General features: G+C 43.7%; 1 protein-coding gene across 1 annotated transcript; it reads left to right on the top strand.

Moving 5' to 3' along the window:
• Positions 1-34,889: 34,889 nt before the first annotated feature.
• Positions 34,890-140,250, top strand: LOC138657851 (uncharacterized). Its single transcript, XM_069745479.1, has 2 exons — positions 34,890-35,107; positions 137,490-140,250. Exon 2 carries the CDS (start codon positions 137,491-137,493, stop codon positions 138,391-138,393), a length of 903 nt encoding a protein of 300 aa, XP_069601580.1. The 5' UTR covers positions 34,890-35,107; position 137,490; the 3' UTR covers positions 138,394-140,250.
• Positions 140,251-144,179: the final 3,929 nt, after the last annotated feature.

Below are 144,179 nucleotides of genomic sequence, written 5' to 3'. Positions count from 1 at the left end.
GCATGGAAGACTCATCAGATGAGGGAGACCTTGATCAAATTTCTGTTGTGCAAGGTTGGGGGGAGAGTGCAGACGAAAGACGCATGATTCTCACCTCGCCACCACCAAGACAACAAGGACTTGGTCCTCCTGAATGCGCAAGACACATGAGTGCCTTTTTGCTGCACTACCTGCAACATGACCCTTGGATTGTCAGAATCCGAAGTAATGCCGACTACTGGGTTGCCACACTCTTAGATCCCCGGTACAAAAGCAAAGTTGGCAAAATAATTCCTGCCATAGAAAGGGATTCACGCATGCAGGAGTATCTGCAGAGACTGTTACAGAATCTAACATCTGCTTTTCCACAAAACGCCAGTGGTGCACGTAGTGAATCTCTGAGTTCTAACTTGCCAACTGTGGGACTATCGAACCGTAACAGTAATATCGTATCTGGTGGTAACAGCAATGTTTTTCAATCGTTTCAAGATTTTTTTAAACCATCCTTTGCAAAGCCACAGGAGACAAGAAGTCTGACACCCAGCCAACACCTAGAGAGGATGGTACAAGAGTATCTACAAGTTAACATCGATGCCATGACTGTGGAACTGGACCCTTGCTCATTTTGGGCTTCCAATCTTGAAAAATGGCCTGAGCTTGCCACTCACGCCTTGGAGATCTTGTCGTGCCCCGCAGCCAGCGTTCTCTCTGAACGTGTGTTCAGCGCTGCTGGTGGTGTGCTGACAAATAAGCGCACGCGGCTGTCCAGTGACAATGTAGACAAACTAATGTTCATCAAGATGAACAAATCCTGGATCTGCAATGACTTTTCTACCCCTGTGTCATCCTGGGGAGACTAAAAGCTTGATGATTTTTGAAAATCACCTCACCAACCGTTTTAAAAACTCTGGCGAAATTGATGCCACTTAAGTGGTGTCTGTAGCCGAATTTTTGGTAAAAATGGAGACTCTTATTTAGTCCCCTTGCTGAGTTTTACATGACATTGGCATCGTCAATTCCAGGTGGGTGGGGTCGTCTGCAGAGTTGTTTACTCATACTATGGCCTGGGATTCAGAGGTCTGCTCCAAAGCTTCAGTGTCTGCTAGTCAGCAGAGTAGCCCAGCCACCCACCGCCTGTTTACCTAAGTACTATTTTGTAACGGCATCTAGCCCAGGAAATCATTTTGGGCCTAGTAGAATTTAGTGCTACTCAGCAGCGTACTTCACCCTTGAAGCAAGCTACACCGCCTGCTGATCTAATTACTAATTTTTAACTGCATCTAGCCCAGGAAATTGTTTTGTACCTAATAGCATTTTGTGCTACTCAGCAGAGTACCCCACCCATGAAGCAACCAACACTGCCTGTTGATCTAATTACTAATTTTAACTGCATCTAGCCCAGGAAATCGTTTTGTACCCAATAGCATTTTGTGCTACTCAGCAGAGTAGCCGGTTTACCTAACTACTATTTTGTAACAGCATCTAGCCCAGGAAATCCTTTTGGGCCTAGTAGAATTTAGTGCTACTCAGCAGCGTACCCCACCCATGAAGCAAGCTACACCGCCTGTTTACCTAACTACTATTTTTTAACGGCATCTGGACCAGGAAATCCTTTTGGGCCTAGAAGCAATTGCTGCTACTCAGCAGAGTATCCTACCCATGAAGCAAGCTACACCGCCTTCTTTCTTTCTCAATCTAACCCCTCAGATCTGGGGTGTTTACTCTCCCTCCAGCTCTCTCCTTCTCACAGGTGGACTACCGCATGTTTTCACACTGTGGCGAATCTTTTGGGCCCAGGCATAAGAAGTCGTCGAGGTAATGGATATGTGCAGCCTGAAAAAATTCCATGACGACACATTCGAGGAAGCAACTAAATGCCTCAAATAGTGAGCAGGATATGGAGCACCCCATGGGCAAACAGCGATCTATGCAGTATGCTCCTTCACAGAAGCAGGACAATGGGAGGACACTATTTGGAGGCACAGGTAGTAACCGGAACGCCCCCTCAATGTCTGTTTTGGCCATTAGGGTGCCCCTGAAAAAACTTCTTGACCTGCCTGATTGCCTCATCAAAGGAGGTTCAGTACATAGTACTGTACTTGGTTCTGCGTCGATGTTGTCATTTACTGACCTGCCCCTTGGATATGACAAATGGTGGATTAGTCTGAATGTATTGGGTTCATTTTTTGGCACAACTCCCAACGGGGGTACCACTACGTCTTCTAAGGAAAGTGTTCTGAATGGACCCGCCGCCATTCTACCTAGAGATATTTTTTATTTTATTTTTTTAATGACGTCTGGGTGTTGGTAGGGTGATTTTAGATTTTTACTTCTGCCTTTCTTGATTTTAGAAGGGCATGACATGCCTATATCTGTGTCTCCTCCTCCTTTTACTCCTCCACCTCTTTTCTTTTCGCATGACTATATGTAGTTGTGACTTTTCCATGTGCTTGTTGTGTCTTCTGAGCAGTTTGTCAGCTTTTGGACACCTTTTAAGTTGTTTTCTATGTGTTTTCCATGTGTTTGTATGTGTTTGTGTTTGCCTGCCATTGGTTTCAATGGGGTTCGACGGTGTTCGTCCCTGTTCGACGAACTGAACCGAACCCGAACACTAGGGAGGTGGCTCAACAATAGTTAACACCCAACCTGTGATTGGTGATAATGTTACTAGAATATACCTTTAAGTAAGAAGTAAAAGGCTACAAAGGTTTCCCTACGAAAATTTTCCTTAGCTTATTTACAAGGCTTTGGCTAATATTTATTGTAGATAAAAATAAGTGATCAAGACTGATTCTTCTATGGACAAATAGGGCCTTAAGATGAACATTCCCATCTTGTCAGCGATCTCACCTACTGTGCATTCCAATACCTCTCGAGTCAGAAGACAATCCCCGAAATCTGGCAAAAGGAGAAACCTTTACAGGTTGACTTAGAAGCTGCCTAATTTTTGTTTTCTCCATTGATATACTTATTTAAGTCCTGTAGATGAGCCATAGATAATTGTCATGAGACAAACCCTTTACATTTTTATAAAGCTGAGGCATTGACAATGGCGAGTTTCAGCTTCTGCCTGGCAATAAGAATCCATGGGAATCTATGCTCTAAGTGTAGCATATTTAAGTGGAAATATCAGAGTATAAATTTGTAAGTATATAAGTGATGTTTATGTCGTACAAATCTTTTGTGACCAAAGGCTGAAATAACCAATGTGGCACAAGGTTTATACAAGTCGGAACCTCCTAAATGGTGCCTGGTGTGATGGTGACCCCTACACCCCTATATTTATGCTGCTGAATGAATTCATTGAAATGTATGACAACTTCAGACTTTCAGCAATCACTATTATACTACTGTATAATTAATTTATATCTGTTTATTAAATGTGATAAACCAGCAATCAACTTAATTAGTCTCAGATTAAATGATGAAATGATAAAAAAGCTAAAGATACTTCCCTTTTATCTCTCCATATTAATTTCTTTGTTAACTGCCCTAGCCTGCTCATTTATCAAATCAAGAGATATGTGGTTTGAAAAGAAATGGCTTCTCAAATGTTATATTTAGATTATATCATATTCATTTTCCATAATGTTACAACGTAAGGATAACTAGCTAAAAAAAAACAATAGCTACTTCAAACTAGAAGATAAATGAATGCGTCATTCTGCTGTTCCTTGGTCAAGAATAAAAAAATATGCATATAGGTACTAAATAAAAAATCTGATGTTGTAAAAGTGAACCTTATCCACGGGCAGCATATATCAGTCGTGACTGTATGATCTCAGCCAGATATCTTTGACCCTGAAATGCTGCGGTTTCCAAGAAAAATATACTTTAAAGGGACTCTGTCACCTGAATTTGGAGGCAATCTTGCCTTGCGCAGGCGTGTACTATGGAGGACAGAGAATGAACTTCAATCCAATATTGCAGCCAGCATGCAGCCAGCGGGTAAGGAAAGGGTGAATCAAAAACCCCCAAACCCCGCCTCCATGGCTGGATTGTTCCCTCCAAATTCAGGTGACAGTGTCACTTTAAATGATTCAACAGGGACTGAGGCACAGTAAAACCTGGTTGGACAAATAAGTCTGCGGTGACTTCTCCTTGGCCCCTGCCCTGGAGTGACAGGTCTCTCCCTATACACATATGCATGAGTGTCACCAAAAAAGTGCTCCAGCTCAAAAAACGTAAAACGTTGCGTGACATATAAGCGATCACCATGTAATCTAGACCTTATTCTAGAAGCGATAGCATTATGATGAACTAGTGTGATCATTGTAAAGTGAAAACCATCAACTTAATTTGTCTCATCCAAGTTAAAAATCTATTCGCAAGCGCTCTTTCCTTTATCTTTTCTTCTTCATTTCTTAACGACATCTCATTTATCAAATGGTTCCAAAATCAAGAAATAAAAAAAACTGAATTATTTCCCCATGCCGAAAGATATCCATGCTCAGACAGCACAAAAAGCGTAATTGTCATGTGATTTTAGGTTTCCATATGGGGTTCACTTCACATTTGTAGCGCAACGTCGTCCGTTATGTACATTGACATGTCCATAGACTTTTATAACCTGACACATGGAATATTTAGCCCATAAACTTTGAGAACCCCTAGCCCCTATAATGCTGAAATGTTTTTATTTTTAATGTTAGTCAGTAGCGGACTTTTATTATGTCCTTTACATATCCAGTAAAAAAAAAAATCACAAAAATACATTTAGGCCCCCTATAACACAAAACTTGAACACTGTTTCTAGCGCACTAACGTTTACTGATTGACCTGCACAGTAGCAGGAATTACTCCGCTGCCCACATACAAAACGATCCAGACTGAGCCACTGAGCGCCTGTAGTATATATATATATATAGGATAGACACATAAGGTCACTATTCAGGAGGGAATCAAAACACTCCGGGAGCCATAATATGTAGCAGGAGCTAGACCAAGGAACTTTTTTTCTAAATTATTCCATTTCCAAAAGTATCATGTTTTTCAATGGTATCACCTCTATATTAAATGAACTACACAGTGTAATATATAATTACAAAATATCCACCCCAAAAATGGAACAAAGAGCTTGATATATATGGGTTGATGCATAGAATAATGAATCATTACGCATTCATTAACATTTGGTCAGAGCCAAAACTGGAAGTGACTAAGGAACAGAACAAAAATGTAATATTCTGTATATATTTATAGTTTTCCAACTACGTTTTTGTATTAAAAATGGATGCAAAATACTGATGATGTTTCTACGACGTAGGTCAAGTTCATTATTTATATGATGATCATAAGAATAATCTGGATGTTGAGTTTATACATATCGGAATCAGTATGGAACTTCTTCCATGGACAGAAAAACAAACAATTTTTACTTTATAGCCGGAATGAGTTCCCGTTGTATTGCCTTGTTACAATATATAGCATATGGTTATAGGCTTGGAGTTTTATACATTATACATGAAGAAGAGTCTTCTGTGGGTGCAGAGATATTTTGTATTTTCCGTAGGTGATCTTGGATCCTCAATGGAAGTGGTGAGAACCACTTGCATAGTCATTTGTGTTTTGTTTGAATCATCAGCAAACAATATATTATATTCCACATGGATTAAGCTGTTTAGTAGTGATATGAAACACTAACATTGCATACTTAAGAAATGAAATTGTGTATTTTTGTTGTTTATCACTTACCTAGAACCTCCAGATTTTAAAAACCTGTATGTTTCCAACATAAACATAGACTCATGCTGCCTTAACCACAGGCAGGAAGAAACTCAAGGAGGCTGGTGTACTTACCTTGAAATTCCATATCATACTTGCATTGTACTTTGTAAAAGTTTTTCAGCCTACTATTAAAACAAGCATATTAGATGTCCACGTCTGGCTCTTCAAGGATCCCTAAAAAGCCAAGTGAAGGTTGGGCAATTGTCATCATGTACTGATGACCTTTAGGTAGGATTCAATGACTAAATATATTTACAAATGATACAAGTAACATAACTTTTTGTTTTAATGCTGGGGATGCACAATTTATTTTAGTTCAAGTGCTCCAAGGGGGCTGAAAAAAGCTTGTATTCCTTAAACTAGACCTGTCATCTCTCAGCTTTAGTAAATACTTGTCTACTATGTGAAATAACAATTCTAGTGAATATTTTCTTATTTTATATTTTACAACTGAGTGTTATCACCTCTTCTGTTGTGAAGTTGGGGAAAATAGGATATCAGGTCTTTTTGTGGTGTGCTTGACCCCCTATTGGATTTAATAGCAGGAGTTGGGTACTAGGCTGTATAGTGCACAGGGGAAGCTATACCATTGGTGCCACTGTTGCACAGGGCCACATTAGGTAACTGTACTCTCTCACCTTAAAAGGAGCTAACTACCATTTATTAAATTGCAGGTAAAAGCCTGAACCGCGGAATGTTATGGTTAACAAGTCTTTGCAAGTTATTAGAGACATGAGAGGTTGACATATGATGAGATACTATAGACCAGTGTTCCCCAAGTTCGGTCCTCAAGAGCCACCAACAGGTCATGTTTTCAGTATTTCCTTAGTATTGCACAGGTGATAATTGCATCACCTGGACAGGCAAGCATTCAATGACCTGTGGAATACTAAGGAAATCCTCAAAACATGACCTGTTGGTGGCTCTTGAGGACTGGAGTTGGGGAACACTGCTATAGACCAAGGGGCCCATATGTTGTCATGCACAGGGACCTCCAGCTTTCTGTGTCTCTTGCTGTACATCATGTGACAGTCTTCTCATACAAGCCTTATCTGTATACAAGTGTATTACTGAGCAACGTCGCGCCCACTAGATGGATTCTTCTGGGAGTACACATGTCGCATACTTGACCGACCGTCACTCCCGTGGCAGACAACACAGAATCCTTGCAGCGCACAGTGTGTGCACTGGGAGGAATGCACAAGTCACACACAGTTACTGCACACTTTTCATTTTAGAGCAGACAACCCCTTTAAGCAGCAATTCCCATCCTGAATGGCTGATGTGGGAGAGGATGTTCATCAGGATTTTGTACCTATTCTACCTCCTATATACACTCCTCAAAATTGAAATTGCAACACCAAGAAAGAGAAGTCATGGCATTATGAAAATTGCAGGGTCAATAAACATTTTAATCATATATACATGACGAAAAACTAAAGTTTTCATGTTAGGCTTTGAGTTCTTTAGTCTGCAATAGCTTGTGCAAGAAATATCCCATTGACCACAATATGGCCAAAGTCTCTTTGTAAAGGGTATTATAAATTGTACTGTAAATGTATCAATGCATTTACGTGTAAATCAAAAAAAGTAATTCAGGGCAAACAACAGAAATCTCTACAAAATAAACCTCATTTATCAGGCCCGAGTTTTCATAGGTCTATAAAGTCTAATATGTAATTTACAGATTAATGGTGAAAAGCAGAATTACAAAAACGGACTGCAAAAGTAACACAAAAGGATGTTAGTGGACAGTTTTTCACAAAGTAGTGCCAGCTTTCTTGTCACATTACATTTTCTAAATGGGGAACAGCATGTAAGTGCCAAGGTTTCTTGTCAAATAGTTCCTAAACACTAATTCTTGGACACAGGCAGCATGTTCAGACTATGCCAAGTCCTTGCCATATGCAGCAATCCTCCTGCGGCAGGTAAAAGGACATGGAGTAAGTTTTATTCCTCTTATTTATGTGATCATGTTAAAAATAATGGCAAAATGTTTCTCTGTACAGTGTCAGCCAATAGATCGAAAAAAAATCCAGTCTTTAGTGGTTGATACTAGGGTTGAGCTAAACGGGTCGGCCATATTAAGAAGTCGCCGACTTTTGGCAAAGTCGGGTTTCATGAAATCTGAGCCGACCCCTGTGTGGGGTCGGCCATGAGGTCAGCGATCTTCTGATCTGGAATCGGAATTCCGATACCGATTCCCGATATGTTTAAGATATCGGGAATCGGTATCGGAATTCATATTTAAGTGTAAAATAAAGAATAAAAATAAAAAAATATTGCTATACTCACCCTCGGACGCGCCCTGGTTCTCACCGGCAGCCTTCCTTCCTAAGAATGAGCACCTGAAGGGCCTTCGATGACGTCGCGGCTTGTGATTGGTCGCGTGAGCGGTCACATGGGCGGTCACGCGGCCAATCACAAGCCGCGACGTCATCTAAGGTCCTTCAGGTGCTAATTCTTAGGAAGGAAGCGTCCGAGGGTGCGTCTGAGGGTGAGTATATTCCTAATAGGTATATACTCCCCCTTGGACGCGCCCTGGTTCTAACCCGCAGCCTTCCTTCCTAAGAATCAGCGCCTGAAGGACCTTAGATGACGTTGCGGCTTGAGATTGGTCGCGTGACGCCCATGTGACCGCTCACGCGACCAATCACAAGCCGCGACGTCATCGAAGGTCCTTCAGGCGCTCATTCTTAGGAAGGAAGGCTGCCGGTAAGAACCAGGGCGCGTCCGAGGGTGAGTATAGCAATATTTTTTATTTTGATTCTTTATTTTACACTTAAATATGGATCCCAGGGCCTGAAGGAGAGTTTCCTCTCCTTCAGACCCTGGGAACCATTAGAAACCCAATGCACTGCATTGGGTTTCGTGTTTCGGCCGACCCCGACCCCGACTTTTCTATAGGATCGGCCGATTTCACTCGACCCGACTTTTGAAAAAGTCGGGTTTCATGAAATCCGACCCGATCCTATAAAAAGAAAAGTCGCTCAACCTTAGTTGATACCTTTTAATGACTAGCTGAAAAGATGGTAACAACTAGGCAGCTTTCGAGACTATTCAGAACTCTTCCTGGGTAGTCTCGGATTTTCAATATTACATAGTAAATCTGATTTGATGCAGCATTGATAGAGTTGAAAGGCTATCTACATAGACAGCATGAAAAGGATGCTTACAGTGGGGGAAATAAGTATTTGATCCGTTGCTGATTTTGTAAGTTTGCCCACGGACAAAGACATGAACAGTCTATGTTTTTAAGGGTAGGTTAATTTTAACATTTTGAGATGGAATATCAAAAATAAAATCCAGAAAATCACATTCTATAAATTATATAAATTTATTTGCATTTTGCAGTGAGAAATAAGTATTTGATCTCTTTGGCAAACAAGACTTAATACTTGTTGACAAAACCCTTGCAGTCAGACGCTTTTTCTAGTTGATGATGAGGTTTGCGCACATGTCAGGAGGAATTTTGGTCCACTCCTCTTTGCAGATCATCTCTAAGGGTATGTGCACACGTCAGGATTTCTTGCAGAAATTTTCCTGTCAAAAATCAGACATTTCTGCCAGAAATCCGCATGCGGTTTTTTTCGCATTTCTTCATGCGTTTTTGATGCGTTTTTGGTGCGTTTTTTCCCAAATGCATAGAATAACGGGAAAAACGCAGAAAATCCGCAAAATAAATGAACATGCTGCTTTTTTTACCGCGATGCGTTTTATTCATGGAAAAAATGCATCATGTGCACAAAACATGCAGAATGCATTCTAAATGATAGGATGCATAATGTATGCGTTTTTAATGAGTTTCTATAGCATTTTTACCGTGAAAAAAACGCGAAAAAAAACGCAAAAAAACCTGAACGTGTGCACAAGATTTTGAGGCTGTTGCTTGGCAACTTGGAGCTTCAACTCCTTCCATGGGCTTTCTATGGGATTAAGATTTGGAAACTTAATGCAAATAAATTTGTATAATTTAAACAATGTGATTTTCTGGATTTTTATTTTGATATTCTATCTCTCAATGGTAAAATTAACCTTCACTTAAAATTATAATGTCTTTGTCAGTGGGCAAACTTACAAAATCAGCAAGGGTTCAAATACTTATTTCACCCACTGTAAGGCCGGTTTCACACGTCAGTGGCTCCGGTACGTGAGGTGACAGTTTTCTCACGTACCGGAGACACTGACTCACGTAGACACATTGAAATCAATGTGTCTCTGCACATGTCAGTGTGTTTTCACGGACCGTGTGTCCGTGTGCAAAACACAGAGACATGTCAGTGTTCGTGGGAGGGCACGGATTACACGGACCCATTAAAGTCACTGGGTCCGTGTAAAACACGTACCGCACACGGACGCTGTCCGTGTGCAGTCCGTGTGCCGTGCAGGAGACAGCGCTACAGTAAGCGCTGTCCCCCCAGCGTGGTGCTGAAGCCGCCATTCCTATCTTCTCTCCAGCAGCGAACGCTGCTGGAGAGAAGATAAGAATGCCGGCTTCAGCACCAGATGCAGGGGACAGCGCTTATCTCTAGCGCTGTCTCCTGCACGCTCCGTGTGGTACCCAGTCGGCACACGGGCGCCACACGGATGGCCTACGTGAGCTCACGGACACACGAACACGGATAACTCCGGTACCGATTTTTCCGGTACCGGAATTATCTGGACGTGTGGGACAGGCCTAAAAGCTATTTCTTTAGACTAGGTGCCACTTTCCAAGGCCACTATCACAAATTGAGTATTTGGTCAGTTTTTTACCTCAGTATTTGTAAGTCAAAATCAGGAGTGGGTGATAAGTGGTGACTAGTGTTGAGCGATACCGTCCGATACTTGAAAGTATCGGTATCGGATAGTATCGGCCGATACCCAAAAAATATCGGATATCGCCGATATCCGATAGCAATACAAGTCAATGGGACATCAAGTATCGGAAGGTATTCTCATGGTTCCCAGGGTCTGAAGGAGAGGAAACTCTCCTTCAGGCCCTGGGATCCATAGGGATGTGTAAAATAAAGAATTAAAATAAAAAATATTGATATGCTCACCTCTCCGGCGGCCCCTGGACTTCACACTGCTAACCGGGAGGCTTCTTTGTTTAAAAAGCGCGCCTTTCGGACCTGTGAATGACGTCCCGGCTTCTGATTGGTCGCGTGCCGCCCATGTGACCGGCACGCGACCAATCAGAGGCCGCGACGTCATTCTCATTCACAAAACTGCTAATTCTAGGAATTGAGGACCTGCGAATGACGTCGCGGCCTCTGATTGGTCGCGTGCCGGTCACATGGGCGGCACGCGGCCAATCAGAAGCCGCGACGTCATTCTCATTCACAAAACTGCTAATTCTAGGAATTGAGGACCTGCGAATGACGTCGCGGCCTCTGATTGGTCGCGTGCCGGTCACATGGGCGGCACGCGACCAATCAGAAGCCGGGACGTCATTCACCGGTCCGAAAGGCGCGCTTTTTAAACAAAGAAGCCTCCCGGATAGCAGCGTGAAGTCCAGGGGCCGCCGGAGAGGTGAGCATATCAATATTTTTTATTTTAATTCTTTATTTTCCACATCCCTATTGATTCGATACCGATACCCGATATCACAAAAATATCGGATCTCGGTATCGGAATTCCGATACCGCAAATATCGGCCGATACCCGATACTTGCTGTATCGGAATGCTCAACACTAGTGGTGACATGTTTCTATTATACTTTTCCTCTGATTGTTCCACTCCTGGTTTTGGCTTAAGGCCCCGTCACACATAGCGAGATCGCTAGCGAGATCGCTGCTGAGTCACAAGTTTTGTGACGCAACAGCGATCTCAGTAGCGATCTCGCTATGTGTGACACGTACCAGCGATCAGGCCCCTGCTGTGAGATCGCTGGTCGTGTCGGAATGGCCTGGGCCATTTTTTGATCGTTGAGGTCCCGCTGACATCGCTGAATCGGCGTGTGTGAAGCCGATTCAGCGATGTCTTCGCTGGTAACCAGAGTAAACATCGGGTAACTAAGCGCAGGGCCGCGCTTAGTAACCCGATGTTTACCCTGGTTACCATCGTTAAAGTAAAAAAAAACAAACGCTACATACTTACCTACCGCTGTCTGTCCCCGGCGCTCTGCTTCTCTGGTCTGGCTGTGAGCGCCGGGCAGCCGGAAAGCAGAGCGGTGACGTCACCGCTCTGCTTTCCGGCCGCTCTGCTCACAGCCAGACCAGAGAAGCAGAGCGCCGAGGACAGACAGCGGTAGGTAAGTATGTAGCGTTTGTTTTTTTTTACTTTAACGATGGTAACCAGGGTAAACATCGGGTTACTAAGCGCGGCCCTGCGCTTAGTTACCCGATGTTTACCCTGGTTACCGGGGACCTCGGGATCGTTGGTCGCTGGAGAGCTGTTTGTGTGACAGCTCTCCAGCGATCAAACAGCGACGCTGCAGCGATCTGGATCGTTGTCGGTATCGCTGCAGCGTCGCTATGTGTGACGGGGCCTTTACACATACTGAGGAAAATAACTGACCAAATACTGAATGGGTGCACGTGGCCCTGATTCTTCCTCACTGATAGGGGTTTGAATGTAGAAATCAGCAAGGCAAGGGTACATGTTTTTGAGAAAGGCTCTTCTATATGGATAATTGCCTATGATATAGAATAAGGATGATTTGCGCATCGAAGAGGGGTTTTTGTGCAAGACATATGCCTCCTGCAACTTTTGATGTGAAGAGGTATAGTAGAAGTTCCTGCATGGTGGGCTAGGTTCACAGTAGCCTTTGGAGTCTTTTTTCTCTGCTCTGTTATAAGAAGGGATAAAACAAAAGTGATGCAAGAAACAGTGCTAACCCATGATGGCCACAAATGACAGAGCCTATTGACTGTAAAGGAACGTGAAGCATGAGATTTTTCCAGATAGGTGCCGTGATGTTGCTTATTCAACCTATGAAACCATAATGCTATAGAAGGGTTTTAATCATTGTATAAAGTACACCATGCTGTGCTTTTTTCACAAAAAAATGACAAAACCTGCAATGGAGCCACTTCACAAAAGCTCCAAAGCCAGTGTGAACCGAGCTATAGTAAGTTGTACTCTATACTAGTTGCATTGTAGGAACTTGCAGTGCATGATAGGACTGTGCTATTCTTCTTGTGTATCTGTTTTTTGTCAGTGATAAGTGGCACAATATCAATGTCTGTAGTGTGTTTAGAGCAGAGGCGTAGCTAGAGCTTTTGCCGCCCGGGGCTGATCCCGAGTTTGGCGCCCCCCCCATCCCCCCCCCCCAGCTCAATACACACAAAGGTTACCAATAATGGTTTTCCTGTTTTGTAGAACTTAAACTGGGCCTAATGGTGTCACCCCCACATGCCACACCTGTGACTTAATACCACCACACCATGACCAGGCCACATAGTGACCGAATAATACTACATACAAGGGACAAATACCACCGCACCATTTCCAGACCACATATTACCACCACATAGTGACTGAATACTACAATACTGATCAGTAATAAAAAAAAAACCACAATACTATCACCATAAGTGCCAGTATTCACAGGAGATCTGTACTTAGTATGCAGTGTCTGTGTAGAGGTAATACAGAGATCACTGGTGACATTATACACAGGACCTCTATATAGTATACAGTGTATAGTGTCAGTGTATAGGTAACACTGACTCACCAGTGACGTCTCTAGGTGAAGTCCTTCATCTTTCATCCAGCACAGACCGCCATCATTCCTTCCAGCCAGGACTCGTTTCTGCAGGAAATAACACAGTTATCTCGAGCTCCGCTTGCAGAACACATTACTTAATTTTTCACAACTTCTACATTACACCACATGAAGAAAAAAAGGTGATATAGTGTCACTCTGCACAGTAACAGGACCGCCCCCCCATTTAAAACAGTATACTCAAAAAATAAAATAAATACATCACCGCAGTAATAATATCCCTTAATTATCCCCTATGGTAATAATATTCCCCACCCTGGCCCCGTTTATCTCATTCCTGGCTCCAGCCATATGTTGTCGTATCCTGCCCTCATGAGTATCCATTCTACCCCATATGATCTCCCCATCCTGCCCCACCAGCCTCCATCGTATCCGTCCTGCCCCATGATCCAATCCTGCCCCGTGTCTCCAATCATGCCCCGTATCTACATTCTGCCCATGCCTCAAGTCCTGCCCCCAGTGTGTCCAGCATATTACCCCCATGTTGTCCAGCAATCTGCCCCAGTGTGTCCAGCATATTACCCCATGTTGTCCAGCAATCTGCCCCAGTGTGTCCAGCATATTACCCCCAGTGTGTCCAGCAATCTGCCCCAGTATGTCCAGCATATTACCCCCAGTGTGTCCAGCAATCTGCCCTCAGTGTGTCCAGCAATCTGCCCCAGTGTCCAGCAGTCTGCCCCAGTGTGTCCAGCATATTACCCCCAGTGTCCAGCATTGCCCCAGTGTGTCCAGTATATTACCCCCAGTGTGTCCAGCAATCTGCCCCAGTGTCCAGCATTGCCCCAGTGTGTCCAGAAGTCTGCCCCAGGGTCTCCAGCATTGCCTCAATGTGTCCAGAAATCTGCCCCAGGGTCTCCAGTATTGCCCCAGTGTGTCCAGCAATCTGCCCTAGGGTCTCCAGTATTGCCCCAGTGTGTCCAGCAATCTGCCCCATGGTCTCCTGTATTGCCCCAGTGTGTCCAGCATTCTGCCCCATGGTCTCCAGTATTGCCCCGGTGTGTCCAGCAATCTGCCCCATGGTCTCCAGTATTGCCCCAGTATGTCCAGAAATCTGCCCCAGGGTCTCCAGTATTGCCCCAGTGTGTCCAGCAATCTGCCCCAGGGTCTCCAGTATTGCCCCAGTGTGACCAGCAATCTGCCCCATAGTCTCCTGTATTGCCCCAGTGTGTCCAGCAATCTGCCCCAGGGTCTCCAGTATTGCCCCAGTGTGTCCAGCAATCTGCCCCATGGTCTCCAGTATTGCCCCAGTGTGTCCAGCAATCTGCCCCATGGTCTCCTGTATTGCCCCAGTGTGTCCAGCAATCTGCCCCATAGTCTCCTGTATTGCCCCAGTGTGTCCAGCAATCTGCCCCATGGTCTCCTGTATTGCCCCAGTGTGTCCAGCATTCTGCCCCATGGTCTCCAGTACTGCCCCAGTGTGTCCAGCAATCTGCCCCATGGTCTCCAGTATTGCCCCAGTGTGTCCAGCATTGCCCCAGCCCCAGACATAAAGAAAAAAAAAAAAAAGTAAAATCCTCACCTCTCCCGTTCCCAGCGCAGGTCCGGTGCAGTCAGCGTCTCTCCGGCTCTGCGACGCTCAGGACAGAGAGGCAGAGCGGCGCGCACAGTAGTGACGTCATCGCGCCCTCTGCTCTGAGACGTCGCAGAGTCAGAGGACGCTGCAGCTGCCGGCGCCGCAGGAACCAGGAGAGGTGAGTATAGAGCGGGGGGCGGGGGCGGGACCCGGGGGTGGGGGGAGCTGGCCCTGGTCGTGGCGGCGGACGGCGCCGCCCGAAGATTTAAAGGGGCGTCTTTTTTTTTTTATCTTCTCCTGCAGCGCCGGCCGCCCCCAGCATTGTGCCGCCCGGGGCGGACCGCCCCCCCCGCACCCCCCTTCCTACGCCACTGGTTTAGAGACAATTCTAATAATGGCTTTTGTCATCTAATTCCCTGCAGGCAGTGGGGTAAACTTGAAGTTCATGGACCCCAATGCAAAAGCTCCAACAGGGCCCCCAATGATTGCAAGACTTTAATAGCATAGACCTTTTCATACATGCCAAACATACTTTTTAGGCCCCTTAGCCTCCAAGGCCCGTTGCAATTGCAACTACTGCACCTATTGTATTTAAGCTCCTGCCTGCAGGTAATTATTACAGTGCTCCTGCTGGCAAAGAGAATGGCACAGCTAAAATTACACAGGAAAGTGAAACTTAGGGTACCGTCACACTAAGCGACGCTGCAGCGATACCGACAACGATGTCGATCGCTGCAGCGTCGCTGTTTGGTCGCTGGAGAGCTGTCACACAGACAGCTCTCCAGCGACCAACGATCCCGAAGTCCCCTGGTAACCAGGGTAAACATCGGGTTACTAAGCGCAGGGCCGCGCTTAGTAACCCGATATTTACCCTGGTTACCAGCGTTAACGTAAAAAAGCAAACACTACATACTTACCTTCCGCTGTCTGTCCTCCAACGCTCTGCTTTCCTCTGCACTGTCAGCGCCGGTCAGCCGGAAAGCAGAGCGGTGACGTCACCGGCCGCTGTGCTTTCCGGCTGGCCGGCGCTCACAGCCAGTGCAGGAGAAGCACAGCGCCAGTGGACAGACACGGAAGGTAAGTATGTAGTGTTTTTTTTTTTTTACGTTAACGCTGGTAACCAGGGTAAACATCGGGTTACTAAGCGCGGCCCTGCGCTTAGTAACCTGATGTTTACCCTGGTTACCAGTGAAGACAGCGCGGCCCTGCGCTTAGTAACCTGATGTTTACCCTGGTTACCAGTGAAGACATCGCTGGATCGGCGTCACACACGCCGATCCAGCGATGTCAGCGGGAAGTCCAGCGACGAAATAAAGTTCTGGACTTTCCTCAGCGACCAACGATCTCCCAGCAGGGGCCTGATCGTTGGTCGCTGTCACACATAACGATTTCCTTAACGATATCCTTGCTACGTCACAAAAAGCAATGATATCGTTAACGATATCGTTATGTGTGACGGTACCTTTACAGTGGCATGCAAAAGTATTCACACCCTTTGCTTTTTACCTGTTTTGTTACATTGCAACAATATTTTTGTACTCTGATTTGTATTTGTGTGTGATGTATCAGCACTAAATAGTTTAAGTTGGTAAAGCGAACTGAGAAAAATATAGGCATAAATTAAATTTATGGGATCAAATACCTAAAAATTGGCATGTGCATATGTATTCACCCTTTTTGCTATGAAACCCCTATACATTTCTAGTGCAGGCAATTAGCTTCATAAGTTACATACTTAGTGAAAGGAAGTTTACCTGTGTACAATCTCAGTGTCACATGGTCCGTCAGTATATACACACCTTTTCTGAAAGGCCACAGAGGCTGCAACACCATTAAGTAGGAGGCACCACTAGCCAAACACCACAATGAAGACCAAGGAGATCTTCTAACAAGTCAGGGACAAAGTTGTTAAGAAGTACAAGTCAGGGTAGGGTTCTAAAAAAAAAAGGAGGCTCTACAAAGTACTGACTTTAGGGGTATGAATACTGAAGTTTTCAGTTATTTTGTCCTATTTGTTGTTTGCTTCACAATAAATAGAAAACCAAATGTTCACAGTTGTATGCATGTTCTTTACATGAATTGATGAAAACCCTTAAATATCCGGTGAAATTCCAGGCTGTGAGGTAGCAAAACACAAAAAATGCCAAAGAGGGTGAATACTTTTGCAAGCCACTGTATTTAATTCTCTTTGTAATTACCTAATATCTTATTAACCAGCATTTACCCCTTAAGGTATTTTTGGTTTTGCATTTTCATTTTTTGCTCCCCTTCTTCCCAGAGCCATAACTTTTATTTTTTGGTCAAAATGGCCATGTGAAGGCTTTTTTTTTGCGGGAAACGTTGTACTTTTGAACGGCAACATTGGTTTTACCAAGTCTTGTATTCTAAAATGGGAAAAAAATACAAGTGCAGTGAAATTGCAAAAAAAGTGTGATCTCACAGTTGTTTTGGGGGTTTTTTTTTCACCATATTCACTGAATGCTAAAACTAACCTGCCATTATGATTCTCCAGATCATTACGAGTTCATAGGCACCAAACTTGTCTAGGTTCTTTTTCATTTAAGTGGTGAAAAAAATTCCAAAGTTTGTTAAAAAAAATTGTGCCATTTTCCGACAACCGTAGCATCTCCATTTTGTGATCTAGGATTGGGTGAGGACTTATTTTTTTGCGTGCCGAGCTGACGTTTTTAATGATACCATTTTGGTACAAATACGATCATTTGATCGCCTGTTATTGCATTTTAATGCAATGTTGCTGAGACCAAAAAGATGTAATTTTGGTGTTTTGAATTTTTTTATTGTTATGCCGTTTAGCAATCGGAGAGCTCTGGTTGTCATGCCAACACATTGGGGACCCGGGATCATGTGATGGGGGTCACCAATGGGCGGATATCCAGCAGTTTTGCCGGAAGCATGAGTTAAATGCCGCTGTGAGAGTTTGACAGCGGAATTTATTGGGTTAACAACAGCGGGTGGTCCATGATTCCACCCACGGTTGACTCGCTAACCCACACCCACAGCTGACATGCCAGGAAAAATGTGGGCTCACTGCCGGAGCCCACGTCAAAGGGAGGGAGTCCGACATTATCGTACATTTACACCTGAAATAAGAAGGGGTTAAATTCCAAACTGCAGGATACTTTAAACCCTACCCTTTGTTCTGCATTAAAATTACCTCAAAATAACAAGAAATTAAGTAAAATATCAGAAACACGCTCCTTTATAGACCAGTTCATTGTAAAGACTCATCATGTAAAATTATAACATTTTCCAAGTTAAATCAAATACCAAATAAGTTTACACTTTCTACATGGCAATAAGACATGACATAAATGTTTAACTCAAGAAGGCATTAACATACTTGAATCAACATTTGCTTGGTATCAAACACTGGTAGTGGATGACATAAGACCGCTGAGCCCAATAATGATTGGCTTGGCAGCAGCAGATTTGTATGAGCTATGATATCACCACTACTGTCAGATCAATGATGAAGAATGGAGGCAGCGCATGACTGATTTGTTGATTTTTTTATGTTACTTTAATGCACAAGGAAGTCACATTAGAGCCATAATTTGAAGTTCCTGGGCACCTGTGCAAAATCTTTAAAGGGGCTGTCCAAGTTTTTTTTCCTATTCTGTGTGTCTACCTAGGATGTAGAATGCTGACAGTTTGTAATATACAATACTCCCTGTCAGCATTTCTGCACTGTTGCCCAGATGCCACACTTGGGGATGTAACCAGCTCTCTCCTGATTCTGGAAGAGGTGGTCAAACCAAGTCTAGAGTTTTCCTGGCTGGAATAGACTAGACATAATGTCAAAACAGACACCACACCCTAAATCACTGCCAGACCCCCTCCCCCTTCCTCCTGCTTCAGCCTCCATGTGCCAGCACACAAAGTAAGCCAGCTGACTGGACTAAACAGAAAGCTGAAAACTCCTTCCTCCATTGTTCAATCTCAGCAAAGACCTCAGCAGGACCTTAGGGTCACATGACAGCCTCATGTGACTGGCAGAAATAAATAAATAAAGAAGCTACTGTAGAATGACAGGAAGGAAAAGGCTATCTTTCTATCTATCAATCAATCTATTTATCTATCATCTAAATAAATACACAAACAAATAAAAAATGTTGATTATAGAATTCTGTATATAAATGTCACGGTGGTATTGGGTAGACTAAAGCTGATTACCCGGGCCCCTGCGATATCCCTCAGACTAGGGAAAACCCTGTCTGTCCCTCTCCCAGAATTTACACTGATGGTGTGCTTGTCTGGGCCACCAGGCCTGACCCTGGCTCCTGTTTCAGCCCTATGCTGAAACCTCCACCCGCCACCCAGTGATAAGACCACACACCAACCTACACAGAAAGTACAGACAGGGAAAACTAAAAAACGCACCTCACCGCAGACACACAGGAAAACACTATAATGTGCACAGGGCAAAAATAAACACAAATATAGGAAGGAGAACTATGACAAAGGATAATACACCACCAGGTACAATACTTCAACTCCTAGACCACCACTCCAGACCGAGATCACCAGGCACAAGACACAAGTTATAATCGGTGACGCACAAAGTCCAGAATGACTATTTAAATGCCACGGGCGTGACCCAGCCTCCAACCAGATTACCAGCCAGATTAACCCTGGATAACCTGGATAAAATCTAGCCGGCACCACTGAGCGTATAGTGGACAAATGTGGAATTACCGCTGTCTGTCGGACGCCCTAGTGTGAACAGCGTCCGACATGACAGTACCCCGCCTTCTACGAGGGACCCCAGGGCCCTCACAACTTATAGGACCCGGCTTGTCCGGATGGCGGCGTTGAAACATACTGACCAGCCGGTCCACATGTATGTCCGAAGCTGGTACCCAAGACCTCTCCTCTGGCCCATAACCACGCCAGTGTACCAGGTACTGTAATGTGCGGTGCACAATACGAGAGTCAACCACCTTGGAGACTTCAAACTCCAAATTGCCATCCACCAAGACTGGAGGTGGCATCGGCGCCGCATCCACGGAACCCACCACCTTCTTTAACAGAGATCTGTGAAACACGTTGTGTATTTTATATACCGTAGGAAGTTCCAATCGGTAGGCTACCGGGTTAATGATGGCGGCGACCCTAAATGGACCAATAAACCTTGGACCCAATTTCAGGGATGGTACTTTGAGCTTTATGTTTTTTGTGGACAACCACACCCAATCCCCCACACTCAGGTCCAGACCTGGCACACGTCTACTGTCAGCCACTCGTTTGTACCTAGCACCCACGCTCAGCAAGCGCTGTTTCACTCTCCTCCAAACAGATGACAGTTGTGCTCCTAGCTGGTCCTCCTCAGGAACGCCAGCAGAGCCACCCTGACGCAGAGTACAAATTGAGGATAGTACCCGTAAACACAAAAGAACGGGGACTCCCCAGACAATTCCTGGCGGTGATTGTTAATGGCAAACTCAGCCAAAGGAAGGAACGTTGACCATTCCTCCTGGTTGTCAGAAACAAAGCAGCGTAAGTACTGCTCCAAATTCTGGTTCATACACTTGGTCTGACCATTTGACTGAGGATGAAACGCCGAAGAATGCGACAGCTTGATCCCCAGTCATGAGCAAAAGGCTTTCAAAAACTTCGCCACAAACTGAGTACCCCTATCAGACATTATGTCAGGCGGGACCCCGTGAAGTCTGACCACCTCCTGCACAAAAACCTGAGCCAGAGTCTTTGCGTTAGGTAATGAAGGCAAGGACATAAAGTGCGACATCTTTGAAAACCGATCAACAACCAAGATGACCATGTTCCCAGCAGAGGAAGGTAGGTCTGTAATAAAATCCATGGAGATCTCCGTCCATGGCCTACTGGGTACCCCTAGAGGATGTAATGAGCCAGCAGGATGGGAGCGAGGCGTCTTAGCCCTAGCACACGTGGTACATGCTGATACGCACAAGACCACGACCTGACGGATTTTGGGCCACCAAAACCGACGCGACACCAACTCCAAGGTACCCCTAACCCCCGGATGGCCAGCCAGAACCGCATCATGATGCTCACCCAACACCTTTAGGCGAAGATGAAGCGGTACAAATGATTTGTTAACGGGAAGCTCCGGTGGTACTTCCTCCTGAGCCTCGGCAATCTCCACCTCAACCTCTGTCGTGAGAGTTGAGACCACCACACCCTTTTGGAGGATGGGTACCGGATCTTCCCGAGGTTCTCCCCCCGGAAGACACCTAGATAAAGCATCTGCCTTAGTGTTCTTAGACCCCGGACAGTACGTGACAAAAAAGTTGAAACACGTAAAAAACATGCCCAGCGAGCCTGCCTGGGGGACAGACGCTTGGCTGACTCTAAATAAAGCAGATTTTTATGGTCGGTGATAACTGTAACCTGGTGGATCGCCCCCTCCAAGAAGTGTTGCCACTCCTCAAAAGCCAACTTGATAGCCAACAACTCCCTGTTGCCGATATCGTAGTTACGTTCGGCGGACGACAGCTTCTTGGAAAAGTAGGCACATGGACGCAACTCGCCCAAGGATGAGCCTTGTGACAGCGCCGCCTCCACTCCAACCTCAGATGCATCGACCTCCACGGTAAATGGTTTTGATACATCTGGTTGCACCAGAATAGGGGCCGAAGCAAAACTGTTCTTCAGAAATTCGAATGCGTGCACAGCAGCCTCCGGACAGGCGGAGAAATTGGTACCCTTTTTCATCATGTCAGTAAGCGGTTTAGCAATGGTAGAAAAATCTTTGATACATTTTCTATAATAATTAGAAAATCCAAGGAACCGCTGGAGTGCTTTTAGGTTATCAGGCCGTTCCCAATGCAGCACTGCTTGCACCTTAGCGGCGTCCATTTTAAACCCTGAAGCAGACACAATATAACCCAAGAAAGGCAACTCCTGAACCGAAAAAACACATTTCTCAAGTTTTGCATAGAGCTTATTTTCTCTGAGTAGCTGTAACACCTGCCTCACATGCTCTAAATGAGTATCACGGTCGCATGAATAAATGAGAATGTCATCTAGCTACACAATAACGAATTTCCCCAGTACATGCGAGAACACATCATTTATGAAATGTTGGAATACAGCAGGCGCGTTTGTCAACCCAAATGGCATCACCAAATTTTCAAAATGACCCTCAGGAGCATTAAAAGCCGTCTTCCACTCATCACCTTGACGGACTCTTATGAGGTTGTATGCTCCCCTGAGGTCAAGATTGGAAAACCACTTAGCACCAGCCACCTGGTTGAACAAATCAGGTATCAGTGGCATAGGGTATGGATCACGAACCGTAATCTGGTTTAACTCCCTAAAATCCAGACACGGGCGTAGTCCACCATCTTTCTTCTTAACAAAGAAGAACCCCGCTGCCACCGGCGAGGACGAAGGCCTGATGTGCCCTTTGCTCAGACTCTCAACAATGTAGTCCTTTAGGGCTTGCCTCTCAGGACCAGAGATGTTAAACATCCTAGCTTTCGGCAACTTGGCCCCTGGTTTAAACCTAATAGTACAGTCATAGGGTCGACGTGGTGGCAATTCAGAGCAACCCTTCTCAGAAAACACATCTGCGAAATCCAGCAGTGACTCAGGAATGCGGGAAGTCACAGCAGACACACATGTGGCCAGGCAATTCTCCTGGCAAAATCCGCTCCACTGAATTATATCCTGAGTTTTCCAGTCAATCACCGGGTTGTACATAGACAACCATGGAAAACCCAGAAGCATTTGTGCAGGAAGATTACTGAGCACCCTACATGCCCTTTTTTTACCACAGCAAAAACAGGCTCCCTGCTTCCTGAGTGAGGAGGCAAGATGATGTGACACCCCTGCGATTTGCATAGGCTCCATGGGCTCACCTGCAGCAACCACACGTGCACCTACGCCCACCCCCATAGGAGGCTTCTCTTGCGCCCCCTGATGCAAACAGCGATCAATGCGGACAACAAGACTCATGGCAGACTCTAGAGAAGCAGGAGTCTCATACATAAGGAGGGCTTGTTTAACCCTTCTCATAACCCCATGTACAAGTTGACTCCGCAACGCAGGGTCATTCCATTGCGTGTCCACCGCCCAGCGGCGAAATTCAGAACAGTAATCCTCTGCCATTCGCTCCCCCTGGCGGAAAGCGCGTATTTTAGACTCTGCTAGAGCCAGTCTGTCAGGATCATCATATATGAGTCCAAGAGCAGAAAAAAAAATCTCCACTGAGTTAAATGCAGCTGAATCAGATGGTAATGAAAACGCCCATGCTTGGGGGTCTCCGTTCAGTAATGACAATACCAGGCCCACAGGCTGAGCCTCATTACCTGAGGAAACCGGGCGCATACGAAAATATAATTTGCAAGCTTCACGAAAAACAACAAATTTACTGCGTTCCCCAGCAAACCTCTCAGGTAAAGGGATCTTTGGCTCTGCGACTCTACCTGCAGTTTCAGCTTGCACATTAGATACTACCAGACCTTGTTGCTGAACTGCCCCCTTCAACTCAGTGACCTGTAAGGACAGCGCCTCTAACTGGCGGGTTATGGAAGTCATGGGATCCATGGCATCCAAAATTTATTTAGGCCGATTATAATGTCATGGGGGTATTGGGTAGACTAAAGCTGATTACCCGGGCCCCTGCGATATCCCTCAGACTAAGGAAAACCCTGTCTGTCCCTCTCCCAGAATTTACACTGATGGTGTGCTTGTCTGGGCCGCCAGGCCTGACCCTGATTCCTGTTTCAGCCCTATGCTGAAACATCCACCCGCCACCTAATGATAAGACCACACACCAACCTACACAGAAAGTACAGACAGGGAAAACTAAAAAACGCACCTCGCCGCAGACACACAGGAAAACACTATAATGTGAACAGGGCAAAAATAAACACAAATATAGGAAGGAGAAATATGACAAAGGATAATACACCACCAGGTACGATACTTCAACTCCTAGACCACCACTCCAGACCGAGATCACCAGGCACAAGACACAAGCTATAATCGGCGACGCCCAAAGTCCAGAATGACTATTTAAAGGCCACGGGCGTGGCCAGCCTCCAACCAGATTACCAGCCAGATTAACCCCAGATAACCTGGATAAAATCTAGCCGGCGCCACTGAGCGTATAGTGAACAAATGTGGAATTACCGCTGTCTGTCGGACGCCCTAGTGTGAACAGCGTCCGACATGACAATAAGCTGTATCGGCCAAACCTGGTGACAGGTTCACTTTAAATGTAAACATCGGAGTGTATAACCACACGCCCAGTTTTTTCTTGCTATCCACTTTTCTCTGTAATAAGATCTATAAGTGAATACCCAATACTTTATATAATCTATTAATGTACTATTGAACATCGTGTGCTATAAGATCCCACAAGTCGAATAGGACCCATGGAGGAGGCACAATGTGTGCACTGACAGAATAGTGTCAAGACTAATTATGCATGTCCTGTATCTGCATAATGTCTATTCATTTACATTTCCATATGAAATTTTAATTATACATTGTATTTTTCTTAGAAGGCTTCATATTGCAGACTGCAGAGGCATAGACAACGTTCTGAAAACTGAAGGTATAATATTTCAATACTTGACATGTCTTTAAAAAAACTTAATGCTAAATCGTCTCTCTAGTTCATTCCCAGGAGTTTCATAACATCATACATTTTTCTCTTTATTTAGCAACCCCCAAACCACCGGTCAGTACAGCAAATCACTGTGTGTGCTGCCTGGTTGATATTCAGTTAGCACTGACCCACATTCTTTTTTACTGGGATAACATAATAGCTTAAAAAATAACAACCATTTTAATTTATATTTCAATTGCCCATATGAATATAAGCAACTTTGTAACATATTTCATCAGAGATATCTGCTTCTTTCTCCACCTGGACTGATCTTTCACTATCAATTCATGGGTAAAAGCTGTAATATCTATATTCAGTGAAGACAGATATGCCCATTAAATTAAATAGGATTTGATAATTGGTGCTTTTAAATTCTATGAAGAGGAGAGGGGTGAGGAGCTAGAGGCAGACACTCACATTCTGCTGCAAAATGTCCTGAAATGACAATTACAGTTCTCCACAGAACTGTATAAGCACCAACTGTTACCTGCTATCTCAGTAATTCACTGAATACAGATTTTAGCCATGAACTCCGAATTTGGAGAATAAATGATCAGTTCAAGAGGAGAAAGAAGCAGATGGTCTCACTCACCTTGTCTGTGGCCCTTTATCTTCAGGACATGCACAATAAATTCCAGTTTCCTTGTCCGAGCAAGTCCTTCTACCATTCTTGCACACATTTGGGACTTTGGAGATCATTATACATCCCATTTGCACCTATATTCCAACCCCTCTCCCCCTTTTTTGTCCTTTTATTTTTAGATCATACACGTGGATTTTTGTAAATCCCATTCAGGTGGATGCGACACAATCATAATACCGTTACTGTTTGAACAGGACTTATACTAGTGATTTGCATCCAGGAAAGTCCATGATAAGGTTCAAAACTGTGAATGCATCCAGTCACAATACAATGTGCTGCTCAAAAAGTGTGCAAAATACAATGTAGGTACAAAGTTTGTGAACCATGGTGCTCAAAGTACACTTCATTAGATCATGGGGCAAAGGGGGTCCAACATGTCCATTGTTAGGAAATAAGATAAGGGGCATGTATGTGCTAACTTACTTATTTATGTACTTTAAGTGAAATTTTCTTTCCAAATAAGTAAAGCTATAGTCACACTAAACGACTTACCAACGATCACGACCAGCGATACGACCTGGCCGTGATCGTTGGTAAGTCGTTGTGTGGTCGCTGGGGAGCTGTCACACAGACCGCTCTCTCCAGCGACCAACGATCAGGGGAACGACTTCGGGATCGTTGAAACTGTCTTCAACGATGCCGAAGTCCCCCTGCAGCACCCAGGTAACCAGGGTAAACATCGGGTTACTAAGTGCAGGGCCGCGCTTAGTAACCCGATATTTACCCAGGTTACCATTGTAAAAGTAAAAAAAAAAAAACACTACATACTCACATTCTGATGTCTGTCACGTCCCCCGCCGTCAGCTTCCCGCACTGACTGTGTCAGCGCCGGCAGTAACAGCGGTGACGTCACCGCTGTGCTCTGCTTTACGGTCGGTGTGGCATAATGTTTTTATATCAGAAGGTACAAGCAATAAGATATAGTTGGAATGGTGATAGTTGTGTGTTTTAATAGTTCCCCACATGGGATATTTTAAAGGAATGATTAAAAGTTTTATTTCACCTACTTTATTGCCGAGTTTCATTGACTTAAAAGTATATGCATATCAAATGTCAAAATTGACCAAAATGCTGCCAGGAAGAAACAATATATCATGCATGAATCAGAGCGCTGAGCTACCAATTTATATATATTTTCAGATCATGGTGCGCCAAAATGATGTCAGTGACAGATATTGGAGTGACAAAGTGCACCATTTCATTTTCACATGTTGACAAATGTCTCTTCATATCTGTCTGCAGGAATCAAATAGTTGCAGAATACGAGATCCTGCCATTTTAATTCAATCAGTATTTTTTTTTTTTTAAAGGCTTTACCTTTTGTAGCGTATTTTGTCGAAGGTTTTGGTGTCTGGACAACACAAAGAGTAAAGACATAAAAGATCAAAGAGACTAATGATAAATGAAAATAAAAGCAGGTAGTCCACATCCTGATACTAGACTTGAATAGTAACAATGACCTGCATGATTCCATCAGTGGATGCCCAAGAAAAAATCTTCAAACTGCACCTCCCCCCTACCCTTGTAATTTAGTGCAACAACTGTCAAATAGAGATAAACAGGTCAGACGAAATACAAATTTTCATAGAAAAGTTCAAAATTGAGAACAGGCAAATTCGAATTTTAAGAAGACAGCTCACCATAACAGAGAGTGCTGAACTCGTCGTTCATCCGTCCAGCACTGGCACTTACAAATCAAGGGAAACAGCTGCTATGAACTCAGGTGACCTTACTCTAATTTTCATAATCAGCAGAGGCAAAACCAATGACTATGGGCTGATGTTAATATTCTGGGAATGAGAAAATATTCATAAAGGTTCCCAGGCAATTAATATCAGGTCATCAGGTCACAGCTGTATACTTTCCTGGTTATTAAAATGGGACACCCCCAATCTTTAATAACTAGCACAGGCTAGGCATAGTGTGGTGGCAAGTGGGGTGATACTTGAGGGGTTGATGTCACCTTTGTATTGTCAGGTGACATCAAGCCCAGAGGTTAGTTATGGAGAGGCATCTATAACACACACAGAGAATAAAGTTCTTTAATTGAAAGAATGACACAAACTTCTTTAATGAATTTAAATTAAACCATACTCACGACATCGTCAAGTCCACAGAAGCAAATGTCTCCTGTATTAACATTAAAATAATAAACAACAATATTCCTCACCTGTCCGCAGAGAAGATAATAATTAGTGATGAGCAAGCACTAAAATGCTCGGGTGCTCGTTACTTGGGTCGAGCAAATTGGAATACTCTTTTACTCGACCCGAACAACGAGCCCAATGTAAGTCTATGGGAAACCTGATTTTTACCGCGATCCCCCCCGGGAGTCCTTTTAAGGTCTAAAAACATCAGAAAATAATGGAAACACTGCTCAAATGACATGGGATCATCATTATGATCGCCCCTGGAAGCATTTCTGACTCCAAGGTCACAGCTTTAAACAATGTTATGAGAGTTTCACGCCATTTTTACAGGTGCACCAAAAAACATACAAAAACGAAGCCAAAATGGATTTTGCTGGGAAATATGTTAAGATACATCCTTTCCAAGGTAATGACTTGCATATAAGGCAAAATAATTAACCCCAGACAAAAATATTCCTCCACCACTTGGGCTATGTTCACACACACAGCGTTTTTGATGCATTTTTTAACTTTAACATTGCTTTCAACCAATACAAATGCTTTCATTGGGAAATGTCATTGTAACATTTAACAACCCTAGCTGGCCATGTGGTGTGTGACACACAAGGAGACACATCTTGTTTCATTTATGAAGGAGGGACTCAAAGTCACAAAGCCTATTTTTAGAGGGGCATAAGGCGGCATTAATATTCTTAAAGGGACATTTTTAAACAGTGGGTCTCCTATGCTGTTATTGCCTATGCAGTGAGTGGCTGGGCTGTCAACAATTACAACTCACTCCAATACCCCTTTCACGAGAGGTATAGGAGGGCTTCCAGAAAAAATGTTGCATTGAATGCAAAGCCTGCCCTGCTATCAAGTCATATGCACCCCAATAAGCCTTTGAACCCAGGTACTGGATGGCCACAGGAAAACCCACTTCACATTCTTCAGTTGGTCCTGCCATACTGTTTCCTTATGCATGCCTTGACCCAAATTTGCACATACCCCAATCCCCCCTTGGAAGAAACATGGAGGAGGGCCTCATAAAAAAACTGTCCCATTACAAAGGAGCGGGTCTCCTAGTCTTGTAATGCCCATACACTAAGTGTATGGGTTGACAAACATTTCCCCATGGGAAAACATTTTGAAAAATTTTTTAATGGAGATCACAGACACCTTTCCCAAAAAATTGACTGTCTATAGCAGCATGGAACATGTGAACCCTGGGGATCTAGTGGAAAATTATGAGAAGTGGATGAAAGCCTCATTAAAAACTAGGCCCAATTTAAAGGAGCGGGTCTCCTACACTTGTACGTCGCCCGACAAGATCCGAGGCTGCAGGCTTGGGACACTGTGTGTGAAGGCGCAGGGCAGGAGAGGCGGGAGCCAGCGCAGTGAGATGGCCAGGAAAGGAATATAAGAAGGGGGTTCTGGCAAAGTGGACCCCAAATTACCTGAGAGCTGGCTGGACCACAGACACGGAGGACACAGCACCTTAGCTGGGGACTGCAGCTAAAAACTATGAGTAAAGTGCAGAAATTGCACCCTGCTGTGTCCTCAAAATTATTTCTGCGTCGCTCGCCCTGCATCACAACATTCACCATCACTGACTGAAACACCTTACTGCCCTGAGGCCTAGATCTACCCATGGAGAGCTAAAACATCTCTGCTGCATCATCATCTGCCCAAGTGGACCTGAATCGCAGCGTCGGCCACCTTCTTACTGCCGAATATATCATGGCATCACGATCTAATCCCCTATTAACTTTATTTTCCCCTTGCATTATCATCATCATTTTTATTGGATGCCCAGGTCCATAGATTGGGTCACTGCTGCCATGACAACCCCCTTTAGGGACTGTTGGACCTGGCCTGAGTACGGTCCTAGCGGGCGCTCCATTTTGATATCACAAACAGGATTTTGTAGCCCGGTACCTCCGGGTATTGTGTGCCAGAGTCTTTGCTGAATTGTGAAATTAACACCATTACGGTGTCATACGGCGCGTGGGAGAAGAGAGGGGTGTTGTCATGGGCGGAACCTGGAAGAAAGGTGCGAAAACCATGCCCACCCATTGTAGATTCTTCTATGCACTGAGAACATGTCAGTCAGCCATGGAGATCCACCTCCTAGTCTGGGATGGCAGGAAGAGAAAGAAAAAGAAGGACCGCCCACAAAGGAGAGAGTGGGAACAGCACGTGGGTGCAACCAAGAACCCGGCAAGCAAGATGACGAGCAGTGTTTGCCCGGAGTGTCAGGTGGAAGTGGAGGACTCCCCCAGCCAACAGGATGAGAACCCTGACCAGCTGCCGGCCATGGACCCGGAGTTCCTGGGGGCTGAGGTGGAGGAGCTGAGCTGCCAGCTCCTGAAATCACATAATCACTGCAGTATTAAAATGGAAAACAGCCCTCTTGGAGAATGTGTCTGAGCAGCGGCCAGCCTGGCGACCAGCATCCCCGTCCCCAGCGGAAGGAGGCAAGGAATCTGGCACTGGAGAAACACCAGATCCAGGTACTGTGACCAACCCTGCCCCGGTAGCTGAAGAAATCCTGGTAGGGCCCTTTAAATCCCCACTACCCCTCCAACTCAGCCGGGAATGCAAAAACCTGGCCTGGGACCGGTCCTCAGACATCGGGGAACAACTGACGGTGCCGCTGCAACTGTATGCCCCGGGAGGAGCATGGAGAATAGGTTGCATTCCACTGGGAATGCACGGGAACTGACTTAATGGGGTTACCTGGAGTGGTCCAGGAAAAAGAACTACCCCAACCAGAAGGACCTGCCCTGGAAGAGGAGGTGACAGAACATAACTGTAAATAGTTAAGTAAACCTGGTTAGGTCTTGTTAAGTATTGTTAATGCAAAGAATGAGTGGTCATGGACAGTGAATAGCCAGAACTTTTATTGTACAAAGTTAGCACTTAATGTGCTCCTTGTTGGTTTTACATTACCTCTTTAGAGTGCGAGTAAGGCACTCTATATCTTTAACAAAAGACCAAATAACAAGAACTGTCTGGCATGGCCAAAAACTGGTCCAACGAGGTGACCAGCTATGCCCTGTAGCCACGCCCAGGACCTACGTTGGGGGTTTGAGACAGGTTCCCCCATATTGTCTTAAGGACAGTGAGAAGAATACCCAGCTCATGGCCTCACTGTAATTTGTTGAACTTGACACGAAAAGTTTTGTAGTAAAGCTAAATTGTATAGGTCTAGTAAAGTTTCTAATAGTATTAAAGCTAAATTTATATTTCTATAATAGTTATATGTAATGTTTAAGGGAAACATACCTCCCATAAAGGGAAGAAAGATATTGATCTGACACCTTTAACTGTTTACCCTGTTGTAATGCATTACAGAAAGTGTTTTATTTTTCTCTGCTCCAGCTCGCGGACATGCTATGTCTAATGGGGAGGAATGTGGTGCTCCTGAAGGTCCAATCACCACAGAGGAGACGTCGCCCGACAAGATCTGAGGCTGCTGATTTGGGACACTGTGTGTGATGGCGCAGTGCCGTGAGATGGCCAGGGAAGGAACATAAGAAGGGGGTTCTGGCAAAGTGGATCCCAGATTACCTGAGAGCTGGCTGGACCAAAGACCCAGACGACACAGCACCCCGGCTGGGAACTGCATCTAAAAACTGAGTAAAGTGTGGAAACTGCACCCTGCTGTGTCTCAGAATTATTTCTGCGTCGCTCGCCCTGCATCACAACATTCACCATCACTGACTGTAACACCTTACTGCTCTGGGGCCTAGGTCTACCCATGGAGAGCTGAAAGATCTCTGCTGTGTCACCATCTGCCCCAGTGGACCTGAACCGCAACGTCGGCAACCTTCTTATTGCCGAACACCATGGGTGGCATCACGAACTAATCCCCTATAAACTTTATTTTCCCCTTGTATTATCATCATCATTTTTGTTGGACGCCCAGGGCCGCGGACCGGGTCACTGCTGCCGTGACAACCCCTTTTAGGAACTGTTGGACCCGGACTGAGCACCCTATGGTCCTAGCGGGCACTCCATTTTCATTCTGAAGATGACTTCAGAGACAAATTCATTCCTCCTATTAATGCTTCCCTTATATATTTTGGTATACAATGAATGCCAGGAATTGCTGATTGTTGCCATTTTATTTTCTCTCCTTTTCTTCATACTTTTTTTTTATTTCATGATTTTTTCAGTCGATTTGTTAGCTACCACTCAAGGCAACAAGAAAATTACTCAAACTGCAAATTAAATATTGAAGTTCAATGTATTATTTAAAAAGCCAGTGGGATTCTGAGTAACTGTGTTCCTCTTAGTCATACTATATTTTAACATCATGACTCTCACCATCCCCTACATGCATTGCTTTTTTATTACCGTACCATTGCATATAAACTATTATGGTAAACTGCATTTGTTTTCACCCATGTTCCTAATCATCGTTACCCCAGTATAGTAATATTACTGACTACAGGCTTCATTTTTGCTTGGCTATAGCCATAATGTCTCACCATTTTCTGAGACAGAGCTGCAAACCACTTGCAATTCTTCAACCAGCCATAGAATAACATAAAAACATTATGACTACCTTGATTGACAACTAGGTGGCCTCAGTTGAACTCATGGGTAGTTGTTTAACTCTTTCATGTTGTTACTGCAGCAGCCAATCGGTGAGCTCAGTAGCTCGGAGTTGGGTGTTTTCCTTCTGTTTTTCTATAATAACATGCAGCCGAGGATTAATTTTTACCTGTCACCAGGTTTGAGCTACCTTATCTGAGAGCAGAATAATGTAGGAAACGCATCCCTTATTCCAATAATGTATCACTTAGTTTTCTGGGTGCAGCTGTTGTATCACAATCTGTGTTCTTAGATGTAGTATGTACGAGACATGAGAAAGCTAATCCCGCCCACACCAGCAACATTGTTTATTGACAGTGAGCTGCTTATCACAGGCGGCGTGGTCGGTCTAGCAAGTGCATGAGACTTAGTCCATCATTGATAATATCCTGGTGATAAATCCTTCATTGTAAGTAAACTACAGCACACAGCCTGATGTGCAACACCGCTAAATTAAGTGTTTTAACTCCTACCTCATGCTGTCCTCAGATTACATAGCAAAAACCTGCTGACAGATTCCCTTCAATGAAACAGAACAACCCCTTTAACTTCTGCTGTCAATCACCGATAGCGGTAATTAAAGCACAAAGTCCAGTGGTATGGCATTCTAAAAGCCTATCTATTCCACAATGACGCAATAGCGGGGTCTTGATGGGTTGCAATGGCCACTGAAGGCCCCAAGGCAAAGATAGTGTGCACATGAAGACCAATCATTGTCTGGTTTCAAGTGAGATGGTAATTTTCTCTATGTACGGCAATCCTTTTATTGCAGTATATAAGGCAAGCAATCTTCCAATTGTGATTCAAGTCCCCCAAGGGACAAGTAAAGTAAAAGAAAAAAACTATTTTAAGAATATAAAAAAATATATATTTTGCTATTGCTGCGCAGGTGAAAAAAGCGAGAAATGTGGTTTTTCAGTTGCAGCAACTCTGCCAAAAAAATGCAAAAAGAGAACAAAACTTCACATCTAGCCCAAAATCGTCTGAATAAAAATATCAGCTTGCTAAACAAAAACAAGTCCTCACATAGCTTTATCATTTAACGGTCTCAGTATTCCACTCTCAATGCTGTGGAATGTTTCTCAGGGGAGCAGTAGGGAGAAAAACAGACACTTTTGACCTGGTGACAGGTTCTCTTTAAGAGAAGCAGAAGTGTAATATTCAGATATCTCATGATTGTTTGCATGGCTGATGTCTGACTATTGTCCTTCACAGCTGCTGGTATTAAAGATATTCTAACTAGCTGAACTACCAATATTGTAGAAGAATTCCATCAATCTATCTGTCTCTCTCCACAAGGAGAAACATTACCCCTTAGACCCCATTCCAGAACCTCTCAGCTAGACAAATCAGATCTCATACTTTGCACTGACGAGGGCCAACAGCCCGAAACACCGTGTCTGCGAATTGAGATACTGATTTGGCTTTTATCCTAAGTCATATTGCAAGACTCGTTAAAGGGTTGATTGTGACTTGTAGGATCGCTACTTCCAACAGGTGGCGCTATAGAGTTTATGTCCTCTTTCTCTCTGAAGAGGCAATTTGCATATCAATCTACCTAATAAGTGGCCATTTAAACCAATAAATCAGGATATCATTATCTTTCTATGTTATCTTCTATGCAGTCATATAAGTGATTAGTGATTGGATCATCACTGACTGTGAGCAGGAGAAAGAACCAAATTATGGTGCTGCAATCTTCATATTATCAGTTTTTGCACAATACTCCATATTAGGCCAGGGTTCCACTTGCAACTGCAATGCGAGAAACTCGCACGAGTCTGTCGCCTCAATACACGTCACTTCCGCCGTCGGTTTGGACCGGAGCATTCAGCTGCATAGAATTACATGCAGGCACACGAGTGCCGGCGGCAGTGCCGGATATTGAGGCGAGAGACTCACACAAGGTTCTCGCATTGCAGTTGCAAGTGTGACCCCGGCCTTAAAGATGCACTGGCTCCAAATGTTTTTTTTCCTTAAGGCCACGTGCACACGTTCAGTATTTGGTCAGTATTTTACCTCAGTATGTGTAAGCCAAAACCAGGAGTGGGTGATTAATACAGAAGTGGTGATGTGTTTCTATGATACTTTTCCTCTGATTGTTCCAATCCTGGTTCTGGCTTACACATGCTGAGGTAAAATACGGAGAGTGTGAAAACGGCCTAAAAGCGTCTTTTGGCTCACACATAAATCTCAGTGTGATCTGGAGAATTGGAATTTCTGTCATGTGAGTGAGAAAAGTACCAGAGAGTTGCTGGAAATGGGTGAAGACGATTGTCTCACTTAGACTAAATTGTATTTACGTTTAAACAGGTTTACAGAATCAAAATATTGGTATTAGTGCATCTTTAAAGTCTACATTTAAGTTCTAAGAACACTTATTTTTATCCAATTAATTGTAATTGTATGTGCTTGGCATCATCAGTTTGTTTATGCAGGGAGTAAAGCTTGAAATAATTTAGAGCCATTAAATTCACACTCTATATTGTCTGACGAGACAAGAGTTATAGCCTATTAATTTTGAATTGCAAAAATCAGAAATTAGGTTTATTTTGTTAGACTATATTTAATGCTATTTAAAAGGATTTATTTTAATTATGCTTGCATATATAGCACCAACTGATTCCATTGCACTTTACAGGCATTATCATCACTGTCCCCATTGGTGCTCACATCTAAGGTCCCTACCAGTAAGTTTTTGGAGTGTGGGAGGAAACCAGAGTACAGCAAAATTACAACCCCTGGCAAAAATTATGGAATCACAGGCCTTGGAGGATGTTCATTCAGTTGTTTAATTTTGTAGAAAAAAAGCAGATCACAGACATGGCACAAAACTAAAGTCATTTCAAATGGCAACTTTCTGGCTTTAAGAAACACTAAAAGGGGGTTACCTTCTCTGCTCCGTGTCTGGAACCACTTAGCTGTGCAGCAGGTTTCCCTGGGGGCAGACTTAGAGACCGGGACAAGAAGGAAGCCAGGCTGAGAGAGGAAAAAGGCACGCGTTCCAGGGCTGGAGCAGCGTGTACTGGAGAGAGAGCAATGTGTGCAGTGGAGAGAGCAGCGGGTGCAGCGGGGACAGCAGTGGATACAGTGGACAGAACAGCATGCAGCTGCTCTCCGGGGAAGAGAGAGATCCCGGTCGGAGGACTGAGACAGGAAGATTGTCCAGAAAGACTGCATCTTGTGAGTATGTGATAACGGACTCTGCTGAGACTGGAGAGGTGCGACCTGATGCCCATGCAGAGACAGTGGCCAGTGCAGAGACAGTGACCCATGCAGAGACAGTGACCCCTAGTACCCATGGTATTAGTGCAGAGCCCCTGATTCCTGTTGGGAGACCCAATAATAGACTGAGCATCATCCTCCCAGGATAGGCTGCACTGTTGAAGCAAAAGACTCAGAGCACAGGGGACCCCGTTTGCCTAGCATCCCCTCTGCTCGCCACAGTAACCCCTTAAACCCCACGTTGCGGGTTCCTAGAGACTACACAGCCCACGGATAACAGAGGGACGACAAGTGCCGCTGTTTCTCGGGCGCATACATTGGAGAAGACAACCCTACAAGTAAGTCCTCATCAGACTGAAAAGTGTTTTCGAAAGAGATTCCGTTTACTACTGTTATACTGTTTGACTGTCTGGGAACTTATACTGCTTCCCATATATTTTGCACCGTTATTTTATCAGTTTATATTCTACTGTTTTCTCTGTTATGATCCGGTGACCTTGGAGCCGCATGAATAACTTTCACTGGAGTTGGTGGTAACTATACTGACCGCAATCCTGATCTGACACCGCAACTAGAAGTAGCCGTGGGGTGTGCCTAACAAACCCTAGACACCTCGTCACAGCCGGAGAACTAAATACCCCTATAGATGGAAATAGGAATACTATCTTGCCTCAGTACAGAACCCCAAAGGATAGGCAGCCCCCCACGAATATTGACTGTGAGTAGGAGAGGAAAGACACAAGTAGGCAGAAAACAGGATTTAGCAAAAGAGGCCACTCTAGCTAAAATAGGAAAGGATAGGACAGCGTACTATGCGGTCAGTATTAAAACCCTTCCAAAAATATCCACAGCAGATTATACAAAAATTCCTCCATCTAACTAAAGACGTGGAACGTATATCTGCAACTCCAGAGAATCCTACACTCAGAGCAGGAATACAATAAAAAAACAAGCACACCGCTTGTGTGCCAAAGAAAAAGAAACAGACACTTATCTTTGCTGAATTGGCAGCTAAGCAGGAGAAGCCAGACAGAGATCAAATACTTCCCAAAAAACATTGACAACTGGAAAGGACTAATGAATCCTGCAAACCTAAATACCCCAGTCAGAATTGCAATCAGCAGAAACACCTGACCATGACTGCAGCCCTGGGACAACTGCATTACCACCTACAACCACCGGAGGGAGCCCAAAAGCAGAATTCACAACATTTCTCCCTGCGAGGAGAATATTGCCCCTGTTAATAAACCCCCCTCAACAGTTGGTCTGTCTGTTCTGTGGTGACATACTCTACCCTGCACTCTATTACACTTCCACCAAAGATTTTCAATTGGATTGAGATCCGGACTATTTGCAGGCCATGACATTGACCTTACGTGTCTTTTTAAAGGAATGTTTGCACAGTTTTTGCTCTATGTCAGGATCCATTATCATCTTGAAAAATGATTTCATCATCTCCAAACATCCTTTCAATTGATGGGATAAGAAAAGTGTCCAAAATATCAACATAAACTTGTGCATTTATTGAAGATGTAATGACAGCCATCTCCCCTGTGCCTTTACCTGACATGCAGCCCCATATCATCAATGACTGTGGAAATTTGTATGTTCTCTTCCGACAGTCATCATTATAAATCTCATTGGATCAGCACCAAACAAAAGATCCAGCATCATCACCTTGCCCAATGCAGATTTGCGATGATTCATCACTGAATATGACTTTCATCCAGTCATTCACAGTCCACGATTGCTTTTTCTTAGCCCATTGTAACCTTGTTTTTTTCTGTTTAGGTGTTAATGATGGCTTTCATTTAGCTTTTCTGCATGTTAATCCCATTTCGTTTAGACGGTTTCTTACAGTTCGGTCACAGACGTTGACTCCGGTTTCCACCCATTCGTTTATTTGTTTTGTTGTGCATTTCCTGTTTTGGAGACATATTGCTTTAAGTTTCCGGTCTTGACGCTTTGAGGTCTTCCTTGGTCTACCAGTATGTTTGCCTTTAACAACCTTCCCTTGTTGTTTGTATTTGGTCCAGATTTTAGACACAGCTGACTGTGAACAACCAACATATTTTAAAACATTGCGTGATGATTTACCCTCTTTTAAGAGTTTGATAATCCTCTCATTTGTTTCAATTGACATCTCTCGTGTTGGAGCCATGATTCAGGTCAGTCCACTTGGTGCAACAGCTCTCCAAGGCGTGATCACTCCTTTTTAGATGCAGACTAATGAGCAGATCTAATTTAATGCAGGTGTTATTTTTTGGTATGAAAATTTAGAGGGTGATTCCATTTTTCCTCAGAATTGAGTGATTCCATAATTTTTTTCCATATGCTTGGTTAAAAAAAGTAACCATTACTGACTAACACATTTTTTGTTCTTAATTTTTTTTAGTGTTTCTTAACCCCTTAGTGACAGAGCCAATTTGGTACTTAACGACCGAGCCAATTTTTGCAATTCTGACCACTGTCACTTTATGAGGTTATAACCCTGGAACGCTTCAACGGATCCCGCTGATTCTGAGATTGCTTTTTCGTGACATATTGTACTTCATGTTAGTGGTAACATTTCTTCGATATTAATTGCGAATATTTATGAAAAAAACGGAAATATGGCGAAAATTTTTAAAATTTTGCAATTTTCAAAATTTGTATTTTTATGCCCTTAAATCAGAGAGATATGTCACAAAAAATAGTTAATAAATAACATTTCCCACATGTCAACTTTACATCAGCACAATTTTGGAAACAAAATTTTTTTTTTTGTTAGGGAGTTATAAGGGTTAAAAGTTGACCAGCAATTTCTCATTTTTACAATACCTTTTTTTTTTTTAGGGACCACATCACATTTCAAGTCATTTTGAGGGGTCTATATGATAGCAAATAAAGAAGTGTTACACCATTCTAAAAACTACACCCCTCAAGGTTCTCAAAACCACATTCAAGAAGTTTATTAACCCTTTACGTGCTTCACAGGAACTGAAACAATGTGGGAGGAAAAACTGAACATTTAACTTTTTTTTGCAAACATACATTTTAATTCAGAACCATTTTTTTTTATTTTCACAAGTGTAAAAACAGAAATGTAACCATAAATTTTGTTATGCAATTTCGCCTGAATACGCCAATACCCCATATGTGGGGGTAAACCACTGTTTGGGCGCACCGCAGAACTTGGAAGTGAAGGAGCGCCGTTTGACTTTTTCAATGCAGAATTGGCTGGAATTGAGATCGGACGCCATGTCACGTTTAGAGAGCCCCTGATGTGCCTAAACAGTGGAAACCCACCACAAGTGACACCATTTTGTAAATTAGACCCCTTAAGGAACTTATCTAGATGTGTGGTGAGCACTTTGAACCCCCAAGAGCTTCACAGAAGTTTATAACGTAGAGCCGTGAAAATAAAAAAAATCGCATTTTTTCTACAAAAATGATCTTTTTGGCCCCAAATTTTTATTTTCACAAGGGTAACAGGAGAAATTAGACCACAAAAGTTGTAGTGCATTTTCTCCTGAGTACGTCGACACCCAATATGTGGGGGTTAACAACTGTTTGGGTGCACCGCAGAGCTTGGAAGAGAAGGAGTGCCGTTTTACTTTTTCAATGTAGAATTGTCTGGAATTGAGATCGGATGCCATGTCGCGTTTGGAGAGCCCCTGATGTGCCTAAACAGTGGAAACCCCCCACAAGTGACCCCATTTTGGAAACTAGACCTCCCATGGAACTTATCTAGATGTGTGGTGAGAACTTTGAATGCCCAAGTGCTTCACAGAAGTTTAGAATGCAGAGTCATAAAAAAATATATATATATATATTTTTCCACAAAAAAAATTTTTTAGCCCCCAAGTTTTTATTTTCACAAGGGTAACAAGAGAAATTGGACCCCAAACGTTGTTGTCCAATTTGTCCTGAGTATGCTGGTACCCCATATGTGCGGGTAAACCACTGTTTGGGCGCACGGCAGAGCTCGGAAGGAAGGAGCGCCGTTTTGGAATGCAGACTTTGATAGAATGGTCTGCGGGCGTTATGTTGCGTTTGCAGAGCCCCTGATGTACCTAAACAGTAGAAACCCTCCACAAGTGACCCCATTTTGGAAACTAGACCCCCCAAGAAACTTATCTAGATGTGTGGTGAGAACTTTGAATGCCCAAGTGCTTCACAGAAGTTTAGAATGCAGAGTCGTGAAAATAAAAAATATTTTTTTTTCCACAAAAAAGATATTGTAGCCCCCCAAGTTTTTATTTTCACAAGGGTAACAGGAGAAATTGGACTGCAATAGTTGTACAATTTATCCCGAGTACACTGATGTGCCATATGTGGGGGTAAACCACTGTTTGGGCGCACAGCAGAGCTCGGAAGGGAAGGAGCGCTGTTTTGGAATGCAGACCTAGATAGAATGGTCTGTGGGCGTTATGTTGCGTTTGCAGAGCCCCTGATGTACCTAAACAGTAGTAACCCCCCACAAGTGACCCCATTTTGGAAACTAGACCCCCAAAGGAACTTATCTAGATGTGTGGTGAGAACTTTGAATGCCCAAGTGCTTCACAGAAGTTTAGAATGCAGAGTCGTGAAAATAAAAAAATATTTTTTTTTCCACAAAAAAGATTTTGTAGCCCCCAAGTTTTTATTTTCACAAGGGTAACAGGAGAAATTGGACCCCAAAAGTTGTTGTCCAATTTATCCCGAGTACGCTGATGCCCCATATGTGGGGGTAACCCACTGTTTGGGCGCACGGCAGAGCTCAGAAGGGAGGGAGCACCATTTGACTTTTTGAGCGCAAAATTGGCTGTCGTGTTTGGAGACCCCCTGATGTAACTAAACAGTGGAATCCCCCCAATTCTAGCTCCAACCCTAACCCCAACACACCCCTAACCCGATCCATAATCCTAATCACTAACCCTAACGATAATCACAACCCTTACCCCAAAACAACCCTAATGTCAACCCTAACCATAACCCTAATCAAAACCCTAAATCCAACACACCCCTAATCCTAATCTCAACCCTAACCTCAAACCTAACCCTAATCCCAATACACCCCTAATCACAACCCTAATCTTAACCCTAATCCCAAACCTAACCCTAATGCCAACCGTAACCCTAATGCCAACCCTAACCCTAATGCCAACTCTAATCCAAACCCTAACCCCAAATCTAACCCTAACTTTAGCCCCAACCCTAGCCCTGACTTTAGCCCCAACCCTAACCCTAGCCCTAAGGCTAGATGGCCACACGTGACGGATGGCCACACGTCGCGTCCGTCGTGCACTGGATCAGTTGTGTTTTGGCGGACCGTCGGCACAAAAAACGTTCAATGTAACTTTTTTTGTACGTCGCGTCCGCCATTTCTGACCGCACATGCGTGGCCGTAACTCCGCCCCCTCCTCCCCAGGACATAGATTGGGCAGCGGATGCGTTGAAAAACTACATCCGCTGCCCATGTTGTGCACAATTTTCACAACGTGCGTCGGTATGTCGGGCCGACGCATTGCGACGGCCCCGTACCGACGTAAGTGTGAAAGAACCCTAACCCTGAATTTAGCCCCAACCCTAACCCTAGCCCTAACCCTAGTCCTAGCCCTAACCCTAACCCTAATTTTAGCCACAACTGCTCCTCTCCTGTCGGCCAGCTGATGGCGATAGATGGCGGCCGCTATTTTCTTTTCCCCGGCAGCCAGGAGGAGCAGCAGGAGGATCCAGGGACACCGATAAGTATAATAGGGTCCCCGAATCCCCCTATTTCTCTGTCCTCTGATGTGCAATCACATCAGAGGACAGAGAATTACACTTTGCTTTTTTTTTTTTTGCGGTCGCCGGTAAACAGTTAATTACCGGCGATCGCAAAACAGGGGTCGGTAAAACCGACCCCGATCATGTTCTTTGGGGTCTCGGCTACCCCCGGCAGCCGAGACCCCAAAGATTCTCCCGGAGCCACGAGGAGCACCGGGGGAGATAGGTGAGTATTGGGGGGCTATCTGGGACCCCTTTTCTCGGTCCTCTGATGTGTGATCACATCGGAGGACAGAGAAATTAAAAAGAGATCGCGTTTTTTTTTTGCGATCGCCGGTAAACGGTTAATTACCGGCGATCGCAAATGCGGGGTCGGTAAAAAAACCCCCGAATCATGTTCTCTGGGGTCTCGGCTACCCCCGGGAGCCGAGACCCCGGAGAAAATCCGACTCCGGGGGGCGCTATTTAATTTTTCCACAGCGTCGTTAATTAACGGCGCTGTGGTTTAAGTACCCTTAGCGGCCGCCGTTAAAAGGCGTATCGGCGGTCGCTAAGGGGTTAAAGCCAGGAAATTGCCATTTGAAATGACTTTAGTTTTGTGCCATGTCTGTGACCTGCTTTTTTTCTACAAAATTAAACAACTGAATGAATATCTTCCAAGGCCGGTGATTCCATAATTTTTGCCAGGGGTTGTATATCACCCCTAGATACTTTAGGTTCAGTAAAAACGGAGCTCCAGAAAAACTATGGGCAGAGTGACACATGGCTCAAATTTGTAGGGCCATCAAGGGGTTAAATGGTCAGCACTTGGCTGGGAAAGTGCAGTCAAAAGTTTAAGGGGGAGATATCGAGGGGGTGGTCATTTTTAAATGAGTAAATACATATAAATAGGGTATGAGGGGCTGTGGGAAGACATCCATACGGAGGTAAAGAGCCTGCCCTGTGTTTTATTTTAAGTCCGGTAATTTGGCATAGTTAATATTGTCATGGTGTCATTTCGGCTTGGCGGTGTGAAGGTGTTCTTGGAGTTGGTGAAAAATTGTGGTGGGGTTTGGGCATCAAGTAGCTGGCACCTTCCAATCGTGTTTGGGCTTTGGGAATGGCCTGATGGGAGTTTTTGTGACTGTTCAGGGTATGGTCCTTGGGGAGTTGGTGGCATGGTGATGTTTTCTTGCAACAAGGATGTCCTCAAGCTGGTGGTTGCAGCTGGGGGTAATGTTGGAAGATTTAAAAATCTTTTGGGTAACGTATGGCCTTTTAGAGCTCCAAGAATATCCTTCAACCAAAAGTTATTATTATTGTCATGTTTGTTATAATAAAGGCCAATTTGATCAATTTAATCCAACACTCAGGTGTGTCCATATTTCATGAGGGGTAAAAGATTGTTAGAGGAAAGAAGTCGTGAAGGAAGGACAGCATCTACAATACTCGAGTCATGCAGATTTTAGGAGGGAGCCATAGACATAACAAAGAAGGTCCTAGAGTACAGCAACAGAAACCTGTGAATGTGGAACCATGACACCAAGGCAAGCAGAATCTTTGAATCTTAGAGACTGCTGCAAAAAACAAAACCTCACAAAAAAGTGTGACAAATATGCCATGTGTGAATGTACCCTATACATATGTATATTAAGGTAATTGCTGTATCTGGTTCACTAACATAGAATTTAATGTCACAAAAAGAATTCTGCAAATCAAAAATAAATATTGAGCTTTTGTGATAAAGCATGCATATGCGAGAATCAGTGAGAGCATAACTTGTTAGTGCTGATTGGAAACTCTGTGCTTCCATTGCCTGTGGCTTGTTCTGTACCATTTCAAGTAGGGCAAACAATTGTATCAGATGCATATGCAAAAAAAAGACACAATGGAAATCTGTTGTTTATTATCACTGTACACTCTTTGCTTATTGCTATTTATTACTGATATGATCCATACAGTAATATATTTTGAGATGTTCAGATCTAAAAAAAAAATATTGGATTTAAACAACAGTTTACATACCGTATTTTCCCGACTATAAGATGCACTTTTTCCCCCCAAAAGAAGGGGGGAAAATTGGGGGTGCGTCTTATAGTCGTAATGCAGGCTTACCGGAAGTGGTGTGGCGGTGGCAGAGGTGCGGCAGAGGTGCAGGGATGAGGAGGCGGTATGGCATGAGCGGGGTCCCTTCCACAGGTGAGGTGATGCAGCAGCCCGGTAAGCAGCAGAGCCGGGTTAATTACTGGTTTATCGGTGGCGGCCATCTTCCTGAGGCCGCGCGTGCGCAGATGGAGATCGCGGCGGCCATTTTCTTGAGGCCGAGTTCACAGATTTAGATCTCGGCTTCAGGAAAATGGCCGCCGCGATCTCCATCTGCGCATGCGCGGCCTCCCGTGGCCATTTTCCTGAAGCCCCGGGAAGCAGAGCACCCCATCTGCGTACGCGCAGCCTCAGGAAGATGGCCGCCGCCACCGATAAACTGGTAATTAACCCGGCTCTGCTGCTTACCGGGCTGCTGCATCACCTCACTTGTGGAAGGGAGCCTGCTCACGCCATACCGCTCATTATCCCCGCACCTCTGCTGTCGCCACACCACTGCTGCAACCCCCCCATGGACACCAGGTCGTGGAGTCACCTACCTAAGCAGGAAGGGACCCTGCTAAGGTGGATGCCGTACCGCATCACCCCACCCCTGCTGACACCATGCCTCCTGTGACCCTGCTCTGCCACCGCCAGCCCTTAGGTAAGATACTGTAAATTCGGACAAGAAGACGGACTCCCGTCTTATAAAAAATCTTTTTTTCTGCAATTTTCACCCCAAATTTGGGGTGCGTCTTATAGTCCAAAAAATACGGTATATAGAGTTCAATGTTGTTGGGCTTTATAATTTACAGTGTATTATTCCCAGGCTCTGATTTGGTATATTAATCCAATAAAGGTAGTCCATCACCCCAAAACCTGATTTACGCTACTTCAGAGTCCTATGGTTCTTCGACCCTATAGAGCTCATACCTGTAGTGTAGAATTCACTTATTTTTTTTGCTCAGAAAAATGGTTTTATTGCATTTTGCAAAAGAAGACTTCTAGGTGCACACTTGTTGTGGTCAAGGGCCAGGGACTGATACAGATAGATGAAGGCCCCTGTTCAAGATCAATATATTGATCCTTTGAAGTTCAAGAGCTCATAATAATGCTCTTGTTTATGTGTCTGTGACTGAAGCTGTTTGCTGCTTTGGAAGCGGAAGTGCCCTCCATACCTCTTGGGCAACACCAATGGTATGTCCACCCCTGCCAAGGGCTTTGTACATTGTTCTGCCCCCTCAATCAACATGCTTCCCTTAACTTGATTGACAGCCTAAAGTGAGCGCTGCCTGAATTCAGTCTCTGAATTGAATTGGCTTTGCACGCCAGCACTGACACTGCAGGAGCACACAGACTGTGTCAGTGCGGATGAAGTCTTAAGGTACCTTCACACTGAGCAACTTTAGAACGATAACGATAGCGATCCGTGATGTTGCAGCATCCTGGATAGCAATATTGTTGTGTTTGACACGCAGCAGCGATCAGGATCCTGCTGTGAGATCGCTGGTCGGAGCTAGAAGGCCAGAACTTTTTTTTCGTCGCAGGATCACCCGCTGACATCGCTGAATCGGCGTGTGTGACGCCGATTCAGCGATGTCTTCACTTGTAACCAGGGTAAACATCGGGTTACTAGGCACAGGGCCACGCTTAGTAACCCGATGTTTACCCTGGTTACCATTGTAAATGTAAAAAAAAAAACACTACATACTTACATTCCGGTGTCTGTCGCGTCAGCTTCCCGCACTGTGTCAGCACCGGCCGGCCGTAAAGCAGAGCACAGCGGTGACGTCACCGCTCTGCTTTACGGCCGGCGCTTACACAGTGCAGGGAAGGTGGCGGCGAGGGACGCGACAGACACCGGAATGTAAGTATGTACTGTTTGTTTTTTTTTACATTTACAATGGTAACCAGGGTAAACATTGGGTTACTAAGCGCGGCCCTGCGCTTAGTAACCCGATGTTTACCCTGGTTACCAGGGGACTTCGGCATCGTTGGTCACTGGAGAGCTGTCTGTGTGACAGCTCTCCAGCGACCACACAACAACGAAACAGCGATGCTGCAGCGATCGGCATCGTTGCCTATATCGCTGCAGCGTCGCTTAATGTGACGGTACCTTTACTCCTGTCTTCAGCAGCCACTACTAGGGTTGAGCGACTTTTACTTTTATAGGATCGGGTTGGGTTTCACGAAACCCGACTTTCTCAAAAGTCGGGTCGAGTGAAATCGGCCGATCCTATAGAAAAGTCGGGGTCGGCCGAAACACGAAACCCAATGCAGTGCAATGGGATACTATGGTTCCCAGGGTCTGAAGGAGAGGAAACTCTCCTTCAGGCCCTGGGATCTGTATTTAAGTGTAAAATAAAGAATTAAAATAAAAAATATTGCTATACTTACCCTCTGACGCGCCCTAGTACTAACCGGCAGCCTTCCTTCCTTAGAATCAGCGCGTGAAGGACCTTAGATGACGTCGCGGCTTGTGATTGGTCGCGCGACCGCCCATGTGACCGCTCATGCGACCAATCACAAGCCGCGACGTCACCGAAGGTCATTCAAGCGCTGATTCTTAGGAAGGAAGGCTGCCGGAAAGAAGCAGGGCGCGTCCGAGGGTGAGTATATTCCTATTGTTGTGTTGCATAATTTGCATGATGTTGTTGTGCTGGGTTTTCCATGGTTACAGGAACATAATCCAGTGCTGGATTGGAGATCTATGTCTGTGACTAGTTGGGGTTGTCAGGGGATGTCCATTTCCTCGTCCCCTTCTTCTGAAGTTCCTGAGTTTTTGTCGGATTTCCAGGATGTATTTGATGAGCCCAAGTCCAGTTCCCTGCCTCCTCATAGGGACTGCGATTGTGCCATTGATTTGATTCCTGGCTGTAAGTTCCCTAAGGGCCGACTTTTCAATCTGTCTGTGCCAGAGCATGCCGCTATGCGGAGTTATGTAAAGGAATCCTTGGAGAAAGGGCATATTCGCCCGTCTTCGTCACCGTTGGGAGCGGGATTTTTTTTTGTTGCCAAGAAGGATGGCTCCTTGAGACCCTGTATAGCCTTCTCAATAAGATCACTGTCAAATTCCAGTATCCGTTACCTTTGCTTTCTGATTTGTTTGCTCGGATTAAGGGTGCTAGTTGGTTTACTAAAATCGTCCTCCGAGGGGCGTATAATCTTGTGCGTATTAAACAAGGTGATGAATGGAAAACAGCATTTAATACACCTGAAGGCCATTTTGAATATCTTGTGATGCCATTCGGGCTCTCTAATGCTCCATCGGTATTTCAGTCCTTTATGCATGATATCTTCTGGAATTATCTGGATAAATTTATGATTGTGTATTTGGATGATATTTTGGTTTTCTCCGATGATTGGGAGTCTCATGTGAAGCAGGTTAGGATGGTGTTTCAGGTCCTTCGTACTAATGCGTTGTTTGTGAAGGGGTCTAAGTGCCTCTTTGGAGTTCAGAGGGTTTCTTTTTTGGGTTTCATTTTTTCTCCCTCGGCTATTGAAATGGACCCTGTTAAAGTCCAGGCCATTCATGATTGGACTCAACCTACATCTGTAAAGAGCCTTCAGAAATTTTTGGGCTTTGCCAATTATTATCGTCGCTTTATTGCTAATTTTTCTAGTGTGGTGAAGCCTCTGACCGATTTGACGAGGAAGGGCGCTGATGTGGTGAATTGGTCCTCTGCGGCTGTTGAGGCCTTTCAGGAGCTTAAATGTCATTTTACTTCTGCCCCTGTGTTGCGTCAGCCAGATGTTTCTCTCCCTTTTCAGGTTGAGGTTGATGCTTCTGAGATTGGGGCAGGGGCCGTTTTGTCTCAGAGAAATTCTGATGGCTCTTTGATGAAACCTTGTGCCTTCTTCTCCAGAAAATTTTCATCTTCTGAGCGTAATTATGATGTCGGCAATCGGGAGTTGTTGGCTATGAAGTGGGCATTTGAGGAGTGGCGACATTGGCTTGAGGGAGCCAAGCATCGCGTGGTGGTCTTGACTGATCACAAGAATCTGATTTACCTCGAGTCTGCTAAGCGGTTGAATCCTAGACAGGCTCGGTGGTCTTTGTTTTTCTCACGTTTTGATTTTGTGGTCTCGTATATTCCTGAATCTAAGAATGTGAAGGCTGATGCCCTTTCTAGGAGTTTTTTGCCTTATTCTCCGGGAGTTCTTGAGCCGGCTGGGATCCTCAAGGAGGGGGTGTTTCTTTCTGCCATCTCCCCTGATTTACGGCGGGTACTTCAGGAGTTTCAGGCTGATAAACCTGACCGCTGTCCTGTGGGGAAATTGTTTGTTCCTGATAGATGGACTAGTAGGGCAATTTCTGAGGTTCATTGTTCGGTGTTGGCTGGTCACCCTGGGATTTTCGGTACCAGAGATTTGGTGGCTAGGTCCTTTTGGTGGCCTTCCTTGTCGCGGGATGTGCGTTCGTTTGTGCAGTCCTGTGGGACCTGTGCTCGGGCTAAGCCTTGCTGTTCCCGTGCCAGCGGGTTGCTTTTGCCTTTGCCTATTTCTGAGAGGCCCTGGACGCATATTTCCATGTATTTTATTTCTTTTTTTTTTTTTTTTTTTTTTTTATTTTTATTTTCAAATTTTCAAAATACATTAAGAACAAAGTGGTACACATGAATCTGAGACATAATGTTACAAACTTCTGAATGTGATAAGTAGTACCATACAAATGCATATTTTTAATCGAAGGTGACCATTTCATTGGTTATTTGTATAAAATGCTATCGGCGAGTTTGGGTCACAATATTCGGGTTATGCAACCCGAGATGCTACAAGAACATGGAAAACACTTAAACATAATAATAATAATAATAATAATAATTTTATTTATATAGCGCCAACATATTCCGCAGTGCTTTACAAATTATAGAGGGGACTTGTACAGACAATAAACATTACAGCATAACAGAAATACAGTTCAAAACAGATACCAGGAGGAGTGAGGGCCCTGCTCGCAAGCTTACAAACTATGGGGAAAAGGGGAGACACGAGAGGTGGATGGTAACAATTGCTTTAGTTATTCGGACCAGCTATAGTGTAAGGCTCAGGTGTTCATGTAAAGCTGCATGAACCAGTATGTAGCAGTACAGACACAGAGGGCTAATACTGCATAAAGTGTATGAGAACATGATGCGAGGAACCTTTTTTTTTTTTTTTATTATAAATAGGCCACACAGGGATCGTTAGGTTAATGCATTGAGGCGGTAGGCCAGTCTGAACAAATGAGTTTTTAGGGCACGCTTAAAACTGTGGGGATTGGGGATTAATCGTATTAACCTAGGTAGTGCATTCCAAAGAATCGGCGCAGCACGTGTAAAGTCTTGGAGACGGGAGTGGGAGGTTCTGATTATTGAGGATGCTAACCTGAGGTCATTAGCGGAGCGGAGGGCACGGGTAGGGTGGTAGACTGATACCAGGGAGGAGATGTAGGGTGGTGCTGAGCCATGGAGTGCTTTGTGGATGAGGGTAGTAGTTTTGTACTGGATTCTGGAGTGGATGGGTAGCCAGTGTAATGACTGGCACAGGGTAGAGGCATCGGTGTAACGGTTGGTGAGGAATATGATCCTGGCTGCAGCATTCAGGACAGATTGGAGCGGGGAGAGTTTTGCAAGAGGGAGACCGATTAATAGAGAGTTACAATAGTCCAGACGAGAATGAATAAGTGAAACAGTCAGAGTTTTTGCAGAGTCGAAATTAAGAAAAGGGCGAATTCTAGAAATGTTTTTGAGATGCAGGTAAGAAGAGCGAGCCAGTGATCGGATGTAGGGGGTGAATGAAAGGTCAGAATCAAGGATGACCCCAAGGCAGCGGGCATGTTGCTTTGGAGTAATGGTGGAACCGCACACGGAGATGGCAATGTCAGGCAAAGGTAGGTTAGTAGAGGGAGAGAACACGAGGAGTTCAGTTTTTGACAGGTTTAGTTTCAGATAGAGGGAGGACATGATGTTAGAGACAGCGGTAAGACAATCACTGGTGTTTTCTAAAAAGGTCGGTGTGATATCGGGAGCAGAAGTGTATAATTGGGTGTCGTCAGCATAGAGATGGTACTGGAAACCAAATCTACATGTGAACCGAAAGCAATACAAACTGTAGAAAGAACTGTAAAAACTGTAAAGGAAGGGGGGGGGGGGGAAGAGGTACCGGAGGGAGAAAGTGGTCGAAGTAGAAATTTCTAAATACAAATCCTTCGTCTGAGGATGGCGGGTACAAATAGACTGAAAACAACAGAGATCAGATAGATAAATTCGACCAACTGTAAACGAGTGCAATGGAAAATATCAGGTGATACTAATATAGCTAGGTGAGTGAGTAGTGTCCGGGTCCATCACAGTGCATTGTCAATAAACTTAATGAGTTCTCAGGGGAACAAAATTGTTTTAGTTAAGAAGAATGGCTAGTGGAAAGCAGTGAGGGAGGGCTTTTTAACATTTGCCATGGCAACCATGTCCGAAAGAATTTATCGTGTGAGTGAGAATCCCAGCTGGACAATTCCTCCATCCTACAGATGTCTTGGACTTTTTTGGTCCATTCATCAATATGAGGGTTTTTTTTGTCTCCAGTGCAAGGAGATTAGGTGTTTGGCTGCGGCTACTAGGAGAGGAAGAAGGTCATGTTTTTTCGGCTTGTATGACTTCGTGGGAAGTGACAATAGAGCTTCTTGGGGTGTTAGGTTGTGAGTTATTAATCCCAACTGGCGGAATCGGTCAAAGACGTCTTTCCAGAAATTTGTAATAGCTGGGCATGACCAGAATATGTGTGATAACGAGCCCTTTGACTTCATACATCTCCAACAAAGAGGAGAGTCAGAGAGGCCCAGGTGATAGAGCGACTCGGGGGTTCTATACCATCTGGAAGTGAGTTTAAATGCATTCTCCTGTAACAGGACACATCTTGAGAACCCATGTGAGTGTCCTAATACTTGATCTGATTCCCTATTGGAGAGAGATATGTTTAGCTCAGACTCCCAAGAGGATAGGTATAAGGGTTTAAAATTAATGTTTGGGGAATTTAAGTTATGGTATAGTTTGGATATTAATTTAGGGGGTGTAGAATTGAGTTTTAGTATAAGCTCAAGCCAGAGCCAATCTGGTTTATTTTGAATGTTTGACCTCAGTTTGGATATGATATGTTGAACATGGTGTACTTGCATGAAGTCTCGGGGACGCTTCTTGGCCTCACATGGCCAATTGTTTATACAGTTTATTTGATTTGAAAGCAAATGGGAGATTGGGAGATTCGGTAAAGAGTTCCAGAGATCAAATGCGTCTATATATTTTGGTTCGATAAGCCAAGGTACTACCCCCAGAGGCATGTTATCCAAAAAGAGACAATATGGCCAGTTGTTTGGGATCAGTTTCCTCCTAATGGACAGTGTGTTGCTAGTTATGTCTTCAAGGGAGTTTTGCGGGGGAACGGCTGAGGTCCAGAGGTATTTTTCAGCCCCTCTTCCTAGTAGCAAAATTTCAAGGTTAGATGTTTTTTGGGATAATCCAGGTTTGGCCAGAGATATCCACCTGGCCAAATGGATCGCCCGGTAGGAAGTCTCAAAATGCGGAAGTCCTAGACCCCCCTTCTTTCTCGGGAGTGAGATGATTTTGAATGGGAGTCTAGGTCTTTTGCCCCTCCAAACATACTCTTTGACAATGTTATTGATTGCTGTGAAGAAAGTTTTGGGAAGGGGTATAGGAATCATGTTCATATGATAGAATATCCTTGGGAGGATGTACGATTTAATTATGTTTATTCTCCCAATCCATGAAATGTATGGTAAGTCATAGGTTTTTATGAGTGTTTGGAGATTGACCAGGAGGGGTTCAAAATTGTGTTTGTAAAGTGTAGAAGGGTTTGCAGTAAGAAAGACACCTAGATATTTCAATTTATCTGTAAGCCATTTGAATGGGGTAGACTTTTTGAGATATAAGGCAACCTCGTCTGATAGTGAGACGTTCATGACTTCTGACTTGTGCATATTTACTTTGAAGTTTGAGACGACCCCGAACTCATCATGAAGTTTCAAAATAGAGGGGAATGCAGATTTAGGATTTGAGATCAAGATCATAAGGTCGTCTGCAAAAGCAGCCGTTTTAAATTCTGTGTGATCCACGGTTAGACCCCTTATTGACTCTTCCTGTCTTATTTTCTGTATTAGTGTCTCCATAACTAACACAAAGAGCATAGGGGAGAGAGGGCAGCCCTGTCTGGTCCCATTTCCTATCTTGAATGGGTCCGAAAGCAGCCCGTTGACTCTAACTCTAGCGGTTGGAGTTGAATACAGAGTCATGATGGCATCAATAAGAGGTTGTGGGAAGTTAAACTTCTTTAGAGTGCATATCATGTAGTGCCAACCGACTCTGTCAAAAGCCTTTTCGGCGTCAGTCGATAATAGAGCCAACGGGGTTCCGGAGCGTCTGGCGTGTGAGATGGCTAAAAGGATTTTTAATGTGTTGTCCTTCCCTTCACGACCTCTGACAAAACCCACTTGGTCAGGGTGTATCAGGGATTCAAGGACACTATTGATCCTGGATGCAAGAATTTTAGCCCAGAGTTTTAGATCAGAGTTCAATAGGGATATTGGGCGATAGTTGCTGCACTGACCGCCATCTCTCCCCTCTTTGGGAATAACAGATATGTGTGCTTCTAAAGTCTGTCTTGTTGGGGGTATTCCTGCAAGAAAGGAGTTAAACAAGTAGGTCAATTGTGGAAGGAGTAGATCCGAAAATTTTTTGTAGTATGACAGTGGGAAGCCATCTGGGCCCGGAGTTTTATTGGTTGCCATATTTTGTAAAGTGTTGCTAATTTCTTGACTGGTAACTGGAGACAGGAGGGCTGCATGGTCTTTGGATTGAACCTTTGGGAGGGAGAGAGGAGCCAAAAAATCTTTAATTTTATCTGCCGCAGCTGTGTAGTCTTTCATGGAATCTGGGGGCTCTAAATTATATAGGGATTGGTAGTAATATCTAAAAGCCTCAGCAATATCTTCGGATCTGTCGACCTTCGCGTTAAGATTATTGTAAACATGCTTTATAAATTTACTCTCCCTCTGTTTTTTGAGAAGGTGGGAGGTCAGCCTGCTATTTTTGTTCCCGTGCATATAGAATCGATGTCTACAATGCATGAAGATCTTAGCAGATTTGACATTAAGTAAGTCTTTTAACCTGGTGCGGAGGTCGACTAGCTCCTGTTGAAGACCTTGTGTGCTAGTTTTCTTATGAAGGAGCTCTATGACTGCGATTTGGTGTAGAAGAGACATCATCTCTTTGTCCCTTTGTTTTTTTGCGTGGGCTCCGATTGAGAAGAGTTCTCCTTGGAGTACCGCTTTGTGGGCCTCCCATATGATGGGTGTTAGTGAACCCTCCGTGACATTTTCTAAAAAGTATCGCGAAAGTGTGTACTTTATGTTCTCTAAATTTTGTGGGTTATCTAATAGGGATTCATTTAGTCTCCAAGATGTTGCTGGACGGGGCAAGGTGTCAATGACAATGTCTATGAAGATCGGTGCGTGATCTGAGATTGTGATTGAGCCAATGCTAGCGGACTTAATTAATTTTAAGGATCTCGATTGTGTCAAAAGGAGATCAATACGATGGTATGGTGAGTGAGGGGGGGAGAAAAAAGTGAAGTCCTTAGTGGTAGGATAAATGATACGCCATGGATCAATGAGATGCAGGTTGGATAATTTGTTCAGAAGACTATACCTTAATTTTTTAGAAACAAAAGACAGGCCGCTTGAGGAGTCAATCTCTGGATTTAAGGTGATGTTAAAATCTCCCCCTACAATTAGTAACCCCTCGGTGAAAAGTTGCAATACCTCTAGTGTTTTCGATATCCACTGAACCTGGTGTTTATTGGGGGCATAGAGGTTGGCAAATGTGACCTGAGTGTTGGCTAAGTGCCCCTTAACGAAGATATATCTCCCCTCATGATCACTCAATGTATCCTTGGGCGAGAATGGTAACCCTTTTTTTAGGGCTATACTAACACCCTTGGACGCAGAAGAGTTACAGCTATTGAACCACGTTGGGTATGGGGAGGAGGTGTTAGGTGCCCTACCGCTTTTAAAATGTGTTTCCTGGAGGAAGGCTACTTGGGTTTTGTGTTTTTTTAGGAGATTAAGAATTTGGTTTCTTTTTGCGGGCGTATTAAGGCCTTTCACATTAAAGGAGGCAACTGTGATGGACCCGGAGCTCACCTTACTATTCGCACTCATCATGTCTTGCAGAGAAGATTATCTCATCACGGTACCTCCTCTCGGCACCGCAGCACAGATCTCCGGGCACCGCTGAAACAGTCCAGGCGGTCCAGTCAGCGGGAGCTCAGCTATATAGGACGGTGGGAGATTCCACTGCAGGGCAGACTAGTCAGTTTTCCACACTGTGCACAGCATTCAGCCACTGCCGGCGGGAGGGGGTGATCCCCCAGCAGGTCTCAGGCCCACGTGTAGGCCTCGGGGCCAGAGTACGCCTTCACTGCCAAACTATCGGGTCAAATGAGGCGTAAAAGACCTCTAGGCCAGCGATGACATAGGAGAAGTCTTTAAATCTTGTAGATGGGTTGTGAAAAGCTGCAGATTTGGCTGGATAATAACGGCCAGCAGAGGAGCTTAATGGAGGCACGTCCTCCTCCCTCGGCTGCTAGCCACGCCCCCCCATGTATTTTATTTCTGATCTTCCTGTTTCTCAGAAGATGTCTGTCATCTGGGTGGTTTGTGACCGGCTTTCTAAGATGGTCCATTTGGTGCCGTTGCCTAAGTTGCCTTCCTCTTCTGATTTGGTTCCATTATTTTTTCAGCATGTGGTTCGTTTGCATGGTATTCCGGAGAATATTGTGTCTGACAGAGGTTCCCAGTTCGTTTCTAGGTTTTGGCGGTCCTTTTGTGCTAGAATGGGCATTGATTTGTCTTTTTCTTCTGCATTCCATCCTCAGACAAATGGCCAAACGGAGCGAACCAATCAGACCTTGGAAACCTATTTGAGATGCTTTGTGTCTGCTGATCAGGATGATTGGGTGACCTTTTTGCCGTTGGCCGAGTTTGCCCTTAATAATCGGGCTAGTTCGGCTACCTTGGTTTCGCCTTTTTTTTGTAACTTTGGTTTTCATCCTCGTTTTTCTTCTGGGCAGCTTGAGCCTTCTGACTGTCCTGGTGTGGATTCCATGGTGGACAGGTTGCAGCAAATTTGGACTCATGTGGTGGACAATTTGACGTTGTCTCAGGAGAAGGCTCAGCGTTTTGCTAACCGTCGTCGGTGTGTTGGTCCCCGGCTTCGTGTTGGGGATTTGGTCTGGTTGTCTTCTCATCATGTTCCTATGAAGATTTCTTCCCCTAAGTTCAAGCCTCGCTTTATTGGGCCTTATAAGATTTCTGAAATTATCAATCCAGTGTCTTTTCGTTTGGCCCTTCCAGCTTCCTTTTCCATTCATAATGTGTTCCATAGATCCTTGTTGCGCAGATATGTGGTACCTATGGTTCCCTCCATTGATCCTCCTGCTCCGGTGTTGGTTGAGGGGGAATTGGAATATGTGGTAGAGAAGATTTTGGATTCTCGTTTTTCGAGGCGGAAGCTTCAGTATCTGGTCAAGTGGAAGGGTTATGGTCAGGAGGATAATTCTTGGGTTGTTGCCTCCTATGTTCATGCTCCCGATTTGGTTCATGCTTTCCATTTGGCTCGTCCTGATCGGCCTGGGAGCTCTGGTGAGGGTTCGGTGACCCCTCCTCAAGGGGGGGGGCTACTGTTGTGAGTTCCGTTCTGGAGCTCCCTCCTGTGGTTGCTAATGGTATTTTTGCGAGTTCTGCCCTTGGGCTCCCTCTGGTGGTTTCAAGTGGAACTGCTGCTCCGTTAGGTAACTGTGGCAGCTGCCTTCACTAATCGCCTTGCCTGGGTTTGTTATTTAAACCTGCTCTGGGCCTTAGTCCATGCCTGCTGTCAATGTTCTTGGTTGGATTTGATTCTTCCCTTGGATTTCTCATATGGCCAGTCCTTGTCTGCAAAAGATAGGATTTGCTTTGCTAGTTTTGTTTGTCCATTTGCTTGGACTCTGTTGCTTTGCATTTTGTCTCTTTGTCCAGCTTGTCACTATGTCTTATTCAGGCTAGCTGGAAGCTCTGGGAAAGCAGATTTGCCCCTCCACACCGTGAGTCGGTGTGGAGTTCATTTTTGTAAACTCTGCGTGGATTTTGTAGTTTTTAATACTGACCGCACAGTATCCTTTGCTCTCTGTCTATCTAGTTTAGTTTTGGCCTCCCTTTGCTGAAATCTAATTTCATTTCTGTGTTCGTCATTTCCCTCTCCTTTCACAGTCAATATTTGTGGGGGGCTGTCTTTCCTTTTGGGGGTTTCTCTGAGGCAAGATAGCTTTCTATTTCCTTCTTTAGGGGTAGTTATATCTGAGGCTGTGACGAGGTGTCTAGGAAGTGTCTGGAACATCCCACGGCTATTTCTAGTTGTGTTGTTAGGATTAGGGACTTCGGTCAGAAGAGATACCACCTTCTCAGAGCTTGTTCCATGTTGCGTTTTAGCCACCAGGTCATTTCAGTGTGGCCTCTTAACCACCAGGTCATAACAGAAAAAGTATTGAACACGCTTACTGAAATGTATTTAATACTTCGTACAAAATCCTTTGTTGGAGAAGTCAGCTTCAGGATACTTTCTGTATGGAGAAACTAGTCGCATGCACTGCTCAGGTGTGATTTTAATAAAATGCTGCATCACCACCTCTACTGTCATATACCAAAACTAAATTAGGTTTGGGTTGTGCTATTGAAAGTCTTAGAATATTTATTGCCTTGGAATGGTGGGGGGTTAACATCTGGTATCCTAATCAGAGCTTCCTAAGTAAACAGTGTATAAAGCCTGGACCAGTACTGCTTCATGCACGGTATAGACAACGTTCTTGAGCACTATAGCTCAGCAACTATTCACTGCAATGGAAATTCTGCTCTATAATCTGTCCTTGGCGGTACATACAGGACATCTGGTGAGAATTTCCTGTCAAAAGCACCTTTAGAAAAATATTTACTTAGAAAATTGGTGACGTGTTCAATACTTATTTCACTTGCTGTATGTAGCAGGCACTTTAATTGCCTGCGGACTGGTGGATGTCGGAGTCCTAAGAAACCTAATGATCACTTAACAGATACCCAAAGAGTGAGCAGGTGAGCAAACTGTAGCTCACTGTTCCTGTCTGAGTACGCACACAGAGGATTCAATATATGGATATATTGGGTATGGGTATATTGGGTGTATATGGGTATGGATTCAATAGAAACGATATGCTTCATAGGCTATGCTTTTTTATTGAATCCGTACCCCTCTCTGTGTGTGCACTCAGACAGCAGCCGAGCACAGCTGTCTGCTGACCTCCCAGCTGTTCAGGGGGCTATTAACTGATCGGAAACAATGATCTGCAGGGAAAATAAAGTGCGTGATACACAGGGAGTAATAGTAAGAAAGTATAGTTACTCTTTAAATATGAGGATGGAAACAGGTATTTCATTTAATACATACAAATAACATTACATGATCACTTGATTCAACCTGATTGCAGCTGAATATGATAAATCATGCAGCAAAAAGACATAATCCATATTAAGGAAATCTAAAAAAGGATCATTGCGGTCCTTCCTATCAAAAGTAACAGTTTCATTTCAGAGTGAAGGTGTCTAAAATGGATTATATGTAATAAAACAAAGTCTCTGTACAGTGAATGTCTGCCTATAATTAATGCTTAATTATTACTCTCTGTTCAGTCTTTTATGGATGTCTCCAGGGACATCTGTCAGTGAATAAAATACAAGGGTATTTGGCATACTCAGTGTCGCAGTTCTGCGCCTGTTTTTTTCTATTACACCTTTTAATTCTTGGTGTAGATTTAGCTAAGTATTGCTTTGGTTTATTTTTGTCAGTGCATTTATTTCTATATGCTTTTATTGCATCCTCCCGGCAAACGTGCACTGACAGTTATATTGCTTAGGAATATAATAGCACAGAACGAAGCAACATGTCATGATTCACACAACTTTATGCCAGGATTCTGACTCCTGTACAAATCAAACATGATCGGTGAAATTTCTACACATAGATAAGTCAGCAGTCACTCAGGAAGTATCGTAATTTTGTATAATGATGTACAGTAGGTAGGGTTTGTTTGTAGGGGAGACAGGATACAAACTTAGAACAAGGATGAATTATCATGGCCACACAATAAAAGAAAAAATAATAGATCTCTCTGCGGCCAAACACTTTTGTATCCCTGATCACGGCATCAAGGACATGAAATTACTGGTAACATAGTAACATAGTTAGTAAGGCCGAAAAAAGACATTTGTCCATCCAGTTCAGCCTATATTCCATCATAATAAATCCCCAGATCTACATCCTTCTACAGAACCTAATAATTGTATGATACAATATTGTTCTGCTCCAGGAAGACATCCATGCCTCTCTTGAACCCCTCGACTGAGTTCGCCATCACCACCTCCTCAGGCAAGCAATTCCAGATTCTCACTGCCCTAACAGTAAAGAATCCTCTTCTATGTTGGTGGAAAAACCTTCTCTACTCCAGACGCAAAGAATGCCCCCTTGTGCCCGTCACCTTCCTTGGTATAAACAGATCCTCAGCGAGATATTTGTATTGTCCCCTTATATACTTATACATGGTTATTAGATCGCCCCTCAGTCGTCTTTTTTCTAGACTAAATAATCCTAATTTCGCGAATCTATCTGGGTATTGTAGTTCTCCCATCCCCTTTATTAATTTTGTTGCCCTCCTTTGTACTCTCTCTAGTTCCATTATATCCTTTCTGAGCACCGGTGCCCAAAACTGGACACAGTACTCCATGTGCGGTTTAACTAGGGATTTGTACAGAGGCAGTATAATGCTCTCATCATGTGTATCCAGACCTCTTTTAATGCACCCCATGATCCTGTTTGCCTTGGCAGCTGCTGCCTGGCACTGGCTGCTCCAGGTAAGTTTATCATTAACTAGGATCCCCAAGTCCTTCTCCCTGTCAGATTTACCCAGTGGTTTCCCATTCAGTGTGTAATGGTGATATTGATTCCTTCTTCCCATGTGTATAACCTTACATTTATCATTGTTAAACCTCATCTGCCACCTTTCAGCCCAAGTTTCCAACTTATCCAGATCCATCTGTAGCAGAATACTATCTTCTCTTGTATTAACTGCTTTACATAGTTTTGTATCATCTGCAAATATCGATATTTTACTGTGTAAACCTTCTACCAGATCATTAATGAATATGTTGAAGAGAACAGGTCCCAATACTGACCCCTGCGGTACCCCACTGGTCACAGCGACCCAGTTAGAGACTATACCATTTATAACCACCCTCTGCTTTCTATCACTTAGCCAGTTACTAACCCATTTACACACATTTTCTCCCAGACCAAGCATTCTCATTTTGTGTACCAACCTCTTGTGCGGCACGGTATCAAACGCTTTGGAAAAATCGAGATATACCACGTCCAATGACTCACCGTGGTCCAGCCTATAGCTTACCTCTTCATAAAAACTGATTAGATTGGTTTGACAGGAGCGATTTCTCATAAACCCATGCTGATATGGAGTTAAACAGTTATTCTCATTGAGATAATCCAGAATAACATCCCTCAGAAACCCTTCAAATATTTTACCAACAATAGAGGTTAGACTTACTGGCCTATAATTTCCAGGTTCACTTTTAGAGCCCTTTTTGAATATTGGCACCACATTTGCTATGCGCCAGTCCTGCGGAACAGACCCTGTCGCTATAGAGTCCCTAAAAATAAGAAATAATGGTTTATCTATTACATTACTTAGTTCTCTTAGTACTCGTGGGTGTATGCCATCCGGACCCGGAGATTTATCTATTTTGATCTTATTTAGCCGGTTTCGCACCTCTTCTTGGGTTAGATTGGTGACCCTTAATATAGGGTTTTCATTGTTTCTTGGGATTTCACCGAGCATTTCATTTTCCACCGTGAATACCGTGGAGAAGAAGGTGTTTAATATGTTAGCTTTTTCCTCGTCATCTACAACCATTCTTTCTTTTTTTAAGGGGCCTACATTTTCAGTTTTTATTCTTTTACTATTGATATAGTTGAAGAACAGTTTGGGATTAGTTTTACTCTCCTTAGCAATGTGGTTCTCTGTTTCCTTTTTGGCAGCTTTAATTAGTTTTTTAGATAAAGTATTTTTCTCCCTATAGTTTTTTAGAGCTTCAATGGTGCCATCCTGCTTTAGTAGTGCAAATGCTTTCTTTTTACTGTTAATTGCCTGTCTTACTTCTTTGTTTAGCCACATTGGGTTTTTCCTATTTCTAGTCCTTTTATTCCCACGAGGTATAAACCGCTTACACTGCCTATTTAGGATGTTCTTAAACATTTCCCATTTATTATCTGTATTCTTATTTCTGAGGATATTGTCCCAGTCTACCAGATTAAGGGCATCTCTAAGCTGGTCAAACTTTGCCTTCCTAAAGTTGTGTTTTTGTGACTCCCTGACAAGTCCCCCTAGTGAAAGACAGGTGAAACTGTACAATATTGTGGTCGCTATTTCCTAGATGCCCAACCACCTGCAGATTTGTTATTCTGTCAGGTCTATTAGATAGTATTAGGTCTAAAAGTGCTGCTCCTCTGGTTGGATTCTGCACCAATTGTGAAAGATAATTTTTCTTGGTTATTAGCAGAAACCTGGTATTAAAACTTAACTTTAAATCTCTGAGACACAAAAATTTGGGAGTATAAACTTATGATAACCTTTGACACAATCAGTCCAGGAATTAATGTGTCGCATTAATTTATGTCTTTCTACATCAACTATGGAATGTGCTCCTCAGACCATTTGGGGGCATCACAATCATGGACCAGACCTTAATCACAGGACAATAAAACATTCACACTCCTTATCTATGAACTGTTCCAATATTTATGGCCACAATTGTTTCTCCCTCTCCCATATTGATAGTTTTGCTTTATGTCACTTGTCTTATCAATTGCAATTTGTTACTATCTTTCCAGTTAGCTATTAAAAGGTATCAACCACTGAGGACTCTCAAGTCCAGTAGGTAGGAAATCCATAAAAGTATAATGATCACTGAGATAGCTAGACAAATTAGCGCTTTCAGTTAACAGAGTAAGAAGTGAATGCAAGGTAATTGATAGTAGATAGTACAAAGATATTTATCTTTCCTGCAAGGTAGTTTACACTATAAAACTGCTCCCTTGAGCCCCAGTGAAATGTGTCTACATCCTCAGGATGCAGAAAGTGTTGCAAACGTCACTTAATCTTGTAGGCTACAAGTCTTCTGTGGGTTTTGAGGCATACCAGATATACAATAGCGCTTACTGAGAGATGGCCAGCTAACATTTGTAGTTTGACCTATTCTGGTCATCTTGGAAATGAGGTCAGTTAACCACAGGCACAATTGTTGGTTTATCACCAAGTTTTCAACTTCAGTGGTTTTAGATCTTTTAGACAGATATTTGCCATTAGATGCATTTAATACGTTTTACTATTTTTTTTTATAATTACTAGGGATGAGCGAACGTGCACGGTGAGTCTCAGATATCACTCGAGCGTCTGGGTTCTCGGATGTGCTTAACACTCGGCGAGCATTAGATGGTGCTTGAATTTGAAGCTCGAATCCCCACCCCATATATTTGGCACCTGTTACATAGCCAATAAGCATGCGGGATTGCCTGCGAGTCACTGTAATGCCGTAGCCATCTTGGCAGAGGCATTACTGTTACTGGCTATATGACATCATCAGGGGTTACAAAAGAACAGGTGCTGCCTTGCCCGGCTCACTGACACCATTGCACAGCTCAGGGACAAGTCTTATTGGAGGGAGAGAGTGCTTGTACAGGGCTGTGCGTGCACAGTTGAATGAACAAGAGTCTTGTAATGTTGATGTTGGTGCTGATTCTGAGCCAGTATACTAACAGGAACTGTAAGGGTATGTTTCCACGTTCAGGAAACGCTGCGTTTTTGACGCTGCGTTTTTCCGCAGCGTCAAAAACGCAGCATGCAGATGTTACAGCATAGTGGAGGGGATTTAATGAAATCCCATCTCCACTATGCAGGAAAAAACGCATGCATTTTTGCTGCGAAAACGCAGCATGTTGTTACAATGAGCAAAACACGCAAGAACACCGCAGGTGACCTGCCAGTGACCTCAGGTGCAGATTTGGTCAGGATTTTACCTGCATAAAATCCTGACCAAATCCTGAAGCAATCCTGAACGTGGACACATACCCTAAGAGCTAATCTTGTGCTTTGCTGTTTGAATCAGATAAATTCTGCATTTAGCCTAGGGAGGGACAGTTGCAGGAGTAGTGAGAGTGGTAGAATGCATACATTTGCACGGAACAGATGAGATGAAACTGGGCTGGGTAGTATCTCCCTATCTCAAGTCTTCCTCCATCTCCACCTGGTCCGCATGCAAAGCTTCATGTTTAATTGTCTATAACAACTGTTTAAAGGGAACCTGTCACCTGAATTTGGCGGGACTGGTTTTTGGTCATATGGGCGGAGTTTTCAGGTGTTTGATTCACCCTTTCCTTACCCGCTGGCTGCATGCTGGCCGCAATATTGGATTGAAGTTCATTCTCTGTCCTCCGTAGTATACCCCTGCACAAGGCAATCTACATCTCCTCCCTCAGCTCAGTCTACCACCCTACCCGTGCCCTCCGTTCTGCTAATGACCTTGTTATCCCATCTCCAAGACTTTTCACGTGCTGCGCCAATTTTTTGGAATGCACTACCCAGGTTAATACGATTAATACCCACAGTTTTAAGTGTGCCCTAAAAAGCATTTCTTCAGACTGGCCTACTGCCTCAATAAATTAATCTAACTATCCATATGTTGCCTATTCAAATTTTTTACCATAAACAGGTTCTTTGTATCATGTTCTCATATGCTATATCCTCTGTGTCTGTGCTGTCACATTCTTAGGCTGAAAACCGTTTCATGCAGCATAACATGAACACCCGATTCTTACACTATGGCTGGTCCGAACAACGAAAGCAATTGTTACCATCCATCTCTCGTGTCTCCCCTTTTTCCTCATAGATTGTAAGTTTGTGAGCAGGGCCCTCATTCCTCCTGGTATCTGTTTTTATCTATGTGCTTATTGTTATGCTGCAATGTCTACACCATGTTCCAAAGTATTATGCAAATGATATTTTTCTCGGATTTTCCTAAATGGTCGGTGCAAATAACAGTCAGTCTAATAAAAGTCATTACCTGTTAGAGTATACATCGATTTTTATTGAAGAAACCTCCCAATGATAACAGTATAATCTCCAAAATGAATAAAAACTCAAAATGCACTGTTCCAAATTATTAGGCGCAGTAGAATTTCTAAACATTTGATACAGGAAAGAAATATATCTTGGTACAGTGTTAGCCAGTAGATAGAAAAATATTTAAAATTGAGAGTCCTCAGTGGGTGATACCTTTTAATGGCCAACAGAAAAGATGGTAATAAATTGCAATCTAAATATTTTTCTAAACATTTGATATGTTTTAAAGAACTGAACATGCTCATTTGTGGAATTTGCAGCATTAGGAGGTCACATTCTCTGAACAAAAAAGCTATTTAACTCCAAAACATCCTAACAGGCCAAGTTACATGTTAACATAGGACCCCTTCTTTGATACCACCTTCACAATTCTTGCATCCATTGAACTTGTGAGTTTTTGGAGAGTTTCTGCTTGTATTTCTTTGTATGAAGTCAGAATAGCTTCCCAGAGCTGCTGTTTTGATGTGAACTGCCTCCCACCCTCATAGATATTTTGCTTGATGATACCCCAAAGGTTCTCTATAGGGTTGAGGTAAGGGGAAGATGGTGGCCACACCATGAGTTTATCTCCCTTTATGCCCACAGCAGCCAATGACTCAGATGTATTCTTTGCAGAATGAGATGGTGCATTGTCATGCATGAAGATGATTTTGCTCCTGAAGGCATAGTTCTGCTTTTTATATGTGATGCCCCAGGGTACTGGAAGTCACAGTGGCATTGCTTTCCTCACGGGGAGAGTGATGTCACGCTTGGAAGCAAGGGAAGATATCTTTCACCAGGTAACCACAAGCATACAACATGTTCACACTCCAGGCCAGAAGGGGGAGCTCTAAACCCGGTTTCAGGGGAACTCCCTTAGTTATACATTCTAAGGGAAAGGCAGTTGGTGAGAGGACAGTGAAGCAGGAGGATGTGCTAAGTGGGAGCTCCCTGTCAGAGGGGGTTAGAGATTGCCAGAAGGGAGCTTGTCGAGGAACATCAGCTAGGCGGAGCTGGTATGAGAGGGGAATAGCACAGGAGAGTTTGGCAGTGTCCCCACGAACAATGGTGGGAGAAATATAGCTCTTGCATACCAATTTTACTATGTATTATTCGTTGCAGGCTATATAACTGCATCCTTTACCAGACTCAGCAAGCACACAGTGTCCTTACTGTAATGAAGTCTATTTGGGGTATGTTCGCTTGCCCTTTTCAGCTAAACACTATATATTGTATCTCTTCGAGCCATTCTCCTTGATCTCAGGTCCTTCTGGGTTCCATGTACTGTTTGTGATATACGTATATATATTTATATATATATACACCTTGGTCTTGGACGGATAAGCCTTACCATGACCATTAGCTTCTGACATGCATTCATTTATGTAAATATGTAAATATATGTGTAAGTGTTCCTCTTTTGTAAGTTTTTCTGCTTATTACAGCGATTTTGTGATCAAGGTCACGGGCTGGCCAAAACGTTATTATCGTCTGTCGCTATTTTGCACAAACTTTTTTATCCGAATAAACTTTTGGCATAAGCATCTTGAAATATACGAGTGCAGTGATCTCTTTTATACATAGCACAGGAGAGTGACACCAGGGGAGGAGAGCAGCGTATGGCTACCTCCCTGTAGAGTGCAGATTCCCGATAGCCGCAAGACTGAGGTTGTGTCAGACTCTAAGAGGCACAGCAGAAACCGGCAGGACAGCTGGATTAGATATCACCTGTCCGCCCTAACACCCAGGAGGCACAGTGGCACATAGAACCCGGGTCATGATAGAGACCCTATAAAAAGGCTCGAGCCACCTGTCAAATGGGTTTGTGTCCCACCTTTATGGAGGACAGAGAGGAACTGTGAGGACCTTGATAGAAGCCACACTGTCACAGAGTTACCGCGACAGAGCAGTACCAGAAGACCTCGGCATCTGATGGCTCCTGCTTCGCCGCTGAGAAGCACTTCTCCAGTGTATTAAAGGTGTTTGTTTTCTTTCAGCAGGACAGGGGTTAATAGGCCATGTGGAAATCCCTGCTTTCAGCTATGCTCCTTAGCCACTCCTCTATCCTATAAAACTTCTGGTCAAATCCTTGTCTGAGATAGCACGTGTTTGATAAACCTGGAGTAGCGAGGAGCTGGTGTTTGGAGAGCTGGAGGAATTTATTGTGCGACAGTTGTATGGTTTGCACGCCTGGAAATTCCTCATCCTTACCTGCCTTATTTTCTTCCCCTTTCGTTCACTCCCTGGTGAATACCTCTGTTATTTGTGCGAGCATATTTTGTGTGAGTAGAGTTTACTTTTACCCTTGTCTTTGTTCCCCTGTTTGTCGGGTTGGTGTACTGCGGTACACGGTAGTGCCTCTCTTCCCCGGGTGGGGAGGGGGACAGACGCAGGGCTGCTGTTAGGAGACAGGGCAAGGGCGGAGGCCCCGGCATCCTCGCCATCTGAGGTATCCCGGGGAACAAGGCGAGTTAGGGTGCGCCCTAGAACTAGGGCCAGGAAAGGAGCCCCTGGTCCCAGTTTACTTGCCTGTCCACTCGTGACACACAGACAGCAAGGGACTACACCAAAACACTAGTAGGAAGGCTTACATCTCCACCTGCTAAAGGGGACTCTGAACTTGCTTCCAAGCCGGCCGGACCCTGCCTGTACCTGTGATCTGGTGCCCTGGATTGTGGATGCCTGAGACCTTCAGTAAACCAGGTAAAGAGACGGCAAACCTGTGTCCTCTGTTCTTTACTGCACCATTCACCATCCTCCATCTATACACTGGGAGCCCTAGGGACCTCCTTCACCTGTGGGAAGTTATACCATCTAGCTGCCATAACATCAACCCAGCAGACCCCTTTAAGCAGCGTCGGCCCCTACTGACCGAAAACCACAGGTGGCATCACGAACACAAACTTTATTCTAAACCCCTTTAAGAACTTTCCTTTTAACATGGGCACCAAGGGCCACGGACTGGGTCACCGCCACATGACATCCCCCTGTGAGTACCTAACCCGCCACCTCCCGTTCTCCACTGTTCTGAAAATACTCACCCGGCTCACTCCCTCGCCGGCGCTGCTTCCTGGTCTGGCTGCATCTTCTACTGTATCAGCGGTCACGTGGTGCCGCCGATTACAGTCATGAATATGAGGCTCCACCTCCCATAGGGGTGGAGCCGCATATTCATTACTGTAATCGGCGGCCCCACGTGACCGCATACAAGAGAAGATGCGGCCAGACCAGGAAGCAGCGCCGGCGAGGGAGCGAGCCGGGTGAGTATTTTCAGAACAGCAGGGGGGGCGCACAGGGGGTGGGAGGGTGTGCTTTTACACATAGATCTTTGTTTTAAACACTATTATTCATATTTTCTCTGCAGCATACGCTGCTGCAGGGAAGATATGAATCGCGGATTCAGCACGATGCAGGGGACAGAGCTAACTTTAGCACTGTCTCAGGCACGGTGCGTGTGGTACCCAGTGGGCACACAGGCGGCACACGTGTGCCGCCCGTGTGCCACACTGATGTGCCACGTGAGCACACGGACACGGATAACTCCAGTAACAATTTTATACGGTACTGGAATTATCTAGACGTGTAAAACCGGCCTAATAGTGTTTTTTCATGTGAAAAGTTCCCTTTAACCTTGATATTACTGCACGGATTATGGCTTTGCTGTGACATCACTGCATTTAGGATAATTTCCGTACTGATAATACAGTGTTCATTGCCTTTGCATGGTGACATAGCTGTATATCATCTATTCACAAAGAAGCTATATTTATTACCCATGACAACACTGTTATCCCTTCCTTTTAGTTATGACTTCACTTATCTAAATTATTATTATTATTATTATTATTATTAATCATAAAATGATACAGTACACCTACATTTTGTTACCATGCATATGCTCTTTATAATTATATATCAGTAATTTCCACATTTTAGAGTATTACAATCCTACATGGGAAAAAATACAATTACAACATGAGCTTAGTAGAAAGAAGTATGGGATAATATTGAACAGAATTATTTTCGAACATAGCTTTAATGACTTTTTTTATAATACTTCCTATTTTAGTTAAGGCCACTAGGGGCCGCTAGCTGCATAGATTAACACATTTGGAGGCGATGCATAGATTCCACAAATAACGGGAAATGCATGGTCGCTGCTGCAAGAGAATCATAAATGTTAGATCTACTGTAAATCATTAAAATTGGTTCTCACAAAAAGTAAAAATGACCCACATTCCATAGTAAAAATGACCCACATTCCATAGTAAAAATGACCCACATTCCATAGTAAAAATGACCCACATTCCATAGTAAAAATGACCCACATTCCATAGTAAAAATGACCCACATTCCGGAGACTAGACAGTTACCATTGTGGGCATGATTCATTACTATTTCACATTTCAAAAATTTAATTGTAAGTCATGAGATTTCTTGCAGTATATCTACAAACAGGAATACATTAGACAAAAACGAAGATTATTATTACATTTGTTTTTCTAAATACCTTTTAACATGCCTAAGGGTCGGCACAGACGTGCTTGTATCCTGTCATCCGAGAAAATCAGGATGATTAATCAATCACAATCTATTCCAACTCTAATCAGAGGGTGAGCAGTGTTATGTGATTGTCTTGGGTGATGAGATGGAGAAAACAAAATGTCTTCATCCTCTCCATTCTGTCAGTCAGTGGAAATTGGACTGCACTCAGATGTTATCCGAGTGCAGTCCAATGGAGGCCAGAGGTGATATGAATAGAGGATCAAACTCGAGTATCCTCCGAAAAATCAGACATGTGCATGGCCCCATAGACTAACATTGGTCCCAGTGCAATCCAATGTTTTGTCAGATCGCACGCAGACCGAAAATACGGTTGACTGCATCTGCCTTTAGACATACAGTATTTATGACTAGTTTTTGGAACGGGCGTAAAATATACCATTTACAAATTGGACAAGTATACAAGTAAATATATCTAAGTTATACTGAACAAAAATCTATGTAAATGCTTTTAGGCTACGTTCCCAGCATGAGTTTTTGTGAGTTTTTGACACTGCGTATTTTAGAAAAAGTGCATGTAACCTATTTTACTTAATGGGTGCAGAAATGGTGCAGAAATTCTGCAACATCCGAAACTCACCAATAGCTCATCTTGGGAACATAGTCTAAGGCCGGCGTCACATTTCCGTAGAATACGGCCGAGTACTATGCGTGAAAACATCGCCTAGCACTCGGCCCAGTGTTAATCTATGGGGCAGCTCACATCAGCGTTTATTTTCTCAGGCGTATTCGGCATGCGTGGCACAGAGACTCGGCTGAGACTTGCCAATGCAAGCTTATGGGTGCAAGAAAAACATCGCACAGCACTCGCACCATGCAAGTGCTCTTCTAATTTTAGGCACCAATGTCCTAAAGCCGGCAGTTCATCTGCTACGCACAGTAAAATCATAGCGTGACAGGTTAGATTAGATAGAATACATATATACACATAGAATACATAGATATATAGATGTCAGTAACACATACGTACATATATTTATACAGTATATGTGACAAAGATAGAATTAAAGCCGGCAATTCAGCAGCCGGGTAGTGTAAAATCACAGCAGGAGCCGACAGGATAGAAGGATTACATACAGTAAATAGGCATAGAATAGGTACCGTAAATATAAAGATGTCAGTGACAAATACAATCAGTACAGTGCGTGTGCAGCTTACGCTACATGTATTAAAATTAAAAGATTATTTTTCTGAAAAAAATGGCGTGGGTAAATTTCCTTAACCCCTTAATCCCATATGACGTACTATCCCGTCAAGGAGACCTGGGCGTTAATTCCCAGTGACGAGATAGTACGTCATATGCAATCGGCCGTGCTCCCCCCGTGAGCGCGGCAATGTGTCAGCTGACCATTGCAGCTGACATCTGGCACTATGTGCCAGGAGCGGTCACGGACCGCTCCTGGCACATTAACCCCCGAAACATTGCGATCAGACATGATCGCAGCATTCCGAGGCATAGGGAAGCATCACGCAGGGAGGGGGCTCCCTGCGTTCTTCCCTGAGACCCTCGGTACAAGGCTATGTGCTCATCTTGTACCGAGTGTCTCCTCCCTCCAGGCCCTGGATCCAAAATGGCCACGGGGCTACTTCCAGGTCCTGCAGGGAGGTGGCTTACATGCGCCTGCTCAGAGCAAGCGCTTGGTAAGCCTGCAGCCCTGCTTGTCAGATCGCTGATCTGACACAGTGCTGTGCAAAGTGTCAGATCAGCGATCTGACCCTATAGTGTGATGTCCCCCCCTGGGACAATGTTATAAAGTTAAAAAAAAATATTTAGATGTGTAAAAAAAATAAATAAATAAAAAATTCCTAAATAAAAAGAAAAAATATTGTTCCCATAAATACATTTCTTTATCTAAATAATAAAAAAATAAATAAAAGTACACATATTTAGTATCGCCGCGTCGGTAACGACCCCACCTACAAAACTGTCCCACTAGTTAACCCCTTCAGTGAACGCCGTAAAAAAAAAAAACGAGGCAAAAACCAACGCTTTATTATCATACTGATGAGCAAAAAGTGGAATAACACGCAATCAAAAGGACGGATATAAATAACCATGGTACCGCTGAAAACGTCATCTTGTCCTGCAAAAAACGAGCCACCATACAGCATCATCGCAGAAAAAATAAAAAGTTACAGTCCTCAGAATAAAGCGATGCAAATAATCGATGCAAAAATATTTTTTTTTTCTATAAAATAGTTTTTATCGTATAAAAGCGCCAAAACATAAAAAAAAGATATAAATGAGGTATCGCTGTAATCTTTCTGACCCGAAGAATAAAACTGCTTTATCAATTTTACCAAACATGGAACGGTATAAATGCCCCCCCAAAAGAAATTCATGAATGGCTGGTTTTTGGTCATTCTGCCTCACAAAAATCGAAATAAAAAGCGATCAAAAAAGTCACGTGCCCAAAAATGATACCAATAAAAACGTCAACTCATCCTGCAAAAAGAAAGACCTCACATGGCTCTGTGGACCAATATATGGAAAAATTATTGCTCTCAAAATGTGGAGATGCAAAAACAATTTTTTTGCAATAAACAGCGTCTTTTAGTGTGTGACAGCTGCCAATCATAACAATCCGCTAAAATACCAGCTATAAATAGTAAATCAAATCCCCCTTCATCACCCCCTTAGTTAGGGAAAAATAATACAATTTAAAATATGTATTTATTTCCATTTTCCCATTAGGGCTAGGGTTAGGGTTAGGGCTAGGGTTGGGGCTAGGGAGAGGGCTACAGTTAGGGTTGAGGTTAAAGTTAGGGCTACAGTTAGGGTTGGGGCTAAAGATAGGGTTTGGATTACATTTACAGTTGGGATTAAGGTTAGGGGTGTGGTTATGGTTGGGATTGGAGTTAGGGTTGTGGTTAGGGTTGGGATTAGGATAAGGGGTGTGTTGGGGTTAGGGGTGTGTTTGGGCTTAGGGGTGTGTTTGGGTTAGGGTTTCAGTTAGAATTGGGGGTTTCCACTGTTTTGGCACATCAGGGGCTCTCCAAACGCGACATGGCATCTGATCTCAATTCCAGCCAATTCTGCGTTGAAAAAGTAAAACAGTGCTCCTTCCCTTCCGAGCTCTCCCGTGTGCCCAAACAGGGGTTTAACCCCATCATATAGGGTATCAGCGTACTCAGGACAAATTGGACAACTTTTGGGGTCCAATTTCTCTTGTTACCCTTGGGAAAATAAAAATTTGGGGGCCGAAAAAACATTTTTGTGTGAAAAAATGATTTTTTATTTTCACGGCTCTGCGTTATAAACTGTAGTGAAACACTTGGGGGTTCAAAGTTCTCACAACACATCTAGATAAGTTCCTTGGGGGGTCTAGTTTCCAATATGGGATCACTTGTGGGGGGTTTCTACTGTTTAGGTACATTAGGGGCTCTGCAAACGCAATGTGATGCCTGCAGACCATTCCATCTAAGTCTGCATTCCAAACAGCGCTCCTTCCCTTCCGAGCTCTGCCATGTGCCCAAACGGTGGTTCCCCCACATATAGGGTGTCAGCGTACTCAGGACAAATTGTACAACAACAAACTTCTGTGAAGCACTTGGTGGGTCAAAGTGCTCACCACACATCTAGATAAGTTCCTTAGGGGGTCTACTTTCCAAAATGGTGTCACTTGTGGGGGATTTCAATGTTTAGGCATATCAGTGGCTCTCCAAACGCAACATGGCGTCCCATCTCAATTCCAGTCAATTTTGCATTGAAAAGTCAAATCGCGCTCCTTCCCTTCCGAGCTCTGCCATGCGCCCAAACAGTGGTTTACCCCCACATATGGGGTATCGGCGTACTCAGGACAAATTGTATAACAACTTTTGGGGTCTATTTTCTCCTGTTACCCTTGTTAAAATAAAACAAATTGGAGCTGAATTACATTTTTTTTTAAACATTCCAAAAATTCCTGTGAAACACCTGAAGGGTTAATAAACTTCTTGAATGCGGTTTTGAGCACCTTGAGGGGTGCAGTTTTTAGAATGGTGTCACACTTGGTTATTTTCTATCATATAGACCCCCTCAAAATGACTTCAAATGTGATGTGGTCCCTAAAAAAAACGGTGTTGTAAAAATGAGAAATTGCTGGTCAACTTTTAACTTTTATAACTCCCTAACAAAAAAAAATTTTGGTTCCAAAATTGTGCTGGTGTAAATTACACATGTGGGAAATGATACTTATTAAGTATTTTGTGTGACATATCTCTGTGATTTAAGGGCATAAAAATTCAAAAAGGCGAAATGTTTAACATTTGTTGCAAAATTTCCGTTTTTTCACAAATAAACGCAGGTAATATCAAATAAATTTTACACATCATGTAATGTGATATCATCAAGTACAATATATCACGAGAAAACATTGTCAGAATCAGCAGGATCCGTTGAAGCGTTCCAGAGTTATAACCTAATAAAGGGACAGTGGTCAGAATTGTAAAAATTGGCCCAGTCATTAATGTGCAAACCACCCTTGTGGCTTAAGGGGTTAACCAGCAAGGGAGGGAGGGAAAGCCGATGGCTTGGGGCCGATGTTTATAGCCTGTGAAGGTGGTAATATCCATGAAGCTTCCCAGACTATTAATATCAGCTCACAACTGTATACTTATCCTTTACTGGTTATTAAAATGGGGGACCCTAAAAAAAATGACGTAGGGTCCCCCTATAATAACCAATGAAGGCTATGCAGACAGCTGCGGGGTAATAATAATAGCCTAGGAAGGGGCCATGGATACTGGCCCTCTAAAGCTTAAAACATCAGCTCTCAGCCACCCCAGAAAAGAAGCATCTCTAAGATGTGCCAATTATGGCACTTAGACTCGCCCTACGCACTATTATAAGCCTGGTTCACTTTTATTTTTTTGTCCACAACTTTTGCCTTACTTCAGTAATGAGTTTTTGTGCATATTACAAATTTTGGTGCAAAGTTTTCATAACTATGCTAAATTAGTTTAATCATTTCTAGCTTTATCAGACTGTATAGGAACACAAGAGAAATGATAACAGCCATTAAACCATCTGGTCTGGGCTACACCAAGCCTTTCTGTAGCGCTAGTGATTAAAGGGAACCTGTCACCAGGAACATGCAGGCTTCTTTGTTGAGGTTTTATTTACCATGTTCACTATATGGTAAAAACTGTCCTGACTTTATGATTCTCCAGGTGAGCACGAGTGTGCAGATACAAAAAGTGTAGCGTTTTTTATATTTAAGTTGTGGAAAAAAATTGGGAAAATTGTAAGAAAAAAAAATGATGCTTTTGTCGCCATTTTCCAAGATTGTATTTTCTTCTTCTTCTTCTTTAATGCATTTAATGTCTTATCCCTCAATTGCTGATGCACATTGCTCTTGGGTCCGTCTCTTACTTGGCTCCTTCTGTGCAAGCGTACCTTTTACGCTCTCAGTTTTTGCTGAGCCGCTACTTGTCCTATCTAATCTGTGCCGGCCACTTCCGGTCTATGTGGCACGGACGCCACCTTTATGCACCTGCGCCTTGACTGTGATTGTGTCGGCAAATGCTCAGTGAACGCCGCCCACAGTTGTTGGCGATCATTGGAACATCAGTAAGTGCACTTACTTGTATTTATACCCGACATGACTGACAGTACACTGACTCCCCTGTAGACCGGGATCACACATACGCGAGATACGGCCGAGTCTCGCAGGTGAAAACCGAGCTCTGGTGCCGGCACTTGGGAGAAGAGCGTGCAGCTCCATGTGTTGCTGTGCGGCTGCACGCTCCACTCCAGAGTGCCGGCGCCAGAGCTGGGTTTTCACCTGCGAGACTCGGCCGTATCTCGCGTATGTGTGATCCCGGCCTGACGAAGCTACTTGAGTAAGCGACACGCGGTGGGTCTGACAGGCATAATCTGACTCCATACTATGGTAAATATGTTCATTAGATATCTTATTATTTATAACTCTCCTAACCATTGCAATATGGGAATGTATATGGCACAGCACAGTGGACTATGCCACATACATCTCTTGTCAGTTGGTCATACAGTCTGCACTTTATTGTAGTGCTTTGGTTATTTGTTCTGTTCCTTTCTCTCGATATGGTGTGACTACTAATCAGTATTTTACTTTAAGGCCGGTGTCACACTTGTGAGTCCAATGCTAGAAACTCACACAGGTCTCTCGCATTAATACCCGGCGCTGCCGCCGGCACTCGGGACCAGAGAGTTCAGCTGAATAGAAATACAAGCAGCTGCACATTCCGGTCCAGAGTGCCGGCGGCAGTGCCGGGTATTGATGCGCGTTTCTCGCACTGCACTCACAAGTGTGGCCCTGGCCTTATTGTTGATCTTTTATCAGACTAGTAACGCCATATAATTGCATGTTTGCACATGAGAGCTTTGATTCTACATACTTAACTCAATTCACACTTTATATTTTTTCCATTTAAATCAGAGTCCTTCTTATATGGCCATCTATTGGTTATTTCCCCCATTATGCCTGTCCATTGCTGTTTATATCCTAAAGCCTTTTCATGATTGTATGTTTTAATGCTTTTAATGTTTTTTGGCACTTTTTGTTCCTAATTATGCTTTTTTCATTGATATCTCCTTGGTTGTGCACTATTTATTTGCACCATCTTTTCTTTTGTTGCACATTTTCCAAGATCCGTAACATTTTCATTTTTTGGGATGTAGTGCTGTGCGAGGGCTTATTTTTTGTGTGCCCTGAGCTGACATTTTGACTGATACCATTTGGGGTAGATACGGTGCTTTGATCTCTTCTTATTACATTTTATTGCAATGTTGCAGCAGCCCAATAACTGATTAATATAATTTATTTTATATTTTGCTAGATCAGACTTTTCCAAATGCGGCAAAACCAAATATGCGTATTTGTTTTAATTTTAATGAGGCAAAAGGGGGTTGATTTGAACTTTTGTGTGGGGGGTTCATACCATTAAAACCTTTTTTGTACTTTTTACTGGATTTAATAGTCCCCTTAGGGGAATTGAAGTTGCAATAATCCGATTGCTTGTACTAGCAAAAATCACAATCTCCTACGAACTTCAGTCATGGGATGGCTTTCACAGGAAGATTGTAATGACAGTCACAGGGGTCTTCAGCAGACCCTCAGCCTTCGTGACAACCGTGGAACAACGTGTACTCCTGTCAGAACAAGTTAAATGCCGCTGTCAGAGATTGACAGTGGGATTCAATAGGTCAATAGCCATGGGCAGAGCATGGCTCCACCAGCGGTTGTTAGAGGCACATGATGGCTAAAGTTGTGGTCTCAGCGAGGAAGCCTGCATTAAAGTAAGGGAGCTGAGATATGATGTACCAGTAGCACCTTTTGGGAACTGTTACTATATTAAAATGCTCAAATTGATATTTGCTGTTTAAAATTTGTAAACTTTTGCTCATTTGTCTCATCCAGCAACATAGGAGCAGAACAAAAAATATCAACAGTCCGAGATTTGTCTAACAGATAATAACAGCACACAACAAACTTCATTGACTATATCAGGGTCTGGCAGGATTGGTTCGCTCCTTTTAACAAACAAAGCATTGCACAATATGATGCAGTATTTTTGACCAGATTTGCCACCAATTCTTTTGTGCTATTGTGACTTCCCACAGCAAAATCAGGATGAACCAGGCTACTTAGGTTATTGCCCAGGTGGCCACACTTTAACCCCTTTTCAACATCAGGTGTAATAATACGCCGATATTGGAAACCCTCCCTTTGATGTGGGCTCCAGTGCTAAGCCCACATCTATTCCGGCACGTCAGCTGTTTTGAACAGCTGACATGTGCCTCTAACAGCCGCGGCAAACTGACAGCGGCATTTATCACGTGCTTCTGGCAAGCACACCGGAAATCCTGTCCATCAGTGATCCCTGTCACGTGATCGCGGGTCACCGATGGGTTGGCATGACAACCAACCAGAGGTCTCCAGCAGGCCTCTATATGGTTGTCACTGCCGGATTGCTATGAGCGTCACCTGCTGGTCAGCACTCATAGCAAGTGAGCAATTCTGCTACATACAGGCGGTCTGATCATCGCCTGTATGTAGCAAAGCTGATTGGGTTATGGCAGCTTTTAGCCTCCCATAAAGATCACTGAAGCATACCAAATGTAAAAAAAAAGTTTTAAAAAATATGAAAAAATTTATAAAAGTTCTAATCACCCCCCTTTTTCTCCATTAACAATAAAACAATAAAAAAATCAAACATACACATATTTGGTATCGTTGTGTTCAGAATCGCCCAATCTATCGATATATAAAAAAAAAAACCCGATTGCTCAACAGCGTAAAGAGAAAAAAGTTAGAACACCAGAATCAAGTTTTTTTGGTCACTGCAAAACTGCATTAAAATGCAATAACAGGCGATCAAAAGAACGTATCTGCAGCAAAATGGCATCATTAAAAAACGTCAGCTCGGTGCACAAAAGATAAGCTCTCACCCGACCCCAGATCACGAAAAGTAGAGATGCTATGTATATCGGAAAATGTCGCAATTTATTATTTTTTTTAACAAATTTTGGAATTTTTTTCACCACTTAGATAAAAAAGAACCTAGACATGTTTGTTGTCTATGAACTCGTAATGACCTGGAGAATCATAATGGCAGGTCAGTTTTAGCATTTAGGGAACCTAGCAAAAAAGCCAAGCAAGAAACAAGTGTATAAGTGTATAAGCCTATGGGTGCGAGTGAGCCAGTTTCCTACTCCACACTGATGAGGGGCAAAAACCCTGAAACCGCTGTCTGTGGATGGATACCATGCTTGGCATAGGTGGTTTTCCTTTATTGGATGTTTTCCTTTATTGGATGCTGCCCTTCCTTTGGTTGTTCCTTCCCGGGGAAAGGCCTGGCTATTCACTGCCTGCGATGAGAAACATGTGATGGTGTCTCCGCAGCTCCTCTACATGCATTTGCATATTTGGGGGCAGTGTTCTGGATCACTGCGTTGAGAAACACGTGATGGTGTCTCCGCAGTGTTGGATGTTTTGGTCTCCACGAGGTCAATCATCCGTGCCTTTATATATTTTAATATGGAGCATCTTATGGGGCTCATTAAATGGGGCTCCTGATTCAATATGGATATTCAAAAACACTTGACCTAGTGATGTCTCAATTAATTTTACTTTTATTGGTATCTATTTTTGCTTTTGACATTTACCAGTAGCTGCTGCATTTCCCACCCTAGGCTTATACTCGAGTCATTAAGTTTTCCCAATTTTTTGTGGCAAAATTAGGGGGTCGGCTTATACTCGAGTATATACGGTAGTTATATCTAAGTACCCTATGTTATTTACATATACTATTACTATTTACTTATTTAGTTTCTATTGGGTATATGGTCATTTTTTTCTTTTTTTATACATACATGTATTACAGTATGTATACTATATTTTTACTTGCTATGCTGTTTTGCATGGTAGAACACATTTCTCCTGTTAGTGTGCTTTCATGTCAGGAATGTATGCAGTATGGTTTCATGTTTATGAAAAAAAAAGGGGAGGCTTTCACCATGGAATAGCAATTGTTGTGTAGCCAGACACATGTAATTGACAATTATTTGAACTTCATAACCTTTTTTGTGCATCGGGCTTACAAATGTCAGTGTAGCAGAAGATTTCTAATATTGGCTTCCAACGTTCAGCACTACAGAACAGGATTCTATTAAACATAAATGAAAGACTTTTCTACCCATTGTAGAAAGCAATGTTTTCTCCTAGCTGACTCGAACACTCATGACTATCTCACACGGTCATTAAATTTACCAATTTTATTTTCTGTGTTTGCAGGAAAATTACATTTTGTTTTTGGCAGAAAAATAATAACCAAACTGTAGATAAATAAAACCAGTTACATGACTAGCAGCTACCATTTCAAATCACTGTCCTTTGCTGTAGTATTATCACTGCTATTATCATACATGGTCATTGCTATAGAGATTTTGTGAATACATCCAGCATTTAAGTTTGCAATGGCCAAATATCATGACGTTAATAATCATTATAAAAAAGAAGAATCATTAAAGGGATCCGGTCACCCCGTTTTTTAATATGAACTAAAAATAGTGTTCAGTAGGGCCTGAGCTGTGCTTTACAATAGTGCCTTTATTATCCCCTGATTCCCCACCTTTGCTGCCAAAATACCTTAGTAAACTCGCCGTTTTCGGCTGTCAATCACCCCGGTCTGGTCCGATGGGCTAATCTCCGATTCTCCCCACCTCCGGCTTTTCACTAAGAAACTTCTTCCCGGCGTTGGCGTTGTATTTTGCACCTGCACATTAAAGTGTCATCTCGCGCCTGCGCATTATGCTTTGCCCAACTGTGGGCATAGCATACAGCACATCATTGTGGATGCGCGGGTTTTCACTATAACCTGTGTGCCCCGGAAAAGTTTACCGTCGTCCAGGACAGCACAATTTGCATATCCAGACTTCCGGGGCACAGAGGTTACTGTGAAAACCCGTGCATGCGCAATGATGTATTGTATACTATTCCAACAGTTGGGAAATACATACTACGCATGCACTAGAGCCTAATGCATTGCGCAACCGCAAAAAAAGAGCACGATCGGTGCTATTCACAGATCGAGCTACATCTGACATGCCGAGGAGCGGGGGGAGAGACAGCGATTTGGCAACGCCCATCGGACCGGGTGATTGACAGCCGAAAACAGTGAGTTTACTATGGTATTTTGGCAGCAAAGGTGGGGAATCAGGGGATAATAAAGGCACTATTGTACGCTATTTTTAGCTCATATTGAAAAAACGTGGTGACAGGTTCCCTTTAAGTCTTGACAGATTTAATAGGTTTTTCTCACAAATATACAGGTGCTTCTCACAAAATTAGAATATCATCAAAAAGTTATTTTATTTCAGTTCTTCAATACAAAAAGTGAAATTCATATATTATGTAGTCATTACAAACAGAGTGATCTATTTCCAGTGTTTGTTTCTGTTAATGTTGATGATTATGGCTCACAGCCAATGAAAACCCAAAAGTCATTATCTCAGTAAATTAGAATACTTGATAACACTAGCATGAAAAATATTGGCCTACTGAAATGTATGTTCAGTAAATGCACTCAATACTTGGTTGTGGCTCTTTTTGCATCAATTACTGCATCAATGTGGCGTGGCATGGAGATCAGCCTGTGGCACTGCTAAGGTGTTATGGAAGCCCAGGTTTCTTTGATAGCAGCCTTCAGCTTGTCTGGTTAGGTCTGGTGTCTTGACAATACCCTATAGATTCTCTATGGGGTTAAGGTCAGGCGAGTTTGCTGGCCAATCAAGCACAGTGATACTGTTGTTTTTAGACCAGGTATTGGTACTTTTGGCAGTGTGGACAGGTGCCAAGTCCTGCTGGAGTATGAAATTTCCATGTCCAAAAAGCTTATCAGTAGAGGAAAGTATGAAGTGCTCTAAAATTTCCTGGTAGATGGCTGCGCTGACTTTGGTCTTGGATCTACAGCATCAAATGACATGGCACCCCAAACCATGACTGATTGTGGCAACTTCATTCTAGACCTCAAGCAGCTTGGATTGCGTGCCTCTCCACTCTACTTCCAGACTCTGGGACCTTGATTTCCAAATGAAATGCAAAATTTACTTTAATCTGAAAACAACACCTTGGACCACTGAGCAACAGTCCAGTTCTTTTTCTCCTTGGCCCAGGTAAGACACTTTGGGCGTTGTCTATTGGTCATAAGGGGCTTTGCACAAGGAATGTTACACTTGTAGTCCATGTTCTGGATATGTCTGTGTGTGGTGGCTCTTGAAGGAATGACTCTCACAGCAGTACACTCCTTGTGAATCTCCCACAAATTTTTGAATGGCCTTTTCTTAACAATCCTTTCAAGGCTGCAGTTATCCTGGTTGCTTGTGCACCTCTTTCTACCACACTTTTTCCTCCTACACAACTTTCCATTAATATGCTTGGATACAGCTTCTTTATCAATGGCCTTTTGTGGCTTACCCTCCATGTAGAATGCGTCAATGACTGCATTCTGGACATCTGTCAAGTCAGCAGTCTTCCCCATGATTGTGGAGCCTACTGATACAGACTAAGGGACCTTTTTAAATGCTTAGAAAGCCTTTGCAAATGTTTTTTGCTAATTATTCTAATTGTCATGATCCGGACCGGGTTTTGAGTCCTGTCTTCCCCTTTCCCAGTCTGATCATGTCAGGGGTTAACCTTTCTCAGCCTCAGTCTGGTCTCAGGTTTGCTATTTAGCCCCGCTGTGTCCTGCAGATCATGTCAGTTATAGTTTCTGCCTAGTACTGCTGTAAGCTGACTCTGATTGCTCCGATTTGTCCTGCTGCGTTTGCTGTCTGAACCCGTGTCTCTGTTTTCCCCTTTCCCGGTCTTGACTCAGTGTTCCCCTTTAGTGTGCAGATTCCCCGGTTTGACTTGGTGTGTAGCCTGACCTGTTTTTGTAATTTGTCTTTTGGCTTATCCACTCCTGTTACTGACTCCCTGGTTTGTCTCGGACCACAAATTTGCTTATTCCTTTTGTACTGCGCTACAGTCTAGGATTTGAACCTGCTTGTTTTGACTATTCTGCTGCCACCTGTGGTAGCCTCACTGTTGCACTGCAGGTTAACTCTGTTTGGTGCAGACCTTCTTCTCTACGACCATCAAGTGAAGCCTGCACCTACCTGCATTGCAGCAGCATGACACTAATTTACTGAAATAAGGACTTTTGGGTTTTCAGGACTTAGTGCAAGTTACTCGGCACAAATTGCAGTATAGTCATTATTGACAATTCTTATTGATCATTCGGGAGGCTTCAACAAATAGCAGAAATTTCCTGGAGTCTTAGAGGAGTTGGAAAATCTCTGCACAAGAACAGTATGGCATGAGGAGAACCATATTGCACCACCTACTCTACTGCTCACTTTGGCAATCCACAGGTTGCTTAAGGCAAGTGGCTAAGAGGTCCCGGGTCTACTCTAAACATCAAGCAGCACAATGATGTTACACCAGGGCACCACATGCGCCAGGCACAGACTGCAGGAACCAGGAAGATACAGTGGGGAAAATAGAAGTGAGCGGTCTGTAATTTTTATCGTAGGTACACTTCTGTGAAAGACAGAATCTTAAAAAAAATCCAGAAAATCACATTGTAGTATTTTTACATAATTAATTTGTTTTTATTGCATGAAATAAGTATTTGATACAATAGAAAAACAGAACTTAATATTTAGTACAGAAACCTTTGTTTGCAATTAAAGAGGTTAGACGCTGCAGCAGGGATTTTGGCCCACTGCAAAGACTTGCTAAGCCACTCCAGAACCTGGAAATGCTTCTTTCAGAGCCACTCATTTGTTTCCCTCGCTGTGTGTTTTGGGTCATTGTCATACTGGAAGACTCAGCCACGACCCATCTTCAATGCTCTTACTGAGGGAAGGAGGCTGTTGGCCAAAATCTTGAGATATATGACCCCATCCATTCTACCTTCAATATGGTGCAATCGTCATGTCCCCTTTGCAGAAAAGCACCCCAAAGTATGATGTTTCCCACACCATGCTTTACGGTTGGGAACGTGTTCTTGGGGTTGTACTCATCCTTCTTCTGCCTCCAAACATGTGGAGTTCATAGCAAAAAGTTCTATTTTGGTGTCATCTGACCATATGACTTTCTCCCATACCTCCTCTGGATCATTCAGATGGTCACTGGCGAACTTCAAACGGGCCTGGACATGTGCTAGAGTGAGCAGGGAAACTTTGCGTGACCTGCAGGCTTTTAATCTATGACAGCGTAGTTTGTTCCTGACGGTAATGTTTGAGACTGTGGTCTCAGTTATCTTCAGGACATTGACCAGGTCCTCCCATGTAGTTCTGGGCTGATTCCTGACCTTTCTAAGAATCATCATTTCCCCACGAGGTGAGATCTTGCATGGAGCCCCAGACCAAGGAAGATTGACAGTCATCATGTGTTTTTTCCATTTTCTAATAATTGTGCAAACTGTTGTTGCCTTCTCACCAATCTTCTTGCCTATTGTCGAGTAGCCCATCCCAGCCTTGTGTAGGTCTACAATTTTGTCCCTGGTGTCTTTAGATAGCTCTTTGGTCCTGGCTATGGTGGAGAGGTTGGAGTGTGATTGATTGATCTTGTGGACAGGAGTCTATTATACAGGGAACGAGTTCAAACTGGTGCAATTAATGCAGGTAAAGGTAATGATTGCAAAGTAGGAGGACTTCTTAAAGAAAAAGAAACAGGTTTGTGAGACCAGAATTCTTGCTGGTTGGTAGGTGATCAAATACTTATTTCATGCAATAAAATGCAATTGAATTATTTAAAAATCATACAATATTATTTTCTTGGGAAAGCTTGCAAAATTAGCAGTGCATCAAATACTTATTTACCCCACTGTTGAAGATATCCTGCAGTGTATGGTAAAGTGACATAGACTGTAGGTAACAGGAAGATCTTAGACATCACCACACTTTATGGGAATGAGAGCAAGTGAGTTTAATTTTTTTTAATGCAGAAATGAGCAAAGGAGGACTGTTGTGTGGTGAATAGTGATGAGCGAACGTGCTCGCATAAGGCATTATCTAATGCTAACAGAACATCCTCTGCATGTTCGAATACTATGCTCGAGTCCCCACAGCTGCATGTCTTGCAGATGTTCGATAACCGCAACATATGCATATTTCCTGTTTGTTAGGCAATCCGTGCATGTGTTACAGCTGTCAAACAGCCGGGAGACATGCAGCTGCGTGGATTTGAGCATATTAATTGAGCACACCGAAGTTGCTCAGCCCACGAGCATGCTTAGATAGCACCAATTCTGAGAACGTCCGCTTATCATTAGTAGTGAACAATTGGAAAACCTTTGTGGGCGCACAAATAGAGTGGGCATATTATGTATGAGGAAGGAAATGGGGGTCACTACTATTGTGGGGGCATAAATAGGAAACCTTGTTGGATTGAGACACTATTATTATTGTATGAGCATACATTCAAGGCACTAATGTGCTAGTGCAATATTATTATTGTGGGGGCACAAATATAGTAAATTACTTTGTGGGAGCACTATTTTTGTATGAGGTACAAAAGGCATTATTATTATGTGGAAACTCAGCATTTGCACTATTAGTGCGCATGTGTTGCCATTTAGCTGGAGAAAAAAAAAATTGCTACAGCAAAATGGCGCCCACAGTTGGGCAGCGCATACTGCGCAAGAGTGAAACTGCTGGCAAACCCAAAAAGTATACCCGCAGGTGTGAGACATCGCACGGCGATGAGGATGATGCAGAAGGCGTCATCCACATCAAGGATAGCAAGCAGCAGCCAGAGGGGTGGGGTGGAGAGGACCAAAGCTGCTCTTTTCGGACCGGACGGACCTGATTAGAATACAGTGCCGGAGAAATCAAAAAGGTTTTGGGGTCTATACAGAGGGAGTCAAGGGGTTTTATAAGGATTTGGGGAATGCAGTGCAGATGCTGAGTAAAATGATATTTTTAGCTGGTATGTGACAAAACAGGTTCCCTTTAAGGACAACTCCAGACCAATCAATGTTAAAAGATTGCATTTATAGATATATCACTAACATGTGGTTGACCAAACTGTAGGATAGGTCATCAGTAGTGTTGAGCGATACCGTCCGATACTTGAAAGTATCGGATAGTATCGGCCGATACCCGAAAAGTATCGGATATCACCGATACCGATACCCGATACCAATACAAGTCAATGGGACACCAAGTATCGGAAGGTATCCTGATGGTTCTCAGGGTCTGAAGGAGAGGAAACTCTCCTTCAGGCCCTGGGATCCATATTAATGTGTAAAATAAAGAATTAAAATAAAAAATATTGATATAATTACCTCTCCGGAGGCCCCTGGACATCACCGCTGGTAAACGGCAGGCTTCTTTGTTTAAAATGAGCGCGTTTAGGACCTGAGAATCACGTCGCGGCTTCTGATTGGTCGCGTGGCGGTCACATGAGCGGCACGCGACCAATCAGAAGCCGTGACGTCATGGAAGTCCCTAAACGCGCTCATTTTAAACAAAGAAGGCTGCCGGTTACCAGCGGTGATGTCCAGGGGCCTCCGGAGAGGTGAGTATATCAATATTTTTTATTTTAATTCTTTATTTTACACATTAATATGGATCCGATACCGATTCCCGATATCGCAAAAATATCGGAACTCGGATATTTCCGAGTAGTACCGCAAGTATCGGCCGATACCCGATACTTGCAGTATCGGAATGGTCAACACTAGTCATCAGTATGAGATCAGTGCGAATCTAACACCTAGCACCCCATCAGCTGATACCTGCTTCGTGTGGCACTGGCTGAACTTATGCTGACTGATGGGGTCCTGAGGGATGGCTTTCCACCAATCAATCATAAATGGCCTACCTTCTGAGGATAGAACATCAACATTTAAATTGTAGAAAAAAGAATAATATTAACCATTCCACCAATAGGATAAACCCAGGTTAGTCTGGTTTCACACTTGCGTTTCAAAACACATGCGTTTTTTTTAAAAACGCACGGTGAAAAAACGCATGTAAACGCGTGCAAACGCTGCGTTTTTTTGACGCATGCGTTTTTGCATGTGGGGAAAAAAACGCAGCGTTTTGACGCGTTTACATGCGTTTTTTCATGCGTTTGCGTTTTTTTAAACGCATGCAGATAAATGTGCGACAGCTGCCAATCATCAATATAAAGTAAAAAACCCACTATAAACAGAAAGAGCTAGGGTTAGGGGAAGGGTTAGGGGTAGGGATCCTAACACTAACCCTAAAGGGATCCTAACCATAACCCTACCCCTACCCCTAACCCTACCCTTAACCCTAACCCTACCCTTAAAGGGATTAGGGTTAGGGGTAGCGTTCGGGGTAGGGTTAGGGATAGGGGTAGGTTTAGGGTTAGGGTTAGTGGTAGGGTTAGGGGTAGGGTAAGGGTTATGTTGTGAATTCTGTTATCGAACTCCCTCCTGTGGTCATGAATGGTACTTCGGCGAGTTCTGTCCATGGACTCCCTCTGGTGGCTGTGAGTGGAGCTGCTGCTTCTGAGGTTCCTTCCACAGGTGACGTAGTTTATTCTTTGGCTGGCTGTTCTATTTAACTCCACTCAGATCGTTACTCCATGCCAGCTGTCAATGTTCTTGTACTGGTTCAGTTCGCTCTTGGATCTTTCTGGTGACCTGTCTACTCCAGCAGAAGCTAAGTCCCTGCTAGTTAATTATTTGTTCATTGTTTCCTTGTCCAGCTTGCTATGATGATCTTGCCTTTCTAGCTGGAAGCTCTGGGATGCAGAGTGGCACCTCCGCACCGTGAGTCGGTGCAGAGGTCTTTTTGCACACTCTGCGTGGTCTTTTTGTAGGGTTTTGTGCTGACCGCAAAGATACCTTTCCTATCCTCAGTCTGTTTAGTATGTCTGGCCTCCCTTTGCTGAAACCTGTTTCATTTCTGTGTTTGTGACTTTCATCTTAACTCACAGTCAATATATGTGGGGGGCTGCCTTTTCCTTTGGGGAATTTCTCTGAGGCAAGGTAGGCTTTATTTTCTATCTTTAGGGCTAGTTAGCTCTTAGGCTGTGAAGAGGCGTCTAGGTCGTGTTAGGTACGCTCCACGGCTATTTCTAGTTGTGTGATAGGATTAGGGGTTGCGGTCAGCAGAGCTCCCACTTCCCAGAGCTTGTCCTGTGTGAGTTTAACCATCAGGTCATTCTGGGTGCTCCTAACCACCAGATCATAACAGGGTTAGGATCCCTTTATCAATTTTATGGTGTGGGGTGGTTTATCAGTGTGTTTTTTTCTTTTTTTTTTTAAAAACGCATGCGTTTTTAACTCATGCAAACGCATGTGGTTAAAAACGCATGCGTTTACATAGACAGCAATGCATTTTTTTGCCGCAAAAAAACGCATGCGTTTTTGTGGCAAAAAAAGCCGCTAAAAATACTACATGTTGCATTTCTGCAACACAACGCATGCAGAAAAAAGCGCATGCGTTGCAAAAACGCATCAAAACGCATACAAAAAAACACATGCGTTTTCAATGTTAAATACAGGGAAAAAAACGCACGCTTTTTTTGCGTTTTTTACTGCAAAAAAAAAAAAAATGCAAATGTGAAACCACCCTTACTCCTTTTTTAGGATCATAGGGATAATGGCATTATTTTGTAAAAAAAAAAATCACAGATATTTCTGACTCCAGGCACTTGAGGGAAAACAGATACATGAAATGTACAATAATTAACATTCAAGGAAAATGTCTGATCATGGAACTTGGAAAGGCTAAAGCTGTAAAACCTAGCAACGCTAGAATGTAAAGAAAAGCTTGGAGGATTAGATATTCGATCTGCCATTCAATCAGATAGACTGACAAGATTGTGGTGGAAGCAATTGATTGCCCAGTCTCACATCATTATTGTAATCTAGCTGTTGCATAAATCCTTTGCCATTTTTTAGAAAAAGCACCTGACACCAGGAGTCCATTATTTTTAAATCCTTCAACTGCTTTCTTTTCTTTGGTATCGACCTTCATGAGGTGTCATGTTTAAGTCAAAGAGCTGTAGTCATTGTGACAGTGAGGTATGGGCGAGTAGCTAATACCATCCCCTGTATACCAGCCCTGTATGGTATATCTAAGAAAAGGCTCGGTCGGTCGTTTGCATTCCCTACTATTCTAGTGTTCCATGATGGATTTTAAGAGAAATTCTTAACCTGAACGTATAGAAGTAAAGTGACAGTTTTATGACTAACCCAGAAATAGGAGAGCCCCATGTTCCTTCTGTGTTACTTATGAAATTCAAAAATTCCAGTAGACTATAAAGATTCTTGCACTCTTAGATTTTCGCTATAAATTCTGCAACTTGTCATGGTTTTGTGTGGATTTTGCATGTCTACCGCAGAACGTTTTGTAGCAGATCAGTCCCATGTGTATGTACCCAAAGCAGACGCCAAGAAAACACGTCACTGTCACTTTCTCATAAAAATTGAAATAAATCCCTGAGCTCACCTAATTTTGCCACTTTTTTTCTTTTCTTGCACTGTTATTTCATTGCAGAAATATTCACATTTAATGATGATGGTCGCAGTATGTGAAATTTCTGCTTGTAGTGCAACTGGGCTTTTCTTCATAGTATCTTCTGGGCATGAATACTGTCACCCCTCCGTTCCAGATGCGGCCACACACATCACAGATAAGCAGTTGGTCTAGAAGTCTCAGACATTGAGGTGCTGTAATTGCTATCATCTAGGAGGGATTCATTAAAGTGCACATCTCCAGAGAAAACTTTGAAGAAACACCCAGTTGCAGTAGAAGCAGAGATTTCACAGCCTGTACTTTGAAATTAACAATTGCTAATATCTCTGCAATGGAATAATGCAGCAAAAAACGGAAAAAAGAGGCAGAATCAGGGGAGCTCAGGGATTTTTACAGGGTATTTATCTTTATTCTTTTAGCAAGTGAAAGGTCTTTACAATTGAAAGGATGGCGTGCCTTTACAACACCAAATGAATGATTAGGACTGCACTGACTCTTATATTGGTAAAAGTAGCATCTGCATTACGCTAACAGACATATTAAGGAGCCCAAGGGACGTTCAGCGCATGAATGTAATAAATTAACTGGGTATCAGTAGTGGCTTCAAGGGCATAGTGATCAAAAGCACTTTGATATGCAAATATACGTTATTATTTATGACAGGAAGAATAAAATATTTTATTTTGAAGATACTGAAGATAGACTGTGGCTATAATAACAAAGGAAAATGTTGTATTTCTAAAAATATGAATCAGTGACCCATGTCTGAGGCTATGTGGGAATGTTCCTTTGTTCTGCCCATTTATGTTGCAAAAAAATGTCCCCCTTTGTAAATACCATCTTGTTCTTATAAACACCTGAAAATCAAGATGAAAAGAAAAGATCATAGTAGAAAGTAACCAAGCTCCAAAGTTTTCTTTTTCTCATCCCCTAAACATAGCAAGAGAGACCAATCTGACCAATATTATAGACTTATGGGTGGTTACTAGGTCAAACAATAGAACTATCTGAGCACAAAAAATATGGTCACATCAGTTACACCATGGTAGTATAATATCGTGCATCTGACACTAATGGAACACCCGACAGGGCCATGGGGTACTCGGTACCGGGTCCGGTACTTAAATGGATGTGTCGCGGCGACCCGGTCCATGGCCCTGGTTGCCCATGAAAAAGGAAAATGTCTTTAAAGGGTTTTGAATAAAGTTTGTTTGTGACGCCACCTGTGGTACTTGGTCAGGGGTGACCGACGCTGCTTAAAGGGGTCCTCTGGGATAATGTTGTGGCAGCAGGGATGTAATGGCTTCCCACAGGTGAAGCTGGGTCCCCAGGGCTCCTGGTGTGTTTGGCAAGGATGGTGTGGTGCCGGAAAAAAATGGAGGACACGGAGTTGCAATCTCTTTACCTCTTTACTGATTGGTTCAGGCATCCACAGTCCAGGGTACCGGCCTGCTTGGAAGCGAGTCTGGAATCACCCTACTAGGTGTGGTTGGAAGCCTTCCCTCTAGCGCTGTGATGTAGTTCTTTGCTGCCTTAGGCCTCTCTCAAGGTCCTCACATTTTTTCTCTGTCCCCCTTTAGGTGGGACACTACCCATACGACAGGTAGCTTGAGCCTTTTTACAGGATCTCTCTGATACTGTGTCCTCAGGTGTCAATGGTGGACAGGTAACTTGCAATCTGCTGTCCGCAGGTTTCTGCCTTGGGGCATAGAGTTACCCCCACAACCTCGGTCTTCTAACTAACGGTATCTGCGCTCAGCGTGGAGGAAGCCCAGTCGCAGCTTCTCTCTCCAGCTCTCCACTTGCCTTTGCTCCTTTTCCACCTTCAAGCTCCCTACAACTCCCTACAACTCTCTCCTTTCCAGGAGCAGCAGAACTTGGTCTGCACGGCCCCACACTTTCTTCACAGGAGCTGCAGATCTTCTCGTCTGCACGGCCCCTTTCCTCTGTCTCTCTCACAGATTGACTGACTAACTTTCCCTCCAGCCAGAATAGATACAGTTATATATGAAAAAAGTTTGGGCACCCTGTTATGACCTGGTGGTTAAGAGCACACAGAATGACCTGATAGTTACTAATAATACAGGACAAGCTCTGAGACGTGGGAACTCTGCTGACCGCAATCCCTAATCCTATCACACACACTAGAAATAGCCGTGCATTGCTCCTAACGCTCCCTATGCAACTCGTCACAGCCTAAGAAACTAGCTAGCACTAAAGATAGAAAAATAAAGCCTACCTTGCCTCAGAGAAATTCCCCAAAGGAAAAGGCAGCCCCCCACATATAATGACTGTGAGTTAAGATGAAAATTACAAACACAGAGATGAAATAGATTTAGCAAAGTGAGGCCCGACTTACTGAACAGACAGAGGATAGGAAAGGTAACTTTGCGGTCAGCACAAAAACTACAAAAAGACCACGCAGAGGGCGCAAAAAGACCCTCCGCACCGACTCACGGTGCGGAGGCGCTCCCTCTGCGTCCCAGAGCTTCCAGCAAGCAAGACAAAAATCAAAATAGCAAGCTGGACAAAGAAATAGCAAACAAGAGAAAAACAAGCAGGAACTTAGCTTCTGCTGGGAGGACAGGTCACAAGAACGATCCAGGAGTGAACTAGACCAATACTGGAACATTGACAGGTGGCATGGAGCAATGATCTAAGTGGAGTTAAATAGAGAAGCCAGCTAACGAATTAACCTCGTCACCTGTGGAAGGAAACTCAGAAGCCGCAGCCCCACTCACAACCACCAGAGGAAGCCCATGGACAGAACCAGCCGAAGTACCATTCATGACCAAAGGAGGGAGCTTGACAACAGAATTCACAACAGTACCCCCCCCTTGAGGAGGGTCACCGAACCCTCACCAGAGCCCCCAGGCCGACCAGGACGAGCCAAATGAAAGGCACGAACCAGATCGGCAGCATGAACATCAGAGGCAAAGACCCAGGAATTATCTTCCTGACCATAACCCTTCCACTTGACCAGGTACTGGAGCTTCCGTCTCGAAATACGAGAATCCAAAATCTTCTCTACCACATACTCCAACTCCCCCTCAACCAACACCGGGGCAGGAGGATCAACGGATGGAACCACAGGCGCCACGTATCTCCGCAACAACGACCTATGGAATACATTATGGATGGCAAAAGAAGCTGGAAGGGTCAAACGAAATGACACAGGATTGAGAACCTCAGAAATCTTATACGGACCAATGAAACGAGGCTTAAACTTAGGAGAGGAAACCTTCATAGGAACATAACGAGACGACAACCAAACCATATCCCCAACACGAAGTCGGGGACCCACACAGCGCCGGCGGTTAGCGAAACGTTGAGCCTTCTCCTGGGACAATGTCAAATTGTCCACCACATGAGTCCAAATCTGCTGCAACCTATCCACCACAGTATCCACACCAGGACAGTCCGAAGACTCAACCTGCCCTGAAGAGAAACGAGGATGGAAATCAGAATTGCAGAAAAACGGCAAAACCAAAGTAGCCGAGCTGGCCTGATTATTAAGGGCGAACTCAGCCAAAGGCAAAAAGGACACCCAATCATCCTGATCAACAGAAACAAAGCATCTCAGATATGTTTCCAAAGTCTGATTAGTTCGTTCGGTTTAGCCATTTGTCTGAGGATGGAAAGCCGAGGAAAAAGACAAATCAATGCCCATCCTAGCACAAAAGGATCGCCAAAACCTCGAAACAAACTGGGAACCTCTGTCCAAAACGATGTTCTCCAGAATGCCATGTAAACGAACCACATGCTGGAAAAACAATGGCACCAAATCAGAGGAGGAAGGCAATTTAGACAAGGGTACCAAATGGACCATCTTAGAGAAGCGATCACAAACCACCCAAATGACCGACATCTTTTGAGAGACAGGGAGATCCGAAATAAAATCCATAGAAATATGCGTCCAGGGCCTCTTCGGGACCGGCAAGGGCAAAAGCAACCCACTGGCACGAGAACAGCAGGGCTTAGCCTGAGCACAAGTCCCACAGGACTGCACAAAAGAACGCACATCCCGCGACAAAGACGGCCACCAAAAGGATCTAGCCACCAAATCTCTGGTACCAAAGATTCCAGGATGACCAGCCAACACCGAACAATGAACCTCAGAGATAACTCTACTAGTCCATTTATCAGGGACAAACAGTTTCTCCACTGGGCAACGGTCAGGTCTATCAGCCTGAAATTTTTGCAGCACCCGCCGCAAATCAGGGGAGATGGCAGACAAAATTACCCCCTCTTTGAGAATACCCGCCGGCTCAGGAACACCCAGAGAATCGGGCACAAAACTCCTTGACAGGGCATCAGCCTTCACATTCTTAGAGCCCGGAAGGTACGAAACCACAAAATCAAAACGGGAGAAAAATAGCGACCAACGAACCGTTTGGCAGACTCGAGATAAGTCAAATTCTTGTGATCCGTCAAGACCACCACGCGATGCTTGGCTCCTTCAAGCCAATGACGCCACTCCTCGAATGCCCACTTCATGGCCAACAACTCTCGATTGCCAACATCATAATTGCGCTCAGCAGGCAAAAACTTTCTAGAAAAGAAGGCAAATGGTTTCATCACCGAGCCATCAGAACTTCTTTGTGACAAAACAGCCCCTGCTCCAATCTCAGAAGCATCAACCTCGATCTGAAACGGGAGCAAAACATCTGGCTGGCACAACACAGGGGCAGAAGAAAAACGACGCTTCAACTCCTGAAAAGCTTCCACAGCCGCAGAAGACCAATTGACCACATCAGCACCCTTCTTGGTCAAATCAGTCAACGGTTTAGCAACACTAGAAAAATTACTGATAAAGCGACGATAAAAATTAGCATAGCCCAGGAACTTTTGCAGACTCTTCACAGATGTCGGCTGAGTCCAATCATAAATGGCCTGAACTTTAACAGGGTCCATCTCGATAGTAGAAGGGGAAAAAATGAAACCCAAAAATGAAAGCTTCTGAACTCCAAATAGACACTTTGACCCCTTCACAAACAAAGAATTCGCACGAAGGACCTGGAACACCATTCTGACCTGCTTCACGTGAGACTCCCAATCATCCGAGAAGACCAAAATATCATCCAAATATACAATCAGGAATTTATCCAGGTACTCTCGGAAGATGTCATGCATAAAGAACTGAAATACTGATGGAGCATTGGAAAGCCCGAATGGCATAACCAGGTACTCAAAATGGCCCTCGGGCATATTAAATGCTGTTTTCCATTCATCGCCCTGTTTAATACGCACAAGATTATACGCACCACGAAGATCTATCTTGGTGAACCAACTAGCCCCCTTAATCCGAGCAAATAAATCAGACAGCAGCGGCAAAGGGTACTGAAATTTGACTGTGATCTTATTAAGAAGGCGGTAATCAATACAAGGTCTCAAAGAACCATCCTTCTTGGCCACAAAAAAGAACCCTGCTCCCAATGGTGAAGGACGACGGGCGAATATGACCCTTCTCCAAGGATTCCTTTATATAACTCCGCATAGCGGCGTGTTCTGGCACAGATAAATTGAACAGTCGGCCCTTAGGAAACTTACTACCAGGAATCAAATTGATAGCACAATCGCAATCCCTATGAGGAGGTAGGGCACTGGATTTGGGCTCATCAAATACATCCCGGTAATCCGATAAAAACTCCGGGACTTCAGAAGGGGTGGATGACGAAATAGACAAAAATGGAACATCACCATGTACCCCCTGACAACCCCAGCTGGACACAGACATAGATTTCCAATCCAATACTGGATTATGGACCTGTAGCCATGGCAACCCCAAAACGACCACATCATGCAGATCATGCAACACCAAAAAGCGAATATCCTCCTGATGTGCAGGAGCCATGCACATGGTCAATTGGGTCCAGTACTGAGGCTTATTCTTGGCCAAAGGCGTAGCATCAATTCCTCTCAATGGAATAGGATACTGCAAGGGCTCCAAGAAAAAACCACAGCGCCTAGCAAACTCCAAGTCCATCAAATTCAGGGCAGCGCCTGAATCCACAAATGCCATAACAGAATAGGATGACAAAGAGCAAATCAGAGTAACGGATAAAAGAAATTTCGACTGTACCGTACCAATGGTGGCAGACCTAGCAAAACGCTTAGTGCGCTTAGGACAATCGGAGATAGCATGAGTGGAATCACCACAGTAAAAACACAGCCCATTCCGATGTCTGTGTTCTTGCCGTTCAGCTCTGGTCAAAGTCCTATCACATTGCATAGGCTCAGGTCTATGCTCAGATAATACCGCCAAATGGTGCACAGCTTTACGCTCACGCAAGCGTCGATCGATCTGAATGGCCAAAGAAATAGACTCATTCAGACCAGCAGGCATGGGAAATCCCACCATGACATCCTTAAGGGCTTCAGAGAGACCCTTTCTGAAAATTGCTGCCAGGGCACATTCATTCCACTGAGTGAGTACAGACCACTTCCTAAACTTCTGACAATATATCTCTACCTCATCCTGACCCTGACACAGAGCCAGCAAGATTTTCTCTGCCTGATCCACTGAATTTGGTTCATCATAAAGCAATCCAAGCGCCAGAAAAAACGCATCAACATCACGCAATGCCGGATCTCCTGGCGCAAGAGAAAATGCCCAGTCTTGAGGGTCGCCACGTAACAAAGAAATAATGATTTTCACTTGTTGAACAGGGTCACCTGAGGAGCGAGGTTTCAAAGCAAGAAACAATTTACAATTATTTTTGAAATTCAGAAACTTAGATTTATCCCCAAAAAACAAATCAGGAATTGGAATCCTAGGCTCTAACATCGGATTCTGAACCACAAAATCTTCAATGTTTTGTACCCTTGCAGTGAGATTATCCATACAAGAGGACAGACCTTGAATGTCCATATCTACACCTGTATCCTGAACCACCCAGAGGTAAAGGGGAAAAGAGAGACAAAACACACTGCAAAGAAAAATAAATGGTCTCAGAACTTCTCTTATCCCTCTATTGAGATGCATTAATACTTTGGCCACCTGTACTGTTATGACCTGGTGGTTAAGAGCACACGGAATGACCTGATAGTTACTAATAATATAGGACGAGCTCTGAGACGTGGGAACTCTGCTGACCGCAATCCCTAATCCTATCACACACACTAGAAATAGCCGTGGATTGCTCCTAACACTCCCTATGCAACTCGTCACAGCCTAAGGAACTAGCTAGCCCTAAAGATAGAAAAATAAAGCCTACCTTGCCTCAGAGAAATTCCCCAAAGGAAAAGGCAGCCCCCCACATATAATGACTGTGAGTTAAGATGAAAATTACAAACACAGAGATGAAATAGATTTAGCAAAGTGAGGCCCGACTTACTGAACAGACAGAGGATAGGAAAGGTAACTTTGCGGTCAGCACAAAAACTACAAAAAGACCACGCAGAGGGCGCAAAAAGACCCTCCGCACCGACTCACGGTGCGGAGGCGCTCCCTCTGCGTCCCAGAGCTTCCAGCAAGCAAGACAAAAATCAAAATAGCAAGCTGGACAGAAAAATAGCAAACAAGAGAAAAACAAGCAGGAACTTAGCTTCTGCTGGGAGGACAGGTCACAAGAACGATCCAGGAGCGAACTAGACCAATACTGGAACATTGACAGGTGGCATGGAGCAATGATCTAAGTGGAGTTAAATAGAGCAGCCAGCTAACGAATTAACCTCGTCACCTGTGGAAGGAAACTCAGAAGCCGCAGCCCCACTCACAACCACCAGAGGAAGCCCATGGACAGAACCAGCCGAAGTACCATTCATGACCACAGGAGGGAGCTTGACAACAGAATTCACAACAGGACCCCTATTAATCTTAAGCTTAATGTTTTATAAAAATTGTTTTTTTTGCAACAGCCATTTCAGTTTCATACAGTATATCTAATAACTGTTGGACACAGTAATGTTTCTGCCTTGAAATGAGGTTTATTGTACTAACAGAAAATGTGCAATCTGCATTCAAACAAAATTTGACAGCTGCATAAGTATGGGCACCCCACCAGAAAAGTGACATTAATATTTAGTAGATCCTCCTTTTGCAAAAATAACAGCCTCTAGTCGCTTCCTGTAGCTTTTAAGGAGTTCCTGGATCCTGGATGAAGGTATTTTTGACCATTCCTCTTTACAAAACAATTCCAGTTCAGTTAAGTTTGATGGTCGCCGAGCATGGACAGCCCTCTTCAAATGATCCCACAGATGTTCAATGATATTCAGGTCTGGGGACTGGGATGGCCATTCCACAACAGTGTAATTGTTCCTCTGCATGAATGCCTGAGTAGATTTGGAGCGGTGTTTTGAATCATTGTCTTGCTGAAAGATCCATCCCCTGCGTAACTTCAACTTTGTCACTGATTCATGAACATTATTGTCAAGAATCTGCTGATGCTGAGAGGAATCCATGCGTCCCTCAACTTTAACAAGATTCCCAGTGCTGGCATTGGCCACACAGCCCCAAAGCATGATGGGACCTCCACCAAATTTTACTGTGGGTAGCAAGCGTTTTTCTTGGAATGCTGTGTTTTTTAGCCGCCATGCATAACGCCTTTTTGTATGACCAAACAACTCAATCTTGGTTTCATCAGTCCACAGGACCTTCTTCCAAAAAGAAATTGGCTTCTCCAAATGTGCTTTTGCATACCTCAGCCGACTCTGTTTGTGGTGTGTTTGCAGAAACGGCTTCTTTCGCATCACTCTCCCATACAGCTTCTCCTTGTGCAAAGTACGTTGTATAGTTGACTGATGCACAGTGACACCATCTGCAGCAAGTTGATGCTGCAGCTCTCTGGAGGTGGTCTGAGGATTGTCCTTGACTGATCTCACCATTCTTCTTCTCTGCCTTTCTGATGTTTTTCTTGGTCTGCCACTTCTGGCCTTAGCAAGAACTGTACCTGTGTTCTTCCATTTCCTTACTATGTTCCTCACAGTGGAAATTGACAGGTTAAATCTCTGAGACTGCTTTTTGTATCCTTCCCCTGAACAACTATGTTGAATAATCTTTGTTTTCAGATCATTACACAGTTGTTTTGAGGAGCCCATGATGCCGCTCTTCAGAGGAGATTCAAACAGGAGAACAACTTGCAAGTGGCCACTTTAAGTAGCTTTTTTCATGATTGTATACACCTGGCTATGACGTTCAAAGCTCAATGAGGTTAGAAAACCAAAGAAAGTGCTTTAGTAAGTCAGTAAAAAGTAGGTAGGAGTATTTAAAACAAGAAAATGATAAGGGTGCCCATACTTATTCACCTGTCAAATTTTGTTTGACTGCAGATTGCACTTTTCTGTTAGTACAATAAACCTCATTTCAAGGCAGAAACATTACTGTGTCCAACAGTTATTAGATATATGAAACTGAAATAGCTGTTGCAAAAAAAACAATTTTTATAAAACATTAAGCTTAAGATTAATAGGGGTGCCCAAACTTTTTCATATAACTGTATAGGAGAGCCACCCACAAACTGGATCAGAGCTCCCCCTTCTGGCCTGGAGTAAGAACATGTTGCATGTTTCTAAATACTTGATAAAAGGAATCCTTCCTTTCTTCCAAGCATGACATCACTCTCCCCGTGAGAAAAGCAGCGCCACTGTAACAACCAGGAACCTGGGGTGTTACACTAACATGTGAGTGTAGTGGATGCATATGCATCACCCCAGGTTACCGGTTGCTGCAGTGATGTTGCTTTTCCTTCGGGGAAAGTAATGTCATGCTCAGAGGCAAAGGAGTTCTCTTCTCCAGGTAAGGCACACACATGCAACACATTCTGAATCCAGGCCAGGAGGGGGAGATCAATACTCGGATTCAGGGGAGTTTCCCTGTAAAGATCTTCACCTGGAGGAGCTAGACAGTTGGTCCTAGGAGACCAAGCAAGTTAGTTGTTCAGGAACACTGAAGGAGAAGGATGTCTGGAGCAGACGTGAGAGGCCTGGCAGCCACGTGGAGCTGCAGCCTCTGGGAATGAGTAATCTGTTGGGTTGCATGTGGAGCAGCCAGAAGGGAAGGAGCACAGGAGAGAAGGAGAGTTCAGTGGGGAACTGTGGCTGGGCACCCTCAGAGCTAAAGCGCACTAGCCGGGAACCGGGAGCCCGAGGCTTTCGTGGACTCTAGGACACGGAGCAGAACCGGAGGGCAGCAGCACCTGAGGAGCCCGTGGCATCTGAGAGTCCCTGTAAAAAGGCTCAAGGTGCCTGTCATGCAGGTACATGCTTAAAGCAGCAGGGACCTCACTTAGAAAGGCGCAAGAAGGAAAGGCTCATGAACCTCTACTGGGAAAATAGACCTCTAACTTGCCTCTGAGCCGGCCGGACCACCATCATCCGTGCCTGGTACCCTGGAATGTGGCCTGTCACCCACAAGTAAACCGGGTGAAGACTAGCAACTTGTCTCCTCTATTTATTCACCGGCCTTACCATCTACGCCACACACCATAGGACCCCTGGGGACCCCGCTTCACCTGTGGGAAGGGTAAGATCTGGGCTGCCTCAACATCCTTCAGGGGACCCCTCTAATGCGTCGGTCTCAATACTGACCGAACCCCACAGGTGGCGTCACGACAAACTTTGAACAGTTAACCCGCTTTGACGTTGCACTCTCGTGCATTCCTTTGTTATTATTTTGGTTACGCTGACACCCCAGCTGCGGTGTCGACCGCAAGTAGTCTACACAGACTCAGATCCCAAGTCTTAGGACTGAGCTCGGAGACTCCTTGCTTGTGCTCTTGTGTGCGGTACCGCGGCCCTGTGACTTAACAGGGTTCGCTTCCTTCACACAGGCTGAAGTTAACCCATGTGTATTCACATTGTACCGCCATATAGTCCGTCATTACTTGGCAGCAGGTTCCATCTCTGCACGGTGGACCCCGGGCTGCGAATGCACCTTATTCTACCTATCTTATTATTTGGTGCGTTCCGCTAGCCCTAACACACTGCATTCAGTTTATTGTCAAGAAATTCTTCTAACAAGTAAGGACCATGCAAATAATTTAACTTCTATCATGGACATTCCTCCCTTACATATAATTAAAAGTTATTCCATAGTTTTTACTATCTAACTTTACATCTTTACTTTCAACATTTTTATGTTATTATAATAAATTAGAAATAGATATGAGTAATTCTTTGAATGGATTAATAATAAAAAAAGAGATGTCAATGGAAATCTTCATTACAAATAAAATCTCAGGGCATTAATCAATTCATAAAGGAAAAACATAATAAGTGAAAGCTGATTAATATACTACTACAAAGATGGAAACCAACATGGCACAGGAGGAGTTTTGAGCCGGCAGCCAAAGCTCATCAATTTTAATATATGTTATTTTCAAAGTGAAGTCAAATGCCAACAACAACTTGAGTAATCATCAGGCTGATGTCGGAGTCTTTTATAGCTCTGCCCAGCAGCAATACTGTGTAGTTAAGGCACTGAGGTCATTGAGCAGCAGGCATCATTCGAAAACGACACTATATCTGCAGACTTGTGTATTATTGGAGAAATATCCCAAGATTATTAGATGCATGACTTTCTTAGATTTTATCTATTCACTTTATATTTATTTGTATTTTCCATATTTGGATGTTCAGTTTGATTAAATGTCATCATAAATACAGTGTATTTTGTGTTACAACCTCCTATCTGTAAAGCTAACACCACACATGTGTATTGATTCCTATACTAATCTTAATAGCCCATGCCACAACTAGGTGGCCCATAAGTATACAGCTCCTATTCATGAAGTATATCCAGAGACGTAGCCAGGGTTTTGGTTCGGGGGGGCAAAACTTCTGAGTGGGCCCCTAACCGGGTAATGTTGATTACAACTGGGTGACTCACCCTAATAGTGGATGTTGGAGAACCTCAGCAGATGACCGTGCTCATACTGAAAATGATCTCTATATAAAGACCATGACCATATGGTGGAAAACCTCTAAATATTTAACTAGAGGCGAATTAAAAGAAAACATTATGAAAAGTTTGTGTATAAAAGTATATAACAAAAGATGACACTGATCCCCCTGCCGCTCTCAGATTTATACCAACCCTTACATTGTCCCTGGAGGATGGACATGTGTATGTAGGAATCAAAACCCAGATTGGATGGAGAACTTAACGGTGCCTGCACCGAAGATTGGTGCAGACACTGCGGACAGGGTTCACATAACCGCACGCGTGAATGGAGCATGCACGGGATTACAGCACCGAACTGGTCAGTGTGACATGCATGGGAGGGGGGTGCCATCATAATGAAGTCAGGATGCAGGGATTTCTTCCAGGTACCACACGCTCCAGAGCCTAGAAGAAATCATTAACATAAAACATAGCTGCAATGTAGATCTTGAGAAATGTAGTTATGAGGCATACTGGTTTAACCGTTCTACTATGTGTATGCCCATAGAAATAGCTCAAAATTGTCCAGGGGTTGACAGATTCCCTTTAAGACAAATTTGATACTATGCTGTGAAAGCAGAAAAAACTTTCCCAAGGATTGTTCTCACAAAAATAATAGTATCCCATCATTTGCTCTACATACAGTTGTGCTCAAAAGTTTACATACCCAGGCAGAATTTTTGCTTTCTTGGCCTTTTTTCAGAGAATATGAATGATAACACCAAAACGTTTTCTCCACTCATGTTTAGTGGTTGGGTGAAGCCATTTATTATGTCCTTTACATCATATCCAGTAAAAAAAAAAACAATACATTTAGGCCCCCTATAGCACAAAACGTGAATACTGTTTCTAGTGCACCAACGTTTACTGGTTGACCTGCACAGTAGCAGGAATTACTCTGCTGCCCACATAATAATAATAATAATAATATTATTTATATAGCGCCATTAATTCCATGATGCTGTACATGAGAAAAGGGGTTAGGTACAGGGTTATAGATAACGTTTACAGTAAACAAATTTACAATGACAGACTGGTGCAGAGGGGAGAGGACCCTGTCCTTCCGGACTTACATTCTATGGGATAATGGGGAGGAGACAGAAGGTCTCCAGACCTTCAGACTGAGCTACTGAACACATGAGGCCTATTGTACTGCACACATAAGGTCACTATTCAGGAGGGAATCAAAACACTCCGAGTGCCATAATATGTAGCAGGAGCTAGACCAAGGAACTTTTTTTTAAATGATTCCATTTCCAAAAGTATCATGTTTTTCAGTAGTATCACCTCTATATTAAATGAACTACACAGTGTAATATATAATTACAAAATACAGTTGTGCTCAATAGTTTACATACCCCGGTAGAATTTTGGGTTTCTTGGCCTTTTTTCAGAGAATAACACCAAAACTTTTTCTCCACTCATGGTTAGTGGTTGGGTGAAGCCATTTATTATCAAAATACTGTTTTTTCTCTTTTTAAATCATAATGGCAACCCAAAACATCAAAATGACCCTGATCAAAAGCTCTCATACCCCATTTCTTAATACCGTGTATTGCCCCTCTAACATCCATGACCGCTTGAAGCCTTTTGTGGTAGTTGTTGATGAGGTTCTTTATTTTTCTCAGATTTTAAAGATGCTCACTCTTCTTGGCAAAAAGCCTCCAGTTCCGGTAAATTCCTTGGCTGTCTAGAATGATCTGCGCGCTTGAAATCTCCCCAGAGTGGCTCAATGATATTGAGGTTAGGAGACTGAGATGGCCACCCCAGAACTTTCACTTTGTTCTGCTGAAGCTAATGGCAGGTCAACTTGGCTTTGAGTGGTCATGTTGGAACGTCAAAATACATCCCATTTGCAGCTTCCGGGCTGATGAGTGCAAATTTGCCTCCAGTGTTTGCTGATAATGTGCTGCATTCATCTTTCCTTCAACTTGGCCAAGCTTCCTGTGGCTTTGTAGCTCATACATCTCCAAAACATCAGCAATCCACCTCCGTACTTTACAGTAGGAATGGTGTTCCTTTCATTATAGGCCTTGTTGACCTCTCTCCAAATGTAATGTTTATGGTTAAGGCTAAAAAGTTCAATTTTGGTCTCATCACTCCAAATTACCTTGTTGCAGAAGTTTTGAGGCTGGTCTCTGTGCTGTTTTGCGTATTGTAGGCGAGATACTTTGTGGTATTTGCGCAGTAATGGCTTTCTTCTGGCCACTCGACCATGCAGCCCATTTTTCTTCAAGTGCCCTCTTAGTGTGCATCTTGAAACAGCCACACCGATTTTTTTTGCATCCTGAACAATTTTCCTGGCAGAGGTCTCAGAAAGACCTGTAAGGTTGTCATAGCCAGATTGCTATGATCACCACCCTGTGGTCAGCGCTCATAGCTAGTGAGCATTTCTGCTACACACAGGTGACCAGATCATCGCCTATGTGTAGCAGAGACGATTGGGTTATCGCAGCTTCTAGTCACCCATGGAAACTATTGAAGCAAGTGAAAAGAAAAAAAAAATTAAAAAAATATTTAAAAAATAAAAAAATATAAAAGTTTAAATCACCCCCATTTGCCCCATTCAAAATAAAACAATTAAAAAAAATCAAACAGGGGGAGACTGCATTCAGCATCAGGGAACTCATGTGCTTGACGCCTATGCTTAAATGCATTGTTTTTGTCCCAGTGATGCTGCTGCTCTTCAAGAGTCTCATTTGCCCTTTGTTGTCTTCGACGTTGTGCCTTTGCTGCTTTCCTTTCATTGTCATTAGCGTACTTTTATGAGGAGCCATGTTGGCATTGATATTTGCTTTTTAAAGGAGTTTTCCCAGGAACAAAAGTTCATTTTAAAAATTGTCAATACTGAAATTACAGCAGGAGATCGCAGAGGATACATTTTGTGAGGTAAAATATTTTTTTTTAAAAACAGTCAGTGAAATATTTTACCTCACAAAATGAATTCACTGTCATCCCCTGCGGTAATGTCAGTATTGTCTTTTGCTTGTTCCCCTGCCCAGGAGATGTGGTATTCTCCATACACGGTCAGACACAGTCAATTTTTAAAATGAACTTTTGCTCATGGAAAAACCCCTTTAATGTGACCGGCTTCCTCTGCCAGTAGACACGTCACGCATCTGCCACCGAGATCAGCCAAATGATTCACTGCACCTGCGCATAATTCGCGCAGGCGCAGTAAATCAGACTGCCGTCATCTTTGTGCAGACAGATAGCGGAGGTCACATTAAAACTGTGCATGCACTCCTCTTGTACAAAAATGGCGGAAGTCAGTGAATCATTCAGCTGATGCCGGCGGCGGCGTGTTCGCGACGGTGTTCCACGGGTGGTACCATGCAAGAGGCTGTGTGAGCGTGTGAATGTGAGTGTGTGTGTGTGGTGCGATGGTGTTCTGCTGGTAGTACCATGCAATAGGTTGGTACCAGCAGCAGTTTCCATATTGAGACACCGATCACTTGGGTGTCCCAATATGGCGTTTGGTGAACTTCCTCCGCTTGGAATTCTGGGATACGGTGACATCTGGACAGAACAGGAAATGAAAACATTACAAGGCAAATAAATAAATAGATTAAGGAAGGCTTTTTTTATATATACAGTGTGTGTGTATAAAAAATATATATAAATATATATTTATTTCTTAATCTATTTTTCTTTTTAAGAAAGGATTACATTTTGCACACACGTTGATCAGTCCTCATTAAACACACAAGGTCATATTATCAGAGGCTATCCTGGAAGAAATGTTAGGTACAGAAAAGCATACTTAACCCCTTACTGACATCGGACGGTATAGTACGTCCGAGGTCAAATCCCCAGCTTTGATGCAGGGCTCCGCGGTGAGCCCGCATCAAAGCCGGGACATGTCAGCTGTTTTGAACAGCTGACATGTGCCCGCAATAGCGGCGGGTGAAATCGCGATTCACCCGCCGCTATTAACTAGTTAAATGCCGCTGTCAAACGCAGACAGCAGCATTTAACTACCGCATCCGGCCGGGCGGCCGGAAATGACGTCATCGCCGACCCCCGTCACATGATCGGGGGTCGGCGATGCGTCACCATGGTAACCATAGAGGTCCTAGAGACCTCTATGGTTACTGATCACCGTTGGCTGTGAGCGCCACCCTGTGGTCGGCGCTCACAGCACACCTCCATTTCTGCTACATAGCAGCGATCAGCAGATCGCTGCTATGTAGCAGAGGCGATCGGGTTGTGCCTGCTTCTAGCCTCCCATGGAGGCTATTGAAGCATGGCAAAAGTAAAAAAAAAAAGTGAAAAAAAGTGAAAAAAATAAAAAAAATTAAAAGTTTAAATCACCCCCCTTTCGCCCCAATCAAAATAAATCAATTAAAAAAATCAAATCTACACATATTTGGTATCGCCACGTTCAGAATCGCCCGATCTATCAATTAAAAAAAGCATTAACCTGATCGCTAAACGGCGTAATGAGAAAAAAAATCGAAATGCCAGAATTACGTTTTTTTGTTCGCCGCGACATTGCATTAAAATGCAATAACGGGCGATCAAAAGCACGTATCTGCACCGAATTGGAATCATTAAAAACGCCAGCTCGGCACGCAAAAAATAAGCCCTCAACCGACCCCAGATCAGATTTTTTTTTTTAGCAAAGTTTGGAATTTTTTTTCACCACTTAGGTAAAACATAACCTAGTCATGTTAGGTGTCTATGAACTCGTAATGACCTGGAGAATCATAATGGCAGTTCAGTTTTAGCATTTAGTGAATCTAGCAAAAAAGCCAAACAAAAAACAAGTGTGGGATTGCACTTTTTTTGCAATTTCACCGCACTTGGAATTTTTTTCCCATTTTCTAGTACACGACATGGTAAAACCAATGATGCCGTTCAAAAGTACAACTCGTCCCGCAAAAAATAAGCCCTCACATGGCCAAATTGACGGAAAAATAAAAAAGTTATGGCTCTGGGAAGGAGGGGAGTGAAAAACGAACACGGAAAAACGAAAAATCCCACGGTCATGAAGGGGTTAATACAGACACTTGAAAATCCTCACACTGCAGGTTGCATTTGGAAACCAAAGACATTTCAACTGAAAATGAAAAGAAAGTCATATCTAAAATATAAAGCCTATTCTGATGAAATCACCCTCTGCTTTTCAGTAAGGCATGTTATGGTTAATCAGAAAAACACAATAACTTGTAATTAACATTTTCCAGGGAACTCATCTATTTATGCAATTAGCAAGCTTTTGGTAGGTTAGGGTATAAAAATAAGAACAGTAAATCCAGCATTTAATCCAAATCTAATTAGAACATTAATGAGTGACTTATGAAGTGTTTGGAGCTGGATAATGTTTTTCCACTGTAACTAGTCAGGTTATATCATTAAGATTTCAGACACTACTAGTATATTTTTTTACTCTCCTACCAAAAAATAAAAGGTGTTATTACTTCAGTGGGCAGTCGACATGTGCTTTAACATGTGACTACCAGAAAATTACCACAATAGTGTGCAATATACCCACTGCTTTAAAGGGAATCTGTCAGTGGGACATCACACCAAAAACTATTTATATGTGCATGTAGCTCTTTCAAAGGCAAGTAAACAATACCTTTCCATGGCCAGTCTGTTATTTTGTTACTCAGAATTCAGTGTTTTGAATTGATATGCAGATGAGGGTAAAAAACTGAAGCCTCTGTCACTCCAGCTCTATTCCCCACCCAATGCCTTGCTTGTCTTAGGGCCCGTGCCTGAAGTCACACAGCATAAAAGCTGTCAGTCAGTTAAAACGCTGATTTCTCAGTATTGGTGAACTGGACATTCTAGATAAAGGTATTGCTGGCCTTTCTTTCTATTGCTGGACTTTTCTTTCTTTGAAAGAGCTACATGCACATAAAAATAGTTTGAGAGATGAAACCTTGCTGACGGATTCCGTTAAACCCCTTTACGAGCTATGGCCTATTGGTACATCATAGGTCACCTTCACCTCTTTGATTTGATCAGCTGTCATGTGTGATCCACCCAAGGCTGTTAACATGTTAAATGACGTTGTCAATATCTGACAACAGCATTTAACATGACCAAAAAATGTCCAGTAGCGGAAAGGCCATCTTCAATCAGTATAATCAACTCATACAGTGGGGCAAAAAAGTATTTAGTCAGTCAGCAATAGTGCAAGTTCCACCACTTAAAAAGATGAGAGGCGTCTGTAATTTACATCAATAGGTAGACCTCAACTATGGGAGACAAACTGAGAAAAAAAAATCCAGAAAATCACATTGTCTGTTTTTTTAACATTTTATTTGCATATTATGGTGGAAAATAAGTATTTGGTCAGAAACAAAATTTCATCTCAATACTTTAAATATATCCTCTGTTGGCAATGACAGAGGTCAAACGTTTTCTGTAAGTCTTCACAAGGTTGCCACACACTGTTGTTGGTATGTTGGCCCATTCCTCCATGCAGATCTCCTCTAGAGCAGTGATGTTTTTGGCTTTTCGCTTGTCAACACGGACTTTCAACTCCCTCCAAAGGTTTTCTATAGGGTTGAGATCTGGAGACTGGCTAGGCCACTCCAGGACCTTGAAATGCTTCTTACGAAGCCACTCCTTCGTTGCCCTGGCGGTGTGCTTTGGATCATTGTCATGTTGAAAGACCCAGCCACGTTTCATCTTCAATGCCCTTGCTGATGGAAGGAGGTTTGCACTCAAAATCTCACGATACATGGCCCCATTCATTCTCTTTGCAGAGAAACAGCCCCAAAGCATGATATTTCCACCACCATGCTTTACAGTAGGTATGGTGTTTGATGGATGCAACTCAGTATTCTTTTTCCTCCAAACACGACAAGTTGTGTTTCTACCAAACAGTTCCAGTTTGGTTTCATCAGACCATAGGACATTCTCCCAAAACTCCTCTGGATCATCCAAATGCTCTCTAGCAAACTTCAGACGGGCCCGGACATGTACTGGCTTAAGCAGTGGGACACGTCTGGCACTGCAGGATCTGAGTCCATGGTGGCGTAGTGTGTTTCTTATGGTAGGCCTTGTTACATTGGTCCCAGCTCTCTGCAGTTCATTCACTAGGTCCCCCCGCGTGGTTCTGGGATTTTTGCTCACCGTTCTTGTGATCATTCTGACCCCACGGGGTGGGATTTTGCGTGGAGCCCCAGATTGAGGGAGATTATCAGTGGTCTTGTATGGCTTCCATTTTCTAATTATTGCTCCCACTGTTGATTTCTTCACTCCAAGCTGGTTGGCTATTGCAGATTCAGTCTTCCCAGCCTGGTGCAGGGCTACAATTTTGTTTCTGGTGTCCTTTGACAGCTCTTTGGTGTTCAAAATAGTGGAGTTTGGAGTCAGACTGTTTGAGGGTGTGCACAGGTGTCTTTTTATACTGATAACAAGTTTAAACAGGTGCCATTACTACAGGTAATGAGTGGAGGAAAGAGGAGACTCTTAAAGAAGAAGTTACAGGTCTGTGAGAGCCAGAAATCTTGATTGTTTGTTTCTGACCAAATACTTATTTTCCACCATAATATGCAAATAAAATGATAAAAAAACAGACAATGTGATTTTCTGGATTTTTTTTTCTCAGTTTGTCTCCCATAGTTGAGGTCTACCTATGATGTAAATTACAGACGCCTCTCATCTTTTTAGGTGGTGGAACTTGCACTATTGCTGACTGACTAAATACTTTTTTGCCCCACTGTATATGCCAGATAGACAACTGGCAAAACACAAAGGCTACGGCACAGAAAGATAAAATATATATATTTTTATTGACAGAATTCATATTATAAAAACTCACATAAAAAAACAAGACAAGGAAGTTTCAAAAAATTGGAAATAACTGTTGGTCACCTATGTAAGAATTAAGCTACTTAGGGAGTGTATAGTAAACGACAAATACAAAAAAAGAAATATTTAATAACTGAATATACACATCTCATTACCTCAGAAAAAAACCCTATAGATTCAATAATGCCTCATGAAATATAATGCATACTGCAAAAAGATTTTTAATTATTATATATCTTGCTCAATAACCTATATCAAGGCAGCATGGGAGAACATGATTGACAGCCAAAAAAAAAAAAAATGTATCCTATAGACCTAAACGATAGTACATGTGCTGTATAAATCCTAAAGTGATAAGTAGTGCTGTGCAAAAATAAGGGCATATAGCTGTAAACTAGCAGCAATGGCGACCGGCACTACATAATGTGCTCTGTGCTGTACAACTCTGCAAATTGCAATCAGACTAGCAGCAAAATTAGGGGATCTAAGATACACAAAAATATGATATTAAACTAGCAGCAAAGGTAAATAGCACCATAAAAAGTGTTCAATGCTGTGCAACTATGCAATTTATAATCAGGCCAGACAATAGGGCGTTAAGGATCTAAAGTGCAGAGGCATATAGTTGTAAACTGGCGACAATGACATCTGGCACTTTGTGCTCTGTGCTGGACAACTATGCATACAGATAAGCAGCAAAAAAAAGGGTTAAGATCTAAAGTGCAATAAGGCATATACAGGTACAAAGATGTGTCCCAACATATGGATTCTATTACTTACATAGGAGAGACCAACAGTGACCCCGACAGTGCCGTTTCGCCTACTGGCTTCCTCAAATGGGGGGGTGTACCCCTCCTCCACCTTGCTGGCGTCTGAGTCGGACTGAAGCTCTCTGCCCTTTACTGATCCAGCCTTTGGCCCATCCATCTGGCCCATCAAGAGTCACTCTCATTTCATCAGTCCATAAAACCTTTGAAAAGTCAGTCTTAAGATATTTCTTGGCCCAGTCTTGACGTTGAATCTTATGTTTCTTGTTCAAAGGTGGTTGTTTTTCAGCCTTCCTTACCTTGGCCATGTCCCTGAGTATCGCACACCTTGTGCTTTTTGTTACTCCAGTAATGTTGCAGCTCTGAAATATGGCAAAACTGGTGGCAAATGGCATCTTGGCAGCTTCACGCTTAATTTGCCTCAATTCATGGGCAGGTATTTTGCGCTTTTTTTGCCCAACACGCTTCTTGCGACCCTGTTGGCTATTTGCCATTAAACGCTTGATTGTTCGGTGATCACGCTTCAAAAGTTTGGCAATTTCAAGACTGCTGCCTCCCTCTGCAAGACATCTCACAATTTTGGACTTTTCAGAGCCCGTCAAATCTCTCTTCTGGCCCATTTTGCCAAAGGAAAGGAAGTTGCCTAATAATTAAGCACACCTTATATAGGGTGTTGATGTCATTAGACAACACCCCTCCTCATTACAGAGATGCACATTACCTGATTTACTTAATTGGTAGTTGGCTCTCAAGCCTGAACAGCTTGGAGGACAACATATATAAAAAGTATCATGTGACCAAAATACAACTTGCCTAATAATTCTGCACACAGTGTATAAAAAAGTGAATCTGATTGGTAGACAGCATAATGAGGAATAAAATTAAAATGCAAGAATTACTTTTTTCAGCATAAAAATACAATGAACTGTAATAACAGGTGATCAAAAGATCGTATCTACCCCAAAATGGTATCAATAAAAATGTCAGTACATAAAAAATAAGCCATCACCGAGCCCCAGATCCAGAAAAATGCAGATGCTACGGGTCTTGGAAAACAGTGCCAATTTTTTTTTTATAAACTTTGGATTTTGCTTCATTTAAATAAAAAAGAACCTATACATGTTTGATATCTGCAAACTCGTAATGACCTGAAAAATCATAAAAGCTGGTTAGTTTTAGCATTTGGTGAACATGGTAAAAAAAAAAAAAAATTATTGCACTTTTTGCAATTTCAAAAGATTTTTTCTTGTTTTTCAGTACATTATATGACAATACCAATGGTGTTGTTCAAAAGTACTAAAACAAGCCCTTATATGGCCATATTGATGGACATTTAGAAAAGTTATGGCTCTGGGAAGAAGGTGAACAAAAAATAAAAATGGAAAATCCCAAGGTGGTCAAGGGGTTAAAAGCTGACTGTGACTTCTCTCTGAGCATCTGCTGGGCATAAATGTCTCCTTCACAACTTGTTACTATAGAATATAGCAATCTGTGAGAACTTTGGGGCTCTAAAATGGATCATGAGCCCATTCCATATCAGCTCTGACATGAATTTGAGGATTAGATTGCATTGCCCTATTATATATCTGTATGGCCAAATCGTGAGATAAGCGCTCTATGGGTTAATGGTAATGTAGACTAAGCTTAGATGGCTAAGTAGTACCAGAGCAAGAATTCCTGTCTAGTATCACTTATAGGTGGCTTGTAAAGCGTGAAGTTATAACCTGTAATCTACATGTACTGTACATATGTGATTTTTTTTTTCAGCTTCCCAATTGTATGGAGGAGAGCCAAACTTGCGGTCTCTCTTGCGGGTTTGGGCTGGAACTGTCGGGACTGTCACCAGTGTTTCAGGGGGAAGAGATTTCATACCGGAGCAGTTCAGGACACCAGACTGATGGGGTGGGGCTGACATAAACAGCTGTCTGAGCGGGAAGATGGGACATTTGGCGGGGAACGACCCTGTGAGTAGTGAGACGGTTGACTCCCTCTCGACAGACCCACTCCAGCTAGCTGTCCCTGTATCTAGCTATACTGCCAACACATACTACCCACAGCCCAGAGAGACATCCGCTCCAAGTAGTGACCAGGATAGAGTGCATACCTTGGCTCCATTCACCACCGCGGAGGCCCCCCTTAGTCCCATCCTTGCGGTGCCTGCTAAGGACCGGCCTGTGGCTGTGTCCACTAGACTGTGTGCTTCAGCTGCGGTCTTGTCTACTGAACTTTCCATTTCTCCCACTGTGCCACCGACCATCATCTCTACCCCACCTTGTGCCTGGATCAGGAGATCACGTGCTGAAGAACCCAGAGGATTCGCCGTTGCCAGGAGAAAGTGCATCACCCTTCTGCGGGAGCGGATCGGAGACATCTCGCGTCGCCTGCGGCACCACCGAGGGATCTTCCAGCCACCTTCCTCCAGTGCACAGAGATTGTTAAGTTAACCTATTACTCTCTTCTTCATTTGACTTTCTCCCATCCTCAAGGCCACATCTGTTACCCCCCTGCTTGTACCATTACAGTTTATATATATATATAAAGAACCTGTAAACCCTTGCTCTGTCTCCTGTGTGTCACTGCATCCTACGCACTTGCTAACATACTACACAATCATAGAAGTAATACAGAAATATGCAGCTAATATACTCAATATTAAACACAGTAAGAGAAAAAAATCTTTTTAGGTCAATGGCTAACTCGGTCATGGAAAGTTCCCATGTTCGTCTCACAAATGTATAATTTATTATTCAGCTCGCACAAATACACACATTCAACAGCTAAAAAGCGTATGCATAATATAGAAGCTGTCCACTGGTTATGTCCTGTGAGCAAAATTATTTAGCCGGAATAAACGAGTTATCTGATTATATGAACTTGATGATCTATCCAACTTAGGACAGGTCATCGATGGTAGAAGTCCAACACCCAGGACTCCAATCAATCCTGTGATTAGCTCAATTGTGCAGCTGTCATATAGTAATGGATCAATAAGGTTACCTTAAGGATAGGCGATCAATATCACATGACCAGAACATCTCTGTAATTATAAGTTCAATTTTGAATGAAAATATAATCCATTGAATGGATTGTCTGCTTTAAAGTAACCCTTGTTAAGAACCCCATTAGGCCATGCTAAACTAATAGACTTAATACCTCTATTAATATGAATAAGCAAAAGAATGACTGTAAAAATTACAATAAAATCTAAACTGAGTAATCATAATCAAGTAGTGTCTTAGAATATATTCATATTATCGCATTAGTGATTCTGGAAACTGTATTAATCAGCTAAAAGGGCACCTGTAACTTCAGATACCTTTTCAGAATAAACTCTTTTGTGTGCATACAAGAGGGATAACACTATTTTTGTCCATTATATTGTATTGTTCTTTCTAAACTGTCTGCTTTCAAAAAGGAAACGTTTTAAAAAAAATTATAATGAAATAAAAGATCCAACCAATATTAATACTTGTCTGCATGTCTTGGAATTTGCTCATTCAGAGTTATGTATATGTAAGATTCACTATATTAGGTCTTGTACTTTTTTGTGAGACAAACTATCATTTTTTAAGTGTTATTTTGCAAAATATGTCACAATTACAATTGTATTCATTTTTTCTAGATATAATTGAGGGAAAAAAAACAAGTCATTTTTGCACCATTAAACAATCACAGCAAATAATCAGTTCATTATATTGCTCACGATGTTACGTTTACAGTGATACCAAATTGGTCTGTGTTATTTACTGGTTTCTAATATTTATTTTTAAAAGAATGTACAATGTATCATTCATTATTTTGTAGGAAAAAATCTCAGACTTTTATTTGATCTCTAATATACAGGTGTATAGTCATGTACTACAACATAGAGATGTATCTCTTTGTAACAATACAATATGAATATAAAGAAGATGAATACTATTTAGAACTTTAGACAGAGAAAATCCTTCTATATTTAGCAGTGCTAGTCTCAATGTTACACCTATAAGGCTGGAGTCACACTCAGCGTAAGACAATACGGTCCGTATATATTACGGCCGTAATACGCTGAAAAGTCCCCAAAATAGTGGTCCGTAGCTCCTCCGTAGGCAGGGTGTTTCAGCGTTTTTTGCGCATGGCATCCTCCGTATGTAAGTAGACACACATATGTATATATATTATTACTTCATACAGCGCTAGATGGCTTTAAAGCCAGTAATTCAATTGCCGGCTTTTGCTATCTCATTCCTAAACCCGACATGATATGAGACATGGTTTACATACCATGCAGCGCTGCTCCTGGCTGCAAAACCCCGGGGAATGAAGGTAAAGTAGGTCAATGACCTATATTTACCTTCATTTGCGGTGAGGCGCCCTCTGCTGGCTGTTCCTGGAGCGTGGGAACTTTCCTAGATTTTCCTTTTCCTTTCCTAGGTTTTGCAGCCAGGAGCAGCGCTGCATTAGCAGAGCTCATGGCTGCAAAATATTTTAACCCCTTCAGATGGATTTACATCGTGGGACGTTACAGATCTTCGGAAGGTATGTATATTGTTGGTTTATTATTTTTTCTTTGTTACACAGCGAGGGTCTTCAGAAGGATTGAGCGTAGAATAAATTATTACAACAACCTTTGTTTTTATTTCATTAAAATAATTTTTAATAATGTGTTTGTGTTGTTTTTAACCCTTTACTAGTATTGGATTAATAATGGATAGGTGTCATAATTGACGCCTCTCCATTATTAATCTGGCTTAATGTCACCTTACAATAGCAAGGTGGCATTAACCCTTCATTACCCCATATCCCACCGCTACACGGGAATGGGAAGAGAGTGGCCAAGTGCCAGAATAGGCGCATCTTCCAGATGTGCCTTTTCTGGCGTGGCTGGGGGCAGGTGTTTTTAGCCAGGGGGGGGCAATAACCGTGGACCCTCTCCAGGCTAGTAATATCTGCCCTCAGTCACTGGCTTTACTACTCTGGTGGAGAAAATTGCGCGGGAGCCCACGCCAATTTTTTCCGCCATTTAACCCTTTCATTTAATAGCTAGAACGGCCAAATTTTGCATATACACACTACTAACATTAGTAGTGTGGAATATGCAAAAAAAATGGGGATATGACATGGTTTACTGTATGTAAACCAGGTCTCATATCATGTCGGGTTTAGGAAGGAGATAGCAAAAGCCGGTAATTGAATTACCGGCTTTAAAGCTATGTAGCGCTGTATGAAGTAATAATATATATACATATATGTGTCTCACTGACATATATATTTATATGCATACCTATTCTATGTGTACACATTTATTCTACCTATTCTAATGTAAGCTGTCAGTGTGATTTTACTCTACACCGCACTGAATTACCGGCTTTTCTCGCTAACACCGCTGCGTATTTCTCGCAAGTCACACTGCTGGTCCGTGTGTAATCCGTATTTTTGGGGCTTCCATAGACTTTCATTGGCGTTTTTTTGCGCAATACGGTGACAAACGCAGCATGCTGCGATTTTCTACGGCCGTAGAAAGCCGTATAATACTGATCAGTAAAATACGGCAGATAGGAGCAGGGGCATAGAGAATAATTGGGACGTTTGTTAGGCGTGTTTTACGGACGTATTTTATGCGCTCATACGTCCGTAAAACTCGCTAGTGTGACTCCAGCCTAATGCTAAAGGTCCTGAGTTTTAATCTCAGGACTAACGACACTTAAAAAAGCAAGAAGTGTATTAACTATATATGAAAATATTTCCTGAACACAGAAATGTAAGAGGCAGAGAAAATAGTTCTCTACTTAGCAGTACTGCCTGTGTCTGATTGTTAGGCCGGCGTCACACTGGTGTATTGCATCCAATGCGAGATCATCGGATGTGATATGCTAATGACACTCGGCTCCTGCTTGCAGCAGAGCAGGAGCCGAGTGTCATGCATCTGTACTCCGATTCTCTCGCACAGGGAGGGTCAGAGCACTGCTGCAGAGGAGGTGGAGAAATGAATTTCTCCATCTCCTCCATTGCTGGGGTCCGCTTATAACGCACATCACTCGGATGATATCCGAGTGGTGTGCGCTGTCTCACTTCACCCATAGCTTATATGGGTGTGAGTGAGCCGAGAGTTTTTCTGGGTCCGAGACAATCGCAGCATGCTGCGATTGTCTCGGACCGTGGAAAACGGCCGATAAAAAGTCAGCTGCTGGGAGCTGCTCCATAGCTTAACATTGGTCCAAGTGCAATGCAATTTTTTATTGCATTGCACTTGGTCGTTTAAAATGCCAGTTTGACGCCGGCCTCAAAGTCCCTATCTGTAATCCTATAGGTCCTGAGTTTTAACCTCAGGACAAATGACAATTAAAAAAAGCAAAAACAAGTATTGAAATGAACAGAGTGGGCCATTTATATGGATACACCTAAATAAAATGGGAATGGTTGGTGATATCAACTTCCTGTTTGAGGCACATTAGTACATGTGAGGGGGGAACTTTTCAAGATGGGTGGTGACCATGGTGGCCATTTTGAAGTTGGCCTTTTTGGATCCCACTTTATTTTTTTCAATGGGAAGAGGGTCATGTGACACATGAAACTTAATGAGAATTTCATTGGTTTTAATGTAACTTTATTCTTTCAGGAGTTATTTTACAAGTTTATGACCACTTATAAAATGTATTCAAAGTGCTGCCCATTGTGTTGGATTGTCAATGCAACCATCTTCTCTCACTCTTGACACACTGATCGCAACACCACAGAAGAAATGCTACCACAGGCTTCCAGTATCTGTTGTTTCAGATGCTGCACATCTTGTATATTTACAGCATAGATAATTGCCTTCAGATGACCCCAAAGATAAAAGTCTTATGGGGTCAGATTGGGAGACCTTGGTGGCCATTCAACTGGCCCACGATGACCAATCCACTTTCCAGGAAACTGCTCATGCAAGAATGCTCGGACCTGACACCCATAATGTGGTGGTGCACCATCTTGGGTGTAAGGTCCAAGCTTTCCTACATGAACAGTTTCCTGGAAAGTGGATTGGTCGTTGAGGGCCAGCTGAATGGCCACCAAGGTCTCCCAATCTGACCCCCTTACACTTTTATCTTTGGGGTCATCTGAAGGCAATTGTCTATGCTAAGGTACAAGATGTGCAGCATCTGAAACAATGGATTCTGGAAGCCTGTGCTAGCATTTCTTCTGTGGTGTTGCTATCAGTGAGTCAAGAGTGGGAGAAGAGGGTTGCATTGACAATCCAACATAATGGGCAGCACTTTGAACACATTTTATAAGTGGTCATAAACTTGTCAACTCCTCATGAAGGAATAAAGTGAAGTTAAAACCAAGCACACCATTGTTTTTCTTGTGAAATTCTCAATAAGTTTGATGTGTCACATGACTCTCTATTGGAAAAAATAAAGTTGGATCCAAAATGGCTGACTACAAAATGGCCGCCATGGTCACCACCCATCTCAAAAAGTTCCCCCTCCTATATATTAATGTGCCACAAACAGGAAGTTGATATCACCAACCATTCCCATTTTATTTAGGTGTATTCATATACATGGTCCACCCTGTATAAATTAAAGCATCTACTTGGCATAGAGAAATGCAGGGGCCACTTCTAATGCCAAAATGTGAATGATCACAGCAGTGTCTAAGATGCATGCAGTGCAACTGGTCCAACGGACCACTGTGCAGACTGTGTAGTATGTCTGCCCCTGATATGGCCATCAATGTAATGTTCTATGAAAACCTAATTAATTTTAATTGAAACACATAGAAGTGGAGAAATTCTGTTAAAGGGAATCTGTCACCAGACTCTTCCTACCTCATCTAACAGCAGCATAATGTAGAGACAGAGATGCTGAATCCAACCATGCATCACTTAGTTTACTGGGTGCAGCAGTTGTGACACAATCAGAGTTCTTAGATGTAACATCAAGCAGAGCTCAGAAACCTAACCCCGTCCACACGAGGCTCTCTATGTACATTATCTATTGACAGTAAGCTGCTTATGAGAGGAGGGGGTGGAGTCTGACAACTTTTCATGAGGTAGCTAGTCTGGACAATGATAACGTCCTAGGGATAAAACCTTCATTGTAAGTAAACAACAGCACACAACCTGATAAGTGACACATTGCTAAATTCAGTAACTCCTATCTCATGCTATCCTCAGATTACATAGAAAAACCTGCTGACAGATTCCCTTTAAGGATTTGCTCCATCCAGACATATTTATTCTACATAGCTCTGTTGTTACTATTACAACTTACAATCTAGATGTCTTATTTTTCTATTTCATAGGAAATTACAACAGTATAATTACAGTGATTGGCAAATGGGAGCACAAGAAAACTCCCACAAACTTTTGGCACTTGTTGCATCTGGTTATATTTGAACCATGGACTGCGACATTGCATAGGAACAGCGCTAACAACCAAACTACATTTATTATTGGTTTTGGCTGTAAATAACAAAAAAAGTGTATTCTGGTCATTCCCCCTGTAATCTGATATGACTAATCAATAAGTGGGCTCTATTTGAATATGAGACATCTCTTCTCCTTACATTGGAAGCAAACAATGGTAATAACTGAAATTATAATTTGACGTTAGGTCTGTCATGGTGACATTTTCATATTGCTAAAAAAGGCACAACGAATCAGAGTTTTTCAGTGTAATATTTCACTTGCCTAGAAAGGATGAAGTCTTTGATGACTGAAGCTAAGGGTCCTCAAGTACAGACGATATGTCATCACTTGATGCAGAAAATTACACTGGACACTCTTCTGTTAAGACCTTAACTTTCAATTGAGTATCTTTCAACTTGACAGGTTACATTTAAAGTGTTGTCACTATTCTCTCTTTCTTGGAAAAAAGGAAAATTGTCTGAAATCACTGAAATTCAATACTTGATATGGTCAAATAAGGGTTCGACAATGGATTTAACTAAAAATCCTCATATTCTGATGCTCTAGTTTTAAATTTGATGTATTACTAGGAAAACAGTAAGAATAGTATAGTAGTAACTAAAATATGTAAAAGACATCGAGAAAACGCCCGATAACTTCATTTTTTCAGCTTTCTTTTTTTTTGTTGTTTCTTCCTCCCCTTCTTCTCCCAAAAACCATAACTGCTATATTTTTCCGTCCACTATTCATTTTAACATGTGATGCAGTGGAAAGCAGGAACATAAGTGCGATATCCATTATACGGTAAACCTGACTTTACAAACTGATTCTCCAGGTCAGTATGATTGTGCAAATAACAAAGATTCAGAAATCTGTAAAAAAAAAATAATTTTTTCCTGTATCGCTATTTTCTGAGACCTGTGATGTTTTACATTTTCAAGATATGGTGCTATGTGAGAGCTTATTTTTGCGCCCTGAGCAGACACTTTTACTGATATAATTTTGGGGTGCATATAGTGTTTTGCATTGCCTCCTATTGTATTTTTTAATTGTAATGTTGCAGTGGTCAAAAATATGTAACTCTGGTGTTTCGATTTTTCTTTTCTTATTACAATGTTCAGATTAATTTACTTTATATTCAGATGGATTGATTGAACTTTTACATTACCAAATATGTGTGATTTTATTTTTTTTCATTGTTTTATTTTTAATGGGGCATAAGGGGGGCGATTTGAACTTTTATATTTTTTAATTTTTTTTCACATTTGATGTGAGTTTCTGGATTTTTTTTAAGATTCTCTCTCTCACAGTTGAAGTGAAGCTGCGATAAAAATTACAGACCTCTCCATTCTTTGTAGGTGGCAAAACTTGAAAAATCAGCAATATATCAAATACCTTTTTCCCCACTGTAACTATTCACCCCCTAAAGTCAGTAGAGCCTCCTCTTTCGGCAATTACAGCTGCAAATCACTTTGGATAAGTCTCTATGAGCTTTCCACATCTTGCCACTGGGATTTTTACCCATTCCTTAAGGCAAAACTGTTAGATGGTTTCTTTTGTGAACAGCAATCTTCTAGTTTGACCACAGATTCTCAATGGGATTAAGGTCTGGGTTTTGACTGGCCACTCCAAAAACATTTACATGTTTCCCCTTAAACTGCTCGAGTGTTACTTTAGCACTATGCTTTCGGTCTTTATCTTGTTGGAAGGTGAACCTTAGTCCCAGTCTCAAATCACTGACACCCGGGGATCATTAGTAGGGTTGAGCGACCTTTACTTTTATAGGATCGGGTCGGGTTTCACGAGACCCGACTTTTTCAAAAGTCGGGTCGAGTGAAATCGGCCGATCCTATAAAAAAGTCGGGGTCGGCCTAAACTCGAAACCCAATGCAGTGCATTGGGTTTCCATGGTTCCCAGGGTCTGAAGGAGCGGAAACTCTCCTTCAGGCCTTGGGATCCATAATTAAGTGTAAAATAAAGAATTAAAATAAAAAATATCGCCATACTTACCCTCTGACGCGCCCTGGTACTAACCAGAAACCTTCCTTCCTTAGAATCAGCCTTCCAAGACCTTGCGGTGACGTCGTGGCTTGTGATTGGTCGCACGGCCGCCCATGTGACCGCTCGCGCGACCAATCACAAGCCGCGACGTCACCGAAGGTCCTGGAAGGGCTGATTCTTAGGAAGGAAGGCTGCCGGAAAGAAGCAGGGCGCGTCCGAGGGTGAGTATATTCTTATTAGGTATATACTCACCCTCGGACGCGCCCTGCTTCTTTCCGGCAGCCTTCCTTCCTAAGAATCAGCCCTTCCAGGACCTTCGGTGACGTCGCGGTGACGTCGCGGCTTGTGATTGGTCGCGCGAGTGGTCACATGGGCGGCCGCGCGACCAATCACAAGCCGCAACGTCACCGCAAGGTCTTGGAAGGCTGACTCTAAGGAAGGAAGGTTTCCGGTTAGTACCAGGGCGCGTCAGAGGGTAAGTATGGCGATATTTTTTATTTTAATTCTTTATTTTACACTTAAATCTGAATTCCGATACCAATGCCCGATATCTTAAACATATCGGGAATCGGTATCGGAATTCCGATTCCAGATTCAGAAGATCGCCGACTTCATGGCCGACCCCACACTGGGGTCGGGTCGGGTTTCATGAAACCCGACTTTGCCAAAAGTCGGCGACTTCTGAATATTTTCGACCCGTTTCGCTCAACCCTAATCATTAGAGATTGGTATATTTTTTTTTATAACCCAACCTTGACTTGTACTTCTCAACAACTTTGTCCCTGACTTGTCAGGAGATCTCCTTGGTCTTCACGGTGTTGTTTGGTTAGTTGTGCCTCTTACTTAATGGTGTTGCAGCCTCTGTGGCCTTTCAGTAATGCTGTGTATATACTGACGGACCATGTGACACTTAGATTGTACACAGGTGGACTTCCCTTGACTAAGCATGTGACTGATGAAGTGAATTGCTTGCACCAGATATTTTATTGGCTTAATAGCAAAATGGGTGAATACATAAGCACATGCCATTTTTTTATTATTTGATCCTATAAATGTAATTTATGCCTATAATTTTCTCACTTTACTTAACCAACTTAGAGTATTTAGTGCTGATGAATCACACACAAATTGGATTACAAAATAAGTTAAACATAGGTTGTAATTTAACACCATAGGTAAAAAGCCAAGGGGGTGAATAGTTTTGCAAGCGACTGTAAAAGTGCAGTGCATGTTCCAAACTGCCCCCTCTTCAAAATATGGATTCCATGTGGATTTTCTGAAGAGAATTTCATAGCTACTTTAACTTTAACATGTCTACATAGACCTACTTCGTACAATTAAAACTTGATCACCTCTGTTTGGTGGAACAGTGCTCTCCACCTACTGCTGCCATCCATAACAGTGAATATGTATTGTGGAAGACCAATTACTTCCATGGCGCAATCATTGTACAATGCAAACCATTGCTGATATTAATGGCTATAAATGTCAATTAGCTTAGTAGGGTATATATTATGGTGTGTACTGTCATCTATTTAGGGATGAGTTAATTAAAAGTTTGACAAAATATTGCAAGATCATTTGTAAGTTGATAGTTTTGTATGGACCTTGAACTTAGGATGATATAAATATCAAAAAAGTTTCCCCAGCTCTGGTCTAAAGGAAACAATTTAGTTATTTATTATGACATTTACAACCCCTACTTAAGCTAGTACAATGACAGCATTTAGAGTAAACATATATTATAAGGAAAGTCCAGACAGTCTGCATTTTATCTTATGTATAGCTTATTCCCATACCTCTGTATCCATAACTAGGACTTAAATGAAAAGTTTAGAAAAGCTGCACTACAACTCAGTTTTCTTGCTTCCAAAATCATTGATCCTGTGATACAAGCATATTATAATGCTTTTGTGTGCTGGTTATGGGTTACTGCTTTGAGCCAATCAGTCAAGCATACTTTGGTGGCCTTGGGAATCGGGAGTGAGCAGTTGCATTATTTAATACAGAGATAAGCAGTATTCAATGTGCTCTGCTAATCTTTACCATTTACTGAAGCAAGCAAGCATTCTTCTCTGCAGGTAGAGCTAGAAGCCATTTTCCTCCAGGTCTGAATAGCACAGTGCCGATCCCTGCTGGCAGAGCAGATCTATTAGCGGTTAATGTGTGTCACTCGTTACAAGCAGCCAGAGGGGAAGACATTGTGTAGTGAACAACTTGCTAGATAATTTATTGCTCTTGACTTTTTGAAAAATAAACATTCCCAGTGTTTAAATAGCAACTATCACCAAAAATCAAGTTTTATGACAAATTAAAAAAATATAATTAAGTGTTTTTAACTTATTTTGGAAACTGACTGCTTTGAAAGTCAGTATCTAACTAAAAACCCTTGTTTTTTATACCTATTTTCCGGGGTGGGATTCAAATTTGTAGTAACAGGTTCTGAGTTTGTGTGTAGGAAAACCACACCCATTTTTAAAAGCCACACCCATTTACACACACCTTTTCCTCATATACAAGTAGGGGCACAGTCAAACCATACCTCCCAACTGTTGAAGAAGGAAAAGAGGGTGAAGTTTGCAAATTTTAGGCCACACCTCTGACCACACCCATTTCACAACTAGTCACACCCATATCCACATCCCAACCATACCCATTTAGCACTGCTGATCACACTGTTTCACAAACAATAATTATAAACAAAAAAATATGGCCACACAGTGCTCCATACTGTATAATGGCCACACATGATGCTCCATACTGTATAATGGCCACACATGATGCTCCATACTGTATAATGGCCACACATGATGCTCCATACTGTATAATGGCCACATATGATGCTCCATACTGTATAATGGCCCCACATGATTCTCCATACAGTATAATGACCACACATGATGCTCTATACTGTATAATGGTCACACATGATACTCCATACTGTAGAATGACCACACATGATGCTCCATACTGTATAATGCCCACACATGATGCTCAATACTGTATAATGGCCACACATGATGCACCATACAGTATAATGGCCCCACATTATGCTCCATACTGTATAATGACCACACATGATGCTCCATACTGTATAAAGGCCACACATGATGCTCCATACTGTATAAAGGCCACACATGATGCTCCATACTGTATACTGTATACTGTATAATGGCCACACATGATGCTCCATACTGTATAATGGTCACACATGATGTTGCGTACATTATAATGGCCACACATAGTTACTCCTACACACGTGGCTCCGCTTCGTACACCTTGCATACACGGCTCCGCTCTACACACCTCGTGCACACACGGCTCCACTCCGTACACCTTGCATACACGGCTCCACTCCATACACCTCGTACACATGCGGCTCCACTCCGTACACCTCGTAAATACGCGGCTCTGCTCCGTACACCTAGCACACATGGCTCCGCTCTGTACACCTCATACACACATGGTACCACTCCATACACCTCATACACACATGGCTCCACTCTGTACACCTTGCACACACAGCTCCGCTCCATACAACTCATACACACATGGCTCCGCTCCGCTCCGTACACCTCATACACACACGGCTCCGCTCCAACACCTCATGCCCACATACGGCTCCACTCCGTACACCTCATACACACACGGCTCAGCTGAGTACACCTCTTAAATACACACGGCTCTTCTCCGTACACCTCATACACACAAGGCTCCGCACCGTACACCTCATACACACACATGGCTCTGCTCTGTACACCTCGTAAACACACACATGGCTCTGCTACATCCACACTGTAACCAACTCCTGACCCCACACATAAGCTTACCATCATCCAGCACATGACAGCATGGCAGAGTCCTGCAATGAATGGAGACCCCTGATCATGTGACTCCTGACTCCTCCCCTCCTGTGACCTCATCACAGGTCCTGTGCGCACAGAGCAGCGGCAGCCATATGTGGCACCCCTAGGGGTATTTACCACAAAAATAGTTACTGACACTAAATACAAGTACTAAGATAGCAAAACTGCACTACCACCTCCAGAAGGGGGAGCTCCAGAGACTCCCCTTGATCCATTCTGGTCTGAGAAAGAACTGGCAGTTGGGCTAAGGAGCTGAAAGTGAGATGTCATACAGCTGAATTTCTAACAGCCCTATGACGGTTTCCAGGCCCAAATCACTGGCCTGAGGAGAAGAGGGACAGAGAAAAAGGACATTGTGAGAACCGGGTAGCATTAATCACTACCCAGAACAGGCGCAAAGACGGATACCGGATCCGTGGCTGTATTCATTATATATAATACAGCAACCGGAAAAACGTGAGGTGATATCAGCTTCACTAGGGCCGGATGCAGCAACAGACACAGAGTTCAGCAGTACTCCCGGAGGGGGTAAGCCGATAAAAGGACTCGGGTTGCCCGTCGAACCAGGACCCGGAGGGGACAGATTGGGCCGGCAGCCAGTTCACATACAGCAGCAGGGCCATACAGAAACTGCGTACAATAAGAGGCGAAGACCCCGGCAGGGTCAAAGTAACTCAGAGTTCCCATACAGACTCCGATGACAGGACTGGTTGTAGATCCCTTTATGTTAAGTAAACTGGTTAAACGTTTCAGTGCCTCAGTCTTTCATTTGGACAATAGCCATCTATCCAGAATCGGGATCGTCACCGCTGGGAGAACCTGCTGCTGATCAAGTAAGTGCCTGTCCCCTCACGATACCCCTTACACTGTGCATTGCCTGAGGCCACAGCACCGGGTCAAGCCACCCGTGACATCCCGCTTAAGAGACAGACCCCATTGGTCCGGTGCTGGGTATCCCGGTCTCTTGGGCGTCACAATTGGCCGTCACGAACAGGATTCAGCCAGCCCGTATACCGGGTATTGTGTGCCGTGATTGGAGCCCATAACTGTGAAAACTTGGATGAAAAATCTTGAAAATTGACTTTATTAAAGAAAATTCCATTTCCCATTAAAAACTATTGAAAGTGACTTTTCCCCATTGGTTATAATGGAGTAAAGATGGCCGCCATCCCCTGAGGTAATCACCTCATAACCGTTAGGCACGAGACTGTTAATTGAGCTATGCCATTACCTGAGCCCCAGTCTGACTGAAAAACTTCAGAATCCGCCATTACAGAGTGCGCGGCGGGCGGGAGCAGCAGGGGGCGTGTCATTGTGGGCGGCACCAAGCTAAGCGCTCTGACATCAGAGCAAGGGGAAAACCAATCCTGCTGCACAGCGGAACAAATCTACACTATCCCGACGGAAGCGGAGGACCGGAAGGGTCCGGATTAACTAAGGGGGCACAGTATGTCGCAGCACGGAGACGCCGCAGCACCCGGCGACGCTAATGCAGCTGAAAGACAGAGTGTCGATAGAGAGTCTGGCAGTGCAGCGGTGCAAGGAATGGCGCCCATCATGCCGGTGCTGATGCCATATACCCCGGGTGGCCCGTGGCTTCCAATGTATGAAGGTGAGCCTAATACCCTTGACGATTTCAGAGAAAAGATGCTGGCCCATTTTGACATGTTCCCCGTGGGTGAAGTTCAGCGTGTTAGTCTCCTGATGATGCAGTTAAGTGGCCATGCTAAGCGAGAAGTCACAGCATCGACAGCTGATCTAAAAGGCACTGTTGAACGCATATTTGCTGGATTAAAAGCTACATTTGAAACCACTGCCAGCAGCAAAGCTAAAGTACGATTCTTTAATTGCAAACAAAAAGCTAATGAGGGCGTGAGAGACTTTGCCTTAAACCTGCAGGAAGCCCTTAAATCACTTACACTGGCTGAACCCATTTTTAACACCGGAGCGGATAAACTGCTAAGAGATCAATTTATTGAGGGACTCTACACCCCTTCTCACCGGGGGCATGTGAGCATGCTTGTTTTTAAGAACCCTGAATTGACACTTGCCCAATTAAAAGAGAGCGCTATACGTCTCCAGCTGGCAGAGGCACCTCGGGATCAGGATCCTGCACAACCCATGGCAGAGGCACCTCAACAACAAGGAGTGCCAGTGAAATCAGCTATGTCCGGGGCCATTGCTAAGCCCCTGAGGCCCAGTACTAATGAGGCTCTTCAACAAAAGCTTGACTCTTTAACTGATGTTGTTGCTTCAATGGCTAAAACCATGCAGGAGATGAGAGGACCCAAGATGGAGTTGGCAAACCGTAGAAAGGATGTTCCATGGATGAGACCCCGGAGATACCCGACATGGAGAGGACGACCCCGCGACCGCTACCAACCGGATGGACAGCCCATTTGCCGCCGTTGCCAGCAGCCAGGCCATTTTGCACGAGATTGTGATTTAAACGGGAATCCCCTGGGAATGCGGGCCGCTTCGCAGGAATGAACTTTCAAGGCCCAACACCCTGGCACGACAGGTACATCGGAGGACGACCCATTATCCCTATCGTGCTGGACGGAATTCCCCTCAACGCTTTGCTGGACACAGGTTCCCAGATTTCATCTATACCGTATATCCTTTATAAGAGGTACTGGGCTGATGCAGATATTGATAAAGGGCCCTCTGATGTTGAACTAGATACATGGGCCAGTAATGGTAAGTTGGTACCGAAACTAGGATTCAGGGAGATGACCATAAAGATTGGTAAAGTAGAATTGAAGAAACAGGGTATAATTGTTGTTGATGTTGACCGGCGGAACTGTGAACCAACTGTATTGATAGGAATGAATGTGTTAGAGAACTTCTTTTCCGAAGTTATTTCTGTCTTACAGCAAATTGCTGAAACTGCCCAATCCTGCCAGCAGAGAGTTCTCCGGAGGGAAATAAAAGTATTGATGTTAAGGCAACAGGTAGAAGTTGCAGGTGGAGAAATCGGCAGTGTGAGGGTAAGTGATCCAACGTCTATTGTAATCCCACCAAAAACAGAAATGCTGGTATGGTGTAGAGCAGCCATTGGTACTAAGGGATGAGATTATCAAGCCTTAATAGAACCAGTGTACACCGACAGCAGGCCCACTATACTCACAGCACGAGGGGTAGTCGAGGTACACCAGGGACGAGTGCCGGTACGACTTTTGAACTGTGGAGAGGAAGAGGTCACTTTGCCAAGGTATGCTACAGTGGCAAATCTATATACTGTTGACAACAATGCCATCACAACCATTGAGCCCTTAGAACCAACCTGTCAGGTGGAAGTCAACGTCTCAGATGGAGAATTGGAGGATTGGTGCCAACAGCTACACGTGGGCATAAATTCAACACCTACCCATCAAAAACAAGGGGTGTATAGGCTAGTGACGGAATATGAACAAGTCTTCAGTAAACACCCATTGGACTTCGGACGGATAGAAGGGGTAGAACACACAATCCCCACCGGTGACCATCCCCCAATAAAAGAAAGATATAGACCCATACCGCCCGCTCACTATCAATGTGCAAAATATATGCTGAGGGAGATGAAACAGGCCGGGGTAATAAGAGACAGCTGTAGCCCCTGGGCGGCCCCTCCAGTGATTGTCAAAAATAAAGACGGAACCATGAGAATGTGCGTAGACTACCGGCAGATTAATAACATCACCCATAAAGACGTCTACCCCTTGCCTAGGATAGAAGAGTCCTTGACCGCTTTGAAATCTGCTAATTATTTTTCCACCTTAGACTTAACAAACGGGTATTGGCAAGTCCCTGTGGCTGAGAGAGATAAGGAAAAGACGGCATTCACCACACCAATGGGTCTAAGTGAATTTAATCACATGCCGTTCGGACTCTGCAATGCATCCGGTACCTTCCAGCGGCTGATGGAATGCTGCCTCGGACACAAGAACTTCGAGACCGTCCTCCTGTACCTAGATGATGTGATCGTCTACTCAAAGACTTACGAACAACACTTAAAAGACCTGGCAGAAGTGTTCGAAGCCTTATCCAGGTATGGCATGAAAATCAAGCCATCCAAATGTCACCTTCTCAAGCCAAAGGTACAGTACCTGGGACACATCGTGAGTTCGGAGGGAGTAGCACCGGATCCCGAGAAAATAACCGCCATAAGGGATTGGCCGAGACCTACCAGCACAAAAGAAGTGAGGCAATTCCTGGAATTGGTGTGTTACTATCGCAGATTTATAAAAGGATTTACCAAGTTGGCAGCACCCTTGCAAGACGCCTTGGTAGGGCAGACGAAGAAACCTTCAAACCGAAACCCTCCTTTCCAGTGGAACGACGAAAGGGAAGACTCCTTTGAACAACTAAAGAAGGCACTAACCGGTGAAGAGGTTCTGGCATACCCAGATTACCATCAACCTTTCATCCTCTACGCCGATGCCAGTAATGTGGGACTAGGAGCGGTGCAGTCACAAAAGCAAGAAGGTCGGGAGAAAGTCATCGCCTTTGCAAGTAGAAAGCTCCGGCCTACTGAAAGAAATCCAGAAAATTATAGCTCCTTCAAATTGAAACTACTGGCAGTAGTTTGGGCTGTGACTGAACGTTTCAAACACTATCTGGCCACTGCAGAATTCATTGTCTATACTGACAACAATCCGTTGACCCACCTGGACACAGCCAAATTAGGTGCGTTAGAACAGCGATGGATAGCCCGGTTATCTAATTACAACTTCAAGATCAAGTATCGAGCAGGTCGCAAGAATGGAAATGCCGATGCCCTATCCCGGATGCCACACTTGAGAGATGTAGAAGAAGAAACGGGGGAGCATGAAGAAATTGAACTACCAGCCTTCCATCATCCCAAGGCAAAACATCATCAGTCGAGTACCTATCAGAAACAACAAGAGGTGAATTTTAATCCGTTAGCACACCATAGATGGGCTGACACCCAAGACAGCAATCCGACTGTGAAGTTGGTGAAGGAACTGTTAACTGAGCAAAGTGCATATCCCGATGAGGATGCCCCAGAAGAGACGCATCAACTCTGGAAAGAGAGAGGCAAAATGTTCCTGTATCAAGGGAAGCTCTGTAGAAGGTACACCAATCCGAAAACACATGAATTGGTTTGGCAGATTATCGTGCCTAAACAAGATGTCAAGATGGTCCTCGAAGCTTACCATAATGGTGCTGGTCACTTCGGTTGGAAAAAGTTAGAAGTACTTCTAAGAGAAAGATTTTATTGGGTCGGGATGAGAAAATCAATCGAACAGTGGTGCAGAAATTGTGGCCCGTGCAACCTCAGAAGAAACGATCAAAAGAACCAAAGAGCACCACTGCAGCCCATAATCACCAAACAACCACTTGAACTTGTAGCCCTAGACCACGTGAAGTTGACACCAAGCCGTTCCGGCTATGTCTATGCCTTGACCATCGTGGACCATTATTCACGCTTCTTGGTAGTAGTAACCGTAAAAGATCTGACAGCAAAAACAGCAGCCAAAGCGTTCCAAACGTACTTTTGTAGACCCCATGGATATCCAGAACAGGTTCTCACTGACCAAGGTACAGCCTTTGAATCAGAGATCTTCAGAGAATTCTGTAATATGTATGGTTGCAAAAAGATCCGGACGACGGCCTATCATCCACAAACAAACGGCTTATGCGAGAAGATGAACCATATTGTAATAAACCTACTAAAGACTTTACCTGAGACAGAAAGGAATCAATGGCCAGAGAAATTGCCTGACTTGGTGGATCTGTATAATCATGTCCCGGTGAGCTCCACCAACTGCACCCCAGCTTACCTTATGCGTGCAAGACCCTGCCAATTACCAATCAATCTAGAAATAGGAATTCTGAAACCAGACGCAGAAGTTCAAGACTCCAATTGGGATATCATACGGCAAAAGCAGTATCGCCAAGTGCAAGAGAGTGTGGAAAGAAGCCTTCAGCAAACTAGAGAAAGACAAGAGCGAACTTTCAACCAGAATGCTCTAGCGACCCCATTGAGACCGGGTGACCAAGTGCTCAAGAGAAATCGTTGAACCAATAAACTAGACAATCAGTGGGAAGCTGTACCCTACACAGTTTTACCAACAAGAATGGATAATCCTAAAATGTGTCTCATTAGCAAAAACGGAGGCTTAACATCTGTAATAGTGTCAAGAGACAATCTTAAATTATGTCCGGAAGCATTGAAAGAGCCAGAAGTTGTCCAGCCAGAACCAGAAGTTATTCAACCCATACAGGTTCAACCAGTAAAGGAAAAAGAAGAGGAAATGTATCACACCTGTATAGGAGACTTTCCCAAAACCCTACTAACATACCATGGTGCAGTAGTGGTTCCCATGGTGGCCTTTTACCCAACACCGAACCCAATACCAGAAGTCCCAAGACAGGAAGAGGCTGACCCCGTACTACGGGAGGTTCCAGGCCAGGAAGAACAGATTCCTGATCAGAGTAATCCCATTCACGGTGGACTTGCCAACTCCATAGTCGTGGAAATATCTTTAGCAGAGCGGGCAGATACTACATCCGCAGTAGACAGTAGTACACCACATGAAGAGACACCGCTATTACGTAGATCACAGCGTAGTACCCAGGGTCAATTAGCGGCCAGGTATGCGGATTACCAACTATAAAACTATAGTCATTGTTATCATTCTGCAACATTTAAGCCCAGTACCTACAGAGACTTGTCTGTATGAACTTCTTGCATATTCTTGAACTTTTTATCAGCCCGGAGGCACTAAATCAAAGCTCCGGAAAGACTGCTTTTTGAACTTTGCTTTTTGCTCTTTTTGAACTTTCTTTAGACTTTATATTGGTAACTCCGTTGGAAAAATGGAACTAAATTCCTGGACACAAAGTGCAGTGCCTTTCCTAGTACCTTCAAGGATAGAACTGTATTAATGGACGCTGTTTGAAGTGACTTTTTACATAACTCTATTTTTGTTTCCTTGAGTGGTTTTTGTAACTTTTCGTTTTTAAGACTCTGTATATATTAATTGTTATTTCAAATGTTATCGTCCCACAGTCCCGGAGTAATGTTCTTAACTAAGGGGGAATGTGGCACCCCTAGGGGTATTTGCCACAAAAATAGTTACTGACACTAAATACAAGTACTAAGATAGCAAAACTGCACTACCACCTCCGGCCAGAAGGGGGAGCTCCAGAGACTCCCCTTGATCCATTCTGGTCTGAGAGAAGAACTGGCAGTTGGGCTAAGGAGCTGAAAGTGAGAGGTCATACAGCTGAATTTCTAACAGCCCTATGACGGTTTCCAGGCCCAAAGCACTGGCCTGAGGAGAAGAGGGACAGAGAAAAAGGACATTGTGAGAACCGGGTAGCATTAATCACTACCCAGAACAGGCGCAAAGACGGATACCGGATCCGTGGCTGTATTCATTATATATAATACAGCAACCGGAAAAACGTGAGGTGATATCAGCTTCACTAGGGTCGGACGCAGCAACAGACACAGAGTTCAGCGGTACTCCCGGAGGGGGTAAGCCGATAAAAGGACTCTGGTTGCCCGTCGAACCAGGACCCGGAGGGGACAGATTGGGCCGGCAGCCAGTTCACATACAGCAGCAGGGCCATTCAGAAACTGCGTACAATAAGAGGCGAAGACCCCGGCAGGGTCAAAGTAACTCAGAGTTCCCATACAGACTCCGATGACAGGACTGGTTGTAAATCCCTTTATGTTAAAGTAAACTGGTTAAACGTTTCAGTGCCTCAGTCTTTCATTTGGACAATAGCCATCTATCCAGGATCGGGATCGTCACCGCTGGGAGAACCTGCTGCTGATCAAGTAAGTGCCTGTCCCCTCACGATACCCCTTACACTGTGCATTGCCTGAGGCCACAGCACCGGGTCAAGCCACCCGTGACATCCCGCTTAAGAGACAGACCCCATTGGTCCGGTGCTGGGTATCCCGGTCTCTTGGGCGTCACACATACATGTGGTGTGCGGCTCTCTGTGGGTGGAGGGATGCAGCTCTGCAGTGCTGGACCATGGGGCACTCTTAAATCGGGACTCCCCAGCGGGATACGGTAAGGTTGGGAGGTGTGGTACCGGATCGCGGCTCTGAATCTGTCATGTCGGACGCTATTCAGACTAGGGTGTCAGACATACAGCGGTAATTCCGCATTCATCCACTATGCGCTCAGTGGCGCCGGCCAGATTTTATCTAGGTTGTCCGGGGTTAATCTAGCTGGTACTCGGATTGGAGGCTGGGTCACGCCCTCTGCCTTTAAATAGTTCTGCTGAACTTTGGGCATCGCCAATTATAGCTTGTGTCTTGTGCCTGGTGATCTCGGTCTGGAGTGTTGGTCTAGGAGAAGGAATATTGTATCTGGTGGTGTATTATCCTTTGTCATATTTCTCCTTCCTATATTTGTATTTGTTTTGCCCTGTGCACATTTTCGTGTATTCCTGTGTGACTGTGGCGTGGTGCATTTTTCAGTTTTAACTGTCTGTGCTTTCCGTGCGGATTGGTGTGTGGTCTCTTCACTGGGTGGTGGGAGGTGGTTTCAGCTTAGAGCTGAAACAGGAGACAGGGTCAGGCCTGGTGGCCCAGACATGCACACCTTTAGTGTAACTTCTGGGAGAGGGTCAGACAGGGTTTTCCTAGCCTGAGGGATATCACAGGGGCCCAGGTAACCAGCCTTAGTCTACCCAGTACTCCCGTGACAGAATCTCCTCGGTTTGGGGAACCGGCTAATTTTTTAACATGTGGTTCCATCGAACCGGCTGAATCCCACCCCAGCCTATTTTTCAATGGAAGCGAGCTGCCATCTCAGGGATGGCACGGATTCTCACTGATCCCTCTGCATCACATGCTTCTAATGGGCATGCGCAGGCAGAGAGACTAGAAGCGCACTGCTTTCTGGTCCATAATGCTACTTTATAAGAAGACTTTTCCCTTCCTGTCTGCAGCTTCACTATCTACTATTGTCGCACTGGTCTGTGCTCTGATCAAAGTGAATATACTCCAATCAGTGCAAAGACGGTGTGATAGTAATAGACAGAGAAGTTGCTGAAAGGCAGGGACAACTGTCATATGCATATCGCTTCTGGAGTGGAGGTGATCAGCCTGTAGCTTGGCCTCAAGCAATTACCGTAAGCATCATGATGACAAAAGCCGAGCCACATATTGCCTGCCATAACACATGTGATCACATCGGTTGATACGTAGTCAGCACCAAAGACATCGAAGAGTGAAGATGAGGTCAAAGAAAAGATAAGAGCAGAACTGATAGAGCAAGCAAGCTAGCGGAGGCCAAGGTGTGCAGCTGGCGCTCCAATACAAGTGAGAGATCGAGTGAGTATAATGTTTTATTTTCCAACCCAACACTTTCCAGATGCTGGAGGGACTTCAAGTATCTTTTACTGGCAAGTGGACATCAATCAAAATTCCCGAGCAAAGTAAAGAAGATCTGGTGAAATCGAAAGTCTCCAGATTCGGTCATCCTTACTATCTGGCTCTCAAGTTGTTTTTCATGTTCCACTGAAAACCAACTTTTTGCCTGAAGAAACCAATAAACTGATTAAGATTCTGGTTAAGGGTGGTTTCACACTTGCGTTTTTGTCTGCAGCGTTTTTTGCACAAAAAAACGCATGCGTTTTTTTCCTATATTTAACATTGAAAACGCATGCGTTTGTCTGTGTACGCGTTTGGTCGCGTTTTCAATCGCATGCGTTTTTTACTGCATGCGTTCATTTTCAAAAATGCAACTTGTAGTATTTTTGAGAGGCATTTTTTGGACACATAAAAACGCATGCGTTTTCATGCTTTTTTTTTTGGACCAAAAATACATTGGCGTCAATGGGGACGCATGCGTTTTTTTGTACATGCGTTTGCATGTGTTTTTTTGACGCATGCGTTTTTTTTAACAAAGGTTGAATAGACTGTAGATAAGGTTGTCTAGACACTGATAAGCCTCCCCCATAGCAACAGGGTTATAAAAGGAAGGTTGGGGGAAGTTTCTGGTCACTTCTCATCAGACTCCAAAGAAGACAAGACCCTGCCCGGACGCATTGGTGGACAAGACCCAGAGCAATGTGAGTATATCGTAGCCAATGCATTTATTTTAAATTTTTTGGATCTACATGTCCTAATTTCTTCTTTTTTTTTTTATTTCAACATGCATCAGAATGTCTTCTGCGGAGTCTTCATCTGATGAGGAGTTTGAGCCACGTCAGTCAGAAGTGGATCATGTCAGTGAGGTTAGTTTTTTGTCCTTCAGCTTGGTAAGTATTGACTGTCACATCGACACATGAGACAATTTGATTTTTTTTTTTTTTATAGAGCACTTCAACTGAGTGACAGAGAGGGACGGAGCAGCGTTGTCAAGGTCCGGTGGGAAGACGGCAGCGGGTATGTATACAAGGCAGACTGTCCTCATTGTAATATTCTTGAATCTTCCTTTCTGTACCCTTGATTTTCTTTTAATTTTTCTTGTATGATCCTTTTCTGAAAGTTGACTTTCATATTCCTGCCCTTTCTCATCTTCTGGTATTTTTTTTCCCCAATGTGATTGAGCAAACTTATATGATTTTCTTTTACTTTTAGGTTTCACAACGGGACGACGACCGGATCAATAATGACCTCCTGATCACCCTGATCCAGGAGCGAGTCCCGTTGTGGGACAGCCGGGATCCACAGCACGCAGTCAATAGTACGCTTCGTCGGTTGTGGAGTGAGGTGGCCCAAGCGTTGTGGGATGGCTGGGAGAATGCCCCGCCACGGGTCCGTAATGCATTTGGTAAGTATTGCACTGCAGTGTGAAGCAGCAGAGACCTTGGCCGGGTTCTCTTGACTGTGTGTGATGAAAGAAACTTTTCGGAGTTTCTGTCATCACACAGTCAAGAGAGCACGGCCAAAAGTACTTTTTCTGACCATTATATGTTTTTGTTATTTCACAGTGGACAAAATAAGAACACGTTGGCGTTCCATGAAGGACCGCTTCAACAAGGACCTTCGTGCAGAGAATCGTGCAGCAAGTGGTTCCGGAGCAAGGCACCGGCTGTACAAATACCACCGTGTGCTGGCCTTTTTAAGACCGGTCCTTCTCATGAGAACATAAGTATTTCTCACATGCTTCCGGTTGTATTGCATTGACATCATCTGTAATTTTAAATTCCACAGGATGTACCGTCTTGTTATATTTTGGTATTAATTTTCTGTTTTCTTTTTTCACAGCACACACAGCACGACTGTCGCAACAGGTTCTGGAGCGGTCCTTCAGCCAGCAGCCATCCAGCAGCGCAGCAGCAGGTGGGCCTTCCACACTCACTGGAGACCAGGGAGCTGGCCCATCAGGTCTTCCCCTTTCGCAGTCCTCTTCCACTGCCCCCTTTTTTTAGGGCTTATCCCGGCAGCGGCAGAGGGCTTCGGACAGGTCACTCATGCCCGAGTTTTTGCACTTGAGCTCGGTTTTACATGAAGCAATCAAGGCTTTAGGTGACCGAATGGATGTTTCACATAACCTCTTGAATGCCCGTATCCAGGAGGTCACCAAAAGCCTTGATCAAGTGAAAGCCGACCTCCAGAGGCCAGCTCATCATTTTTTTAACCAAATTGAGCAGGGCAAGTCGGAAAACCTTACTCCTGATCTCCAGCTCAGTGTGATGCAGGCCTGCAATGCTGCTTATGTGCAGGCTATGCAGCAGAGTCGGTATTTCCAGCAGACAGTGGCGGCATATCCAACTGTGCTGTCCCTGTCACGATTAACCTCAATGCCGACCTCTGCTGCATACCACTGCACGGCCACCTGAATTCCTTCCACAGGCGGACTCCACTACAGCGCCAGCACCATGACGAGTGCAGTTGGGCATCCCACCACCACCACCGTGACAACCGCTGCTCCTGCTTGGACCTCCTCCACTGACACCACGATGCAGCAGGACCCTGGCATGGTTTTCCGGACCGCCCCCACCATGACGCAGCAGGACCCTGGCATGGCTTTATGTACCACCCCCACCACGACGCAGCAGGACCCTGGCATGGCCGTCCGCTCGACAAGCGCTATGGACTGTGAGACAGTGCAGCCGGACCCTGACAGGTCACCCGCCACCACGCCACGGCATATGAGCCCACCAACACGTCCCCCAACCAGGCAAACCCAAAAAAAACCCAGAAAAAAAAAACAGAGAACTCTTAGTATTCCTCCCCCTTCACCTACCGATGTGTCTGTAATGCCAGTTTTGTCTCACCCTTCCAGTGCGTCTCAAGCCTCTCATGTGTCAAGCCTCATCCCCGAACTTCCAGACCCTTCTAGTTTCATTGACCCTTGTCCTGCCACCTCTGCGTCGTCCATGGTTAGCCAGGCCTCAGTTCTTCACACCCCCCGTTTACATCACTCTACCCCAAGCCGGCGCAGTAAAAAATAATTTTTTGACTTTGTTAACAAAATAAAACAAGTTTGATTTGCCACAATTATGTTTGGTTTATTGTGTCTATCGCCACCTGAAACACACACCATGCGCCAAGAAACGTCGCCACACACTTTTTTTTTTGGGCCACATCATATCTCCAGTAGTTAAAAATAAAAGACTGCAGCTATATGTGTGTCTTTAGTATACAGATATGAGGTGGGTAGTGTTGAGCGATACCTTCCGATATTTAAAATTATCGGTATCGGCGATATCCAAAAAATATCGGATATCGCCGATACCGATACCCGATACCAATACAAATCAATGGGACACAAATATCGGAATGTATCCTGGAATGGTTCCCAGGGTCTGAAGGAGAGGAAACTCTCCTTCAGGCCCTGGGTGTTGTGAATTCTGTTGTTAAGCTCCCTCCTGTGGTCATGAATGGTACTTCGGCTGGTTCTGTCCATGGGCTTCCTCTGGTGGTTGTGAGTGGGGCTGCGGCTTCTGAGGTTCCTTCCACAGGTGACGAGGTTAATTCGTTAGCTGGCTGCACTATTTAACTCCACCTAGATCATTGCTCCATGCCACCTGTCAATGTTCCAGTATTGGTCTAGTTCGCTCCTGGATCGTTCTTGTGACCTGTCTTCCCAGCAGAAGCTAAGTTCCTGCTTGTTTTTCTCTGTTTGCTATTTTTTCTGTCCAGCTTGCTATTTTGATTATTGTCTTGCTTGCTGGAAGCTCTGGGACGCAGAGGGAGCGCCTCCGCACCGTGAGTCGGTGCGGAGGGTCTTTTTGCCCCTCTGCGTGGTCTTTTTGTAGTTTTTTGTGCTGACCGCAAAGTTACCTTTCCTATCCTCTGTCTGTTCAGTAAGTCGGGCCTCACTTTGCTAAATCTATTTCATCTCTGTGTTTGTAATTTTCATCTTAACTCACAGTCATTATATGTGGGGGGCTGCCTGTTCCTTTGGGGAATTTCTCTGAGGCAAGGTAGGCTTTGTTTTTCTATCTCTAGGGCTAGCTAGTTCCTTAGGCTGTGACGAGTTGCATAGGGAGCGTTAGGAGCAATCCACGGCTATTTTTAGTGTGTGTGATAGGATTAGGGATTGCGGTCAGCAGAGTTCCCACGTCTCAGAGCTTGTCTGTATTATTAGTAACTATCAGGTCATTCCGTGTGCTCTTAACCACCAGGTCCATTATTGTCCTCACCACCAGGTCATAACACCTGGGATCCATATTCATGTAAAAAATAAAGAATAAAAATAAAAAATATGGATATACTCACCCCTCCAGCGGACCCTGGACCTTAGCGGTGTAACCGGGAGCCTCCGTTCCTAAGAATGAGCGGGTGAAGGACCTTCGATGATGTCGCGGCTTGTGATTGGTCACGTGACCGCTCATGTGACCGCTCACGCGACCAATCACAAGCCGCGACGTCATCGCAGGTCCTTCCCTCGCTCATTCTTAGGAACGGAGACTGCCGGTTGCAGCGGTTACAACCAGGGCGCGTCCGAGGGTGAGTATATTCATATTTTTTATTTGTATTCTTTATTTTACACATAAATATTCATCCCGATTCCCGATATCGCAAAAATATCGAAACTCGGGATCGGAATTCCGATACCGCAAATATCGGCCGATACCCGATACTTGCGGTATCGGAATGCTCAACACTAGAGGTGGGCCAAAAAATATAACATGTATCTCCATAATCTCTTTTTGTCTATGCCTAGTGTGGCAGTATGAAGAGAAAATGGTGGAAATACAGTGCAGTCCTCTACTGAACAGGCCAGGTGTCAAAAAACTCATTAGTTATGACACGTGACCTGTTGAGTAGATAACTGCCTTGTATAACCACCATTTTCTCTTCTTTTTACATAATCGATTACACACAAATTGAGGGGACAATGGTTGTCACACGCTACATATCTATGCTCACCTGCCCAGGTGTCAGAAATAGTGAATTCATGAGCCTGTATATGTTTATCATGAATTCATTATTTCTGACACCTGACTTGATGAGTATAGATAGCGTGACAGTGATTGTCTCTCCATTTTGTGTCCAATGGATACATGAGAAGCCAATCATGACGCAATGACGTCAACAAGCTTAACAATAAAGCAACATGGCTGCCATTACTAGCAGTATGTGGCCAGTGTTTTATATCAGTATTTGTAAACCAAAACAAGGAGTGGAACAATTAGAGGTAAATTATGATATTAACATAATAACTAGCACCTCTGCCTTTATCACCCACTCCTGGTTTTGGATTACAAAAAATGATATTAAATACAGATCAAATACTGCCAGTTTTAGGACAACCTTGGTTTGGAGAGGAAAAAGATAGGAGACATGGTCAACACAACCAACACTAAAGTTTATTAATGTGAAATATTATTATCATTGTGAGAAAATTACTGGTACAGATATAATTACAACAGGACATTTACACAACATTGTCCTGCCATGACACACGGCCAATATCTGAATCAAAAAAGGCAGCAAATTGGTCCCGCATGTGACCAACGGCTGCAGTTGACCGCATCGGGTGATGCTGGAAATCAGGCAGTGGGTGTGCAACTGGTTCATCCAGTTCAATGTTGGGTCGCTCCTTAGTCATTATGTAATTGTGGAGAACCACAAAGGCTTTGACCACCTCGTCGACTGTTTCCACTTTTAGATTTATGGATGATGCAAGAATGTGCCATTTAGCGACCAGAATGCCAAAGGTACACTCTACTGTTCTTCGGGCCCTGGTCAGTCTGTAGTTAAAGATCCTTCTAGTGTGGTTCAAGTCCCGACTGGAATAGGGCTTCAGTAGGTTTTCACACATCTGGAAGGCCTCATCCCCAACCATAACAAATGGCAGCGGTGGACCTTGAGTGTTGGGGAGAGGCTGTGGCAGGGGAAAATTGAAATTTTTGCCATACACACGCCAGCCCATATCCGCGTTCTTGAAAGTCTGGGAATCGTTGCCACGGCCAAAAGCTCCAATGTCCACGGCGATGAAGCGACAGTCCGCATCAGCTATTGCCATGAGCACTACAGAAAAATATTTCTTATAGTTAAAAAACTCCGATCCGGTTCTGGCAGGTTTGATAATGCAGATGTGCTTTCCATCCATTGCTCCTAAACAGTTGGGGAAATCACACACATTTCAGAATTTTTCTGCAATTTCACGCCACATGTCCGCGGTGGGTAGGGGTATAAACTCATCCCGGAGTACATTCCACAAAGCCCGACAGGTGTCCACAACTATTCCGGAAAGGGTGGATATTCCAAGCCGGTATTGGAAGTGGAGGGATGATAAACTCTCTCCTGTGGCCAGAAATCTGGAAGAAAAACACACAAAAAAATTACAATCTATTCTTTTTATGGTGTGGTTACAATAAAAAAAAAAGGAAAATACACAAAAAATACATGTCAGAAAAACCTAAATTTGGACTGTCATTGGTTTAGATTTTGAACGTACCTTAATGTCACCAGCAGACGTTCCTCGGGTGGAATCGCTCTACGGAGCTGGGTGTCCCGGCCCCTGTATGGCTCCTTGGACACTAGAAAGCAAATCCCGGAACGAGTTTTGCGACATTCGCGTGTACTCCTGGAATTTCTCGGGGTTGGCATTCAGCTTGGCATAGAGCGTGTTATAGGCTCCACGGCTCTCACGTAGTTCAATAATGGGGTGCCTCCAAAAACGCCTACGTTGTCTCCTTCTCCATCTTTCCCGATTTCTGTCTTGCTCCCAAGCAAAAGCACAGGCAAGAAACAACTTGAAGCTGAAATCCAGGTTGAAATAAAAGCTCTCCATGCGAAGATCCATCATGACACAGGATACAGTAGCAAACTGTTAAAATTTCAGTAGCCCTAGGGTCTATATATAGAGATCCCATCATATACGCCCTCTCTAGTCCCATTGTCTGGTTATCTTGATTTTTCTCTTGTGAAATTTCTCTTCTTGCGCACCAAATACGCAAACGCAGGAAAAAACGCATGTAAACGCGTACAAACGTGGCGTTTTTTTAGCCGCATGCGTCAACGCATGCGTCTAAAAAACGCTGCGTTTGTACGCGTTTGCATGCATTTTTTCCACCACTTGCGGATGCGTTTAGAACGCTGCAGATTTAAATGCAAATGTGAAACCAGCCTAACTCTTCTTGCTGTGTGCTACCCTAGTTAGTGACACTATTTTTCTGCAAAAAAAATACAGGACACATATATTACAGTGTGGTATCTCCATCACACGCCTCATCTACCTGTGGGCTAAAAATTGTGGCATTTTAGGCCTATATTGAACTGTTTTTGCTGTGTGTTACCCTAGTTCTTGAAACTATTTTCATGTAAGAAAATAAAAACACAGTCCACATATTTTACAGTCTGGTATCTCCATCACATGCTCATCTATCTGTGGGCTAAAAATTGTGGCATTTCAGGTCTCCATTCACCTGTTTTTGCTGTGTGTTACCCTATTTATTGACACTATTTTCCTGCCAAAAAATAAAAACACAGGCCACATATTTTTAAGTGTTATTTCCATCACATGACTCATCTATCTGTGGGCTAAAAATTGTGGCATTTCAGGCATATATTGAACTGTTTTTGCTTTTTTGCTGTGTTACCCTAGTTCTTGACACTATAATCTGTATTTTTAAATTCCACAGGATTTTGCGTCTGGTTAATTTTTGGTATTAATGTTCTTTTTTCTTTTTATACAGCATGACTGTCGGCCCAGGTTCTGGAGCGGTCCTTCAGCCGGCAGCCACGGACCCGTCCCAGCCATCCAGCAGCGCAGCAGCAGGTGGGCCTTCCACACTAACTGGAGACCAGGGAGCTGGTCCATCAGGTCTTCCCCTTTCGCAGTCCTCTTTCACTGCACCCATTTTTGCGGGCTCATCCCGGCAGCGACAGAGGCCTTTGGATAGGTCCCTCATGCCCGAGTTTTTGCACTTGAGCTCGGTTTTACACGAAGCAATCAAGGCTTTAGGTGACAGAATGGATGTGTCCCATAACCTCTTAGATTGCCGCATCCAGGATGTCGCCAAAAGCGTTGATCAAGTTAAAGCCGACCTCCAGAAGCCAGCTCATCATTTTTTTAATCAAATACAACAGGGCATGTCGGAACACCTTAGCCCTGATCTCCAGCTGAGTGTGATGCAGGCCTGCAATGTTGCTTTTGTGCAGGCTATGCAGCAGAGTCAGAGTCGTAATGTGGCGGCATATCCAACTGTGCCGTCACTGTCACGATTAACTACCATTCCTACCTCTGCTGCATACCACTGCACGGCCACCTCTATTCCATCCACAGGTGTACTCCACTACAGCGCCAACACGATGACGAGTGCTGTTGGACATCCCACCGCCACCACCGTGACAACCGCTGCTCCGGCTTGGACCTCCTCCGCTGACACCACGATGACGCAGGACCCTGGCGTGGCTTATCGGCCCGGCCCCCTCCCGATGCAGCAGGACCCAGGCATGGCGTATCGCACCGGCCCCTCCACGATGCAGCAGGACCAAGCCATAGCTTTCCGGGCAGGACCCACCCCGATGCAGCAGGACCCTGCCAGGGCTTTATGTTCCCCCCACCAGCAATGCAGCAGGACCCTGGGAGGGGTTTAGGTCCCCCCCAACGATGCACCAGGACCCTGGTATGGGCTTATGTTCCCCCCCCAATGATGCACCAGGACCCTGGGAGGGTTTTATGTTCCCCCAACGATGCACCAGGACCCTGGGAGGGTTTTATGTTCCCCCCCCAATGAGGCACCAGGACCCTGGCAGGACTTTCTTTCCCCCCCACTACGATGCAGTTGGACTCTGACGTTGCCAAGCGCTCCACAATGGAGACGGACTGTGTTATTGTGGAGCCGGATCCTGACATGTCTCCCGCCAACACTCAACATCCTATTAGCCCAAGAAGACTTCACCCTACCAGGAAAACCCAAAGGAAAACCCCCAAAACACATAAAAAACAAAAAACTCTGAGTATTCCTCCCCCATCACCTACCGATGTGTCTGTATTGTCTGTTGTGTCTCACCCTTCCAGTGTGTTTCAAGCCCCTCATGTTTTAAGTCCCATCCCCGAACTTCCAGACCCTTCCAGTTTTATTGCCCCTTCTCCTGCCACCTCTGCCTCCTCCACAGTGAGCCAGGCTTCAGTTCTCAACACCCCCCGGTTACGTCACTCTACCCCAAGCCGTCGCGGTACAACCCGTCGCGGTACAAAAAAATAAATTTGTTTCTTAACTCAATAAAAAAAAAGTTTATTTGCAACAATTATGCTTGGTTTATTGTGTCTTTCACCGCTCTCAATACACACCAATAAACTTCGCCACACACTTATTCTTTTGGCCAAAACATATCTCCAGTAGTATAAAATACAACACTACATCTATATGTGTTTCTTCAGTATACAGATATGAGTTGGCCAAAAAAATATTAGTTATTTCCATACTCTTATTTTTGTACCTAGTGTAGTGTCACTGTACAAAGAGAAAAGGGTGGAAATCAAGTTCAGTACTCAACTGAACCGGTCAGATGTCAAAATAGACACCTGACCTATTTAGTTGATTACTGCCTTGTGTATTCACCATATTCTCTTATTTATATAGCACATTATGTGACAATGGTTGTCAAACTGATGGGACAATGGTTGTCACACGCTACATATCTATGCTCACCTGGCCAGGTGTAAGAAATTGTGAATTCATGAGCATGTATATGTTTATCATGAATTCATTATTTCTTACACTTGACTTGATGGGTATAGAGAGCGTGACAGTCTTGACGCAATGACGTCAAGAAGATTACCAATAAATCAACATTTTTTTCCATTATTATAAGTATGCGGCCTGTGTTTTATATCATTATTTGTAAACCAAAATAGGGAGTGCAACAATATAAGAGGTCAATTATGACAACAAAAAAAAAAAAATTACCTCATCATCTATGACCCACTCCTGGTTTTGGATTACAAAATATGATATACATATCTACTGCCCATCTTTGGTCAACCTTTGTTTAGAGAGGAAAAATAGGAGACATGGTCAACACAACCAACACTAAAGTTTATTAATTTGAAAAATTTGTATCAGTATTTAATAATTGGTAAAGATAAACATACAACAGGACATTTACACAACATTGTCCTGCCATGACACCCGTCCAATATCGGAAACAAAATAGGCCGCAAATTGGTCCCGCATAAGACCAACGGCTGCAGTTGACCGCATCGGGTGATGCTGAAAATCAGGCAATGGGTGTTAAACTGGTTCATCAAGTTCAATGTGGGGTCGCTCCTTAGCAATGAGGTAATTGTGTAGAACCACACAGGCTTTGACCACCTCGTCCACTGTTTCCACTTTTAGATTGATGGCTGTTGCAAGAATGCGCCATTTAGCAAACAGAATGCCAAAGGTGCACTCTACGGTTCTTCTGGCCCTGGTCAGTCTGTAGTTGAATATTCTTCTAGTGTGGTCCAAGTCCCTACTAGAATATGGCTTCAGGAGATTTTCACACATCTGGAAGGCCTCATCCCCAACCATAACAAATGGCAGCGGTGGGCCTTGAATGTTGGGGAGAGGCTGTGGAGTGGGAAAATTAAAATTGTTGCCATACACACGACGGCCCATATCCGAGCTCTTAAAAGTCTGGGAATCATTGCCACGGCCAAAAGCTCCAATGTCCACGGCGATGAAGCGACACTCCGCATCCGCTATTGCCATGAGAACTACCGAAAAATATTTTTTGTAGTTAAAAAACTCAGATCCGGTTCTGGCAGGTTTTATAATGCGGATGTGCTTTCCATCCGCCGCCCCTATACAGTTGGGGAAATTACACACGTTCAAAAATTTATCAGAAATTTCACGCCAAATCTCCACGGTGGGTACTGGTGTAAACTCCTCATGGAGTACATTCCATAACGCACGACAAGTGTCCACAACAATTCTGGACAGGGTTGAGATTCCAAGGCGGTATTGGAAGTGGAGGGAAGACAAACTCTCTCCTGTGGCAAGAAATCTAGAAGAAAAAGAAAAAAAAAAAACATTTAAAATCGGCTCTTTTAATGGTGTGTTTAAAAATAAGAAAAAAAAAAAAAACATAAAATACATGTCATAACAAAAAATTTGACGGTCATTGGTTTAGTTTTGGAATGTACCGTAATGTCACTAACAGACGTTCCTCGGGTGGAATCGCTCTACGGAGCCGTGTGTCCTGTCGCCGTATGGATCCTTCGACACGAGACAGTAAATCCCGGAAAGATTCTTGAGACATTCTCGTGTAATCCTGGAATTTCTCCGGGTTGGCATTCAGCTCCGCATAGAGCGTGTGATATGCTCCACGGCTCTCACGCACCTCAATGATGGGGTGCCTCCAAAAACGCCGACGCTGTCTCCTTCTCCATCTTTGGCGGTTTCGGTCTTGCTCCCAAGCAAAAACACAGGCAAGGAAAATCTTGAAGCTGAACTCCAGTTTGAAATAAAAGCTCTCCATTGAAAGATCCATCATGACACCGGAAACAGTAGCAAGCTGTGAAAATTTCTGTACCCCTAGGGTCAATATATTGAGAGACAATCATATACGCCCTCTCTATTCCCATTGGTTGTGTCTGGATACTTTTTTTTTGTATTTTTTTTTTGGGGGGGAAATGCTGTAAAAACGCAAACGCATGCAAAAACGCATGTAAACGCGTGTAAACGCTGCTTTTTTTGACGCATGCGTTAAACGCGTGCGTCAAAAAAACGCAGCATTTACACGCGTTTACATGCGTTTTTGCACCATGCGTTTTTTTTTTTAAAACGCATGCGTTCAAAAACGCAAGTGTGAAACCAGCCTAAGACTTTGGTTATATTCATTATATAGTTCGCCCTTCTTCCTTTGTATGTTTTAGTCCTGCAATTAGACACATTTTAATATATCTGTCAAGCAGTTGTCGGCACATATCCTGCCTTTCTGTACGAAATAAAGCAAAATATTTGAGAATTTAATCAGCTCTAGGATCTGTCACTGTTTGGTCTCTACTTGTTGCTTTTCCCACTACAGGGATCTACTAAGCCTGTGAATTAGTGTTAAGCATTACAAAACAAGTTTTTGCTAATTAGTTAAGGACTTTAAAATAAGACTATGAAAAGAATATGTGACTTTATACAATATTTTAACAACTGCAATGTGAGAGCTCCTTCCTCACTGCCAAAAGAAAGATACTATGTGAATATTGTAATTTCCAAGAGATGCAGATTGTTCAAATTAATAGCTGTATAGGAAGAAATACATTACACATATGTAAAGTTTACCTGTCCTTTTTCTCTTAATATGCTTGGTTTGCCATTTTGCTGTTTTAGATTTTAATACCATAGTGATTAGGATTGGAGATGAGTGAATATCGTCGCCTCCTTATTCGGCAAGCTATAGCGCTTAACAAAAAGCTACAGGGAACCTGGATACCTGGAGCGCTCCCGATTAATCAGGTGCATGTGTCACGGCTGTGTGATAGTCACAACACATGCAGGCTCTCCATGCATGTGTTGTGACTGTCACACAGCTGTGACACATGCAGCTGATTATCGGGAGCGCTCCAGGTACCCGGGTTCCCACTGTAGCTTTTTTGGTATGCGCTATAGCTTGCCGAATAAGGAGGGAGCCGACGATATTCGCTGATCTCTCTGATCTTAAAATGATTTATATAGCTATTAGAGATAAGCGAAAAAAATGTGAGGGGAAGTGAATTCTAATCAAATTTTACAAAAATCGACATTCGTCCATATATGGATTTTTATAATTCGCTTTCCATGCGGATTCAGAAAAATAGCGGCCTATGACTGCCATTTCTGAGAACCATAAAGAGTCATCAAAAGGTTAAAATAAAATACAAAAGTCCTTATTATCACCTTACCACTCATGACATCATACTTTCTTTTAGTCATGTGTTCCTGATTTACTATGTGTCAGGGCTAGTTTACATTTCATTTTTATTTTCTCTACATAACACTATAGATCCTATTAAGAAACGATAGTTTAACACCTTAACGTCCAATGACGGACAGAGTCCATCATTGGATGCCTCCCCCTGTTTAGTGCGGGCTTCGGCGATGAGCCCACACCTATTCCGGCACATGACAGCTGATCTGATTAGCTGTCACGTGTCTGGAACAGCCGCGGGGGAAATCGTGATTCACCCGCGGCTGTTATGTTAAATGCTGCTGTAAAACGCTGACCATGGCATTTAACATGCATGCACAGGAAGCGTGTCATTACCTCCTCCCATCGGCGCCCATGTCACATGACATGGTTGAAAAAAGGGATCGAAAAGGGTCTCCGAGGGGTTGGTATGACTACCCAGGGTCAGCAGGAGACCCCTGTTGTTGTCAATGCTGGATCGCTATGAGCACCACCTGGTGGTCGGCGTTCATAGCAAGCAAGCATATCTGCTACATAGAGCAGGACTGCAGCCCTGCTCTATGTAGCAGAGGCGATCAGACAAGTGCAGCTTCTAGTCTCCTATGGATACTATTGAAGAAAGTAAAAAGCAAAAAAAAAAGTTTTTAAAAATATTTAAAAAACTATATATATTGTTAGGGTTTGGAGGAATGCACCGAATATATTTATTAGCTGAGATAGGTGCGTTCGCAACCCGGGATCCACCGTGCAGGAAAGAACCTGCTGCTAAGCAAGGCGGTGAAGCAAACTAGTACAAACAAACTGTTACTTCACAGAGCCCGTAGTAAAGAGAACGCTGTGCCCTGTTTAGCTCACAGGGGACACAGCTACTGTGTAGAGCTGACAGTGGTCATGCAGTCCAACCAACACGCAGCTCCTCTCCGGTGGAGCCGGAATTCTAATGGCTTATTTCAGCCTTGTCCCTGACTGCATACACAAAACTCCTCGCCGGAGGTGCCAGCATTCTAGGGGCTTATTTCAACTGGGTCCCTGACCACACACACGACCACACTGGCGCTGAGCTCGTACATATTTGATACTAGCGCATGGCTGTGCGGTCATGAGAACCTTTTATAGCTGTAGCACCTACAGGACCTTCCAAGAAGGACCAATGGAAGGCTGCCACAGAACTTGATCAGGTACAGGGCCTTCCTGGAGGACCAATGGAAGTTGCTGCAGTACTTGAGCATGTGACCCTTGATCTCCACTGAGAGATCTTACCCTGAGCGTGCTCAGTGTGTGCAAAGCAGGACTTAGTCCCAGAAAAGCCTGCTCACCGCAGACCAGTGCAGGGTACAGTAACAGAGCCTGGAGAGGCAGCAGTAACCCTTTGCACAGTATCAAATTCAGTGAGACGCTGGGACCGACGTCTCCGCTGAGCAGGCTCCACTGCGGCCATTGCAGAATGGGAGACCGCAGCAGACATGGCTCGAGATTCCCCCTGTGCAGCGGCGGGAACTCGACTCCTGACA

This window comes from Ranitomeya imitator, chromosome 1 (genome assembly GCF_032444005.1).
Source record: "Ranitomeya imitator isolate aRanImi1 chromosome 1, aRanImi1.pri, whole genome shotgun sequence".
NCBI classification, from domain to species: Eukaryota; Metazoa; Chordata; class Amphibia; order Anura; family Dendrobatidae; genus Ranitomeya; species Ranitomeya imitator.
The sequence above is the reverse complement of the archived record's forward strand: the minus strand, read 5'-3'. Positions and strand labels throughout refer to the sequence as shown.

Excerpts from the sequence above, each read along its gene's own strand:
- LOC138657851 (XM_069745479.1), top strand. The coding sequence starts at position 137,491 with ATGACTGTCGGCCCAGGTTCTGGAGCGGTCCTTCAGCCGGCAGCCACG.